Below are 144179 nucleotides of genomic sequence, written 5' to 3' on the forward strand. Positions count from 1 at the left end.
CATTAAAACTCTCACTTACCATGGTAGACTTATTTGTGAGCCTGAAAGATTATCTGATGAGTTGAGATACCCTGGCAGCACTTTACAGGCTAATGGTTCCTCTGTCGGTGAGATCAGACAAGTGATGCAATCCAGCGATAAAAATATCTATCTATCTATCTATCTATCTATCTGGACAAACCACCCACAGTAGGAAAGGTGTTTCTCCTTATTATTGAGAAAATTACAAACTGAACTGAAAATTACTGGAGAAATACAACTTAAAAACTATCTACAAACCAAAGAGAACAATCCAAGATATTATTCATTCACCTAAGGATGGCAGAAGTCCACTTTCATCATTGGGAGTTTATTGCATACCTCGCAGCTGTGGACAGGTATATACTGGAACTAAAAATACTCAACCAGAACATAAAAAATACTGCTGGCTAGAACAACTTGAATATCACTGGTAGCTGAACACACACTGCTACATAATGGGCATAGATTCAGTTTAAAGACACAAGTATTAGCAATCACATCAAATCATCATGCACAACTACACAGAGAAGTATTGAGATTTATAAACACTCCAACAACTTTAACAAGGAAGAGTCTGAAGGTTAACAAAGCCTGACTTCCAGCTTTATGTTTCACTAAAATAAGACAGCCTTTGATTAACCAACACCATATAGAATCTTCAGCTGTCTCACCTGAAATAATAGTAATAAGCAGTAGCATGTTTCAAAGACAGACCAATAAAAATTTAGCTCCTTTGGAACTTGTTCAAATCAGACCAATTACAAATTCACCTGGATAAAGAACCAATCAGAAACTGGCTTTCCAGTTACATGGTCCAATTACAGATTAATTCTGTTACAAATTCAAGAGCTTAATCAGTTTCTGCTCAGTTGCCTGTGAGCTGCTGAGAAGTATGCTGCAGAGCAGATCACTTAACCTCTGAAGATACCAGCCACAGTTGCTAGTGAAATGTCAGGATACCAGATAATTAGACCATGGCCTATTAGCCCAGAAGCCGGTACCATTGGATTGATGCTGGCCATGAAAGCCTGCACTGTTAATATTTGTGATTCAAACACTGGAATGGCACAGCTTAATTGATTTCTGCATTTGTGCATTTTTTTTCTTCTGGCTTTGCTTCATGGCAAAAGAATAAGGTCTAGGGCCAGACTTCCACCTTCCAGGTATAATTGATTAAGCTGGTTGCAGAACTGTGATTAAACACATCTGAATGGCCCCAAGTTAGAAAGTCTGATTAAGGTCCAAAGAATAGCACAGCTAGCACTAAACCTTCAAGGGAATTTTGGACTTCTTGTTTTCTAAGAACAGTTCCCCATTTCAAATTATTATGGCATATTGCAGGGAACAGAAGCAGTTCCTCATACATGGCCTGGGATCTAGTTTCTAACAGAAAAGGGAAAAAAAAGTCAAATACTCTTCTGGGTGCACACAAGCCCTTGGAATCATCTAAAGAATCTTGGTTCCTTGCTGGAGGTTTTGTGTTACACAATGAGAGTGGTTTTGCTTTGAGGTTTATAGATCGTCATTGCTTTGGATGCTTGGTTTTAGCGCATTTCCTTACTGAGAAGGAATCTTACCCATATTTATTCATACTTTCCTGTAGCATGTAACACAATTTTCATAATTAAGCAAACTGGATTGTGTATTAAACATTTCTCTTATCCTACAGGCACCTCTGGCAATGATACACCTTGATCCCTGATGTCTTGTGTGTGTGTAGCACACTGTAAACAGATTACTATAGGCTGTATTTCTATGGGTTACTCTGATTACTATAATCAGTAATCCTATTACTAGGACTGCGGCTCTTGTTTTGGTGCAGTGGGATTGTCCTTGGATTATATATTTCTAGAATTTTTGGTATACTTTTGGACTATAAGAATTTCACAAAAGAATCATACAGGATTCTAAATCTGCCTTGGCTAAGGTTGCAAAAAAAAATAAAAATACATTTTTACAGCTAAATTGTACCTGCAAGTCTTTTTTTCCATCTCCCACTGATCCTTTTAGTTGGATTCTCACAAAGATATGGCATCCCCTTCCCTCCATAATCCACTGTAGTGGCTTCTGAATGCCCTTGAGTATAAGTTACATCTGGGTGACTCTACATACATATTATAGAGGGAAATAACCATGGAAAACAAGGTACAGTATGTAGTTCTGCCTCTAGCCAAGAATTTCTAACTCACTTGGCTGTTTATAATGCAGAGTTATCGGTGGAGTCTTTGGTGCTCTCTGAGCTTGGTGGTTTGCTTGCAGACGTTTAGTCCAGTAACGAAACGTCTGCAAGCCAACCACCAAGCCCAGAGAGCACCAAGGACTCCACAGTTCAACCCTGAGCTACAAAGATTCTCTTCTATTAGAGTTGCTATCATTTTCACTTCCTGATTGTTTAATATAATTTTGCTTAATTCAGTGGCATGTAGAAGCAAGAACAAGTAGCATAATGCAGCAACAGCAGAGCTGACTGTTCAGTGTATAAGTATGGCCCTTTTAACTGATTTGTGTCTTTTACCCGTGATCTATTTTCCTATAATACAAGGTAAGTGCAACGTTGGGCTGCAAATGCACTTTTTAATTCTCTTTGTACATCAGTTGGAAGCAGTCCACAGACATTATTAAAGAGCACTAAAGCTGCTTGGTCTCTTTCTGGTGATGCATAGTAGATACAGTTATAATTTGTCTTTCTTTGCCTTTGTGTAGCGAAGGAGGACTTAGCCAAGGCAACATCAACGATTAGGCTGCTTGTACTGTGAAAAAAGAACCCTCTTCATTAATAAAGCTGCAGACCCTGACAAATGTTATTATCACAAAATAATCTGCAAGTTAGTTTCCAATAATCAGGAACTTCGTAATAGATATTAAAATGACTACCCCTGAGGTCCTTGATTTCCAAGAAGCTATGAACCTATCTGTATTCACAGATTTCCAAAAAGCATTTCATAAGGGATTATGCATCTTTAACAGTTAAGCTTGAGGCCCTCAGTTATCTGAATCTAACTTTACTTCAGGATGAATATGGATATAAAAAATTAAATATGAAAAATGAAAAATGAATCTACTTAGTATATGAAGTAAGTACCAGAGTAAGCAATCGGTATAATAAATCAAGAAAATAGTTCCATTTTGAACTTTATTTCATACTTATTTTAATGAAAATGAAACAAGCATGTATCACAATTATTTCTTGATTGTATGATCTTTGCCTAGAATAGAACTGTGCCTGCCATATATTTTGCGTGCTTCTAACCATGACTGTCTTTTATGTAAAGAAAAGATATAATGTCCATGTAACAAAATAAAGTGGGGGAAATGTTAAAGCAAGAAAAAAGGAGCTTAAGGCTTAAAGTTTTGGTGTTCAGAATTCTTAATAGCTATAGCCTTATTTGAACAAAGAAAACATGCACTATAACCGTCTGAAGAAAACATCACAATTTACATCAGGAAAAAAAAATGGGCATGATTCAGACAACATACACACTCAACTGTATTGATTGGAAAGTAATTAAGTACTTATTTAAATGTTAAAAAAAGGTCTGACTCAATTTCTTATTTATGTATAGCCTTCTCCTTCAGATTTCCTTACTCTTATGAGAGCTGCTACTGAGTGGGAGATGTATCAGCAGAACACTCCCCATCTTTTTGAATGTGAAATGGAGGATGCAATGGGCACATGGTCATGTCTGAAATGTTTACCTTTTGCTGGATTTTGTGCCCCTTACAAATTAATCTATAATCTGCCCTGTAGTAGCCCACTTTTGTTTTGCTTATTAATCAATGCTTAAGAAATATAGGAGAATAACACTCCATTTATATTTTTCCCAGAATATACAGTATAAATATAGTAAGAACCATGCCATAAAACTATATGCAAAATTTGCACACTATTATTGCATGCTTGTGATGATACTACATGCCAAATAGTATTAGCTTATTAGCTTTCAGATGACTCTAAGCTGAACTTCGGATCTTTTATTGTAGATTTCATCAGTCCTTAATGGGGGAGAGTATTATCCCAGAGTACATGAAGCTGTAAAGAAACCCAGTCACCAAATATTATTTAAATGTGTTTGCTTTTCTGCCCAAATTAGATATAATGGCAATTCAAGTAATGCCTAAATAGTTTGTTCCTGTTATGTAAATCGATCAGAATTCATTTTTCTCAGCTTTGGGGGAAGATTTCCCTCCATTCTGCCTCCTCCTCCTGATAGCTTTTGAAGTTTTGGTGGCAAGTCTGCCATAGACTGGCTCATAGGGTCTGATAACATTTTTGTGGTTTTAGATACCAGTTTCTCCTCTGAGTTTCCAGGGACAGAACTTATTCGCTGAAGTTTCATAGGAAGATCCCCCATGCTATATGCCTTTTCTGAAGTAGTAGAACTCATTCTCAACAGTTTTTTAGGAAAGTCTTCCCTTCCGGTCATTTTCTGTAGTTTGGAAGGTAGCTTTGTACCAATGTCATCTAGGCCATCTAGACATTCTATAGAATTATTCCTTTCTTTACTGTTACCTACAGCTGGTGCTATTAAAGGGGAGGACATAAGAAGCATTTCTTCCTGTTCTTTCACACTGTAAGGTGGAGTAGGAACTTCAAAGGTTGCATGGAATTGGGAGTAGTCTACTTTGAAGAATCCTTCTTCTAAGGAAATAACAGGGAAAAAACGATGACCCCAGAGAACTTCATCTTCTGTGTATGATGTTCGGGCTTGACAAGTCATTCCTATAAAAAACAAACAAAAACTCAGTAAATGACTTGGAAATAACATTATCTACACATAAAACACATTTGGTTTGTTTTCTAGCTATCTGGGCTTAATTTCCATTTATCTCAATGGAATTTGGTGAGGGTGCACATGTACATGTACATGTAGCATATAACAAGTTTCTTCAGAGCAATTTTGCCAAATTGCTCTGTAACAATTGTAGGCTAGGGACATTCAGTTCCATTCCTGGAGGACTGCCCTCTTGTTCTTCTGCATATCTACAATATTTGGAATCATTATAAAATTTACAATATTTTAATATTTGTCTAATACAATAGACAAAACAAAAACAATGCTGAAAACACATTAAAACAAATTCCATGAAATAATTAAAAATTATAAAGCAGGCAGAAGCAAAAGACAGCATCTTTTAAAGGAACTGGTTACTGTAACTGGAGTTCTTTGACTGGTCTTCTATGAATTCATAGATGGATTAGGCACCTGGTTATACTGATGATCCATCAAAAATATACTTTATTCATTCAATCTAAACATTAGATTGCTAGCTAGTCAATCTATAACTGTTACCACAACCAAGTCTATCCTCATCAGACCACATCATCTTAGGTGGACAAAGACTTCAGGAAGAATACTACCTCACCCCAAACATATTGATATTTTATTCTATGTCCACTTCCTGACTAGATAATCTCTATTTTGTCTTGGTTAAGCTTCAGTGTATTATCCCTCATCTGTACCATTACTATCATCAGATACAGGTAGTCCTCACTTAACAACCACAATAGGGACCAGAAAATTGGCTGTTAAGTGGTACAGTGGTTAAGTGAGTCATCACATAACTGAACTCAATTTTATGATCATTTTTATGATGGTTGTTAAGCAAATCACCACAGTCAAGGAAATATTGGGTCATTAAGTGGATCACCACAGTTGTTAAGCGAATCCAGCTTCCCCAATGGATGTTTTTTGCCGGAAACCAGCATGTGATTGCAGGACGCTGCAACTGGTAAATGTGAGCTGGCTGCCAAGTGCCTGAATTGTGATCACGTGATCGTGGGGGTGGTGCAATGGTTTGCAACCGTTCTAAGTGCAAGTACAGGCCATAAAGCACTTGTTCCAAGGCCATCGTAATGTCAGACCATCGTTAAACAAATGGTCGTTAAGCAAGGACTACCAGTACTCAGAAAATCTCAGATATTTTAGAAAGCCTCAACAAACACAACAGGCTTTGACACATTATAATTCTTAACTGATAAAGTATTTTAATCTGCCTCTCATGTAACCTGCATCTGTGTAGCCAACCTGCCTCCCACCACTCCCAATTTAGATCCTACATCAGTCTAGCCACTCTATGCACTTGATGAAATGAGCTGCAACTCACAAAAGTTTATGTCTTTTAATAAAATTTGTCAGCTGGAAAAAGTTTTGCCAGACTCCGTCTGATTTTTGCCTCCATAGATTAATTTGGCTCTGCTACTACAATATCAAATACGATCTAGAATATCAACAGCTTCCCTAACAGTAGATGAAAAAAAAAAGAGCTGCCTGTTATCTGCATATTGATGTCAAAGCATTCCAAATCTTTTGATGGTCTCATCAAATATGAATATTTATTTGAATATGATATGAAGATTGCACTGTTAATGCTAGAAGCATGTAATGGGCTGTAACAGCAACCTTGAGGGACAGGAGGAAGAGCTGCAACCAAGACAATGGTCAAACAAAAGAAACGTGAGACCCAGAAAGCGTCTCAGAAATGTGATTTGAGAAAGCGTCTCAGACTTGACCCTCCCTAGTTCACTTGAAGATAAAGGGAGGGAGGGGGATGTATATTCAGACTTGCAAGATCCTGTTACTGTAACCTTACACTAATAGGAATATTAGCATTCATAACTTTGGTTGCCTAGTCTGGTCTACCTCAAAGGGCTGATAGAACAAGAACCAAACCATAGGCTTCCTAGTGTCTTGATCAGTCAATAAGACATTTGACCCAGTAAATTCTGGGTTGTATCAGAACCAGAGTGTCTCTTGGGCTTGTCATGTCTTTCAATACAAGCCACCACAAAAATCACAAAATATATTAAAAAGGCTAAATTGCATGTTCGTCATCAGAAGCTTCTTGGAAGGCTGGGATATACAACTGGATATAAGCAAATTTTCACGATGCCTGTGTTTTAGGAATATAGTCAAAGTCATCTCTGAAATCACTATTCCCAAAACTGTGATACTTCACTGTAGCTGAGGACAAAATATTGCTCAGTGAGTCTGATAGTATAATTTGTGATAGTGGTGAAAAAGCTAGGCTTATCTTTTTTTTTGGCAGGCTGCAGCCATACCAATTACATTCGTTCTAGCAAAATATGCATTGCTTAAATATGTAATGTAGAAAAGAAGGGATTATGTATTACAAAAGACCAGTCTCCTTACATCTTTGTGCAAATTTAAAATGAGCATCCTGTTTCTTTCAGTTCTATTTATTAACTAACCCTGTCTCTCCTTTTTAACTAACTGTTGTGCTGCGACCTGGCATTCACAGCAATAACAACTGCTTCAGAGACAGGGAATACACATCCCTCTGCCTCAAGCAGGATCTTCTTAATGGAAGGAGAGATGCTTACTTAAGCATGTTGCAGAAGGAGAAATCTGCCACAATCCCTCCCTCTCCATGTGAAAGGGCTTTTGTTCATTTGAAAACTGTAAGCAGTTCTCTGGGAAAAGGTAAAGCACGAAGCTGAGAACTGGGTCTAAGAACAGCATTCCTGAACCTCTGAAAAATTTTTTTTCCTGTTTATTAGATGTTGGAAAAAGTCGCAGAGCCTTATATTTTTCTCCTGGAGGTTCTTTTAAGATGCGGTGTGTGATTTGATCAATTCTATATTTTTCTCTTGTCTACCACTGAATGATAAAAAGTTTTGTATGATAAAAAGTTTAAAGTTAAAGTGGAATTTTTAAGCTGATATTTTCCTTTTTTAAAATAAAGTTTCACTTTATTAATCTTCTGTAAAATTGGTCTAGCTTCCAAAAATGGGCAGAGAAAGAATGGACTGATTTCCCAAGCTATATGTCTCAATACGACATGGCCAGGAGATGGCCTTTTAATTTGCCAGTAAGTAACACAGGGTGTGGGAGCCTATTTCTGTCATGCACTAGTGGGGAGGATATAGGTGATGGTAGCAAGAACCAGCAATCCATGAGATTGAGACTAACCTCAACTCAGCTGTACTACTATGCTAGCCTACTGCTGCTATTTGGTATTTATCAGTGGAACAGGCTAAGCACTGCAATGTCACGGCACATATTTTCCTGCTGTAACTAAATAGTACTAGACGACCCATGACCCACCGGGTCATTGTTTCAGAGATATTTCCTTACCATATTCCTCAATGCCTTCAACAATGGCAGAGCTTCTAATGTACTGGAAAAGTTCTTTAAAATTCAGAGAGAGATGTATCTGCCTTGAAAGCAGCCAACGTTGAACTGTATAGCCCAGTCAAACATCAGGAGCTCACCACAGGAAACGTTTTATGACATTTTGTATTACGTCATAAAATGTTTTATGATAATTTTTATGTCATAAAATGTTTTATAAAATTTGCCAAATTTCTATTCCAGGAGAGTCATGTAGGGCAATGTAGGGCAAGCTGATGACAAATAAATAAATTTAACGTGAAAGCATTTCCCATTTTTTCTCTCTCTGCTTTATCTTTGAGTGAAGAGTCACACCAGAGTTAAGTACTTCACCACCAACATCCCTCACAATTGGGCAGAATTTCCTGACAGTATGACCAGTTGAACAGCCTTTCTTGGAAAGTACCAAACTGTAGACAAGGGCTATACAACCTTCTCTTTCTGAATGTATATGAATGTGGCATTATGTCCAGTATCTACTGTGAAATTGCATCCATCAGTGAAACAATTTTTTCCTTCTCCATCTCTTTCTATACCCACTCTAATTTGCTCTGGAAGATTAGGGGATCCTGAAGATCAGATCTAGGGTTGTATATATTTGGGAAGCAGGAGCAGGGGAGAGAAATACAAAGGGAAGTTGCAAGAATATTTCCTTGCACAGTGTCCTGATCAGACTAAGAGGTGGCCAGGCAGATTAAATACCAAAAATACTCTTTATTAAATAACTATTTACAATAAATAAGTCATTAGAATCAAGAAGGAACTGGGTTCAGTCAAGACCAACTGGGCAGCAACAAGGAAACCGGCAAGATTGCAGGAGGAGGCAGCAGCAACGCAGCGGAGCAGGATTCTCTGATGGAGGCTGGTAGGCTGAGAGAAGCTGGAGCACATGGCACTACCAGACCTGGAATTGAATGACCTCGAACTGGAACACCACTCGAACTAGGCTGGCACCGGAATGCTGGGTGAGGCTGGGCGGAGCCCTCTGGATATGTCTTGGTCCTATTGACCTGACTGGACTGGACTCGATGACTCGGACTGAACTGGAGACTCAGAACTGGAGACCTGGAACAAGGCTGAGAACTTGGAGCAAGACTGGACTCGACTAGAGGCACTGGGCTGGGCTGGATGCCCTGGACTACGGACTCAGAGCAAGGCTGGCCTTGTCTGAAGATTCCTGATGAGGCTGGGAATTAGGCATGAGAAACGACTGGGCTGGACATTCAGGCCTAGGCAAAGGACTCGAGACATGAAGGCACTGAACCACAGGTTCTAGACAAGGTTGCAAACCTGGTTCACAACAGGATAGGCATGAAACTCCAGAACAATGTTGTGCACCCAAGGCAGGGCTAAACTGGGCTGGGGATCTACTGCAAGACTGGCGATCAGGGGCACAACAAAGCTATACTGGAGACTTTGGACTAAGCTGAGAGCAAGAAATGTTGGAAGGCTGAACCAAAGACTCGGGGCAAGACTGCAGACTTGAAGCAGGATGAGACTGGACTGGAGACTCTGGACATGGCTGGAACCTTGAAGCGGGAATGGAAGCGTGCCTGTAACACACACAAGGTGATCGTGGAGGTCCAAGGCTGGACGTGAGACTGAGATTGCTGGGTCTGGCGAGGAGAAGATCCTCAGTGGCAGCAGAAGCAGGATTCAAGTCCTCTTCGGTGGAAAACGCTGGTGCTGATTCCTCTTTGGTAACAGGTGCTGTTTCTGACGTGGATAAGGACTCTTCTCAGAAGCTGCAGGCTTGAAGGATCGGTTTTCTCTGACAGCTTGCTCTTTGTATGTCTGCCTTTTATGCCGATCCTTTGCGTGCCTATTCCCTTCTGCAGCCAATCAGGCTGTCTTCTCCTTCACATGCTTTTTTGCCCATCGTTGGTGCACACTGATTGGAGGATTTAAATCCTCCTCCAAAGATTGTCCAATCAGAGTCTGTGACTCTTCCCGCACTGCTGACTCATCTCTGGGTTTCACTTTCCCAGTTTCAGCCCAGTAAGTTTCTATTTCCTCCTCTCAGAAAGAATTTTGTTTTCTGAGTCAGAGGCTGGCTGGAATCTCACACATAGTAATGAATATAATCTATAAGGAGAACCATTACTTATATGCTTCAAAATGTGTCATACCTCAGTGTGATATAATTATACTATGTCATGCAGATATCCCCATTGTTTCCATGTTTATACTTTTGCATTCACATTATGGATGATGTCAGTGAAAGGAAGTAATAGCAATCAACAAATGAAAGGAGATTTAAGACTAACTTTACTTAGAGCTGTTTATTCAGCCTAGAATTTTAATCACATGCCAAGATAAACTGTAATAATAAAGGGAAAAGTACATTCAAGTCTTTCTTAGTGCAGATTAAAGAATGAAAAGGATATCATGCTGGTAAAGATAACTAAACTTCCAAGTTTTCCTTGAAATAATAATTGTTTCTTAACAAACTTTGCTTAGGGGAGCAAAAATTTCCTTTTGACATTAATTTGTAAGAATATCAGTCACGATAAATGCAAGATACTTTTAAGGAGGTAGTTGATGAATATGCAAAAATTTGAATTTAACAATGTCACACAAAGAGGCCTATTCATTTTTTTTTTTCATCTCAAGAGATCTAGATTACTTACCTACATGGTAGCTCTTTGCCTTTTCTTAATCAAAAAACAAACTTTTGTTTTATATATATAAACATACGATTATAGTAGGAAGATGTTATTTACTTCAGACTATTACAAAGAAAAAGGCAATACTAATCTCAGTTTTGAGCAGGAAGACTGAGACACAGGAGGGAGCTGGAAGCGGTACAAAGTATTAAATGATCTGTTCACCAATTAAAAGGCTTGAGAGAAAAAATCTGTATGGCTAGAATTAGAGAGCTATTTAAACAACAATTCTAATAAACAAATCATTTAATATGTTCTACTTCGTTACATCTAATTAAAAAATGACATTTATTTCACAATGCTTTAGGCAACAATTAAATGCCATCTTCAGACCTGGAGCATATTCTCATGGCTAAAAAATCTACTGCTCTTTATGCTAATGTGTTTTCTCACTGTGTTTGGAACATCAGTTAACTCAGTGAGGTAATATGAAAGAAATACAGCATTGCAATCACAAGCAGACTGTTTTAAATTGCATTTCTTGGTATTTTTTCCTTGTAGAATTCTTGGAGCAGTATTTGCATTTTGTTGTTTTTCTTGCACTGACATATTATTACATACCATACATTTTCTTCCTAATCTACCCTTCAAGAATACAAGGTCCATCTAATATGATACTAATGTCTTCTTCTCTGAGTTGAAGCTCTGAATTAGAAAAGTCAGCTTTTCTAAACTTCTTTAACACAGTTGTCAATTCCTGTACTGAAATCATACAAATAGAAGGGATTCAGGGTTTAAAAAAAAAAAAAAAAATTCTAATCAGTTTTAAGCTACTGCAGTCATTCAATAAGAAGATTAGTGTTTCCTCCCACCTGTAAATTTGGGGAGAGGGGTTATGTTACACTTGCTGATAAAGTACAAATGGCTTTTAACCAAGTTGGTGCAAAGCCTGAATGTTTCCGAAGATTAGTCTGAAGATTAGCTGTTACCTGGCAGAGGGTGACAAGTTTAATCCTTTCTGATGCCTCAACAGGGCTTCTTTCTTTTTCTTCTTTGTCTAGTTGCCTTTTCCATTGCCTCTTCTCTTCCAGAAGGCCAAGAGTAATGTCATTGTAATGCTAATGACATTATCATTTGATTATCCTCAATTGTGTCATATAAAAAGAAGCACAAAACTAATGGCATATTTTTATTACTCATTTTTCCTTAAATCATAGGATATAGAAAGATAAATATAAGCATCAGTTATCTTGCCATCAAGCATACCCACTGAAGAATGTCAGCTTTTATTTGTGTGGCTGTGTTGAATGAACTTGGCAGTCTCTTAAAAATGTACCTTAATAAGAATTTGCTTTGGAGACATCTTTTTGTACATAACTGACATGTAGCCCTTGATTTGGGAGCCTGTATAAGGGCAGAAGGTTGTCTTATATTAAAGAACCCTTCTTATTAAAATCTACTCCTGGTCAATAGCCTGAACAGTGCAGCTGCCTCAGCTTATTCAGCTTATCTTCCTGAGATTTATCTTCTGAATTATTTACATCTTTATGAATATTAGCTAGTTATAATGATACCTGGGAAATAAAAAGTCATTTGGGAAACACCCTATGTATTGTGCTGATTTTTAGAAGTCACAACTGTCTGCCCAAGCCTTTTAAAGTTATTTGAACAATGCTGCTTTTAAAAATTCGGTACACATTTTAATGAAAATCTGATAATATTGGCTGTTATAATTTCTGTATATTTATATGTATGTATGTATACATACATAGAGCCAGTCCGGAGACTGAGAGTTCTAGTCCCGCCTGAGGCATGAAAGCCGGCTGAGTGACCTTGGGCCAGCGCCTCTCTCTCAACCCAACTCACCTCACAGGGTGGTTGTTGTGGGGAAAATAGGAGGGGAAAGGAGTATGAGGTATGTTTACTACCTTGAGTTATTTATAAAAATAATAAAGGCGGGATAGAAAATAAATAAATAAATAAATAAATAAAATAATAAATACATTTGCTTAAACTTACAGGAGCCAGTTTGGTGTACAGGTAGACCTCACTTAATGACTGCCTCATTCAGCGACCATTCGAAGTTATGACTGAAAAAATTATTTTATGATCAATGCCTGCATTTATGACCTTTGCAGTGTCCCTCAGTCACATGATCGCCATTACAGTCAGTATGCGTTATCCTGTGTCTGACCTGTTGTTTTTCTTTTTTCCCTCTCTTGCCGAGTGGAGAGATTGGAGAGGAAGGGATTACAAGAGAGTAAGCAGGCACCCGATGGGGAATATACATTGAAAGGAAAGCGGTGGCACTGGCAGCTCCAAGCTATGCAACAACTAAGCTACACAAACAGCCCCAAGCTATGCCAAGCTACGCAAACAACCTCAAGCTACACAAACAGCTGGTTTATTCCCCATTGTGTGTCTGCTTACTCTCTTGTAATCCCTTTTTCTCCAATCTCTCTGCTCTGCGATGACTGGGGGTGGGGGGTGGGAAATAAGTCAGGCACAGGAGAGATTGCTTGTTTTTTTTTTTTCTCCCTCCTTTGCTTGTTTAAGCAATCTCTCTACTCTGCGAAGGGGGAAAAAGAAAAAAAAAATCTCTAGGCAGGCACACAACAGGGAATATGCTGGTCTGTTTGCATAGCATGCTTGTGGTCCCCCGCCCTGAGCACACTAGGGGCTGCTGGCACCACTGCATTTCTTTTGATGTATATTCCCTATTGTATGCCTGCTTACTCTCTTGTAATCCCTTCTTCTCCAATGAATGTAAATACAAACATTAATTCCCTTCTTGCTAATTATCCCAATGCTGAGGTGAGCATTGCAAGGGGGCAAGTGGGGAAAACAAAAGCAGTCACAATCATGTGATTTCTCATTTAGCGACCACTTTGCTTAACAACAGAGCTGCCTGTCCCAAAATTGGTCACTAAACGAGGACTACTTGTAGTGGTTAAGGCTACAAACTAGGGAGACTACAAACTAGGAGAATGTGACTTCTAGTCTCACTAAGGCACCAAGCCAGCTGGGTGACCTTGGGCCAGTCCCTCTCTCTCAGCCCTAGGAACAAGGCAATGGCAAGCCACTTCTGAAATCTTGCCAAGAAAACTGCAGGGACTAGTCCAGGCAGTCACCAGGAGTCAAAAACTGACTTGAAGGCACGTATGCATACATGCATACACACACACACGTACACACAAATTTAGAAAGTAATGGAATTAAATTCATTGTATTACAATAAGTAAAATAAATGTATTACAGTAAATATATTTATTACAACAAATCTAAAAGCATAAAATATCTGCTGTCTGTCACCCCTTCCTTCTCTAAGCCAGGGAACAGCAGGTGTTTACAGGTACAGGATATAAGTTAATTGTCTTCAGCAGAAACCCTCTGTGCATAGCAAAGGCCCCCCGTTCTGGACAATCTAGTTGTACCTATGGAAATCAGCTTTCAGTCATATCACCTGAATGACTTAGAGGGGGAAGGGGCAGCTCATCACTTTGCACTTGCTGGGATACACACATGAAGATGTGAACCGAAGCTTCAGCTGAAGCTTCACTTCGCTTCACAAGCAGTTCAAGCTTCCCTTGAACAGAGCTTCAGTTACTCTACTTTTTGTTGGGCTGTTATTTTCTTTTACAAAAAGCCACAGTTGAAAAGCTAATAACACAGCAATTATGAAAGCAATATACTAAATTGCTCAACATTTGTAAGGGCTCTTGTACAGTATAATGAGACAGTTCCTCTAATCTACAATGTCATAGTCTTAAGTATTGGCTTTCTTTATCGAGGAACTAAACTGGATGATTAATGTTATTTTATCTTCTTCTCATATTTTTAAGAAAATATTTTTGGATTCTTTTTAACAGGGAGAAAGAATTGGGTCATTAAAAAGTTATGGGCCAGCCACTCTTTCCTTGCTGTCGTTAACTTAATGGTCCTATTAAGATTTAACAGAGTTTATATAATAATAACATCTCAGCTTACATTTTAATTGCATTCAGGAAGCCAACTTCTACTGAATGCCTCATGCGTAAACAAACAGCTATTTGTATCATTTTATAAAGGTTTAGGTTTAGCTTAATTTTCCCTGGTACTCTCCACAGCATTATCCAGCTTATAAATTAGCAATTCTTTGTGAGCATTATCAGCCTATGAAAAGCCAACACATATAGAAAACATGCTTTCTTCTAAAAGTACTCATATGCAGTAATAATAATAATAATAATAATAATAATAATAATAATTCCATACTCAAAAGTGCATAGAAAATGCTTGCAACTGTGTTACATTCAGATACATTTTTATTAGCATTATTCTAATTTGAACTACCTCGCTCCAAAGGCTCAGGTCCCAACAAAAGATAAGTTTTACTGTGATATCTAACAAGGGGACAAAAGAAAGAGGGCAGGCACTTTGGAAATAGAAGAAACCATGCAAGATTTCCTGAACTGTCTGGAACTTTAAGAAAATATTATAGCGCATAGGAAATTTATAGCACCCTTCAGTGGCCAGAGCACTGATAATCAGACTTAGGGGATAACTCATTCTTTTATTATATCACTACAAATGAGTGCCTAGCTTCTTTACCCTTTCATATAGTTGTACATGGATAGGAAGATGCACTTAACAGCTTTTGGGTTTCAAATGTTTTTTTCTGTTTTATTGTCTGTTTTTCTGTTTTATTGCTTATACAGTATTTGTTTTACTGTTTTTCATTTTAAATAACTGTATAATCTAAACATGAGACTTATGATTGCTGGATTAAAAGCAGAATAAATTCATGAAAGAATGAATGAATGACTATGCCAGCTTAAAAAAATGCAGTTAATTAACCAAGGTACTGTTTTTGGCTTCAGAACCGATCTATGACTATACTCAAAGCTGAAATGCAAAATGTTAATTGCTTCAGTTTCAGTTAAGTTAAAAGACCAACCAAGCATTCAGCTTAGATAATAAATAAATGCAGCATTTTTATAAGCTCCAGAAATCTTCAAGAAGACTGAGTTAAGCGACAATTTCAAGGCAGCTGTATCTACACTGCAGATTACCTTTGTTTTTTTCTTGATAACTGTTGTCTTGTTGGAATTAGAAGTAATCAGTTAGTATATAAGAATTTGGTGGGTCCATATCACCATATTAAAAATGTTTCCTCTTTCTGTACATGCTATATTTCTCTGAAGGTATATGATTTTAGTCTGGATTTTGTGATTGTTGTTTTGAGCCTTGTAGGACAAATTAGAATAGCTGTCATAATGTTTGATATTCAGAGGTCCACAGATTCCTTATGCATGAACATTGTCCCTTTTTAAATGTAAGCATATTTTTAATGAAAAACCTATATAGCATATTATATGAATAATTTATATTGTTAGGTATAATGAGATTAGTAATGCAAAGCACAAAGATATACAATGTGTAATATAAATATTTATTGCTGCGACTTATGCCCTTTAAATAGAATGTATACTTGATTTCTTTGTGGTTGAATTAAAAAAAAGTTTTGTACTACTGTATTCTCACATAGTATGCTGATATAGACCAGTACTTATCATTCTCAGTATTATCACAATGATGTATAATTTTACGACTTGAGTGGATATTAATATAACAGTGAACTCAATTTTCTAAAGACCAATCGTATACAGTCCAAATGGCGCCAACCACTGAAAGGAACCATGAACTGAGATAACATTTAATCAAGGATAAGATCTGTATAACTTCTGTACTTGCAGTTTGTACTTGCAATTTAGTAGCACTCGCCTTACAGGCTTCAAGAAAACGCTGGATTGCAAAACAGAAGAAAATATTTCTGTCTCTCAGACTATCATTTCTCGTATATTGTATCTTGACATATTTCACTCCGGTTTGCTCATTGGTTAAGAGCACAGGGTGAATATTCAGTTAATAGATTTGTTTTATTTATAGTGCTGCTAAATCTTTATTTCAATTAGATTTTGGGGAAAAAGGCATTTTGATAGTTTTTTTTTTCAGATTCACACATTAATAGGGTTGCAAATGCTGTGAAAATATAGATTACTACTTTAAATAGGTTGAAATTCACTTCTATTTAGTAGACAGCTATTTGGATTTATGAACTGTTGTACAAAACTGATTACTCGGGATACACAAAATTTTAAAGCTGAAAAATAAGAGTGCTCAATACAGAAAATTAGATTGCCTCAATTAAAAATCAGCTTATTGTCCATATGAATTTATTTCTCTCTCATCTATCCTCCCACATTTTATCTCATCTTAAAACCTAGAAAGTTTAATTTCCATTTTCTTCCAAAAATTAGCAGCAGCTGAGAAAGGAAGCTGTGGGCCACAGCAGAAGTCTGAGTGTGTTATCAGCCCCTAGGCTATAGGTTGTGCATTGGTCTAAAAACTCAAGGATCCTTTTCTTTCCTTTCAAACAAGCTTTCTTTGCTTTAAAAGGAAAATCCTTAAATTGCCACACATTCTTCATTCTTTCTACCTGCTTCTGTGTCACCTGCTTGCTGAAGAAATGGCAGCCAAATTTCCCTACACCCTTTGCTTGATGGGAATAACAATACAGGGAAACTTGCTCACTGGCAGATATGCCAGTTCCTGAGGGGCATGAAGTAACATAACTAATCATCACCAGTGGCAATCAAAGCCCAGGAGGGAGAAGCAATTCTACATTCCTTATGGATATGGTTGTTTTAACTGAATCTCCAAAAATAAATCAGCTGTGAAAGCTTTAAAAGCTGAAGCAAGATATCACAGGGTTATCCAATAAATAAGTTATCTTTAAGAGCTGAATCATTTAACATTTTTTTCCAACGTAAATAGGGCTTATGTTATTACAGTGATAATGTTATATGTTCATACACTATATATGAGTATTACTTACTTAGTAATGAAAGTTTCAAATATGATTCTGATACAATCAGTGTGAGAGGGCCACTGAGGTTATCAGGTCCAGCCTCTGTTCCATGCAGAAATCCAAATCAAAACAACCCAGCCAAGACAGCTGCCAAACTTCCACTTCAACACATCCAATCAAAGGAACCCATACCTCTGTAGCTAATTCACTGCATTCTTCCACTCCTTATACTATTAGGACATTTACCCTTCAACTGGACTTACCTTTATATAACTTAAGACCATTATTCCATGCCAGGGGACAATACAGAGGCAACACCAGGGTTGTGACCATTAACAACTGCTCTGCTGTCATCTCCTTGACTCAAATACACATTTTTTTCTGAGCCTGTGAGGCTACTACATGAGGTCAGGAAAAGATGTGGCTCCTTTAAAGAGCTACTGAGTGGATGCCCATCCTGGATCCAAAGCACTTTTGTCTGCTTCGGTTCCAAATACTGTATACTTCTATTCGTAAGACTTATTTTTCATTTCCCTGATCATCCTTGTTACTCTTCTCTCACCTGACCCAGTTGGTCTGAATCTTTCTTAAAATGTGTCACCCAGAACTAAATACAGTACTTGAGAAGGGGGTTGAACCAATATCAAATACAGTGGAACTATTATTTCCATTGATTTGGAAACTGTGTGTATACTGAAACCTAAACTGCACTAGTCTTTTTAGTATCCACACCACAATACTAATTCATATTCAACATGTAATTAATTACATTTCCAAGGACCTTTTCGTAACTACTATCGCTAAGCCAGGCATCTCCTACCTTGTACCTATATATTTTATTAGTTTTCTTAAATGAAGAACTTTCCATTTTTCTCTATTAAAATTATTTTTAATTTTGCTACTGTCTTCCAGAATATTAGTTATCCCATCCAGTTTTGTATTGTCTGTAAATAATATATACATTCCTTTTATCCAAGTCAATAATGAAAATGTTAAACTGAACCTTATGGCACACTATTTGATATTTAAATCCAGTTCAGTATAAAGAGCACAACAAAGTCTTTTTATGTTAATATGATGAATCATCAGTGCTGTTTTTTTAATATTGTATATGCTTGATTTCTTGTGTGTTTGCTGCCATATTTAGGAGAGTTTACCTATTCAAATTGTTAAATCTGCTTTCATTCATCACTGTTCATTGCCTTATCCCATAGGTGCCCATTCCTAACCACAATGACCCCCAAATTGTGAAAAGTGTGCTGTAATATCACCACCCAAGCTCTGCCTTTCACACTTATAGCACAATGTCACACACAAGTACTTAAGAGGAGGAGTTTGCATTGTGACATTTTGTCACTTCTTGCAGAACCCTACAGTATACCTTATCACCTCCTCTTTTGGCTTCAGTTCTGGTGCTCTTACTTGAAGCAACAAACCACAGCGAGTGGTCTTCTAATGATTGATGCTAGCAGTTCACACCCCCATGTTATGAAATGACAACTGCAATCACTCTTAAGTTATCTTCCCTTACTCGGCATTTCTGAAAGATATTAGGAGAAAGTATGCTGTGTTTTCATATTTTCAAAATACACTTACAGAAGCAGTAAGAACTCCTTTGTCTCTTGGCACATGAAATTCATATGAGATCCACAGGCCCATTTATCTACAGTTTATCTCATATCCACTGCAAACCCAGGAAAAGATATACACGGACAAATGATTTCCACTCAAGCTATGCTAAAATTGGCTTCCAGGGCAGGTATGGCAAACTGAAGACAGCTCCATGAAAGCGGAGCCAACAACTGTGTCAAAAAGGAGGGTCTGTGGGGGTGCACGAGTGGCTGGTGTGGCACGAGTGTAGAGGGGCTGGTGAGGGTGCGTGGGTTACGCTGACTTACCCCAGCGTCTTGCGACCTTCCCTGCTGGCTTCCCAACTGACTTTCTGGGGGAGCCGGCAGAGAAGGTTGCAAATGGCGATCACATGATCGTGGGGTGCTAGGCAAGTGCGAACAGGTTGCCAAACACCCAGATCATGATCATGTGACTGCAGGGGCTGCAATGGCTGTAACTTCGGGGACCGGTCGTAAGTCCCTTAGCTCAGCACTGTTCTAATTTTGATAATCAAACTACTGATGAGGCCCAGAAGTGATAGACAGTGCCTCACACTGATAAGTCACATCACTTCCATGCCTAAAAGCCACAAATCATACTGTTTCCATACACAAAGGCCCTTACTGAGGCAAAGCATGATCACCTTCCACAGGCCTTGTTAAGTTCCTTTAATTCATGAAGCGAGAGCCAGTTTGGTGTAGTAGTGAAGGCACCAGGCTAGAAACCAGGAGACTGTGAGTTCTAGTCCCACCTTAGGCACGAAGCCAGCTGGGTGTCCTTGGGCCAGTCCCTCTCTCTCAGTCCTAGGAAGGAGGCAAAGGCAAACCACTTCTGAAATCTTGCCAAGAAAACTGCAGGCAGTCGCCAGGAGTCAAAAACTGACTTAAAGGAATCCCTTCACCCCAAAAAATAATTTAAAATCTGTTAAATACAGTAATGTACAGATACCAGTGAAGATTCCATGCAGTCCTACTGAGAGACTATTTCTCTATTACTAGAAAGACTTTTTATCCATGGCATTGTGTCAGATCAGTGCTTTATATCAAATTATTCTATTTGATTGTGATTGATGGAAGAAGCAGAAATTTCAAAACTGAAGAACGTTCTAACAAGAACTGTACTGAATCTTCAACTGTGAAAATTTAAAAAAATGGGCCTTGACAAGGAACGTACAAAACAGTTCATGGTCAAATCATTCTGTGCATGGAACAGCTAGTTTCAGGAGGATCCTGTCCCAACCAAAACAAGTGGGGATATGGAATGAATCAGGGTGGCTTTGTTTCAGATATGAGCCAGAACCAGCAGATGTATGTCTGGGGTGGGGGAGATTAAGAAAAAAACAGAGACATTAGTAGTAGCTGGGGGAAGCTGTAGGGTAGTGGGACATACCTCACTGGCTGGGGTTGTAGTGGCTGAGGGGAAGAAGTAAAGGAGAGAAGCAGAGGCACTGGAAAGATTGTGGGTGGTAGACTGGTGGAAAATGCCCTGCTGAGATAGCAGCAACATTGGCTGAAAAGATGCAGGGGAAGTATGGAAGAAAGGGCAATGCAAAAATGAGGGGTGGGCACTGTATGCCATGGTGGGACAGCGATAGCAATGGTTGAGGAGAGGAAGGGAATGGAAGGCCTTGGAAGATTGGGGTGGGCAGGAAAGTTAGTATTAATATGCTATCCTGGAACACAGGCAACGGCTGTGATGAAGGGGAGAGGGAACAGAAGGTATTAGAGATTAGAGGGGTGAGCAGGCTGGTAGAGAGGCTAAGCAGAAGGAAGAGAGGGAAAAATGTGTACCAGCCTTACTCTACTTGTCCCATGAACAGGGATTCCTCTGGATTTTGCTTTGGCTTAAAACCGAACATTCTTATTGTTCCAGGTTTTATTTCTGCCAAACTTTGCAATGAGGGTACACTCCTCCCCCCCAATAATTTCTAAGCCTGGTCATCCAATTATTCTTTAAGAGAGCATTCTTAAGAAACATTCTTTAAGAGAATGAACATATGAAAATACACCCCTTATTTTCACTCATTTCTATTGCTAACTTCTTCAAAATATACAGGAGTCCATTTGTATCATCTGTAATCTATAGTTCTAGCAAGAAAAGAAGGCAGGTAGTTAAACAAATATATTTTAAATATATTACAAGTCATAACCATCATGAATCTTTTTTAAAGAAACATATATCCTACTTTCTAGAATATATAACACATGTGTACACAGTATGTAACAATATTTAAAATTAATTCTATGCTTGGAATTTTATTTTGCTTTTTAAACGCTTTAGAGAAAAGTGTTTTTATTTTGCTCTTCAGTCTGAATGCTTTGCTGTGTGCCAGTACTATAAAAACTGTTACTGCATGTCCTGATAGTGTTGTTCTCCCTCAAGAAATTTCAGTTTGTAAAAACGTAGAGGTGATAGGCAGGAACTTTTTAACAAAAAATAAATACTTGATCATCCTTTTTTTTTTTCCTGCTTTTGGAAAACGTCTTCAGTCATTATTTTTTGCTTATCATAATCTGGGATAATATAGTTTATAATTCTCAATAATCTTAAAACGTCAAAGTGGAGTAGGATCTTAAAAAAGACAGATTGATAGTGGTGAATCCTAGGGAAGATACTTCAGAAATAGTTCATCTTTATCTCAGTACACTTCTTCTGGGCCAATCCATATCTAGTCCTACAATCTCTTAAACTAAAAGAAACAAAGAAAATGTAATCTAAAAATCAAAATGTTTCTGTCCATCATATTTTATAATGAGAGGCAACACACATCGGATTATTCTATCAGTTACTGGCAGATCATTTTAACTTAATTATACCTGTGAGAATTTGTAGCTCAGGCCATCAGAGAGTTTAGAGGTAGAGGACCACTGATGACCCTTAATCTGAACACTCCTTAATAACTGGAGAGAATAGGTCTCTTTACCAGAGTTTTCTTTTAGTCATCTTAGGAATCAGATATATCTGCAGCCCAGAAGACTGACCTCTGAATGAGCTAAGCAAAAAACTAAACTAATTCCAATTTTCCAACTGAATATATTTCTTAAAGAAATAAAGAATTTCAGATTTATGGATTTGAATATAGATAAGGGTGGGTTATGGGAAGAAGAGGTATTTATCTGTAACCTTATAGGGGGTGAAGAGTTATTAAGTTTTATATCTGTTGTGACGATGATCGGAAGTCACTTTTTCATACATTTTTTTCTTTCTTTGCACTGTTTATTCTTTCTTTCTATTTCTCCTTCTCTTTCTGAGTTTAGTTTGTATTTACTCTTACTCTTGTAATAAAAATATTCAATGGAAATATAAAAAAAGAAATAAAGAATTTCAGAAATGCTTATTTAAAATTTGCTTTTCAAATACAAACAAAACATAGGACTAGCTGCAACTTAACAGAACCTGCTAAATCTTTAGGACTATAGTCACAGGCAATTGGGGACTGGTTCCTACAATACAATCCAGCTATTACTTTTCAAGAGTGCCAGGTCGCTGCAGTAGTTAGGACACCAGGCTAGAAAGCGGGAGACTGTGAGTTCTAATCCTGCCTGGGGCACGAAGCCAGCTAAGCGGCTTTGAACCAGTCACTTCTCTCAGCCCTAGGAAGAAGGTGATGGCAAACCACTTCTGAAAATCTTCCCAGGGACTAATTCAGGATATCGCCAGGAGTTATCCCTGACTCAAAAACACGAACAAACAAACCGCGTTTTCAACATCCAGTTGAAGACAAAAGCAAGTTTCACCAGTCAGAGACAGTTTTAGAAAGAAGAGGTAACTTCCAAGAATGAAAGTTCGGACTGACCAATCCATATTTGTAACAGTTTGCCTACGTGATACTTCCTGAATCTGTTTAGCAAATAGAGTGGATCAGCCTGGAATACGTAGCCATGCAGATTTTACTCTTGATGCATTTGGGCACCTTCTTTGTTTAGAGATACGGTCCTGCAAATAAGATGTGTGTTAATCACCACACCCCAACAATGGTTTTCACTAGAATAACAATCAAATGCAGCAAGTTAATTGAAACAATATTGTAACGGATACTTAAATAAATTGAGTCAAGCTTGATTCTTTGTGACTGCAGGGACATATCCATGTTGTTTTCTTTGCAGCAATGCATAGCTGGTCTCCACTGTCTTATTCTAAGTCTTTTTCCCCTTCCCAGTCTAGTCTATAACCCAGGGATTTCTTGGTGATCTCCCGCCCAAGTACTAACCAGGTCTGGCTAAACTTCTTTGAGATCCACTCTTCTGAGATCAACCAAGATCTGCTAAGTGCTACCTCTGATATGTATATACAGCTGAACAGCCATGATATAATAGAATAAATTGATATATTTGATATACCGGTTAGGGTTGTTGGGTATTATATAATTATTCCAATTCAAGCTGCACTTCAACTGGAATAATTATATAATTATACATTGTGAGTTCTAGCTCTCCCTTAGGCATGAAAGCTGGCTGGGTGACATTGAGCCAGTTCTTCTCTCTCAGCCCAACCCACCTCACAGGGTTGTTGTTGTTGTGGGAAAAATTGGAGGCAGGAGTATGAAGTAAGTTTGCCATCTTGAGTTGACCATATACATATACATATATATATATATATAAATAAATAGAGGGAGGGATAAAAATATAATAATCCAGTTTAATCTAAAAAAAAACTGGAATGGAGGAATAGTATTTCAAGAAGACCTCTATATAAGCTTTCTTGCTCTCTCTTTTTAAGTTGCCATTTCTGTCACCTACATGCAGTCAGCTTTGATAAGAAAGTTATTTGGAATTAATACTAAGTGTGCCAATTCCAGTGAACAGCAATTTGAAAAATACCTCTCATTATGACAGGAAGGCAAAAAAACCCTTCATGCTCTACCAAGTCCAGATATAAACTGTTATTACAGTTAGAGACTTGTATCTGAAGTTGATTTGTGTAACTGTTGATTTTATACTGTCATTTATTTATTATTTATTCAATTTATAGGGTTATCCAACTGATAGTGACTCAAGGTAGATTATGAGAGCATTAAAACTGAATCGACAAAGCAATAACTACCACACAAGCAGAGATAAAAAATTAAACATAAACATTCCAGCAGTTTTACAATTCACCTTGGCCCAGTGCCTGCCAGAACAGTCTAGTTCTAAGGCCTTCCTAAAAGATGGCAGGTTCAAAGACGTAAGGATCTTGGAGTGAATACTGTTCCAAACAGCAGGCGCAGTGACAGATGATGCAACGGGCAGTGTGCATAACACACAATGTGGATAGTCCCATGAATAGCATAAAATAAACCCTGACCCTAATGTATGTATAGCTAGATGACTTTGGGTTTTTTCATCAAATACATGCAAAAATTTTGAATCTTTCAAAATAAGAAAATCCTTGACTACTTGCATTAATTTTCAGTTCTACATCTCATTAAATAACAGTCCAAACAAAACAAAATCACACTCTTAAAATATCCAACATTCCATTTTGTGAAGCTTTGAATAGAACGGAACAAAACATTCTACTGAGCAGCTCTGTTACCTAGTAACAGACCTTGTAAAAGACCATCTACTACATCCAGGGGATAAAGGATTTTAAGGTATACAATTATCAAAAGAACTGTGTGTTTATTATCTATTCAACTGATTTACATGTAAGTTTCAAGGAAAACAGTTCAGACACCAGCCATCAAAAATATTAGTCCCTTGCCCTTTCAAGAACAGATAACTGAATAACTGATGGGAATAGAGGAATATGGACTTAGAACAAGGGCCGATATTAACATTCAGGAGAAGAAAGCCGACAATCTGCCTCATCGACTCAAAGGCACAGATGCTTATCTTTAGAAATATTTGGAGAAATTGTAGCAGACATATAGCTGTTTAAGTAGGTAAGATAGGAGAGGGCATCTCTCAATAGGTCCATACTTCTGCTCTTGCATTAAAGACAGGAGGGGGAGGAGAACTACTCTTCCTCTGACTAAACTGCCCAAGCTTATCTCAAGTGAAAATTATTCATGCGCACTTGTCACTTAAGGAAATATTTCCAGGGCAGAAACACATACATAGGCATCATCTCTCTATCCATGTAGGCAAAGGAACTGGGTTGGTGTGCACTTACTTTCTAAATGGAACACAAAATCCATCACCCTCTCTTTAGAGACTAAGGGACGCCAAGTCACTGTCAGGCAAATGAGTTCAGATACAGATGGCAAAAGAGCCACAGTTTCTGAATTCTGTTTTCCCCTTCCATGAGCTATCACCTTTGAAAGTATGGAAGACTTCAGTCTTCCCCAGTATGGATACCTACAGTTGTGATGGGCCAGTTTTGTGGTTATAATCCAATAAATCTTGAGGACATGAAATGGAAAAGGTTATTTAGAGTGCCAAAAAAGACTGGGCAAATTGGCATCCAAAACCTGATGCATGAGGATAAAGGGGAAGAGGAATGACAGATGAGAGAACCATGGGTCCTATCATGAACTTTTTGGAAAAAAAGAGCAGATGTAAATATAATTAAATAAATCATTGATTTAGTGCTGAAGGAGTTTAAGCCTACAGAGAGGAATTAAGGAATGTCTATTTGCCACTCTATTCCTAAGTAGGCCATTTCACTTCATACAAGTTGATTTTAAATGATCATAGGATAGAAATTGGACTCAGAAAAACCTTACTCCAAGCCAAATCCTCCTAACTTTGAATTCATCAGAACAGACATAACATTTAAATGGATTATAACAGGATTACCAATGGAAGGAAGTAAAGAATTTTGCTTACATATTTGAGACTGAAAACTGTTGGATGTCTAGAACAAGATTAACAGGCAACAGATTCTATCTGCTCTGCCTGCTTGCACTATGAGGCTAGTTTGCAGACCAAGTATGATGATAGATAGACAGACAGACAGACAGACAGACAGGTAGATGATAGACAGATGATAGATTTAGACCATATATATGTGCCCAAAATGTCTGCTTTTTAATAGTTAAAAATGAATCTAAAATGAAATGAGCAATATCAGAATACAATCTGAAGTGCCTAAGAATAGCGTAATACCTTTGCCTCTGTCTTTCAAAGCATTTGTGACTAAATTCTTTGCCTTGTGTTGTACAAATACTTGTTGCTATTTTTTTTTTTTGGCTGTTAGAAATCTGCCCTGTATTTTTTTCTAAACTAAAACTTTTGTAACTTGAGGGTTGTTCCCTTTTTTTTTTAAAGAAAGAGGGAAAATTATTCTATTTCCAATCTTACATCTTTGTCAGATTCTAAAAGCTTTAGGCATTAGACCGATGTTAAAAAAAAAATTCTTTTCCTGAGATTGTACTGACACACTAATTTAGCAGAATCTTTAAAAACCATACTCAGGACACCATTTTTGAAAATGAATACACACCTTCAAAATAATGTTTGAGAAAAGGAAGAATATTATTTGGCAATGCTCCTAAGTTACTTTCTTTTAAGGTACTTGTCTGAAATGAGAAATAATGTAATACTTCCTATATTTTGGACTACTGAATTACACAGATTACTTTAACCTAAATTCTTTGACATAAGACTCAAAGTTAACTCATTAAGACTTCAACATCAACTCACAACAGAATTCAGTTGACCTGACATCTTCTACTCAAAGATGATTTTCTCCTGAAGGCAAATCTGGCCTAATAGGGATGTAAAAAGCCTGTTGTGGGAGGGGAGATATTTAGAATTCAGAAGCTAAATGAGGGCATGGTACTCTTGCTTCAGGCACTACTGAGTCCCTATTAGGGACAGACAAAAAAAAAGGCACTCCTTATCCTAAAATGCTGCATGGTCCTTCCCATTCCACACCAATTACCTTAATGCTAATATATGAAGGACAGTACTGAGAAAGGGTTTTGCCCTTTTACTGTCTCAAATTTGGGTTTCAGCCATTTCAGCAGGGTTGCATGCATTGTTGAACACCCCTATTTTGAACTGTTGCCCAATTCCTAGTTAAAATAGATCTCTCAAGAATGATATGGGAGAATTCAGACTTACCCAGTTGATTACAAAATCAAAATTTCTTTGTGGCTTTTTTTTTGGTTAGGCATGGTCTATACTGGCCAACCCTGTATGAATAACACTTTTTGACTAACCTAATATATTCTGAATTACCTAACGAGTTCTGAATTATCTTAGATCAGTATCATACGCTCTGCAAAGGAGTTGCTTCAATCATTCCTTTACTTCAATATGCAGAATGAATATGTTTAAAATCTTGAAGATCTCTATAGTACTTGATATTTATTATCTGAAGTTCTACTAAGGATAGGACATATTCACTTTATGTCTGTGATACTCTGAAAACTCTGCTACTTACGTAGGTTGAAATATAATGAAAAATCTGACAATCTTATTTTCAGTTCCCCATTCATCTCAGCATGTTCTGCTGTATTGAATCCAAATATGCATTACTTTTCTGTGCAAAACAATTAAATTTTTCAACTAGAAGAGTTTTTGATTGCAAAATACTCTTTCAGATCCCACAATACTTCAAACAGAACATTACGTCCAGATAAAGACATAGTTGAAACCAGCAATCAGACTGTCAAAAGGGAGAAATTAGAAGTTAAAAATAAAATGTATTGAAAAACAACATTTTAATTCTAACGGAAAAGAACCCATCAAAACCAAAAGGTTTTTTTTTCCTTTTAGAAGAAATAAAGCCTCAGTATTCCTACTCCCTCTACTATCCATTCTTCAAGTTGAAGAACACAGCTTTGATTATATTCAGCTTAACAGATGCACCAATACTTTTTAAAGGGTCATGCTGGATACAGCCGAGAATTTTGTAACAAAGGACAATCTTTTTTTCCTTTTAGGGCTTTATATTTAAACTATGGAAGGAATATCTTACTCATTGCCTGGTTTTTATTCCCACTCATTCTTAGCATATCTTCACACCCCCATAGAGTGTGCATATAGATTTGCTTTCTTTACTACTGTACATTTTATGGGGAAGCCAAAGTGGGACAGAGATTCCTATCTGGAAGGCATCAGACTTTTCTCATTAATGGCTCCTCATGCTTTTTCCATAATTGAAAAGGACAGACCTAGCCCCAACAAGAATATATTAGAACAGAACAGAACAGAAATGTTCATATCTGAAAACTCACTTTTCCCTTTTACTATCTTTCATGTAGCTTCAATTCAACTATGTCTATTGCTGTTGGAAGCTGATTAAGGGATCAACGTTCCCCAACTTTCCAGGTACTGTATGTGGGCTTGAACTCCCAGATTTCTCTGCAATGGCCAGGCTTACTGGAGAATTCTATGTGTTCAAGCCCTTCCAATTGCCAAGACTGGAAAACACTAGATTATACTGTGAAACAGAAAGATCCATATCATACAAAATACAGGGTCCAGTACAAAAGTAACACATTTGAAAACAATGGAGGGAAGAAGGAAGGAATCCAATAGCCATGAATTTTTTAAAAAAGGGTGGTGGTGGTGGTGGTGGTGGTGGTATTCTACCAGCACATTTTTTCCAGTAATTCTTAGCATTACCATCTCATATAATACTTCCAGAGTAGTCTTCTCCAACCTTGGTACCCTCCAGATGTGTGGATCAACCTTTTCAGAAATGTTCCAGAATCTGCAGAATCTTCCAGAACAGGAACCTCATATGCAAAGTGTCACAGCCAGCTCTGACTCAGAGGAGTCTGAGACAGAGGAGCCTGCTCTGGCAGTGCCAGTTGGATCTCAGCCTGAGGGAACTCCATGCACTCAATCACCTGAAGTTGATCCACCCAGCAATCAGCAGCTGCCTCCACTCTCAGAGGATGAGGAATTGGAGCTGGAAAGACCACCCAGCCCCAGAGTGTGCCGTGTGCAATGGAGAGCAGAGCAATGGCACTCAGCACATCTCCCTGCATGTCACCGGCATTCCCAGCCTTGATTGGCTTCACTGGCATGAGCTCTATTTATGTTGGCCCTTCAAGGTAGTCCAGGCATGCAGCACAAACCATGAGTACTAATACTACCTTTACTGTAAGGTTACAGTATCAGAATCTTGCCAAGTGTGAAAGCAATTCTCCCCTTCTTTACTTTTACTTCCCAGAACTCTAAGGAGGATTCCTTCTGAGATGCTTCCCACACCCCTTTTCCTTCTGTGGGCTGAGATACCTTTTGCATGACAGCAGTCTGGGTTCTGACTCTTCTTCCTGTCTCCCAAGGTCTTCCCCACATACCATTACAATTTAGGAGCAACTGCTAACCTGGCTCCCTTCATTGGGAACAACCGCTTTGCTTAATGGAACTGCTGTCTGTTGTGTCCTAAACTCTAGCCTGTGGAAACTCTGTGTTTTTGGATCCAGACAAGCTGATGACTTACTGACGATGCTATGACCCATGGACTGTGCCCTGACAATGCCTCTGCCTGTGCTTGGACTTTGCTTATTAAGAATTTGCCTTTAAGTTTCTAATGGATTCAGTACTGCTTAAGTCTGTGCATGCATCTGAATTTGTGCCCTGCTTGCCGCTACTGTAAGCACTCAACCAGAGTAAAGCCTTTGAACTGTTTTCGTGTGTGTGTGAGAGAGAGGGAGGGAGGCCTGGGACAGGGCACAAAGGACTGATTGATGGATGAGTGAAAATCAGCAAGCTCTCCCTCTTTGAATGCCAATCATTTATGTAAAGTTCCATTTTGACCACAATATGAAAACCTCAATGTTTTGAGTTTCCATACAAAACACAGAATTTTTTTACCGAAGATGAAAACTACAATATTGTTATTTGTAAATTAAATTCAGCTGGTCCTGGAACAGTGTTTCTGAACTTGTAATCTCATCTTTGTATAAGAGAAAAATTGAGAGCACTGCTGAAGCTAAACATACAGACTGTAAACTAATCTTTCTTAATATAATGCTAATTTATAGTCTTCATCAATTTAACATTATATTCTTTTCTTTATTAATATTTCAATATTTATTTACTGTGAAAATGAGGCAAATTATAAAATAATGCAGTGTTTGAAATGTGATACATTTGATATATTTCCAATTCAATCTGCAAGCCTGTCAGGCTGCCATATTTGTATTTAATTTATTTTAGTTGTATGGCATTTAAGGAACCTAAAGTGGTGTTATAAGAGTAGTGATACTTGGGTAGGCACTGTCCTGTACTACAATTTGCAGCCAAAATTACTTGCCAAGTGCTTTTTTTTTTTTTTGGTTACTGCTTGCTTTATTCAAACTGTGGTGGTCTTATTGCCAAGGCTTCCAGCATAGTCTGCCAATCACTTTGTGCTGGGTATAATTCTGTTCTGCAGGGAAACAGAGAATGAAGATTCTATTTTTAAATGGTTCATTTGTCTCTCTTCATTCTCTTACACAGGAACTGGCCTGTATGATGATGGACAGAGTTATAACAATTCCATGTCCCTTCATTTCTGAAAATGTCTCTTTCTATATTTTGCAGAGAGAAGCTTCATGTGACAGATACTAACATGAGTAGAACCTCCGCTTGTGCAAACAAGTGCATGGTTATTCTCAGCTGAAGCCTTTCATACTATACTCAGAATATACTGCAGCATCCCTCCAACTCTTTTAAGTAGCTTGGGGAAGAGTTTTAAGAGCTTTCAGCTAATGGGGCAGAAATTCTACTTGGATGAGTGACAGTGCTTCAAATGAGATTTGAAACCAAACCTTATACACTCTATTAGTTAATATAGTTAATAAATAATGAATTGATATTAGTTAATTATACAAGCTGGACTCTAAAACAAGGTGCTGTTTAGATGTCTGGAGCTCCTGTAGTTTTGCATGCTGTAGTAATTCAGAAAGGAATAGATTCCTAAACTTGTTATGTAGGAATAAAGGTGAGATGCATTCTAAAGGCAGGTTTGATGCTTCCAGTATTGCACTGCTTAGTTGCTCTGTAATTCTGTCCTTTGGGTTTGTTTTTATTGTGAAATGTTATTATGTTGGATCACTTATGCCTTTTGCATACTGCCTAGATATCCTCCCCCCCAAGTCCTGCTTGTGATGTCTCATCGTGACGGGATGGGGGATGTTCCTGGAGGGATGAGTGAAGACTGTCAGGAGTGTATGCCAAGAGTATATATTCCCAGCAGGGTCACCCAAGGCATGAAGGTCATCCCAACTTCCCAGCTAAAGCAAACAGGCACCTATATTGGGTAGCAGCTGAAGGCAGGTGATCACTTTAGAGAGAATGGCAAAGCCACCAATTCATATTGCACAGGAGAAGGCAATGGTAAACCAGACCTTTTCTTTACCAAGAAAACCACATGGGTAGAAAATATGAAATGACTGATGATACTGTTCTGGACAAGATGGCACTCAACATACCACTCAGGAGAAGCTGAGGATCTTTCAAAGTACGAATGATGTTTATGATATGGCTAGATTAAAGCCTCCAGGAATCTAGCTGCTGATGTTGCCAAAAATCTGAACTGTGAAGACAGGATTACAGTAGGAATATGGAACGTGAGAAGCATGAACATGGGGAAGCTCAACACAGTGAAAGATGAAATATAACTACTATAAATTGACATCTTAGGCATCAGTGAATTGAGATGGACTGGGATTGGACAATTTCAGTCAGAAGATCACACTGTTAATTACTCAGGACTTGAAAAACAAAGAAAGACTGGCATCGCTTTTATAGTTAAGAAGGGTATAGCAAGAACAGCATGCGGCTACAATGCAATCAATGACCAAATAATATTGATTAGACTTCACAGACAACCCTTCCATACGGTGATCATTCAAGTTTATGCTGCAACCATTGATGCAGAAGAAGAGGAGGTTGATGGGTTTTATTATCAAGTTCAATTAGATTGACAGAACATGCAAGCAAAATGTGCTGCTTATGATTGGGGAATGGAATGCCAAAGTTGGAAACAGGAAAGAGGAAAATGTAGTTGGATTAGGAAACCAAAATGAAGCTGGAGACTAACTTATCAATTTCTGCCATTCTAATGACTTCTTTATGGGTAACACTGTCTTCAAACAACCAAAATGACACCTCTATACAGTATGTGGACATCACCAGATGGAGTATCTAGAAATCATATTAACTATTATTGCTAAAAGGAGGTGGAAGAGCTGAATTATAGCATCAAAGACAGGGCCAGGTGCTGATTGCAGAACAGAATACAAATCGCTCATAAAAGATTTGTTTGTTTGTTTGTTTGTTTGTTTATTTATTTATTTATTTTCTATCCTGCCTTTATTATTTTTACAAATAACTCAAGGCAGCGAACATACAAAATACTCCCTCTTCCTCCTATTTTCCCCACAACACCAACCCTGTGAGGTGAGTTGGGCTGAGGGAGAGTGACTGGCCCAAGTCACCCAGCTGGCTTTCATGCCTAAGGCAGGATTAGAACTCTCTTTAGCTTAACTAGTTCCAAGTTAAGCTAAAGAAGAAGAAAGCCAGTCAGTTTCCATTATATGATCTTGAACACATACCCACCATTTTCAAGGACATCAGGAATCACTTTGAAGTCCTGAACTTCATTGATAGAGAACCAGAGGAATTATGGAATGAACGTAAAGATGTCATTAAGGATGAATGTGAAAAGAGACCATCAAAAATGAAGAAAGAAGAAAGCAAACTGGATGTCAGAACAAGCTGTGGATATTGCTAAGAGAAGAGAAGCCAAAACCAATAAAGACAAAAATCTCAGAAAGGAACTTAACAAAGAGTTTCAGAGAGCTTTTAGAAGAGACCAGAAGCAATATTACAACAGCATCTATAAAGACAGTGAAGATGGAAACAGACATGGAAAAACAAGGGAAGTATTTCAAATGATCTCTTAACTCAGAAGGAGGTTCCGACCTCAAATTGGTATGCTAAAGGACACCAATGGGCAGATAGTAATCAATTCAAAGGAAATCAAAGAAAGATGGAAGGAATATATTGAAATACTGTACAGTAGAGATGTCAACATCCAAGATACCTTAGAAGATATTCCTAACTTACAAGAACCTCTAGTACTAAAAAACAAAGTTAAATCAGCACTCCAGTCATTACCAAGTTGGAAGGCTACAGGAACTTATGGAATACCCACTGAAATATGGCAAGCAACAGAAGAAGTCTCAGTAAAGGTTCTAATCAAGCTTTTCCAGGAAATCTGGAGAATGACACAATGGCCAACAGATTGGAAGAGGTCAATTTATATTCCAATACCAAAAAAATGAGACTTAACAGAGTGTGCAAACTATCGTACAATATCCTTAATTTCACATGCTAGCAAAATAATGCTTAGGATCATCTAATGCAGATTAGAGCCCTACATGGAAAAAGAGATGCCAGATGTTCAAGCTGGCTTTATAAAAACCAGAGGAACTCCTGATGCATGCTAGATAACTGAGAAAGCCAAAGAATGCCAAAAAGAGGTCAGTATGTGTTTCATTGATTAGAGAAAGGCCTCTGATTATGTTGATCATATCAAGCTGTGGAAGGTGCTCAGAAAAATGGGAATCCCAGAACATCTCATTGTCCTTAAGACAGCCAAGAAAACAAACCAATGGATCATCGAAAAAAATCATCCCAGGGTTCTCACTCAAGGCACAAATGACCAGGCTCAAATTGTCCTACTTCGGACACACTATGCAAAGACCCAGCTCCCTGGAAAGTCTCTAATGCTGGGGAAGCTGAAAGAAAAGAGAAGAGGATGACCAGAACCAAGGGATATGGACTCAGCTACAGTGGCGATGAGTGCACCATTGGAAGATCTAAAAGACCAGATTAGGGATAGATCATCAGGGAGAAAATCTATCTATGTGGTTGCTAGGAGTCGACAACAACTTGATGGCACATAATTTATTTTTTTTAAAATAATTACAGAAATTTTTCAACATGTACCATATTCATCAGAAGACAAAGTCCCATTAGCTTCTATTATATTCCTAGTAAAATATATTCTTATCTTACCTTATTTTTTTCATAAATTTCCATACCTCCCCATCCATTAGATTCTGGGTAGTTAACAAAAATGGCCAACAATACAATTAAAAACAACAAATAAAAAACAGGCCAAATCCCAGAATCCTAACATCTCTAATCCCTAATTTTAAATTATTCTGGGAGGAAAAAACACTTCCTTTCTAGTAAGTATAGCACAAAATCTGCAAAATTTCACATTCCTTTGTCAATTTGGCAGACAATGCACTTCGTTTAGAAACGCATTATAATAACTGCTAATGTCAAAACTCACATTCCAATCTTGGGGATTAAGAATTACCTGGCCTGTAAAACTACTACTGTAGGTGAGATTATCTATTGAGATACTTCATTCCCAAACCTTTCTATTGCTCTGTGATTCAATCACCAGTATGTTGTGGAGATTTTGTTCTCATACTGTACCAGCTCCTGCACGACAGCCTGTCTGCTTGACCTGGGAGAGATTGACTCATAAATAGTGCTGGATTTTCCAACGATGTGGCTCAATGCTTCAACAGTGATGCAGAGGTCCTTCATGCAGGGCAGTGCCTAATTTCACCATCTCCTTGATAGACATGGATCTACAGTATATCATCAGTACTTGATCTGTTACTTCTGTATTTATATCATCATTTCTATTTCACCCTTCTAATGCATTACTTAAAGCAGTTTTAAAAACACATTACAGAAAATTAATAGAAATTGTCAAACAACCTTCTTCTAAAATTTATACTGCCCGTGGGATGATTAAAAAAAAAAAAAGATATTGTCCTTTTGATAGAACAGAGGCAGAAAAAGTGCCAGTCCAGCCTTCTGGGACAGGGAGCTCTAGCATTTAGGTGCAGCCACTAAGAAATCCTTTCTCTTCTCACAAACAAATGTGCTGCTGCCGTACGTTCTTTTTGATTCTCCAGGTACAAAACTGAATCCAGAAAGACTCCCATTCTACACAGCTAATCTTCAGGGGATAGGTACAAATCCATCCAGGACAGATTTTAGACTGGGATTTGTATTAGTTAGAAGGAAATCTAATATGGGAAGGGGAGGGGAGGGAGAGATAGTTTAACTCCTGTATCATAAACAGATTTTTTAACTAGTGATGTTTAGTTTTGCATGAGCTTTAAATCTCTACTGAGTTAAACACTCATTAAAGTAATCTATCTGGTTTTCTGATTGCTCTTGGGGAGTTCCCATGGCTTGACCAGTAGTCCTTTGGAGTCTGGAACAGAAAGATGATTCAGATGATTATTCCTGAGCGTTGACTGTTAGATATGCCAGGCAGGATTTTTTTCCAGTGTTAATAGAATTCACTCCATGACATTTTATTTCTTGCAATACTATTAGATATGCTTTGCTAGAAATAGCTACTTTGGATATATTTATTTATGCTATTATTTTGATTGTGGTTTTTGGTACCTTGAAGCCCTATTAAAATAGAGCAGAAAGGTGGAATATTAATATTTAATGAACAGTGAATCTAAAAGCTTTTTCTTGGCAGCAATTCTTAAGAACTATCGAATCTGATAAAGAATGTTCCCGAAATTGCTTCAAGAATAAATATCTAAAAGAAAGACATATTTTACCAATATTATTAATCTTATTTTTAAAAAAATCAAACTGAAATGCTTTCAAGCACATTAAGCAGATGTCAATAACTTTCATATTTGAAGAATGGTAAGAGTTAGTCCTGCTATCTGTATTGATCTATATCTAATAAAAACAGAACAATGATATTAGCATCACTTTTTGTGGTTAATTTGGACTAAAAAGAAACTGAATCAGAATTAAATATCTGATTAAAACAAATAACAAACCCTCTAGTTAAGCTTTAATCCTGGTGTTTATATGGACTCAGTAATGTATTCTTCAAAATTGATGATGATGATGATGTTTTTATTCATCAAGGAATAACGTAATTCAAACAACAAAGAAAAGAAAAGAAATGCAAATATGATTTTTTTTAAAAAAATAATAAATTTAACTCCAAAGATGTCAGAGAGGGGTAAGGTCAACAAAGGCAGCTGGTGGCAGCAGGTAGGTGGGCGGCCAGACAGGCAGAGATCAGCAGGGGATAGGCAAGGAGAGTTCAAGAGGAGGCAATCCCTTAACTTACTGAGGCTCAGGGCTGGGAGGAATCAAGCTGGGAATGGCTTGGATTGAGGAGGGTCCTCACCTAGCAACCCATGGGATTCAGTTAGTGACAGCTATGGGGGCTGCTGGGATTGCCATCGCTAAGCAATGTGGTCATGTGACGTTGCGCTTTATGACCACATCGCTTAGTGATGTAAATTCTGGTTCCAATTACCATCGTTAACCAAGGACTACCTGTATAAAGATTTAAAAAGAATTAAATGCAAAAAGCTGACCAGAACTTCAGAATAAAAAAGTTAAAAAACAGATGAAAGGGACAGTTAAATTTGGAATATTGCCTCATTTAAAGTATTTTTTGAATTAAATAAGCAGATAATATATATCTCCATGAGAAAGAACGTTTAAATTTGTTAAGGAAGCTGATTGGCTGATTGGGTTAAAAAAAGAGAAAAGTAGAAAAAAGAATGGAAACATGAAGTCTCAGGAGGACCATGTAATTACAGAAGTATGGAGTGCTGAAAGGGACTAAAGTGTTATGGACATGGGGAAAAAGCCTTTTTTATTTTTTACTTGCCTTTTATGGATTACAAATTTGAAATAAAGAAAAATTGTTATTATTAAAGTGAGTGAAAGGTATAGAAGGAAGAGAGGATTGTTGGACCACTCCAGAAGATTATTTTTATGTCAGATAAATTCATAGAAGAGGACGCTATTTTGTCGGCCAGCAAGATAATTATATGTGTCTAAAATGGAGATATACTGAAGTACCCAGAGTGGAAGATAAAATAACAAGTACTTTTGCAAAATGCTGAACCTTTTTGGGACTTTTTGCTGAAAATGGAAAGAGCTAAAATGATGGTTTTGTCATCTATTCTTCAACTTTTCAACTTTGTAATATTTCATTAAACTGAGTAGCCAGTCTTTCATAGAGTCATCAGGAGTTTAAGCCAAAATCCATCTACTTCATCTTTTCCTGCTGCACTCCAGGTCATAACTTTCTTTGCTTTTTAATCATTTCTGATGTTAGACAGTATCATCCAATGCTACTTCTTACTTGAGCCAATGTTCTTCTCAGTCTCTTTATACATTTTGCATGTTTATTATGTTATTTTTGGATCATCTCAGATGTCACTCTAAAATTTTAATGTTTCATCTTTGTCAGGGGAAGCATCTACGTTTGTTATAACGTATTTCTCAGCAATGCTTTACAAAACCAATACTGGTTTGCTCAAAATAGGCAATTTTTATCAAAGTAGTTTTATTCTACCTTCATATTGTTCAATTTTCTTCGAAATACCTGTGATTCGTTTTAATACTTCTGAGACTTTATGTTACTTATTATTTTTCCATTTTCTATCCTCCAAATTCTTCAGACTGTTGGTATCGGCTCATAATTTATTGATCTTTCCAATCAGATTTTCCATTCTGGTCATTGATTTTGTTGTATTATTATTATTACTCCCAGGTTAGTCTAGTCCTGGGATCCCTGGAGGTCTCCAAACCAAGTACTAACCACTCCCAGCAGTACTTACTGTAGATCAGCATATTTTAAATTCTTCCCACTGTTGGTCATTTTTCCTTTTCTTAGTAACAAATTGGTTTCATGATTGATATGTGAAAATGAAGCCTAGGATTTAGTGGGCAGATTAGAACAGTTTGTTTTCAGCAGGCAAAAATGATGTGCCTGTACTGGTTTTTTTATTTATATAGAGACGCCTCTGCTTAATGACTGTATCTAGCAGAACATGAGGAAACGGTGGTCCTTCTAGTGCTACTGAACTGCAACTCACATCTGTAGCCAGCGGTGTAAGAATAACCCTTGCCAGGCTTGAAACATTTGATGGAGGAAGTAAATCATGTATAGCAGAGAGAGAAAGAAAGAGAGAGAAGGAATACAAAATATTATTTGAGTCCACAACATTCCTCTGAACAGCCATCAGAGACCAGCAATATCATGTCTACACTGGGATAAGCTAGATACTCTATGAAGCTTACTGCTCGGAGGATACTGTTTCTTTCGTTTGGTTATTTGTATCAAAAATCTATGTAATATTAAACAATACACTGTATTATCACATACACCCAAGCATACAGCAACAAAGGTATTCTTGTGTTTAAGGATATAATGCATAACCGCCCAGAGTCCCTCTTCTGGGGGAGATGGGTGGTGGCTAAATTTGAATAATAAAATAAATATAATGGATTACAATGCCGTTGACCTGATTATAGGTAGTCCTTGCTTAGCGACCAAAATTTGGACCGGCTACTTTGTCACCAAGGTAATATACTTACCTCAAAAAGGACCCATTCTGAAATATAATTGCCCCAAGAACTGCATGCACATCAGTGACCAGTTTATTCCATTATTCAAATGCTATTTATTACTCTGCTTGACTGTTCTGATGTTCTCAAGTTCACCACAAATGAAATATTTTGTCTCAATTAGAAAGCATTCTTTTTTTAGAATGTAGCCCTAATTGTCAAATGAATTATTTGATGTTGCATTCAGCCATTTTTCTTGGAATGTGATAACATTGTTTCTGAGCACAGGGCTCATATCAACAACCATGATCTTATTGAGCTCCATTATCAGTGCTTTTGTTTTATGTGGACAGAGAACAAATGTAATACTTAAAGCAATAAATCACATCTCTTAGACCATACTTTTCATAATTGCAGTGGAAAGCTATTTTTTTAAGCAATTCACAAGGTGAGGAAAGGTTATGGAATGATTCAATAGATTTATGAAGCATTCAGTTACTGTATATAAAGATAAATGAATTTTAACTTGAAGCTACTGTAAAGAATTCTAGAAGAACCTAATAAATTAGTAGCAAGCTGTGTAACTGTGCATGAAATAAACCAATTGTTCAGTACCCATTTCATTTGGGCAAAGAAGTAAATTATTTCCTGAAATAGGGAAGTATTTATGATATGATTTAGATATCCTTTAGTAAAGCCACTTACAGTCTAAGAGTCTATATATCTGGAAAATCTATTCCATTACTTCTGATATGCATCATTCCTTTGCCTCTCACCTCAAATTCCTGAATCTGATATCTGTCAGGTTAGAAGTTCCTTGGAGATTCACTTCTTCAATCCATAGGTTAGATTACTGATGATCCATGGAACATTTTTCTTTCAGGTTTTTTCTTTATGACTCTAGAACTTTATCCATAAAAAAGCTTCCTTAGTACTGATTCTGATAACCTACTGACAGCAGTCAATTCCTTTTTTATTTCATCCAGCAATTTCAGTTGCTCTATTTTTAAAATATTGAACTAATGACATTTTACTCCAAAATTTTGCTTTATTTTAATAGTATTTGTATGTATTGTGTATGATGAGAAACTTAGACATTCCAAGAGATTCTCATGTGAGTGTTATTAGGCAATGAAAAATACTTTTCCTACTAACGTACTTTCACTGAGAGTACTATCAAGTGTTATAAAAATTGCCCCCCATATGAAAATGTGAATGAAACACATTTCTGTTAGAGCTGTACAGTGCTTCAGAAATAATTTTTGAAAAAGGTATTTCAGTGCATGCAGGAATATAACTATAGCACCCAGCTGCAACTCTTTTAAAGCAGTTGCATTTTTATCCAGGATTAAACAACTGCCCCCAGCAGCTGTCACATGACCCTGGAAAAAGACAGGGCTGCTTTAAAGAGCTACAAATGGCTGCTGCATTCATGACATCTGCACACAGGGAGCCAACACTGTGGATGAGATCACACAATTGAAGCCCCTTCATACATTAATCAACCGTACATGCATGTACAAAAAGGTAGGGCTTCAATTGTGTGGGTCATCCCCACTAGCTCGGCATTTTGCCCCACCTCACAGATGCCACAACTTGATGCTCTATAGATCCTTCTGAAATTGAATCCAAATGATTGCACAAGCATTATGTCTGCTCCGTCCTTAACATTTTTCCTTTATGTGAATGCTACATCAGCGACATATGCTGTAATCAAAATCTTTATTTGTGATCCACTGGTCACATTTCGTATTTTGATAGCACATTATGGGCATTTCAACAAAACAGCTGCCATGGTGGTCTTGGAAGGTAAACTGGTAAGATGGCTTCTAGCCCTCATAATGCTGCTTACAATTGCAGTCTAATTTTAGCTTTTTTTTTTCCTGGAAAGGTGAATCTATTTCCTAACAAGCACTGGAACAGATCTATCCATCCATCCATCCATCTGCAGGGCCCACAGGCATTAATGGAAGCAAAGCTGATGCTGAAGACGAGCATTAAAAAAAAATCCCTTCCAAAAGGGTTTTCTTGGCCACAAACCCAAACCAACTAATGTTTAAAGATGCAATTGAATTCAATTTCCTTGGAGATTTAGATTCTTAGATTTTGAACCACTGTAGTATACTCATGGAGAGGCTGGATTAAGACTAGATAGACACCCAATCAACCATGAAACCTACTTGGTTACTTTGGACCAATCATGCTGTCTTACCCAAAACAACTTCCCAGAATTATTGTTCTAAGGATAAAATTAACATTTTTATGCAAGCTATCTTACAGAAGAGGCAGGAGGATGAGGAGGATTTGGTGTATGTGGGTTCAGTGCTCACTTAGCCAGGACAAAATCTTACAGTTTTGGAAAAATGGCTAATTCCTTTAATCGCATTTTGACTACAGGTTGCTTTGGATCTGTTATCTTATAGAAGAGATTTTATGCAACTCCTTTATAAATTAATTTATATTCTAGCCTCAAATCTGAAAAATAAAGACTATATTCACAAGTTAATTATGTTAACTAATTACGTTAACTAATAGGACTCTTTATAAACTGATCCTAAACAGACTTGTTTTATCTGAAAGTCAAATGTTGAGGAGAGAGACAAGTTTCATACTATCAGTAAGAGGAATATTTCATCCAGCTATGAAACTGTTACATAAACCTTAAAGAATCACAAAATGAAACAAGCAGGAGATTGTTCATTGCTGTGATGTTCAACTGGCCTTAGATTGTAACAGATGGGGAATTGTTATGTTCATTTTAAAATAGTCCTGAGTTAGAAATTGCTCCTTCATACCACACTGCTGTCTCTATAAAGAAAAAGACAACATATCTGGTTAAGAAAATTGGAAATTGGTGTTTAGGGTTGGGAAGAAAGTAAACGGGATCAAATCTCCATTACTTCCCAAATGGATCTTCTTCTTCCTAGCGTTTTTCCCGCGCTATGGCAGGGTCCGCTTGTTGGCATATCCGTCTCCATTTGGCTCGATCCAAGGCATCTTCAGGGGTGAAAAACAAAAAGGAGTTTTGGCAGCTTCCCTAAAGAATTACTAAACTCCTGAAAACTAAGAACTATAGATTGGGGAAGAACATAACCATTATCTCCACCACAGACCCTCTTGTTTCTCTCTGTTGCACGTCCTTAGATGTTAAGTGTTAAGAGCACTTAAAGGCTTTAATGGAGCATTAGAGAAACACAAATGCAAAGATGTATCTAAGAATACCTAGAATTTGCATGAAATATGTGTTTTATTTGGATCTTAAATAAATACTTTGTGACCTGGAAGCTAAGCCTAACTATTCCAGATGGGAATAACTTGGCAATAACAAAACCAGGAAAATTTTAGCTGGATCAAAACCCAGAGGGACCCAGAGTGACTGAGTAGAACAAGGCTGGTGCATGGCATCCACTCACTCCCTTTGTCTGCACGGACTGTGCACCAAAATCGCCATCTTCCAAGGGCTTGCTGTGCCCGCTCTGCTACTGCTTATGTACTGGCCTGTCTGCCTATTTCTTTACTGAATTGGCCTCAGCAAGCTCCCAGTGTGCCATATTTCCCTGGCCTTCTCACCTTCCCTTCCCTTCGTCACTACCTCCAATGTCCCAGTGTGGTATATCCCACCGGCCGCTCCACCGCCAATCTTCCTAGTGCCGTCCCTTCCCTCTCTCACCTGTTTCCCTTCCATTGCTGCTGATGTTCTTGAACGTTTCTCATTCTTACTTCCCCCAGCACTACCCTAGAACAAGTGTTTTGTTCCATTTCCAGACCTCAAACATGCATATTTTGATTCTCACTATTTTTTAAAAATACATAATTGTGGACCGTGTTGACTGAGGCTTTTAGAAAGCATAGATTACTAAACAAGGCAACTGGGAACTGATGAATAATAATTATTGATAAAAAATTGAAATTACAGACCTGCAAATAAATGCAAAAATGGATTGGAAGGAACAGTTCAAAAACACAATGGGAAAAAAATATGTTCTTACATTCTCTTGGAGATGACGACGATGTTGATGGAGGATGTGGTGATGATGGCCAACACTGCTATCTCCTCACCTATACTCTGATAGACAAAATACCTAATCCATATACTACTAAAACTCTCATGTCTGTTTGTAACATTCAATTGGGCAAAATGGTGCATCATAGAGCCACAATGCTGAAGCGGCCACAACTTTACCAAATTTCAATCCCATGGGAGTAATGGGTTCCGGATTTTGGATGCATTCTTTAAGTTAGCCCCTTTGAGGTACCTTGGTTCAAAAACCTTATAGTACATTAAATACTATACAGATAGTCCTCACTTAACAACCACAATTGGGACCGAAATTTCGGTTGCTAAGCCAAACGGTCATTAAGCAAACCTGACCCGATTTTACGACCTTTTTGTGGCAGTCGTTAAGTGAATCACCATGGGTGTTAAGCAAATCATGTAGTTCCCCATTACTTTGCTTGCCGGAAGCCAACCGGGAAGGTTGAAAATGGCAATCACATGACCACGGGACACTGTGACAGTCATAAATGCAAACCGGTTGCCAAGTGCCCAAATTACGATCACGTGACCATGGGGACGCTGCAACATTTGTAAGTGTTAGGACCGGTCATAAGTTGGTTTTTTCAGCACCATCTGTCCTAACAGCCAGGAACCACGCTGAGACAAGGAATAGGTCTCTAGTGTTTTATTACTGCTACATAACAGAGAATCCTAACAAACTGAAGAAGCGTGGGAAAACCCAGACATATAAACCCCAAAGACTAAGGCGGGCCCGATCTGTGTCTCTTTGAATGGCCACCTAATTCCTCAGTACTACGCATGCGCTTTACAGCCTGGATGGGAGCCCCCTGCTCGCCATCCTCACTCATGACACCATCGTTAAGTCCAAACCATCACTAAACAAATGGTTGTTAATCAAGGACTCCCTGTACTAAGCAAATCAATGAAGTTAACACATTTTTGTGGCAGTTGTTGTTTGTATAATAATAATGATAATACTTTATTGCAACTTTATGGTTTTACTAATTCCTTGACTATCTTAGCTATCATTAAAATAAGCATATACAAGGGCTGAGCCCAGCTATCATCATCCTGGATCTAGTTGCATCTGTCCTATGGAAGAACATCACTCCTGAGATCCATATGGCCTTGACCCTGTTGGACTTTCATACAGCCATAAAAATGTGGCTCTTTTGACAGTTCCTAGGGTGAGGAATAGTGATCTCCTCCCTGGTGGTATTTGTTTGTTTTTAAAATTGGGAATATTTCTGTCCTAGTTATCTTTCACTTACGTGAACCATGTATTCTGTTGTTGATATTATTTATTCATTCATTCAATTTATACAGCTGCCCATCTCATGCAAGTGACAGAGATAAAATCCTCACTATAATGATAAAAGACAATACAGGCAGTCCTCATTTAATAGCTGCAACTGGGACCATCGACTCCATCACTAAGCGACATGGTTGTTCAGTGAAACATCACGTGACCGCACCCAACTTATGATGTCAGTTCCACAGCAGTTGTTACGCAAATCACCCATGGTCGCAAAGCACATCACGTGACCAGTACTTGCAACTTACTGCCAGCTTCTCCATTGACTTTGCTTGTTGGAAGCCAGCTGTGAAGCTTGTAAATAGTGCAGCCATTGTAAATAGCACATGCTGCGACCATCGTAAATGCACACTGGTTACAAAATGCCTGAATGGTGATCACATGACTGCAGGGACACTGCAACAGTTGTAAGTTTGAGGATTGGTCATAGAGGTACTTTTCCAGCACCATCATAAGTTTGAATGGTCGCTAAAGAGGAGAGTCGTTAACTGAGGACTACCTGTACACAGCAAAAATAAAAATAAATAAAACATGGTGGCCAAGATCATCAATACTAATAACAATAATTCATAGGCTTACCTAATCTCCCAACTCAGTTGATCTGAATTCTGGATCAACCACAGCTTCTGGATCTTCTTCAAGGATAGCCCCATGTAGAATCTGTAGAATCTACTGCAGTAATCCAGACTGGAAGTGACTAAAGCATGAGTGACTGTGTGTAGTGCTCCCTGATTCAGGAAAGGCCACAACTGGTGTACAATCCAAACTTGTGCAAAAGCCCTCCTAGTGATGGCTGTTACCTGCTCATCAAACAGGAGCTGTGAGTCCAGGAGGACCACCAAATTGTGCATCAGTTTTGTCTTTGTAGTACAATCCCATCCAGACATAAAGATGGAAAGTCACTGCATCTAGAGGCCCTCAAAGCCACTCTATCTTGCTAGGGTTGAACTGAAGCCTGTTCTTCCACATCCAAATTCCCACAGCCTCCAGACACAGGGACAAGCATCCCACAGCATTGCTTAGACAGCCTGGGATGGAGATATACAGTTGAGTATCATTAGCATATTGCAATGAATTAGACTGTTGCAATGAGCTCTACATGGGGCTACCCTTGAAAAGTATCTGGAAGCTTCAGCTGGTTCAGAATGCGGCTGCGCAGGCAGTTATTGGTGCCCCAAGATCGGCACATGTGACACCACTGCTGCGCGAGCTGCACTGGGTGCTGGTTTGCTTCCAGGTCCAATTCAATGGGAAGAGATCCAGATAAACCATTTCCTCCAGAGCCTTCTGAACCTGGATGCAATCACCTTCTCAATCACCTTCCCTAAAAAGGAAAGCCTGGAGACAGGGCAAAAGTTGTCAAAAAACAGTGGGGCCTAGTGATTGTTTCTTGAGAAGGGGACAGATCACCACCTCCTTAAGTGTTGATGGATCATACCCTCTCTCAAGGATCTTGTCTTTTTCTTTTACTTGTTTTTGCTTTTTTTAAAAAACAAACTTACATTCTGTGAGTCGCCTAAAGTTACTCTAGTGGCACACCAATTGATAAATAATAATCAGTATCTCCTCATTATGTCATCATTTTAACACAGATTTTGCACAAAATTAATACATCTTATTGCTGGAGCTGCCTGTTCTTCAGTTCTCTGCTCATTTACTCATTCTCTGTAAACAACCAACTCTTTTTGTCTTTGACTTCCTGTTCATTGCAATGTGTACCTCAACATTTCAAGCAAATGAGTAACTGGTTAGTTTACTGCAACAATATTTTAGTGGCTAATTACAGAAATACAGCTAAGAGGACCAATCATGATCATCCTGTTAAAAATTCAATTAAAATTTGCGGAAACGGTGCCATGCTGAGAGCAGAGTTAATCTTATATTAAAATAATGCATACATATCTATGGTGTTGCTAGGTTACAAACTGTTGCTGAATCACACATCATTTGTTTTATTATTTTTTTAAAATCAAATGCAGATAGACATAAAACAAACATGACACACAACCATGCAGAAGAGTGAGTGAAGGAACAAGAGAGAGACCTGAGATAAGCAAAAAATAATAAGGCTTACTGAGTCTCCAGCTGGTATCTAATGATACCAATAAAAGAAAAAGAGCTTCTCTCATTGCCAAAGCTGATCTCATTTAGAAAAAATATAAGATCCATTAGAATTATGAGCTGAGATGGGACAGGCAAGGGATAGCATATAAATTTGGCAATGCTGGTAAACAGTTCAAGAAAGAAGAGAAAGCTGGATTCCACTGCAGCTCTACTTTCAGAGAGTGCCGACAATTTATTTGACCCACCCACCCCTAACAAGCAAAGTAAACAAATAACTAATAACCGTGGGGGGAAAGATTAAAATCTAAGGGGTCCAGTTTCATTCTGAAGGTGATTTGGAGCATTCAGAAGCACAAACATAGCAGCTGTCTGCAACACATTAGATCAGCCATGCCCTATCTCAGCATAGTACAGTGGCTGTGGAGAACAAGGACAAGGTGATGATATGTTTCCATTCCCACTCACGCTGAACCACTTTTTGGTGATGTGCACAGGGCTATTAAAAACCATTCTTGTAGATGAAAACTTTAATTAAAAACTGATATGCTCCTGTGCGATACTGACACACATGCAGAGTATCGGAAAGCGTTTAAGCAGTTGAGACCATTAACGACTCCAGGCGTATCAGCAATTCAGTTGTAGGTATTTATACAAGTATTTACACAATATATACAGTTCCCAATTGAAAGCAAATAGTTTCAAATGTTCTCAGACTCTTTATCCTATGTCTTGAAGAACCTCCCACAGACTCCCTGTTCCACAGTCAACATACACAGGAACAGCTGCAAAAATGCCTTTACACAAGTAACACCCCTACACACCCAAACCACAACATACCGACAGATAACTGCTTTTATACTTGTGACCTGACTCACTGTGGCTCAGCAGTTGCCTTTCTTTTTAATCGAGAACACCTGCTTCCTGGCCTTGGAGAGTGCAGGTGTTTGATTGGTTTTTGACTTCCACTGGCAGGAACAATGCACCAACATGATATTCAATTAAAATCCAAGATTTGGTTTCACTTCTAGTACAAAGATGCTTTTAACATTTGAAAATTTAACAAGATTTATCTTCTAAAAAAATGACTTAAATAGAAATAAGGCATTTATCTCCTTATGAGATATGGAAAGTATTGGATGAGGTGGATGGATGACATGAGGTGAATAAATGGTGAATTAAAAAAAATGACCATACAAGAAAGAAGGTTGATAAAGATAGATAGATAGATAGATAGATAGATAGATAGATAGATAGATAGATAGATAGATAGATAGATAGATATCCAGAAGGAGAAGAAACTACAAAGACACAAGAAATAACAGCCAGATTTTGCCAGCCAAGAGAAGTAGCCAGCTAAGTTTAACTGGTGCCCTTGATTAATTCTTTACAGAATATATAGGCAACTACACTTTAGAATAGGCACACTATCATTTTAACATAAGCAGTGTTATTGTAAAGCAGTTAGGTCATAAATGATTTTTTTTTACATTCCAGCCTCCTTTAAAGACAGATACTGGTGGGAGGGAAGAACAACTGAACAACTCTTGCTTATTTAATCTGACTGGGAAAATCAATCAATCAATCAGTCAGAGAAACTGATGTCTCTTTATCCTTCTTATGTTATGAATAAAGAAAAAAAAATAGTTCACCAAAAATACCTTGCATGCTGTATTTGTCCGATTAATCCTGAAAACTCACAAATTCAAAATGGTTAATATTCTTAACTATGAGGATTACATATTACATGAGGCAGAATAGAACAGTGCCCTCAACCTCAAAAATCTCTGGAAGAAAAGGTTCTAATACACTAGACAGAAAATCCCTCTAGCGTGTTTTATCATGGATGTGATAAAACATGCTAGATGGATTTTTTTTAAAAAAAACTTGCAGTATGCTCAGACTTGGAAGAATAACGGTGAAATGTGATATTCTCATTTTCAAAAAATCCTACAAATTCTAGATTTAATTACAAATGAAATCATTTCAATTGTTGCAGAAAGATCATCAATGCTTTTCTCCAATTAGAAATTTATTTTCCTCTTTTATTTTTTGTTGAATAGTGATTAACAAATATTATCAAATAACCATTCATAAAATTTAAAAATTCTCCCATTAGAATTTTATAAATAGTCTAGCAGACTATCTCATAGTAATGCAAGAAGACTTTTGTGCAACCACTTTTTTTAAAGCAACTGCAATAAACAACTGCAAATACAAAAAGTGAATATATAGGATCTGATACTTTGCTTCCCAAGATTTATATAATGTTTGTTTCATTTAATCCTGACATATGAAAATGATACATGACACCAGTCCAACAAGTCTATGCAAATCAGACAATTGTTTTGTGGCTTTATTTCAACACGAATGAAGTGGCTTAGCAAGAAGCCCCATGACACAATGAACCATTCTGATGATTCATAATGACTCCTGGCCCTCTTTCTGAACAGGTCCTGAACTGAGAGGCAAAGAGGCTGCTCTAAAAAATGTTAGCTGTACTTCAGCTACATATTTGAGTATAGTACAGACACCATTATTTGTGGAGTTACTCGGTGTGCAACCTTGTAATGTTTTTTATATTTTTTTATTTAAGATGTATTCTGTGATTAATCTGTTCATAAAAAAATGTTTGTTTAAATAACTCCTACTTTCCAGAACTGAATTATGTTACTGTAGTTTTCCTCCTTTCGTTATTTTTTTTTCTCTCCCAGTTCTTCCCAACTTTGTTATCTCTATTCAGTAGTTATTGTTTTTACTTGAAATTTACAATTTTATTCCATTTCATTTTCATGCAATTGCTTCATGTATCTTTAAACTGTTATTGTAACTGATATTATATTAAATTATATTGCATTATTAGTAATACTAACATTAAAGTGAACTGCTTTAAGCACTAATATTCTAAGTAATTAAAGGAGGCTTCAGAACCCTTTCTTCACAGGACTTCCAGGGAAGAAATGGCAAACTGCAGACAGCTCTGCTAAAAGCAGAGCCTACAACTGCAGTGGAATGAACAGCTGATGAGTAGACCGGCTCTTCATAATTCCTTTCCGGAGAAAGAGAGGGCTTGTGATTGCCCACAAGTGCTCCAGACAGTTGGTCCTTGTGAGGAGACTGCAAGGCAGTCTCCGGCAGGTCTAGAGCTCTGGGAGATGATGGAATGCCACCTTTGCCCAAACCGCGGTTGAAGCCTTTATGGACATAGGGATTGCATACTTTCTTTCCTAATTCATTTTCAAAAATTGCTTACTAATTACTTTTCAGATATTAGGAACCTTTGGACTGACAGTTTGTTTGTTTTTAATAGCACCAGGTGAGTCTCCTTCAATCCTTAGAGAAAGAAGTTTCAAATACAAAGTTAAGGACTTAAAAAATATTTTTGGGAATAAACAGCAAAAGGATGATTAGAACTTTGATTCTGGAAAGTTAAAAATTGAATAAGGCTCCAGATGGATTTGAAATAAGATTTTGAAATTAATCATAGGAATCCTTCCCATGGGAAAATGCTATTGTTTTGAATTCTTAAAAAAAAAAAAACATGATAGGATGGGACTTTGAAGGTTGAACACTGGAGGGAACCAGAAAGAACTAAAGATTACAATTAAAGGAGAAGAACATTCAAATTTGTCTTACTAATACAGAATGGAGAAAAATACTTTAAAATTGGAGGACATTTGTGAACAATGGACTCAGAAGTTAATTTTAAAAGCGTCTGCCATTATAGATAGACTATGATTAAAAGATGATACGGAAGAGGAACAAGTTTTACTGGAGAAGACTGAGACTGATCTCAAAGTGGATTTAAAAATGACAGGCTACAAGAATGATACAGAAAAAGAAGCTACACAGGATATACAAATGAAACCAGCTGATGTCTTAATAATTAAAAAGGATATACAAATAACAAACCAAAAGAGTGACCTGGAGACTTGTTAAAAGTCTTGAAGAATTTTGTGAGAAGAGACAAAGAAAAAATGAAAAGAAATCAAGTTCTAGGACATGATTTGAAGGGATTAAAGTTTAAGATTGTTAAAAGTAAAAGGAAGGAAAATAAAGTTGGTTTATTTGATCAAGGATAAAATAGATATATTGTTATCTCTGGTAACCCTTAATGCTGACTTTTGCTGAACAGGACTGAATGATGAGGATTTAAAAATCTGTTGATAAGAGATGAGATATGGAAAGAAGAGTTCATTTGTTGTACTTTAAGAGAAGATGATAAGTTACTAAAATTGTTCATCCTTGTGATGAAGGGGGAAGTCATTTCATTATATATTTATTTTCTTTTTCTTCACTATATTCTTATTTTTTCTGTTCTCTTAATTTCTATTTTTTTCTTTTTATTTTTTTTAGTTTGTATTAGTTTTTATATTTTTAATTGTAATACTTAATAAAACTATTATTAAAAATATGTAGTAGAGCTCTTTCTACATTGGACATATCAGCCATTCTGCATTTTATTTTGTGAGACAGAGTGCAAATGCATAGATAAATCCTCTCTCCAACAGCTAAAAATAAAATGGCTGCCTCTCCATTATCAATCCTTAATTATTAATTTTCACATAAGACAGATACATATCAAAGACATAATTTCCAAGCTGTCACTTATAGGGTGTAAGTATGAATTAGGGCTGAGATTAAAATCATGAGCATTTAAATGTTAGTGCTTTTAACACAGAAGCAGTGAATTTGAACTTTTAAATACAGGAAACATTTTTCTTTTTTTTCCACATCAGATTTGGCATGTGTTACAATTAGCAGAGGCAGCAGTTTCTTGTCATCCTCTAGTTTTTGGATGGTAATACCTACAAAGAAGAAAAATGCATCAAGATATTCTAGTAAGGTTTTCATGTAAAAGAACATGAGATGTTCTTAAAGCAATAGAGACACCCATGGTTATAGGAGGGAAGCAAATTCAAATATTCCAAGATGTGCCTCCAAGAATTTTCTTTTTTTAAAGGAAAGAATTTGCTTCTCTGACAGCCATATTAAGAACCAAACAACTAAGATAGACATGGAAAATCCCATTCATGATGGAGGATACTTCTGGATACAAAAAGGCTAACCATAAAGACAGTTTCAGAAGCCTCTTCCTTGTTTAAAGGATTAACTCCTCAGGACCCCTTGGGTAAGGAATGTTCCACCAACAAAGAGGACATGATAGATAAAGAAGAGAATTAGATATAGCAGCAGCATTACATTAAAATGAAAATGGAGAGAATATTGATTCTGATTAATGTAAATGTCAGCACCTGATCATTCGAGCATTCACACAATCACAGGCAGGAGGCTGGGATTCCTTTAACTGTTTTCATGAAGCATAATGAACGGTACAGAAGGCAAGCTGTGAATAAAGAGTTCCCGCTCAAACCTAACTTTAAAACTACATTCCCTTAGTTAGTCCCCTTTCCCATGAAACCATGCCACCCCCCCTCCCCTCCAGATGGTATTCCTGGCATATCTCAACCCCGTGTCCTTGATGTCCGCCATAGCCATAACAAACCACTTCACACTCCAACTTCACAACCCCTCCCATCTGGTGACACGGAGTCCATTCCTTGGAGAAGGAAATGATGGTAGATGCTCTGATAAGGGGTTTTGTAAAACCTTTGATCAGGGTGATCTGACATACCACCACCACCCCGAAAGACTAGGAAAAAAAAACAATTAGATATCACATGAAATTAAACAATGAGGTTAGTAAGGAGAGGGCTTAGAAGGATACTTTGCATGAAACTTTCTGGTTAAAATAGGAGCATTAACATGACATGCATTAACCCACTCAGGATCTGGAAAATGCTTCCATTGAATCAAGTACTGTAAAGATTTGCGAAAAAAACGAGAGTCCAGAATGTCTTTAACTTCAAAATGCTGATGGCCATTGATCATGATGGGTGGAGGGGTTGCTGCAGGCTGGTGCCACTTAAAACATTCCGGTGCAGGTTTAAGCAAGCTGCAATGAAAAACAGGGTGAAGCCATTTGAAGGTGGGGGGTAATTGTAATTGAACAGTTACAGGATTAATAATTTTTGTGATGGGGAAAGGGCCAACAAACTTAGGGGCAAGCTTCTTTGAGGGTTGTTGTGAGCATAAAAACTTGGTGAAGAGAGAAACAAGATTGCCCACTTTCAATTTCCATTCTGGGCGTCTGTGCCGGTCAGCAAATTTTTTCCGAGTTTCATGGGTGTGATCTAATGCCTGGCGGATGACCAGCCAATTAGTGGTGATCTGAGCAGCCCAGTCAGCTACTGAGGAGTCAGGCAAGGATTGCAATTGAAGTTCAGGTATTGGAACGAAGTCCTGGCCATAAACAATATGAAAAGGGAAAAATCCAGTGCTTTGGTGACCTGCACTATAAGCAACCTCAGCGAAAGGGAGGAGGTCCACTCAATCGTCCTGTTGAAAACTAATGTAGCAGTGTAAGAATTGCTCTAGAGTAGACTGAGCCCGTTCAGTCGCTCCGTCTGTCTGCGGATGGCTCAACGAGCTGAGGGATTGCTGGATGCCAATTAATTTCAAAAATGCCCACCAAAATTTGGAAGTAAATTGGACACTTCTGTCTGAAATTACATGCGTGGGACACCCATGGATTTTATGGATAAGAGTGAGAAATAGCTTGGCTAATTGTTGAGCAGTTAGGATTTTAGCGCAAGGTATAAAATGAGCTTGCTTGGAAAACAAATCAATTATAGTCCAAATAACAGTCTTGTTTTTACTCTCAGGTAAATCTACAATAAAATCCATGGAGATTTCTTTCCATGGAGCCTTGGGGGAGGCTTTTTGTTGTTTATTCGTTCAGTCGCTTCCGACTCTTCGTGACTTCATGGACCAGCCCACACCAGAGCTTCCTGTCAGTCAACACCCCCAGCTCCCCAGGGACGAGTCCGTCACCTCTAGAATATCATCCATCCATCTTGCCCTTGGTCAGCCCCTCTTCCTTTTGCCCTCCAATTTCCCCAGCATCAGCATCTTCTCCAGGGTGTCCTGTCTTCTCATTATGTGGCCAAAGTATTTCAGTTTTGCCTTTAATATCATTCCCTCAAGTGAGCAGTCTGGCTTTATTTCCTGGAGGATGGACTGGTTGGATCTTCTTGCAGTCCAAGGCACTCTCAGAATTTTCCTCCAAAACCACAGTTCCAAAACATCTATCTTCCTTCTCTCAGCCTTCCTTATGGTCCAGCTCTCGCAGCCATATGCTACTATGGGGAACACCATTGCTTTAACTATTCAGACCTTTGTTGTCAGTGTTTTGTAAAACCTTTGATCGGGGGGATCTGACTGCAAATGTATTAAACTCAAAAAATAAATTGAAAACGATTTTCAATAAATAAAACAAGTTATCATTTGTTTACAAGAAATACATAAAAATAGGTCATAACTATTTGTTAAAACAGAAAAAATTAGGACAAGAATATTTAGCTGCAGGAAAAACTAAGAAAAATGGAACTGTAATTTTCTTAAATGACTAGCTTGGGAAGTAATGGACCAGTTTAAAGACAAAGCAGAAAGAATTTTAATTGTAAAATTTAGGAGAGAGGGCAAAATTATAACAAAATAGCCTCTATTTATGTTCCAAACAAAAGGAAAGAACAATTTTACAAAATATTTTTCCAAATGATTATAGAAATGGAGGAGGGAGAAATGTTTGTAATGGGAACCTGAATGGATTATTAGATTTGAATTTAGATACATCATCCTAAGGGAAGAAAGGAAACTTCCAAAATTTCTTTCAATATATGGATGAATTGGCATTGACAGATGTACGGAGGTTAGGAAAATCTAAGAGAGAGAATATACTTTTTTTTTGTGGCAAGGCATACATCATACTCCAGAATTAATATGTATTGTTTTTGTAAAACCCTAATATCTTCTGTCAAAGAAGTATAGATTTTTCCTATGACATATGCTGATCATAATCCAATTTAATAACATGGTATTTTGGAAAAAAAGTTACCTTTTAAATGGAAGATGAATGACAGGTTCTTACATCAGGAATCTAGGGTTATCAAATATCTGAACAGGCAAAGGAGATCACAGAAAACTGGAAAGGAGGACAAATGGTGGGAAAAGAAGAACATACTTTTTAATTTTCTTGGCATCCACGACAAATGGGGGGAAAGGAGATCCCACTGTTTAATTTTCTTGGCGTCTGTGACAAAAAGTGCAGCGAAAAACTGCAAAAAAATGTACTTAGGCCTACATGTATATGAAATACTTTTTCCAGTATCAAAAAGGTTGGATTTTCAATTGCAATATTTTTCCAACAGATAATTTCTCAAAAACATATGTGAGGAAGTTAATATTTTTTTCAGAAGATCCAACCTTGTCCAAGAAATTTGCAAGAACAAAGGCATAGAACTTCTCACAGGTAACATTCTTCATGCTGTATTTGTAAGAATGGTTCCTTTGAAGATTCAGCAGACAGCTGGTTTCTTTCCTTTGTCCACTCAGCATTTATCAGAGAGCATACCCTTTTGATATTAGCCTTGCATCCAGGAATGCAGAAGAAAAATTCACAATTTTTTAACAACTCTGAGAAACAACGCATTTTTGTAGCTTTTGAAATAAGAACATCACTGAACATGCAGGAGATCTTCAAAAACTGGTCATTTTGCTCTTTTACGAATATTTTAAGATTGCATGATGGCATGATAGTCAAATAACTGTATATCATCCACAGTAATACCCTTTTCCTTCAGGTATAGTATTCATGGTAACAGCTCATCAAATGAAGTGTCCTTCCTTGAGTCCAAACACATCCAGCAAAAAAAAAGTGAAATTCATCAAAAGGTTTTTACCAGTCTTCCAAATACTTAATGCATTCTTCATACACCAACTTAATCTCATCTGCAAAATAGTGGCACTCTTTCTCTAGACCTCTTTCATGTAGTTTCTTCACAAGCTGTCTAACTTTCAGTGACATAAATGTCTCACTCAGTCTGTCTTTCAGAACTTCAATTGTTGGCTGGAGGAGGTTCACCACCTCTATTACTGCTGATTTTTCACTTTCAACTACCTCAATTTTACCCTGGAAGACAGACAACAATGAGTGCAAAAACCAAATGTAAACTTTTGCAAAAAATCATTCTCAAAAAATTCTTCATCATAACTGGTGGCTGACTTACAGAAATAAAACATTCCTTCAATGCTAGAAAAAATCTCAGTAGTCTCAATAGCTGGAAATACACTAAGCCATCTAGTTTATTGTGATACAACAATTGCTAATAGTTAATATCTATATATTTGCAGAACTCTTTCAACATCTTGGTCTGAACTGTATATACAGAAAAGTAATTGAGCATCTTCAATGCAATTGCCTCAATATCAACTTTCAATAAATCAGCACCATGTTGAATGCAGCTGTGGAGGACATGAGAAATGCATCCAGACCAACCAAACCCCTGTTAAGATTTTCCTTTAGGCACGAAAACATATTTTTATCATCTTCCCTATTGACACCAACAAAGCATCACATTAGCATTATCCTCTGCGAATGCAACACATTTTGAGGATAGATCATATCTTGCCAAAGTTTTCCATATATACTGTGATATAGTAGCAGGCATTTCATTTGGAATATTGTGTAGCTCGAGAGTCTTTGTTTGGATTCCATCAACTTCAAAGTACTGAACAACAAGTGGAAAAATCTTCTGTGCTCTATGGTTGCTGGCATCAGTTGCAATTCCAAAACATGTAATGTCACTTAGTGACTTTACAAATTTGGAAATAGTATGGGGTGCAATAACATTGTTTATAATTGCCTTAGTTTTGGTTCTAGCACATGTGATATTTTTTGCAGTTTCTGAGTCACCAAACAATGGAAGCATCAAGTCTTGTGTGGCTGATGATGAGAAACGGTGTGAAAAGCTAAAGTTGCTTCAGCGGCATATGCTTTTGAAAATACTGTTGAGTGTTTAGGCTGAAAATATGATGTTACTTTGTTTGATCAAGCTGAATTACTTACCATATTTTTGTGCTTCTCACTGTCAACATGATGCCTCAAATTGGTAGACCCCTTATTAGCAATGGACAGATAACTTTTGCAAACCAAATACTTTGCTTCATTTTCATTGCATCCCTGAACAAAGCAGGGATACTTACTCTTCATACTGACTGAAAATTTACATTTTCTCTTAACTGAAGTCATTTTACTCAATTGGCAGTACAAAAATACTAATTATTATTAACAGAAGGAAAACCGCTAGCAATAATATAGAACTGAGGACAACACACTTTTCCAATTTCACCACAGAAACTATGACGAGTCATATGACAGTGATTTGAAGGGGCTGGATTGAAGCTAACTGCTGGAATCAAGAAATACATGAAATTATGTAAATCCAGGCTGTTGAGCCTATTGATGGATGGGGGAAAGAAAGAAGCAGACAATTTACAACATCACAATACATGAAAGTTTAAATGACTACTGTTGTGAAAACAGATACTCAAAAAGCCAGATAATATTTGAATTTAAGGCTATACCTGCTGGACAGAAGACCAGAGGAGGACTTGTCTTCCTTTTGCAGGAAGCTTGGTAACCCTAATCAGGAAAGCATGCTACAGAAATGTAAAGAGGATTTTTTTCCCCAAACCAAATAGAACACCAGGAATTTTGGAGTCAACCATTTGGGAGACAAGCAAAGCCTATGTGACAGGACTTTTTATTAAATGTGCACAAAACAGAAAAAGAAATACAACAGAGAGAAATCACAAGTGGAAGGAAAAATAAGACAATTAGAACAGATTCACAACACTAACCCCAAAAGGCAAGTGATGGAACAATTGCAAAAAATCAGACAACAACTAGATTTACTCCAAGCGGAAGCATTACAAAGGGAGATAAAAGTAGTCAAATGAAATCATTTTGAGAACACTAATAAACCAGGAAAATTTTTGGCATACCAGAAAAAAAAAGGAAAGGAAAGGAAAGGAAAATACTGACATTAAAAAAAGGAAATAAATTTCTATACACAAGACTGGAAATTGCAGAAGAACTTGCAGAATTTTTCAGGATTATATGCCGAGGCTCATATTGATGAAGCAGGTTTGAATAAATATATCAAGGACTGTGCACTGAAAGAATGTAATGAACAGCATAGACAAGTATTAAGTAAACCTATAACTATTCAAGAAACTAGAGAAACAACAAAACAAATTAAGCTTGGGGAGGTGCCAGGCCCAGATGGGCTTATACCTCAATATTTATAAAGAACTGGAGGATGAGCAACAAGAAACACTGACTTAAACAAAGAATAAATTCACAGAAACAAAGGAAATACTGCAAACTTGGGAAGCAGCAGATATAACTGACTCATAAAGAAGGGAATGATCTAGAGACACCAAAGTCACATAGACCAATCTCCCTACTGAACATTGATTACAGAACTTTTACTACAATACTAGATGAACACATAAGGAAGTGTGTTCTGGATATAATACACATGGATCAAACAGTTTATATTCCCAAGAGGAACATCAAGGGTAACAGTAGATTTATAATCAACATAAAAGAATTTATCAATAAGAGGGAGAAAAAGCAATAATTTGGGGGCGATGCAGAAAAAGTCTTTGATAATTTGGAATTGCCATTTCTACTTGCAGTATTAAATAAAATAAATCCTGGAGAAGAATCTAAAGCTTGGATTAAAAGCATATATCAATGGCAAACAGCAAAGATCATAGCTAATGAAATACTTTCTATAATTTTTTCAACCAGTAAAAGGTAAAAGGCAAGGATGTCCACTTTCTTATTATTTGCTTTAGAAGTATTAGCAAATAAAGTTCGAAAAGATAAACAACTATCAAGCATTAAGATTCAGGGAGGGGAATACAAATTAAAATGCCATGCAGATAATGTAGTAGTAACTATTTTGTAACCTCAACGTGCAATAAAACAGCTGATAAAAATAAATAAAGATTTTGGTGAATTATCGGGATATAAAATTAGTATACAAAAAGAAAGATAATATTGAGACATTTATCCTATGAAGAAGAAGGTTTTGTGCAGAGAGAGCTGGGTTGTGAGTTAACAGAAGGAACATTTTATCATATGTAGTGGTCATGTAAAAAAATTCCGAAGTACTGGAAAGAAATACACAGCATTATTCAAAAAATCTAAATCTATTAAGATATATGTTCTTATCAGTGAGGACAGATTTGGTCCAATACTGGAAAAGAGATACTTTGTTGACAATATCAGATTGAGAAACCAAACTTGGGGAATAAGCCACAATGGCAAAATTAATAGTATAGATCCAGAGTAGATGTTTGACTAAATTTAAGCAAAAATGGCTTTCCTATATATTACATGTCACACAACAAGGCAAACTCAGATACTTAAAGAGTGTGGTTTTTATGGGGGAAATATTTGTTTATAAATAATTTGATTTAATCACCAGTTAGGTACAATAGGAGGGAATCTAAAACTTAATATTCTACTGATTGTTTTTAATTTTTAAAATAATTATCCTTCCTTCCTTCCTTCCTTCCTTTTTTTTAAATAAGATCATGCGCATTTATTTTATATAATGACAAAGAAGTGGTGATATCAATATTAATGGTTAGTTGTATATATTCAATTAATTATTTAATCAATGAAATAATGAATTCTAAATTTTATGATTGTAAATTCTTTTTATTTACTGATATTTCATTTCCCATCCACTATGTCTTTTCTCATTTTCTTCTTTTCCCTTTTGGGTAGTCATTTATTTTATTCTTTAAATGTTTTGAAATAAATATATAAACCAAAAAAAAAAGATTTTGCATGGTGATGAAATTCTGTGATACAGGTTCTCAACTTTTATGCAGATTGATATGGGAGAAGGTAAAATCTTGTTGTATTTATGAATCAAATGTAGCTTCACAGGCTGTCGCAAATACAGCCTCTTAACATTGGTCTAAACTGGTATATTAACAGAGAAGTCTATAAACAACAGAACTCAGGAGAGGCTGTAACAGAATACTAGCCTATATTGTAAAAAAAGCACAAAGTTTAGTTCAAGTGACAATGCTGGATCAAAAAATATTCCCAAGTTGTGAACCTGATGTTTTAGATGCAGTGTAACTCAGTATTAAGTAGATTTTTAGTCCAAGGAATTAAAACTTGAAAAAAGTAGTTACAGATGGACATCACCTCAAGTCATTTCTGCAGTTCACAAAAATACTGACAATATGCCATACTAAGTAGAAATCATCTGAATGCTTCAGTGAATCCCTCAGATTCTGTTTGACCTCCATCTCAAAGAAAAGAATGCACATCAAAACTAATTTGCATTTGTGAATACACTCTCAATTCAGAGGGCAAATCCAAGAAAACAAGCAGGAGTCCTGACAGCCCTTGCAGCCCTTTAGATAATCAGTTACAAAAATGGTTTTTATATTATGCCTTGGTAGGTTCAATTAAATTAGTTGCAACCATATTTAGGTAAATGTACTCAGTGTATAGTGAATATACTTTACAGGACATACTGTTGAGAAGGAAATTGTCACACTAGGCTCACCAATAAATCCCAACTCTCCAGGTACTTAACCCTGTACTCAAGAATTTACTTACAGCAGAAGCAAGAGACAACATTGCCAGATAAGTTGCTTTATTGCAGACAAGCAGAATTTAAACAGAATGTTTACCAACAGCAGAACATTTATGTCATGGTCACCCTGGCATTTCTCTGGTGATTCTAATTATGGGTTCCATGGTCGTGGTAAGAGTACATACCGTTTTTCACACGTTTTTATCAGCACTTCCTATCAGTGATGTCATTTCCCACTTCCTGTTACGTCACAAATGTAAACAAACAAAGCCATGTGTTGCTGACATCACCAGGAAGTGTGGCGCAGGGATATGACGTGGCCACCCCCCCTGAGGACGCCCCCCACGGACTTCCCCCCTGCGACCCCACCCCACCCCCACCCCCACATGCTAGCCAGGCCGCATGGCCGGAAGTACAGGCTTGTAGGAAGAGGCTTTTTAAACTGCAATCAGAAAAATGGTGTTTTAACCTAAAAACATTTCTTTCCCTATCACCGAGGAAAATAAGTAAGTACCAGAGCCTTTTTACTCACACTATGCAGAACACCCAGGCAAGAAAGGGACCTCATGGCCGGCAGGAAGTGACTCTCCCTCCAGCTAGCTACCAGGTGTCTGGTTTTTAGCTTTATGGACAGAGCTCTGGGTTTTAAGTCTATGTTTTAACCCAGCGAGGGCCAACTCAGAAAGGGAAATAAATAAAAGGGCATTTAAATCTCAAAACGGGGTTGCATATGGGAAAAGCCTTTTTAAAGTACAAGATGTTTTCCTTTAGCAGAAACAGGGATCTGGCAGAGGGGGAAAAGAAAGACTTTAAGTGCACAGCCAGGAGGGCTATGATGCAACCCAAGGTAATGGTGCCCACTTACTCAGGCTGGGGGGAAAGCTGTTTTTAAAATCACAAAGGATTTCTAAACAGGAAAAATGTTCAGGCATGTTCAGGCATGTCCCAGGCGGGAGAGGATGAGGGGGTGTGTGTGTCACACAGCAGACCTACTGCCCAGAATAGGTCTATGTCAGACAATTCCCTACAGCTGACAGAATAAGTACCTGAGCGCTTTTGAGAAATAAAACCCTACAGTTTGAAGATGGCAAGTGCTGATGGAGATTTGTTTGAAGGAGATCTAACTCCAAAGCCACCGAAATGAAAATATAGAGCACGGAAAAGACACAGAGCTCCGGAGAAGTGCACCATATTTGATGAGAATGCTCAACATGGCTTTCCACCACTTTGTCACTGCAGATTTTGTAAAGCAGCAGATGGTGAGTGCTATGGAAATATTAAGAAAAGAATATTTTGATTAGTTGAAACATCCAGTCTAGTTCTATTTTTTTTTTTTTAAGAAAAGCCCTGGTCTCAAGACACCACCATGCCTCAGATTCTGAAAGCGTGTATAATTAAAATATTACATCATTGTGTCATGGGCTGCCTTCAAGAAAATGACCAGGTGGATGCTTCCTGTGAGGCAGACATTGTTGAATACATATGCTCTAGAATATCCCTGCCTGAGACTCTATGGGTCATTATCAACATCTCAAGCAAGCTAGATAAATTATATTTCACACGTGATACCTTTGGCAAACTCAAGATCATCATGCAATGTATTGAGAAGAGTCCTAACCCACTGGATGTAATGGTGAAAATTGGGGCAGAATTACCAGTGTCTCTGAAGAGACTTGTATGTGAGAATGTAACAGAAATTAATTACAAGAAACTGTTAACAACCACCCAACAAATGTTATAATAAAATGTTTTTTTACAAATAATGTGAAGGCTGTTTTTCTTTGCTAACACTGTTAACCAAGAAACGGAATGTGATTCAAAGGGTGACGTAAACAGGGTGGGCTAGGCAGATTTTGGTATCCGGTCAGTGGCCGGATGATTTCTTATCTAGCCCCACAGACAGAGCAGATAGTTGGCAAGGAATGTCCTGTTCAGAATAGATGCAAGCAATGTAAGTGTTGTTTATGGCCTGATTTGGGAGGCGGATGGGTTGGGTTGCTAGATACAGCATGGTGTGTTTAAATTTTGCTGTTGTTTTCTTCATCAGGATGATATAACAGATTCCCAATGCCTGAAGGTGCTTTTAGGTACATTTTTAGTTCACACAAATTAAATACCTGCATGATTTAGAGGCCTTTAAAGATTTCCGCAGCAGCTGTAATTTTTGCCATGTCTTTTACATGTAAGAATGGGAAGACGATGAAGCCTTTGCCAGCTTTGTAACCCCCCCAGAGTCCCAGGTGAGCCAGCGCGGTATGGGGCCACAGCCACGGACACAGGCAAGCTTGGAAGATAATAAGGGGTGGCCTGATTCTCTCTAGCCCTCAGAAACAAAACCTCTAGTTCTTAGATACTTATAAATGTTTCTGCAGCAGCTGTACTTTTTGCCATGCCTCTTTAATCTTAGAAATGGGGAGTGACAAAGCCTTGGCGAACTTTACAATGACCACAGAGTCCTGGGGCATGACAGCATGAATTCGACACCACAGCTTTCTACAAGCAATGCCGCATGGAGACAGTTAGAAGGCATATGAATGATTTAAATGCTGATGATCTTCTGTCCCATGTTGAAAATTTGCTTCAAAGTAAGGCAGAGATATTGGGGGGGGGGGGTAATTTACAATCAGTGATCACCATAGTGAAGAACAAGGAGCGGGGAGGGCTTAGGAAGATAAGCACTGTGCTGTTCACCAAAGTCCTGGAGAAAAAAAAGACAGCATCTAGTTGACTTCAATGTGGAAGGTGAATTTCTGTGTTTTGCTAGCTGTTTGCTCTATCTGATTGATGGAGAAGATAGAAATCAAGGAATTATTGCCAGGGCCAGGGAACTTCACAACAGGCTGGGCATTTCCACAGAAAACAGGGTTGATTTTTCACAGATAGACCTCTTTGAAGAGTATTTAGTGGTGATCATAAAAATACTGTTTTACAACAAAGGAGGGTGGAGGTTTTTTGTCACTGGCAGAACGCCGCAAGAAAAACTGGTGTTTATATTGTTACACGACAAGCATTACTACGGAATCAAAAACATCAAGGGCTTCCTGGGGGAGCGCTATTTTTGTGAATTCTGCCACATGGCCTACCACCACAAATTTAATCACGTTTGCCAATACCTCTGCTGAGCATGCCTGAAGCAAGAGTGTCAGGAGGTGTTGACAGAGAATGTAAGGTGTGGCAACTGCAAATTGTTTTGCCACTGTAAGGCCTGTATTGAAAGGCACATACAACTGGCTATGGACGGGAAAGTAGACTGTAAGAATAAAGTATATTGTGAAACGTGCAGGGTTTACACTTCCTGGTGACGTCAGCAACACATGGTTTGTTTACATTGTGATGTAACAGGAAACAGGAAATGACATCACTGATCGGAAGTGCTGATAAAAACGTGTGAAAAACGGTATGTACTCTTATTACTCATGGTATTGCAAAATGTGTGCAAACTCCACTATGGCTAACAGTGCTGTGGAAACCGTTCAGAGAAACATTTCACAAAACACCTCTCCAGATCTTCTACTTGGAACACTGTCAGGTGCCTCTCTTGACAAATCAGCACAACCACTTTACTCTGCCATCAGACCCAGACTGTCTTCGTGCACATGCAAATACTCAGATCAGGAAAAGATCTTAATGCAGACACACCAAGCCTTTGAAAGACATGCCTACTTTGATGCTCCAAAAGGCTTGTAACAAGGAGAGTTTTACAAAATGTCCCTCCAAATGATGCACATCAAGATATCCTGATATATATCCTGACTGTCTGTCTGTCATATTTATATAATTGCCACAATTGTGGTTGGGAAGAAAATACATATTTGAAAGAATGAGTTGCTTATTTCGATTATCATTCCAAAAGATCTTTGAAAAAAGAAGTCTTATTTAGAATGATCAGCACTTAAAATACAAATCTAGATTTTAGCACAGATCTTTGTGTTAGCTAAAATAAGCTGCTTTTAACAGTGCTGCTTCCCGTTTTTTCTATAATTGAGGTTATATTTTCAAAGCATTTATATGAATACAAGTTGAGGGAAAAATACTCTCATAATATTCCCCTCTTCAGATCATTCCCTGCTATGATATTGCCATATATACTAAGCAGCTGTACATTTTACCACATAATAATGTGGTAAAATAGAGGCAAAAGGGAGATTTAAACTATGATGCAAGCTGCCCCTTGAACTATTTGAAGGTAATTCAGAAGACTTTAATAGTTGCCAGTGATCAGTCCATGTTTCCAATTGAATGCTTGTTCTCTCAACTGGAGCCAAGGACTAGTTCATGTTACTTTTTTATGTGGTAAACATCACTGTACCTTGTCAGTTTTACTTGGTGAATAATGCTTGTGCACATGTCCACACATTATGACAGCTGGTATTTACTGTGGTATGTGGAACTCAATTAATAACAACTTGCAAAATTCATACTTGATGTGATATGCCTCAGTTCCATGCTGAGATGAATAACATGTGTCTGATCAAAATGCTAGAAATATGATGTAAAAAAGTCTGCTTGGCCAGAAATGAGTAAATGTGAAATGTCGTCCAAATAAATAAAAATATTCCTTGCTAAGTGGAAATAATTTTGGCTCTTTGTGTAAAATATATTATTAACAATTATTAAAGGCTACCTTTAGATTCTGTACTATCCAACATTTACTGAAAAAGTAAAAAAAAAAAAATTAGTTACTAAAAAAAAGCATTTTTAGTGAGATGGGTGGTGAATAAATTTGATATATAAATAAATAAAATAAATTTGAACTGTACCTTTTATTTGAATATTAATTTGAATATAAAGTTTTCTTATAGTTGTTCAATAAATATTATTTGAAATGGCTGTTGCAGATTTTTCTATGCCAACAGAGATACATATTTTAATAATAATAATAATGATAAATTAAACTTGTATGCTACCCAACTCTCAATCTTTGCAGTTTTAACAATAAAAGTAGAAATATCTGACAAAGGACAAGAGATATTCAAGGTACAACAAAGGAGAAATTCAACAGAAAAAAAAAGATTGGCTTCACACATCTCTAATTAAAAAGAACATATAGAAAAGTCTATCTTCAAATACTCTGCCTTCCTTTCAGGCAAAGTTTTTCTTTGAATAAAACTCCTTCCCCCAGTTCCATATTTTTCATATCAGTCTTTTTTTGTAATCACTGAGGCCAAAGGTAGCAAGGAAGAGTTCTAGAAAAGAGGTGCCAATTTGATATTTTTTATATACAGTAAAATAAAATTCCATGAGTATCTCTTTGGTCCTACCTGGTAGTGAGTTAACAAAAAATGTATCTTGTAAAACAAGCCAAAAGTATATGTGACTGGAATTTCATTGACTTGTCAGTACAGACAACTGAATTCAGAGTGACTTTCTTCGAAGTAGAGATATACTGGATTGTGCTGTCTGTAAGTGTCCTACCAAAAACTAAATTCATAAAAACTTTAAATGACATAATTATCCTAAAAACCTATTAATGCAATCATAAAAGGTAAATAAAACCAGCACACAAATAAAACAGTGAAGCAAATAAACTCATACAAACCAATACATTTTATGACCAAAACTAATAAAACAGATGAGATTAAAAATGAAAATTTTGGGTTCACTTAAATATATCCAGATATAAACTGAACCAAGGCAAGGGATCATCAGTGCATCTACTGAACTTGAAAGGATCTTAATGTAGTTTCTTAGGTAAGCAATGTTGAACCTTTTGTATCTTAAGTCCCACCAATCATCCTATCAAAGAACCTCAGACCCACCATGATTGATAGACACTTTTCAAAAGAAAAATATTTGTATTTTTATAGGCACTTTCTTATGATATTTATAACTTACTGTAAATTTTAAAGACTTTGTTCAGTAGCTTATGCTGTGTCTCACATAGGTTACTTATATGTCCTCCTGTGGTAAGCATACCACTAGTTGTGAATCACTGCCTTAGATAATCTTGGACATGGCTGCACATTTAAAGTTTACATTGGCTGAATTATGGGCCAATTATTGGAGGCAAAACATATATTTATAGTGCTAGGGTCAAAATTATTCATTTATTTATTAAACAAATTTATATAGCTGCCCATCTACTCAGGGAACTCTGTATAGTGAAGAGAAATAAAAAACATCAGCCAAAATTCAGAAATCCATTAAAAAGAAAATGGGTTGAAGCCCTGAAAATCTCACTATTAACACATCAAACACAGCCACACCCATCCCTGAGCTATATTAACATCACGGCCCCAGCACCTGGGAGAAGAGCCAGGTCTTCATGACCTTCGGGAAGGCTAATGGGCTCAGGGTTCCTAAACACCTGAGCTGGTCCACAAGGACATTATGATCAATGGACCTGAAGGCAGCTGAGAAGTCGAGAATAGCCAGAACGTACTCAACATCCTGTTCCCACCATAGATCATCAACAACTGCAATTAATGCTGTCCCAGTACTATATCCAGGCCTGAAATTTGATTGGAAAGCCCTCTGAAGCTGCAGCTTGATCACCATCTCCACAGTCTTCCCCAGAAAGGCAAGGTTGGAGACCAGACAAACATTGTCCAAAACTGTGATGTACAGAGATGGTTTCTTGAGGAGAGGGTGAATAATGGTTTTGTAGGAAAAGGAAAAGTCCAGATGGACAGGCTTCAGAGATTACCTTTCCAGCCTTCCTCCCTTATCCTATCATTCTGATAAGGGGTGTGTGTGTGTGTGTGTGTGTGTGTACATAAGACTCCTCCCCACATGAACACAAACAAGTTTTCCAATGATCAGTTATTTACATCATTTTATTGATATTTGTATCACATCAAATACTTTAAAGAGTTTTCTAACATATTTACAGAAGTTTTGGTTGGGGCACATGGATTATAATTTTAACCTTCATATCCCAATCTCATAGAAGAGCAATAGCTATCTCAACACAAGCAGGGTTATCCTGTAGCTATTTCAAAATCACAAATTTGAGAATGGAACAATTTAGGAATTTAGTCCAATGCTGTTGTTGTCCTACATGGTTGTAGGGTCTGCTTGTTTTGCAGCGCACCTGCTGTGGTTCACATACCAAAACTAGCAATGCATGACGCAACAAGGGGTTTTGTTGCTCAGCTGGCTTGTCACAGAGTCTGATGCTGACTAGGACTGAGAAGCAGTGACGGGGCTTGGGTCACCAACTAGCTTCCATGCCTAAGGAAGACTAGACCTTGGGTCTTTCCATCCAAATCATGCAACTTCACCATATATTATACTGGCTCTATGTACTGGGAATACAGACCAATACAAACCTAAATAAACTAAAATCCAAATGTGACACTGTTGAATGTTCCAGGCCATAGCCAGAAATCTTGGCAATCAAAGCCAAGCCTAGTAAAAAGGAAAGTGAGAAGTAAAACATCTACTGGACACAGATTCCAAAAGTCCAGATGCAGCAAACACGTAGAGAAATCCGAGAAGTTGTTTTTAAGTTAAGGGCATTTGCTGATGATCTAGGCTTGATATTACTGGATCCTTTGGATTCAGCTGGATATTTGATGAAAAAATTGAAAGAATTTGGGTCATTAGCAGGCTTCAAAATAAATAAACAAAAAACGAAAATGTTAATTAAAAATATGACACTGAACAATCAAGAATTGTTGATGAGAAAGACTGGTTTTAAGATTGAAAAAAAGATTAGATATCTGGGAGTGATTTTGTCAACTAAAAATAGTGTGTTGTTTCAAAATAACTATAGTAAAATTTGGAACGAGGTTAAAAAAAGACTTGATAAGATGGGAAAAATTACACTTGTCTCTTATGGGAAGGATTTCTGTAATCAAGATTAATGTATTGCCTAGGATGTTGTTCCTTTTTCAGACGATACTGATTTTGTTGACAGATATAATATTTAAACAATGGCAAAAAGATATTTCAAGGTTTATTTGGCAAGATAAAAAACCAAGAATTAAGTATAAACTGTTACAGGATGCTAAGGAACGAGGAGGTCTGGGGTTGCCGGATTTAAAATTGTACTTTGAGGCATGTTGTTTCCTGTAGATGAAGGATTGGATAACTTCAGAGAATAAAAATTGTTACAACCTGAAGGTCATGAGTTAAGATTTGGATGACATGCTTACCTGTGGTATGACAAAGTTAAGGTAAAAAAGGAGTTGAACAATCATTACATTAGGAAGGCTATATTATAGATTTGGGATTTGGTTATCACCCCAGGAAGCATTTGCTAGAAGAGAAAATGTGGGAGAAACAAAGTGGTGAAAATATAAAGATTTATTAAATTTTGAAGAAGGCAAACCTATGTTTAAGACAAGAGAAAAATTACAGATAGGTATTTCACGCCACTGGTTCATTTATATGCAATTATTTGAACGTTTTAAGTTGGATAAAAAGAATTATAGATTTGTAAATGAAATAACTTACCTTGAGACTCAACTTTGTATGAATGATGAACATATTACCAAATTGTACAAGATGTTATTACAAATTAATTTGGAGGATGAACAAGTCAAGAAGTATATGGTTAAATGGGCTAGAAACTTTGGGTATAATATTATGATGGAACAATGGGAAACAATGTGGACAAAAGGTTTAAAATTTACGTTGAATTATAATTTAAAGGAAAACTTTATAAAATGATGTACCACTGGTACCTAACACCTGACAAGTTATCGAAAATGTTTAAGAATGTAACAAATGTTTGTTGGAAATGCTCACAGGGAGAAGGAACCTTCTACCACCTCTGGTGGACAAGTGAAAAAGCAAAGAAATTTTGGGACCAGATATGTATTGTTATTCAAAAAATTCTTAAAGTAAATATATATATATATATATATATATATATATATATATATAAACAAACAAACAGAATTGGAAATTTGATTCTGCATATGATTACTGCTGCAGGAATACTCTATGCTCAATAATGGAGGGAACCACAAATACCAACAATGGAAGAATGGACAATTAAATTAATGGACTTGGCACAAATGGTGACCCTAACTGCTCTAATAAGAGATAATACTGTTTCCAGATTTATAGATTCATGGCAACCATTTCTAGACTACCTGTTCACAACAGAAAAAAATGAAGTTATGATTATGGGTTTTACCGAATAGTGAGTTTGTCTGGATAGAAATAATGTTAAGATGGATAAACTAGTGGTAAGAGATTATTTTCTTTCAATTATACATACATCTGTAATTGGGATAGCCGGAAGTCATTTCTTTGTTCTTATTTTCTATTTTCACATTTATAGTTTGTGTCTTTTTATTTTTAATGCTATCTTCTATCTTTACTGTATGTACTGTTTTGTATTTTAACTATATTTTGATGAAAATAAATAAAGTTTAAAAAAAAAGAGAAATCCAAGAAGCCAACCATACTATTGCCGGGATCAGGTAGCAAGTGGGACAGAGGTACACAATATCAATAGCTTCTGTTCTAGGAGAACCAAGCCCAATAAAATATCTGGTGGTTACCACAATATAATCACTGTGGAAATCCTTCAAAAGATGTACTTCAGTGGTTAAGCAATACATGGACACATCTGGAGACATTTTGGAGCAGTTTCCAAAGCAGCCAGATAAACCTGGAGAAAAGTTCAGCTGCTTTAAAAATTCAGAGAGAGATTCTCCATATACACTTTAACTTATTCCAAACACTTCTTTCAAAGGATTTCCACTGCCTTAATAATCAGTTATAGTATTAGAAGCTTCCAAATGGAGTGCTCATAGCACTATCAAAAGTAATTGTGCAGATATTCCATTGCTACCTCTTCAAAGGAAGAAAAATGTGGAAGATACAGATGCATTCATAGTATCTGGACTACCAGGGCAGAAGGGAGCTTCATCTATAAGTATCTTTGGACTGGGCAAAGAGACAAAGGGCCTAATTCAGTATTAAAAAAACACTGAATTCTAAATTCTATGCTCATTTTGCCTCAATTGCCCTAATACATACTTTGGCACAGCATGCCACATCCCATCACTGCACTGGGTACTTACCTGCCCTCCTTCAAACTACTGGCTGTTAATGAAAATGTAAGGAAATCTATAGCGCAACAATTTCACATCATATAACACTATGCAAATCAAGACCTTACCAAAAGGAAACAGAGAAAACAGATAGAAGTACTATTAGGTAATTTTAGACATTAAATGCTTTAATTCTTTCCCCATTTTCTTTATGCATATTACTTTGCTTGCTTACTATTTTTTTATTATTTCAACTTATACTCCACCTTTCTATACACAGGGTACTCAGGACAGTTAACTCTCTTAAACATTAGTGAAAGCATCTAAAATTACTACTAGTAGAAGGCAACATTTGACTAAAAGGTAGGGTCCTGACTCTTTTCATGAAGCAGAAAGAGGAGTTAAATTCAATCTCCAGGAAGTTCATTTCACAGGAAATGCCACGCAAAACAATTCTATTACATCTAATTGAGGCTAGAGCTCATGTACAGTACATTTATGAGACTTATAGTACCTCTTGCAGAATTAGGATATCAGCTATTAGTACTTTTCAGAAAAAGCAAATCAACAAAGGGCAAATGTAATAAAAAAAACACCCCAATAAACTATCACTATGAGCTCAGCAATACCACTGGGCAAAGGAAAAAGACAAGTGTGCTAATGTACTTTTTTTACTTCACAAGAATTTAACTACCTGCTGGTTTGCAAAGGCTTTACTGTACTTTCAGAAAAATACAGTAATGGACCACATTATTGACTTCAGTGCTTCTAACTTTCTCCCCACCTTGAATACCAACAATTCTTTTTTAATTCTTTAAATTTTTGTTAATTAAGAAGTGCTAACTTGAATGATAAGCCACAAAAAGTGCTAATGTCCAGAAAGATTTTTCCAGCGGTACACATTTTCAATCTTGTCTACATTACAAACAATACCATGTAACTTCTTTACCTATTTTATCATCATATTATTATTTGCAGTAGCAATATTATATTTGGTTTCCAAACGTATACTATAATTTGCCCAAAATTATAAATATAAAGAGACCCAGTTTGGTGTGGTGATGAAGGCATCAGGCTAGAAACCAGGAGACTGTGAGTTCTAGTCCTGCCTTAGGCACAAAGCCAGCTGGGTGACCTTGGTCAATCACTCACTCTCAGCCTTGGGAAGGAGGCAAGGGCAAACCACTTCTGAAAAACCTTGCCAAGAAAACTGCAGGGATTTGTCCAGGTAGTCTCCGAGAATTGGACACAACAGAACAGATAATTAATTAATTAATACAAAAAGTAATACTATCATTAAAGTATTTAGAATATTAATATCACTATGTTAAAACACTGTCAAATTCCTCTATTTAAATAAGGAAGAAAGAAAAATAGAAAATAAAGAAGACTGTCTTTGTTTCAGTTAAGATGTCTACAGAAAAATACTTTAAATTCCAAAACTTTGTCAGAGGTTGAATAACCTTCCAGAGTAGTTTTGGAGGAATGCTAAGAATAGGAAAGGAGGAAATAAGGAGAAATTTCCTGATCTTGAGAGCTACTAAGCAGTGGAATAGACTGCCTGACAAGTGATGGATGAGCCATCATTGGGGGGTTTCAAGAAAAGTTTGGACAGCCATTTGTCTGGGATGGTAGGAGGATTCCTGCACTGAGCAAGGGGTTGGACTAGATGACCTCTAAGGAACCTTCCGACTCAATGATTCTATGAAAGAAAGAAGTTCTATTGCACTAGCAGAAATCTACTTACACAACACTGGATATTGCCCAATGGGGCTCTAGGACAAGCTCGTTTTACACTTTCACAAATACTGTATATCTGAATCACAGTCACATGTCTTAATGATTTGATTCTGCTCCCTGGCCAAGAAATCAAGTTCTAATATATTCTGAATTTGAATCATTCATAACAACCTCAAGCAAGATCAAGTAAGCAATGAAATTAGAAGTTACTTAATAAGTATAATTCTGCAACTGAAGAGGCCAAACAACTCACAAATAAAATAGATCTTTAAAACAAATCACATAATCGGGGAATAATACAGGGAGAAAGGTCCTAGCTGGATGTTTCACAGTTAAATGAGAAAAAGCGAATCAAATAAAAACATAAATTGAATAATCATCAGAGGAAAAACTAAGTAGTAGCTGTGGGTGTATCAACACCTACTAATGAAACATGTTCTCATTCCCTTCTTGCTTTCTTCTTCCTGCAAACTACTAAATCAATACATACACTTTTATGCATCATCTCATTTATGAGAGCTAGTGTTTTAAAAATAAAATATAATTAAAGTCATGTGTTGTTTCAGTCAGATAACATCATCTATCAAAAAGAAACTGGAAAACAGTATTTATATTAAAAGCAAGAGATGTGGAGCACACAGAACGTGTGACATAAACAACATTAAACATATAATCTGTCAGCCCTTTGAGGTAGGACAGGTCAGGAAATAGGCTCTACAAAGACTACCAGAATGTAGGGATAATAACAGAATCTTGAATAACAGGACCTTATCCCCCCTCTCATACCAAAGAGAATCAAGGTAGGACAATCTTGAGTTTCTTTCTTACCCCCTCCTCTCTTTCAGGGCTAAGCTAATGTTTACATATAACCACATTTGCATTCCTTCAAGATTATCTCCATACTCAGCTTACAATTCTTCTGTAAGGCTGACTAGCATTATTCTTCCAAAATTACAAAATGTGAAATAAAAATAATGATCGTGTGGGTTATACGGCAAATAGGTTTGTTGTAAGACAGATAGTCCTTGGGTTACAACCCTAATTGGGACCAGAATTTCCATTACAAAGCAAAACATCATGTGACTACACCACTTAGCGACGGCAGTCCCAGCGGTGGTCATTAGGCAAGGATCTCATACTACTCCTGTCCTGTGCAAACGGCCTCCACTACAACTCCCCCCACCCACCAATCTCCCTCCATCTCTGCCCTTTTGTTAGGGTTGAGTCTGACTGTGAGGCTGAGGAAGGGGAAATTGAAACCTATGTTAGGCAAAACGGGGAAATCGAAACTTTGAATGACTCAGCAGAGCGGGAAAGCCTTGAGCAGCTGATTGGGTGGAATCAGGAGCCAAATTCAAAGCTGCTAATCAGCGTAGGGGAAAGGCAAGCCAAAAAGTGCGCCAAGCAAAAGGAAGCCTGATTGGCTTCAGAGGAGAAACAGCGCAAAGGGAAGAGCTTAAAATGGAGCCAGCGCAAGGACCAGGCTGCCAGAGACAAATGTTCCACAGAGCCAACAGCTTCCTCAGAAGAAAAGCTGGAACCGTTCTTGGAGCCTTGTCCTGTAGCCGTTATGGAACCAGAGCCTTCCCAGGCTTCTGAACCTTGCCTTGTTACCTTGCCATGAGTCCCAGCTGAGCTCTGCCTTGTTGCCTCACCAGAAAATCCAGTCAAGTCTTGCCTTGCTGTCCTGCCATGAAGCCCAGCCAAATCGAGTCCTGCCGCCATGCCCCAAAGCTCAGTCGAGTCTTGCCTTGCCACCCTGCCACAAGGTCTAGCCGAGCCCAGTCTTGGGACCTCGCCACAGAGCCCAGTCGAGCCTAGCCTTGTTGCCTCGTTGCGATCCATAGCCGGGTTTTGCCTTGCAGCCTTGCTGTGTTCTGCAGCCGAGGTTGGTTCAGTCGCCTTGCCGCCAGGTCCTGCCAAGACATGCCCTGCCTCCTTGCCACAGTCTCCAGTCGAGTCCTGCCTAGCCACCTTGCCGTGATTTCCAGTTGAGTCCAGTCCAGTCGCATCGCCGTGTTCTCTAGCTGAACCTGGCTTCACTGTCTTGCCAAGTACTCTGCCATTGCCTGGTTGGGCTTGAATTAAACTGAACTATTCTTGAAGAGAAAATTGCTAACTGTACATAGTTATATTGTAAATAAAGAATTCCATTTTACTTTCCTGGTTGCCTCATAGTCTAAACGGAACACCTTTGGCCGCCCTGCACAGCATGGCCAAGATGAAGAGGCCGTTGGACTCTACCACCACTACCCCTGCTGCTGCCATTGCCCTTAGCTGACCTTCATTGTCGTCTTTGCCTTCCTCACCTTCCTTTCCTGCTCAGCCCAACCCCAGCCTGGACTGGGAGACACAGCCACTCCTATGGTACAGGCCCTGCAAATTCCTTCCCACCTAAGTCCCGGCCAGCTTGGCTGAACTTCACCACAGGGACTGCAAGCAGAGCCAGACCACATGGCATCTCTGCAGGCAGGAACTCCCCAAACAGTGTGGGGCACACCCCAGAACCAGAATAGAGAATGGTGGATTGCAGAGGCAGAGATGCAGCTGCAGCCAACCCAAAAGTCTCTGCACATGCCCCGGAGCTGCCCAGTTACCACTCACTTCTGCCTCACCTCTGCGGCACAAAGGCCAGAGAGCCACCCCAAAAGCAGTGGCAAGCCCCAGTGGAGGGACTGTTAGCCTTGCCAGGTAGACCAGACAGGAAACATGACCAGATGGGCTAATTCTACTTTATTGTAAGGCTGCATTAACAGAATCTTGCAAGTCTGAAGGTATAATTCTCCTTTACCCCTGAGAAATTAGAGATGGTCTCTTTTGAGCCTCTTGCCCCACCCACTATCCAGCTGCATGCTATGCTGTCTCTTAAGTGACCATTCCCTAGCCCAGTTTCGCATGGTCATTCCACTTACCATTACAGGGACTCACATGTTTTTGTGAGGGACTCGCAGGTCTTTGTGGAAAGAAGCAGAACCAGAAGGAGAAGTAGAACCTGCTGTAGGCAGTGGTTCGTGCCAGGACTTTTGCACCTAGGTGCCAGGTGGGTATGGTGCAGGCCGGTGCAAACCACTCCCCGCGGGGCAAGCACATCAGCATGACTTCCGGCCAGTGGCACGCTGAGACTGCTGAAGCAGGGCAGACCCACCAGGAGCCTGGTGGCTGGGGAGGCACTGGCGGAGGCAAGCCCAGTGCCAACAGAGCCCCTGTGCCATGGGGCTTGAGGCCAGTCAGAGGGGAGCTCAGCAAAGGCAAGGCAAGGCAAAAAAGATGAAGGTCAGCTGGGGTGGTGGCAGGGGGTGGCAGTAACAGTGGAATACAGTGGCCTCTTCAACTCGGCCAAGTTGTGCAGGGCAGCCAAAAGGGCAGAGATGGGGAGATAATCTTACACTTATATACTTACATAATTTATAACTTACGTTGTAAACTTATATCTGGATTGAGATGCAATTGGGCCCATATCTATTGATATAACTTTTGCTAACTTGAATATTTTGATTTTAATTTGCTCAGAAAATCTGTTAAGTTAACCAAAATATAGTTATTTTTAATTTTTGTATTTGTATGATTTTTTCTTTATTTGCACTGATTTGTTTTACTGACACCCTAAACCTAACTTCATTTATTCAAATATTATAGTAACTTTAGAGTGACCAAGTAAGAATGTGTAATACTGCACCTAAATATTTTTGTCTGCTTTTTTTATGTCTTTTGTTTCACTTTCAGCAATACTGAAAATCTCCAGTTGCTTCATTTTAAATCAAAAGTTATGGCTAGCTATAATAAACATTTAACTCATAGACACGTGATTTCTAATGTAATTCCTACCTCTTCTTTTCCTTGGTACCTCAAACATGTACCAAAAATATGCTTCTGAGGATTGGGGGATCATTTGGAACAGATGAATTTAGTGACACAAGTATCTTTAACAGGAAATATCAATTTAAGCCACAGCCCCTGCTTAACAAGTACCCATTCTAAAGTACAAGTAGATACCAAGCCCCTATAACACAACTGAATACACACAATGTCTCATCCTAAAAGATTCTTGTGTTTCTAGTATTGGTGCAAAAGATCAACTGTAAGATTATATTACAAAATAGATCTTTTGCTGATACGCAAACAGAGTGGGAAGACTTAATGAAGTAGTACTCACATACTTTGCCCATTAATAAATATAATAACTCTTCTTTCCATATATTAATTACCATGACTCAAGGTAAAAACAGAAAAGAATTATCTCCAAAATAACCTAAAAGAAAAAGGCACCTATTTATCTTTCACAATAGCACATTTTAGCATAGCTAAGTCCATAGGGCCAAAATTGTATAAGCTACAGAGGGTTGGGCCTGGTTAGTACATGGATGGGAGGCTAACAGAATCTGAGGCTTGCAAACTAGACTGGGAAATCAAGAATATCTCAGTAGAAGGCAATGGCAAACCATATTTTAGTTTTTAAAAGAAATAAGCCTATAATTTTATCAGCGTAATCAAAAACAGGGGCATGCATGTCAATTAATACTATTTACAAATCTCAGGTCATCTTCATCACATGATGAAGGTGTGCAATCCTGCTAGAAGATAAATATTTCTGTCAAATTTCTCAGGATAAGCAATCTTTATTGACATTTGTAGTAAAAACATGAAGGCAGACAACCAAAATTTCAGTTTATGGTCCACTGCAGTCAAAGGTACATTCAGAACTAAGAATAAATCATGAATATTTGAATGAGCTTAGCCTTTTCCTCCTGCAGTTATGAGGTAATCATTAATGATCTCCTCTGTTTTTAAATCATCAAAGTTCTGTCTAAACCAGTCAATTTAAAACAACAGAAACTTACTCGTTTCAATAAACAGGGAAGAATAAACAAAATTCCGGATTTGGATTTCAATTTCCATTATTTGAAAAACAAAAATTTCTACTGTCTTCATGGTTTCAATGGAGAAGAAAAAAGCTGATGGCTAAAGCTTTTAGTCTAATTCAGAATTAATCATTACATTCAATGAAGCTTCAATGTTGCAAAGCTTCATATAAAACATCCTGATATAAATACAAGACCAATAAAGAGGTAGTTAAACTTGGCCATTAACTACACAACTTTGGTGCAAGTTGACTTTACAACCTGTTTTTAATAAGAAAAGGATAGTTAGTTAAAACTGGTCTGTGAATATGTTAAACACTTAATGTGATTTAATAAAGAGAGATTACAATAATTAATAGGTAACCGACTACATCAAGAGAACTACAATATGAGAAGTAGTTCTGAGCTTAAATTAGGGTCATACCAGATGTTTTCCACCAGCCAATGCAAACTCTACCAGCCATATATGAAGGCACCCAAGAGGGATTCTTTTGTTTTTGTTGCCTCCTGGGACTAAATGATGGAAGGATGGAAGGATGTTAAAAAGCTAGTCAGCCAGCCACAGTAATGGGCTGTAGACATCTTGTGGATGTTCAGGGTTTTCTCCACCAGGGCTTGGGCAGTTTACTTGACAGTTGACTAACACACTTTACATTGAGCCAATTTTTCTATTAAAACTTTGCAAAATTAAGAAGGAAAAAATAATACCAAGTCAGTTACAATATATTCCAAAAAATGTATTTGCGAGACTTGACATGGGCTTTGTACAATTGCAGAAGTCCTCCATTTGATAAAAGAAATTGGATCTGGAAGTTGTAATTATAAAAATCTTAACTGCAGAATATTATTGCCATTCCCTCTGAACACAACAGCAATGTTTTCTGGGTCAGGTGAGGAAACAAGCATTTATGGTTTAGTAATATTTGCCTCTTTCATCAAAGGATCATTACCTTGTTGTGGTGCTCAAGCTTGAGCACCTCAATGATGCCGTGAGCTAAACCGTGAAGGGCCACCCAAGATGGGAAGGTCATGACAGAGAGGTCAGACTAAATGCGATCCCTGGGGAAGGTAATGGCAACCCACCCCAATATTCTTGCCATGAAAACTAAATGGATCAGTACAACCAGAGCTATGTCGGTATACCATCAGAAGATGAGACCCCCAGGTCGGAAGATGGCAAAATGCTACTGGGGAGGAACAGAGGATGAGTTCAACTAGCCCCAGACGTGATGACGCAGCTAGATCAAAGCCGAAAGGATGGCTAGCAGCCGACGGTGCTGGTGGTGAACGGCGAATCCGATGTTCTAAGGATCGACACACCATTGGAACCTGGAATGTAAGATCTATGAGCCAGGGCAAATTGGATGTGGTTATTGGTAAGATGTCAAGATTAAAGATAGACATTCTGGGCGTCAGTGAACTGAAATGGACTGGAATGGGCCACTTCACATCAAATGACCACCAGATCTACTACTGTGGACAAGAGGACCACAGAAGAAATGGAGTAGCCTTCATAATTAATAGTAAAGGGGCTAAAGCAGTGCTTGGATACAATCCAAAAAATGATAGAATGATCTCAATTCGAATTATTTTTAAACAAGCAATGCGTGGAAGTGGAAGAAGAAAATAGAATAGGAAGGACAAGAGACCTCTTCCAGAAAATTAGAAACATCAGAGGTAAATTCCAGGCCAAAATGGGCATGATCAAAAACAAAGACAGCAAGGACCTAACAGAAGAAGAAGAGATCAAGAAAAGGTGGCAAGAATATACAGAAGACCTGTATAGAAAGGACAACAATATTGGGGATAGCTTTGATGGTGTGGTCAGTGAGCTAGAGCCAGACATCCTGAAGTGTGAGGTTGAATGGGCCTTAAGAAGCATGGCTAATAACAAGGCAGCAGGAGATGACGGCATCCCAGCTGAACTGTTCAAAATCTTGCGAGATGATGCTGTCAAGGCAATGCATGTTATATGCCAGCAAATTTGGAAAACACAAGAATGGCCATCAGACTGGAAAAATTCCACTTATATCCCCATACCAAAAAAGGGAAACACTAAAGCATGTTCAAACTATTGAACAGTGGCACTCATTTCACATGCCAGTAAGGTAATGCTCAAGATCCTGCAAGGTAGACTTCAGCAGTTCATGGAGCGAGAATTGCCAGATGCACAAGCTGGGTTTAGAAAAGGCAGAGGAACTAGGGACCAAATTGCCAATATCTGCTGGATAATGGAAAAAGCCAGGGAGTTTCAGAAAAACATCTATTTTTGTTTTATTGACTATTCTAAAGCCTTTGACTGTGTGGACCATAAAAAATTGTGGCAAGTTCCTAGTGGTATGGGGATACCAAGTCATCTTGTATGCCTCCTGAAGAATCTGTGTAACGACCAAGTAGCAACAGTAAGAACAGACCACGGAACAACGGACTGGTTTAAGATTGGGAAAGGAGTACGGCAGGGCAGTATCCTCTCACCCTACCTATTCAACTTGTACGCCGAACACACCATGCGACAAGCTGGGCTTGAGGAATCCAAGGCTGGAGTTAAAATCACTGGAAGAAACATTAACAATCTCAGATATGCAGATGATACCACTTTGATGGCTGAAAGCGAAGAGGAACTGAGGAGCCTTATGATGAAGGTGAAAGAAGAAAGTGCAAAAGCTGGCTTGCAGCTAAACCTCAAAAAAACCAAGATTATGGCAACCAGCTTGATTGATAACTGGCAAATAGAGGGAGAAAATGTAGAAGCAGTGAAAGACTTTGTATTTCTAGGTGCGAAGATTACTGCCGATGCTGAGTGCAGTCAGGAAATCAGAAGACGTTTAATCCTTGGGAGAAGAGCAATGACAAATCTCGATAAAATAGTTAAGAGCAGAGACATCACACTGACAACAAAGGCCCGCATAGTTAAAGCAATGGTGTTCCTGGTAGTAACATATGGCTGCGAGAGGTTGGACCATAAGGAAGGCTGAGAGAAGGAAGATAGATGCTTTGGAACTGTGGTGTTGGAGGAAAATTCTGAGAGTACCTTGGACTGCAAGAAGATCAAACCAGTCCATCATCCAGGAAATAAAGCCAGACTGCTCACTTGAGGGAATGATATTAAAGGCAAAACTGAAATACTTTGGCCACATAATGAGAAGACAGGACACCCCAGAGAAGATGCTGATGCTAGGGAGAGTGGAGGGCAAAAGGAAGAGGGGCCAACCAAGGGCAAGGTGGATGGATGATATTCTAGAGGTGACGGACTCGTCCCTGGGGGAGCTGGGGGTGTTGACGACCGACAGGAAGCTCTGGCGTGGGCTGGTCCATGAAGTCACGAAGAGTCGGAAGCGACTAAACGAATAAACAACAACAAATATTTGCCTCAGAAGAGAGGAGGTTATCAAAGATCCTGAATTTTCTTCTGCCTCCAATTAAAAGCTGAGTTGGAAAAGACTCCCACTTTACCTCTTCTTTGTAGAGCAGGGCAAGAAAAATGGAATCACAGAGAAAAGTCAGTTTCCAGGGGTATCTTATACTACAGTATGTCTGTAGATTTGCATAGAGGTCTTTTGATAGCCATTCCACACACCATGGAAAAGTTGCTAAATTTGGTTTAGTTGGGAATTAGAAATTAATTAATTAAATTAATTTATTAGAAATTAGAAATCATGCACCCAACAATGTCCACAGTAGAAGCCAAAGCCCTCCACTTCACTTGTTGCCATGTCTCCCACCCCATGCTTTCTTCTAGTACGGTTTTCTCCAATCTAGCCAGATACGTTGGATCTCAAACCCTAGAATTCCCAATCTGAGAATCTAGAAGTTCAAGTACAGCATATCTGGAGGGCATGGAAGGATAAAGGTGTACATTTTGGGAGCTGGAGCAGAGTGAAGAATGGAGAGAAACTTCAGAAAGCATGGCAGCAACCCTGAAACTATTTTGTGTCTTTTGGCACTTATGAAAAATGAATCCTTGTGAGCCTCTGATGTCAAGCCCCGTGTAGCTGGCAAGACAAAGGAAGCAAGAATTATACAGATGTCAGTAAGATATCTCTAATGGTAGTCTAGGGTAAATACAGAAACTGCAGTAGGAATTTCCCAGCCTCATTTTTACTGAGTCAATTAAGGTGAGTCTCTTTGAATACTTGAAATACTTTTCCCCCTGATCTCTCCCCCTACCCATGGTGAATTCTGGTTTTAGAGATAATAATGTCAATTCACTCACCCACTATTATCTCCTCCTTTCCTTTCCCAGCCACCCCATTATCTCTCATAGTCTGGGGTAAAGAAATATATCATTTGTGCATGTTCAATCATAGTTAGTTGTCTATAAAATATGGTAAGACTGGTTGTTTGTGGGTGGGATCATGAATTATTATAGGTATCTGCATATGATGGAACAAGGCAAAAAAAAATAAGGCTTCTTTGCATTTGTGCAAAAAGGTTATTTAGGGGAAGATGGAACTTAGTAAACTAAGGAAATCGTACATTCCTCTGCAATAATAGGCATAACATAGATATCTCAATTTGTTCAAAATATATTGCATTCTAACCACAATAGAAAAGAAATTCTACTATCTCTGAACAAAACTGACTAGGATTCAAAAAGCTAATTGTTTAGTACCTCAAACTCTTGTTTTAGCACTGGAAAACAGTTTCTTCAATGATGTCAGTGAGAAAAAATACCATTTTCAGCAACAAATACAAACTGAATACAGCATAGATCTGAGAAACTACAAGTCAGCCACATACTGTACATACTGTATCTCCAAATCATAATGGAGAAAAAGCATTTCAGCTTACAGTCCATAATACTGACATTACATGATTAAACATATAAAGAAATGGAAACTTCATGTTTGCTAACATATAGAATTTTTGTATCTTTAAGATGAAGTAGAGTGGTAGCAACAGTTCAAAATTTGGAAGATATCAAGTTAATAGGCAGAAAATAAGGAGGAAGAGTTACATATTCATTAGTATTTTTTTAAAAAAATAGCCACTAATAAATCCAGTTTTAATACTTACGCTACCCTTTTTATAAAATGATAAGACATAGAAATTTAAATGCTGAAATACGGACATGGCCTTCCACTTCCATTTTGAGATAAAATAACTCCTCAAAACTAGAAAATTTTTGACAAAAGGAGCCCATATCTTATTTCCATATTGAACTGCACTAATGGCTCCATAAAGTAAAACATTTCTGCAGCATTGTACATGTTATACTGATCTAATCAAAATTTCAGTGGTTGAAATTCAACTCTAAAAATGCAGTTAAATGTGGATTTAACTTATTATTGCTAATAATTTATCAGCAACGGAGACTTAACAAAAATGCTAAGTAACTCCTCTCCCCTTGTATTAGAGGCTTATGGGCATATTTCTGATGAAAGAACAATTTGAATTAGCTGTATTAATGTGTGTCTATAAAGATTTAAATAACTTAATGAACTTTTCCCCTAAAGCCCCCCCAAGCATTCTATTTATCTATCAAAGGGCCCATAGATATAGATAAAACTATTATTTCCCATTTGTATCTATCTGCTGGTTATTAATAGATCCATTTTTAATGCATTTGGAACAGTTTACAGTTCTTTGGGATGGTGTGTCTTTTATCATTTCAGGATATACAGTATGTAACAGGCAGAGTACACTGGCCTATGTGCCTTTCCTACCCATTGCCTTCCAGATACATGGCAGTTTTATGAGTGATAAATTCCCAGGCAGCATGGCCAATTATTGCCATTCAACATAGCTGAAGGGTACCAGGCTGGGGAAAGTTGCTATGGAAGTCTATCCTTCTTTCCAGCTTGGAAAGTTTTCAAACACTTGCCCATATTCAGATAGGTTTTTGTTGTTGTTGTTGTTGTTATCCACAAAGATCTGCCAGAAGCCAAAGAGCAGATGGGAGGAGCAGATGGAGAAGGTGGTGGGTGAAAGAGTAATAATCCATGAATGAGAACAACACAATACTATACACTTTTGAAAAGTTATATTCTTATCTAACCACAACATACTTTGCTTTACAAGGAAGCTATTTTTAACTAGTCAAATACTCAAACATGCTTGTTTAGTATTTGACTAATACCAAACAAACCAACAAAGAAACTCAAAGCTATATAACCTTTGCTTCCCTTTGTCCATATATTTTAGATTTATTAACTGCCTCACTCCAAAGTCTCAAGTTAATGTATAAATTTTACAATAATGCCTAGTTCACTTCACACTTATTTGGGACTGGGCTTCACTGAACTCAAACAAGCATGTATATGACTGCATTATTAATTTTCTAAACGTTATTTGTTTGTTGGTTGGTTCAATTTATATAGCCACCCATCTCACATATGTGACTCTGGGTGGTTTACAAAGTTAAAACACAAACAAAATAAAACAAAAACAAAAAAAATCATACAAACATTAAAGCATTAAACAATTAAAAACAATTATAAACACGTATTGTTTAAAACACATAAGTTTTAAACATGTAGCACATACATACAGAGTATTCACATGAACATGTTTAGTTTTGTTAACTTTATACTAGTAAACAAAATTTATACTGTCTGTGGATTTAAAACCAAATACTGTATGAATTATATATATTCCAGTTAGAATTACCATAGTACACTATCACTATCTGTTTTACTATCTGTTTTACAATAATTTTTCTTGTACATGTCATTCCTTCATGTCTTCCTAAACAACTGGCTTGCATTAATATTTTGTAAGAATCATACTAGATTATCATTCTTTCACTGATAGCCCATAAAAGTAAGATTCATTAAATGCTGGAAAAATACCTTTACATAAACATTTCCCAGGTCAAGTGAATAAAATATAAGAAAATACTACGATTGTCCAGAACACTGGAACAAACAGAGATTGCTTTGGGAAAAGCTCTGACTAGCTTACAGACATTTTCCACTCTTCCTGGTAAAGCAAAAAGAACTCACTAACACACAGACTATCAACATAAAATGCAATAGGCTGGCATGGCTAAGTGCTGATAAACAGCTTCAGTTCAACAACTTAAATAAATATAGTATTTAAATGCTATATGTTTTTATTAAAGTATCTTTCAATAGTAATAGTACACTTTTCAACAACAAGCATGAAGTGGTTTGGCAGAAAACTCTGCGCAATCTTAGAAATATTGAAATATTCTTAAGACCTACTATAATTATAACCAGCAGAAGTCACAGAGTCCCATCTCCAGTTCTGACTGAATAAGAAATCTCTTTCTTATTTAAAATACCTGGAGGAACAGATATAAGCTGACTTATAAGTATAAATCACAGAAACCAAATATATTTATTCTGCGTCATTTAGTCCTCCTGATTTAGTCCTCTATCAGTGACTATCATCATTATGATTGGACAATGCTGCCCATAGTATTTAGGCTGTAGATGTCCACCAGGAGTATAAGCAGAGTTTTCTGGGGCCCAAAGCACACCTCAGATGGACCCAATGATGAGAGAGCTCAGGTACTGAGTCCTTCCCCCAGGATGTAGCAACTGATAGTGGCAGAGGAAGAGGTGGTAGTAGCAGTGGTGGTTCTTCCTTCACTTGCTCCTCCTTCCTTCTGGGCCACTCAGCAATACAGCTGTGATCAGGTCCTATAATTGTGCTAACGTGTCTGAACTGAAAAATCCATACAACCACTAGAAATGGCAGCAAAGAATTTTTTTTTTTTTAAAATCCAATTCTTTACTGTCATCTAGTGGTTGCTTGGATTTTTAGCCCAGGTATGGTAGTACAACCCCATATGATCAGGTTTGGGAAAGACCTTGATCGAGCAGTGGGCAACAAATAGAAGCCCAGTGGGGCCCCTGTGCTTGCGGGCCCCAACACAGCTATATCCTCTGCCTTCGCTATATTTAGGCCACTGGTCCATATCACCTAAATGTTGTTATCTGGAGAAAAACAATGTTCTGTAAGAATTTCTTTGCCAGCCACTAAGACATTTTTAATGCAGCACAATTTGGTCAAAAAGGTATGATCACAGAAGAATTTATATACTCTAAAGCCAATAAGCTAAAAAGATGCCAAAGTGACTTTTCAAAGCCGGTATGAGTTTTATTTCTGACTTCCTTCCAGTAACAAATCAGAAGGAACCCCTTTCAGATTTGAGAACTGTACTGCTAATTGTCTTTATCTTCCTTTTCATTCTCTCTCTCATACACACAGACACAAATTCTCTTTCATTTTTCTTTCCCCTCATTCCCTTTATATGTCTAAATAAATATCCCTAAGGCAGCTTTAAATTATCAGGCTTAGCTCAGCAGGCAACACTGAAATCTATGAGGCAAGCTCGCAAGTCCAAGGACTTCTGATAAGTAATCTTTATTAATAAGTTAGAAAGCCATAATATAATAAAAGAATTCCACTGATTATTTCAACACTTTTGCTCTTCTTTCTCTTGCCAGCCCCTTTGTCTTTTGGGTGAGGGCCAGTTTCCATCTGTCCTTAGTTTGGGCAATGGTCCAATCTGCAATTATCTTCTGTTTCCTCAGCTGCACAAGAACAAACCCTCACGTCATTTTGGGACAGGGTAGATTACTGACCCTTAAAGCTCTTCAAGGCCAAACAAGTGGATGGGGCAAGTGTATAAGGGCAACCAACATTTCCTCAGATATGATCTACTACTACTACTAAGGCATTTCCACTTCCTCTATGGACATGCTCTAACATTTATTTATAACAGTAACAGCTTACTTCTTCCCCAGAGAGAACCAGCCAAAGAGATCAATACAAGACAGTTCATTTCTCATGTTAAATAAGTTAGGCTGAGAGGATGTTGACTGGTCCAAGGCCATCTAGCAAGCTTTATGGAGAAATATTTGAACCCATACCTTTCCAATCTTAGCATATCTGAGCTATAGGTGGGAAATCACAGTCCATGTGCAGCATATGATCCCCAGAGTATCACCAGATCATACTACTGAAAAGCAACTAACATCTGTGTCATGCATTTTCATTTGTGTTTGTGTATACAAAATGAGAGTACATTCAATCACCTCATGGCTTAATTTTGCCCTTTAAGCCGCCATACCCCAAACACTTCAAAAATCCGAACATTTCAGCCTTGTATCCCCACATGCAATAGTCAAGAAGAATTAAAATAAAAGTGTACCCCCCCATCAAAATAAGATGGCCTTCTCTTGCTCTGAACACTCCATCACATTATTACTATTTGTCTGAATGTTATACCACTTCCATTCAGTCTTCTGGATTGAAAGGTGACTGAAGCTAGGGTCAAGATTCAAACATTGCATTTTGTGAATACCACCTGATTATCTCAAAATTAGAGGATCCAGTCTAAATTATAAACTATTTGTTAGGCTTCACATATTACTGACAACCAATTAATTCCACCCAAGGTGAGATTAGCCAGGTCTCTATTGGCCTTCCAGAAATCTCTCAAAAAGCTTTTTTTTTCCCAATAGGCTTGGGAATCCCATGAAATAGGGAGCCTGAGAGATGACTGTATTATGTGTAGGATGTTCGTTTATTCTCCTGCAGTCTTATTTATATTAATGTTGAATTGTTTTTAATGGTTATTTTAGACTTCTTTGTTTTAATTGTTTGTTTTATTGTATGTCGCCCAGAGTCGCATTTGTGAGATGGGTGGCTATATAAATTTGATTGATAAATAAATAAATAAAATTCTTACAGTTTACAGTATTTAATCAGTCCAGGTATCAATGGATATTAATGGGGACAAAGAGTCATTAATGTTCTCAAGCTGATATTTTTTCTCATCCAGTCATTTTTCCCTCTATTTCTAATTTTTTTCTATGAATATTGTGTTTTTGTCTTATGCAAGGATGCTTTTACAGCAAGCATTCATAAAAGCAGCAGCTGCTTTTCTGTTACTGCTAAAGGCTAAAACCAGTGTAGAATAAAAAGAAATCTTTTCATTTAAAGCTATGGGAAGCTGCTACTTACACACCAAGCACTGTTTCATCACTTAGCATCTCTACAGAGATAGCCAGACTGAGTTTAAATTAATGCTTATTGTTGACTCCAGATTCTTTTGCAGATAGATAGCTTGCTCTAATGAAAGGGTGCCAAAGCAGGGAAGAATTCATTTTTATATTGCCATTTGTCCCTATGACCATGAACTCTTGTCACTTGCAAACCAACATAGATCTTGCTTTTATTTTGTGAAAATAAAAATTAACACATTTTTTAAAATGACAATGAATATGAAAATAAAATGACACACATGAATAATCCAATCTCAAACCGTTAGTTCTAAGGCAGCCAAATTGATTTCAGTGCTTCTGTTCTATTTTAGCCTGTTTTAATTCCTATCATTGTTTTATCTTCCTCAAGTCTCTCTTCAACTCCACCTCCATCTCTTATGCTCACCAACTAACTTTTTGTTCTCTTGCCTTCATTTTACTTCCAACTTTGCTCTACAACCTGCAAAGCATTTTGCCCAATCTAGACATTCTCCAGCTATGTGGACCACAACCCCCAGGATTCTCCAATCAGCATGACCACTAGATAGAATGATGGGAGTTGAAGTCCAATTCATCTGGAAGATGTCCAGGTTGGGAAAGACTGCTGCAAAGTCACAAGAACAGGTTATTACATTCTTGGAGTATCTGTCTGATTACCCTATTTTGCCCTGCTGCCTAAGCCAGGATGATGGTTTGGCAGTGACTGGGATATTAGACCTCTGTTACAATTTTTGATAATAGCTGATCACAGTTTCTCTAGAACTCACAATTAATCTAATTCTACCAGATCTTTCCACGACTCAGTAGCTGACAACACAGATACAGTAATATAAATTTAAAAATTCAGATAACTGGCATGTGTGCCCTGAATCCAACTAAAAAAAAAAAAAAACTGCTGTAAAATCCATACCTAACTAGATCGCAACAAAGCAAGCCCTCTGTAACAGTATTTATTTTTAAACTTCTGAAGAATAAAGTGTGGGGTGCTACAGAGGCGTTGCATCTCAACTAAATAATGCATTAGGGAACAAATTAGTTTTAAATGGGAAATAGTTCTGTTGTTGAAATTCTTGTAACTCCATCCTTTCATCTCATTAAACCTTGCTGAAGACTCAGTGAAATTGGACAGAATTACCTTTGGTTTGAGGCAACTGCCCAAAAGGCTGATATAGCTTCTTGCATTTTATGCAATTTTATGACAGTGCAGTGCCTTTTAAATGCTTTATGTCAGCTTCCCCTATTGCCTCCTTAGCTTTGGAAACTAGGATAAAGGGGTCATTAGAAGGGCATGTATCAAAAAATTCCATTCCAGTATTGATTCAAGTCAAAAACCAAAGTGAGTCAATACAGTTTTGAAGGGCATTAAACAAAAAACATTCTAGAACCGTCAAATTAATCAGGGATGGTGGTCCTGGACAGTATCAGAATACAATATATTGTATCATTAGCCAATATCAGAAACTGCCCTATACAGATTTTAAATAAAAAATAAAAACCCTTATTTTATCCCAAAAACATGAAATTGTCTGGCAGCAGCCAGCCATCTTTATGTCAAATAGAGATTAATTATTTGCTTCAGGTTGGAAAAAAGGGTTCCATCTTAGACAAGGACAAAAGCTAGGTAGGAAACCCATATCTTATACTGACTGAACAGCACAAGAGCTAGAGAAATTGTGAAAGGAAGGTAACAAAAACAACATCTTTACATTTGTTATACTTCACATCACCACTAAATTTAACAGATAAGGTTTTCATCCATGTTATCTAGGAAGAGTTGTAGTCCCAGTATACTTGAAGGGCAATAGACTGGGAATGTTGGTTTAGACATCTGCACGTACACAGGATTTTTATGTGAAAGACAATGGGATATAGGTTCTACCAGTTTTCTCCCTAATTGCACTGCTCCATGGCACATCCCATACTGCTCATAGACTCTTTTTCAAATTTCAGGAGTGTTTTCTCAAAGGATACAAATTACTGCAGTAAAAAAAGGGGCTGTTGAAAATTCAGATCATTTTTATAGAATTGCCTTCTATTCATACTTACCTTGGAATTCATGCCTTCATCTATTAAATGGAACAACTCTAGGGCATCCCGAAGTATGTGTAATATGTTCAGGTTATGCTCTCCTGTTAAATTTTGATATTTGGCTCTGTGTCCATGATTTCTCAATGTAGTCTCCTTCAAATGAATTAAGTTACTACCCAAACATCCCCAGCAAGCACAAGAATGACTGTAGTTCTAATCCAATATATATGGAGGCTATAATGAATGTCCATGTATGGATTGTAAAAATAAAAATAAAATAAAAATAAACTGCTTCCAACTACAAAATGTTGAACATCAGTTCCTTTACAATATAGTCCCTGAAGTTCTTAGAAGTTTATTTGTTAATTTGTTAATTTAGCCATATGTATTCTACCATATGTATCCATATGTTAATTTAGCCAAATGTATCCTATCATTCCTTCTTTAGAAGAAATAAAATAAATAAAGTAACAATAGCATTTAAATTAAAAACATCAACAGAACATAATAAGAAACATAAACATAACAATTAGAGGATTCACTACCCTAATGACTAGAATGACAAAAATTTTGAAGGAAATGCAAGAAAAGAAGAAAAAAATATTAGTATTTAATTCCACAACCAGGGTGTTTTCCCCCCTCTTCAAAAAATTTTAAAATCATACAATTAATAGTACCATTAGAATTCTTTTGAGTTCCACATATTTTCCCCTTTTAACATTCAAATAAAATTGCCGTTATTGTATCTGTCAAAAACAGTTGAGCAAATGTCCCAAGGAAGTGCCAAAACTCAGGTAAAAGACTGAAGTTTGACTCTCATGGACTATTTTGCAATCTTGAATACTTCCACAGTAGTCAGTAATCTAATAACAGATTCTTATCTATGTATATTTAGAAGCGTCCATCAAATTCAGTGAGGTTAGTTCCAGAAAAGAGATATTTGACTGCAGCTTATGCAAACAAAAAGTAAAATTGCATAAATAATTATTCAGATGATTAATCTTATACATAGTTCACCTTGGGCTTTGGGAACACTGCAAAAAAACTTAAAGGTCATGATTTGTTAGAGAGCCTTGAGATAGAACAAATAGGTCAGGCTTTCATTAGAAGCTGCACACAATTCTTTCTTCAACTGCTCATAAATTAGGCTTCTACCACAGGGGGTCATTTTGATCTGCTGTCAATTTCTTTGGTATTCTTTGAGCTTAATCACTCTAACCATGCTATCAAAATTTTCTATTGCAAGGGCATACAACCAGGGCTGCCTCAGACTTATATTCAATTTAACGACACCAAATTGTAATTTTAATATAGTAAAAGATGCAAACAATTAAATCCAGGTATAGTAACTGAACTATGTATTTTCTTTTCTTCCTAGTGTACTGGGCCCCAGAGTACTGGACAATTTTCGCCCAGTCTCCCACCTCCCCTTTTTGGGGAAAGTGGTTGAGAAAGTGGTGGTGTTGCAGCTCCAGAGGATCCTGGATGAAACGGATTATCTAGACCCTTTCAGTCAGGCTTTAGACCCGGTTATGGGACAGAAACGGCATTGGTCGCACTTATGGATGATCTCTGGCAGGAGCGGGATGGAGGGAGTGCATCCATCCTGGCTCTTCTTGACCTCTCAGCAGCTTTCGATACCATCGACCATGGTATCCTTTTGGGTTGGCTCAGGGAGTTGGGGGTGGGCGGCATAGTTCTGTGCTGGTTCACCTCCTTCCTCCAGGGCTGGTCCCAGTCGGTGTTGATAGGGGAGGACGGATCGGCCCCACGGCCCCTTCTTTGTAGGGTGCTGCAGGGATCAGTACTCTCCCCTCTCCTTTTTAACATCTACATGAAACCACTGGGCAAGATCATTTGTCACCATGGGATGAGGTATCATCAGTATGCTGATGATACTCAATTGTACATCTCCATCCCAGGTGAAGTAAGTGACGCCGTGACCACCCTTTCCAAGTGTCTGGGGGCTGTGGGGGCCTAGATGGGGAACAACAGGCTTTGACTGAACCCTAGTAAGACAGAGTGGCTGTGGATTAATGGCACCTCGTGTGCCAGGAACTTGTCATCTTTAGTGCTGGATGGGGTTGCACTGCCCCAGACAGATCCAGTGCATAACTTGGGGGTCCTCTTGGACTCAAGACTCCTGCTCAAAGAGCAGGTGGCAGTCGTGGCCAGGAGGGCCTTTGTGCCACTTCAGGTTGTGTGCCAGTTACACCCTTTCCTGGACCGAGAGGCCCTCCGAACAGTCACTCGTGCCCTGGTCATCTCCCATATAGATTACTGTAATGCGCTCTACATGGGGCTACCCTTGAAGAATATCCGGAAGCTACAGCTGGTCCAGAATGCAGCCACGTGGACAATCTTGGGTGCTCCCAGATTTGCACACATAACACCTTTGTTGCATGAGCTCCACTGGGTCCTAGTTTGCTTCCCGGTCCAATTCAAGGTGTTGGTTATCACCTTTAAAGCCCTACATGGCATGGGACCAGGATATCTGAGGGAGTGTCTCATCCCTATTACATCGACCCGCCCCATCTGGTCATGCAGGGAGGGCATGTTACGGGCCCCATCTATAAAAGAATTCCATCTAGCGGGGTCTTGGAAGCCTGCCTTCTGTGCTATAGCTCCCGCCCTTTGGAACATCCTTCCCCCAGAGGTGAGACAAGCCCCCTCGCTCCTGGACTTCCGCAAAAGATTAAAGACCTGGTTTTGTAGGCAGGCTTGGAATGGGAAGGCGAATAATTACACCTGGAGATGGCTAGCGCCATGAAGTGATTTGGAGGGACCTACCACACTGAAGAACTGATTAAGATCTCTTCGCCATATAGATTTTATTATATTTATATTTTTATTGTATTTTGTAATCGTAATGGTTTTATATTTTAATCTTGTTTTACTGTAAGCAGCCCAGAGTCCCCTCTAGGGGAGATATGGGCTGTGAATAAATTTATAAAATAAATAAATTAAATTAAATAAATTTCTTCCGCTCAAAACTGGGCATTCCAAATGTGAAGCTTTTCAAATTGAAACATCTGGACACCCTGACCTTTGGTTTTACTAAACATTCAGAAATACGTTTTAGTATCCCTAAGTGAGGAAGGTCAATAAAATATCTAGTAATTGATATCCTATGTGCTAGTAAGAATTACAGTGTTACTTATTGGCTAAAACAGGGCTTCACATCTTATGACTCTGGCTTCCAACAGACATCCAGTGACGTTCCTGAAGTCAGCATGAAAATTTGGGATATCTTTTGGGTTTTTTGTTTGCATGCTTTTCTCAGGTTTTGAAAAGTTAAAGGTTCAGAATAAATGTTAAGCTTTATAGGAGTTTACCATTCCTACTTCGAACTTTTAAATGTCCAAAAATAGCAACAAAAAAATCCGATACAGCCGAAAATCAATACCAAATTCCAGCAGAGTAATCTGAGATGCTCCAGGATTTCAAATAAGGGTTGGAGACCTGTCTATAAAAACAGCCCCCTTCCATTCAAAATCGCACTCTAGTTCATCTGCACTATGTGGAATTTAAAAGACAGAATTCTTTAAAAGTAGGTTTCCTTAGTCAAGACTTTGATTTTTATGTTTAAGTTATGTTTCTTGTGTCTGTAGAGAATTGCATAGAATTAACGCAGTTGTTAGGATTCAGGGTGCCCTTTAATACTGTGAATTAGTCTAAAGAGACCCTGAGGAAGGGAGCAGAAATCAGATTACAAGGTGTAAAAACGTCAGGCAAGGAGTAATATAAAAGGGATGATAGCAAGACTATGGTGCCAGCCTCAAGGCCTGGGTGATTACTTCGTTGCCAATGTGCAATTGGGGGGGTTCCTGCCATGCAAATGTAATTAATTATTTACAACTGTTGATGAACCTTTTCTATCTCCTATATACAGGTACAGGTTGTCCTCACTTAACGACCATTCATTTAATGACAGTCCGACGTTACAACAATCCTGGGAAAAGTGCTTTTCCTACCTATGCTCTCTTATGACCATCACAAACCATTGCACCATCCCCGCGGTCACGTGATCGCAATTTGGGCATTTGGCAGCCAGCTTGCATTTACAACCAGTTGCAGCGTCCCACAGTCACGTGATAGCGATTTGCGACTTTTGCCAGTTTCCGGCAAAAAACGTCCGTTGGGGAAGCTGGATTCACTTAACAGCCATTGTAAAAATGGTGACTCACTAAACAACCGCACCACTGAGCAACCAATTTGCCAGTCCCTATTGTGGTTGTTAAGTGAAGATTACAACTATCCTGTTTAACAACAGTTTGAAGTTACAACGGTGCTAAAAAAGTAACTTTACAACCAATCCTTGCATTTACAAGCATCCCTCTAGTCATGTGATCAACATTTCCCAACCAGCTTCCGACAAGCAGAGTCAATGGAGAAGCCAGCAGTAAAATCACACGTCGTGGTTACTTCATGTCTCACTTAATGACCCACAATAACTTGCTTAACACCAAATGGGAAGTGACATCATAAGTCTGTCATGGTCACATGATGTTTTGCTTAGTGACCACACTGCTTAGCAATGGAGTTACTGGTCCCAATTGTGGTCACTAAGCAAGGACTGCCTGTAACCTTTGTTAATCTATTGTTAGAGCTGTTGGTCAGTTTGGCTGGGGCCCAGTGGTGACTATTTTAGGATATTTTAATAAATAAGCTTTATTTTGAATCTCCACTGCTTTGGTTCATATTATAGTGGATCACTTTTTTCTATAACAATTGCAACTTGAATCTTAAAGAAAGATTCAGGACTACCCATTCTTCTATATATAACTGTCAACTTTGTTTATTCATTTAAATGCTCCCTGTACTGCTTCCATTAACCTTTCCTAATCACAGGATGGCAAGGTATGTCAAGCCCTTTGTAGTTCTTCTTAAGCAACTTACAAGCATTATCATCTTTTACAGATCAGGTATTAAATTAAAACACTTAAAGCAACTCTAATACCCACTTTGGATATTTGGGAAATGACTGTTTAGGCTGCACATTTCTTGCTACATTGAGTAGAATGATGTTACCACACACCCTGTAGCACACCCTATTAAGCTAATGCTTTTGTGGTACAAACTGCAACGTCGTTAAATTTCTTCTTTACTTTGGCAGGTCTAAATAGCACACTATATTTCTTGTCCTCTTAGTTTTATTGTACAGGGTGAAAGTAAGGGGCATGGAGTAACTGTGAGTTGCTCTCCCCAGAGATTATGTATTGCATATCACCATACTGTTAATTAAGGACAGAAATTTAAACCATCATTAAATCTAGTTTAGCCTGTAAAAATATCATAATCATTTGTTTGTTTTTATGATCAGTTTACAATTTCGGCCCAGTTTTATTCAATGACAAATCTGATCCTGAATATTGTTTCTTAACACAAATATAGTATTCCTTTCTTATTTTGAAACATGTGTGTCAACCTCCCTACAAAAATAAATGCATTTTTATTCTTTGGGCATCTTGTTTATTGAAGCATGATTAACCATCATACAAATGAATCAGGAAACAAATCCTGAACTTGCTGTTAGAATAACCAGGTGAAATCACACTATTATTATAAGCCTTTATTTTAATTCTTTTCCTCTATATGTAATAAATTAGTTCCATGCCTTAGAGTATATAGGCTTATATGTTCTTATATATAAACCAATCAGTCCAAAACAAGAAGGTATGCACAAACAACTTAGGCAGATACCTCCCTAATTTGCATGAGTATAAGGAGGCAGGAGGAAGTAAAGCACAATCAGTCTTGCAAGATTCTGTTACTATAGCCAATATTAATAAAAGCAGTTTTAGTCTTCTTGTGTAGCTGATTTCTTGGTTTGGTCTACATAGTGGGGCTGACATCAATCTTACAAGTCTGCTTGTGCTTTACATCCCCTCCTTCCCCTTCCCCTTACACTTATGTAAATTAGGGAAGTGTCTTCCTGAGTCACTTGCACATACCTCCTTCTTGCTTGGGATTTAAGCCATGTTTTTCCCCTTAACATTTTTTTAACAGATCTGGCCTATCACTGTCTCACTCTTCTTCCTTGCTCTCTACATGGAGGTTCGCTCAGAGGTATACAAAGTGCTGCATACAGTTCTTCTTTGGAAAGGTAATACGGGTGATTAAAAATGGAGAGCCTTCAGATGCTGTGTATGCAGAATTATAGATTACTACATTTCACCTCAAGTCTTACTATGCTACCACATCATGGACGTTGGGGGATGAATGAAGAAGGCTGGAAGTGTACACCAAAGACTATATACTTCCAGCAGGGCCATCCAAGGCATGAAGGTCATGCCAGCTACTCAGCTAAAACAACCGGGATCTTTATTGGGAAGCAGCAGTATAGGAAGATGTCGGAAGTGGATGATCACTATAGTGACAATGGCAAAGATGTCATTTCATACTACCCAGGAGAAGACAGTGGTAAACCACCCCTGCATCTTACCAAGAAAACCACATGGATAGATAATATAAAGTGAAGATAGTCGATGATGGAATCCTCAGGTTGGAGAGCACTCAACATACTATTGATAAAGAATTTAGGATCTTTCAGAATATTGATGGTATTTATAACATCTCTAGATTAAAGATGTCAGGACAAATAGGTGCTGATGTTGATATTCAGGAAAAGAAAATCCAAAGCTCCAAAGACAGAATTCAAGTAGGAGCATAGAACATAAGGAGCACAAGCCTGGGAAAGTTCAACAAAGGAAAGGATGAAATCAATCAACTACACATTGACATCTTAGGCATTGGTGATTTGAAATGAACTGGAATTGGACACTTTCAGTTAGAAGATCATACTATTTATTAGTCAGGATATGAAAAACAAAGATTGGCATTGCTTTCATTTTCAGGAAGGATAAAACAAAGACAGTACTTAGGTATAATGTGGTCAATGATCAAATTATATAAAGCAGACTTTTTGGATGACCCTTTAATATGATAATTATCCAGGTTTATGCTCCAACCCCTGATGAGAAGAGGAGACTGACACTTTTTATTGTTAAGTTCAATCTGAAATCAACCGAACATACAAATAAGATGTGAAATGCCAAACCTGGAAATAGTAAGGAGGAAAATGTAGTTGGATTGAATGGCCTAGGAAACTGAAATGAAGCAGAAGAATGACTTATTGGATTCTGCCAATCCAATGATTTCTTCATTGTTAGCAGTCTTCATTGCTAACAACCAAAACAATGTCTATGTACTGTACAGTATATGGACATCACCAGATGCAGTATACAGAAATATAATTGGTACAAGGAAGTGGAAGAGCTCAGTTATAACATCAAAGGCATGGCCAGGGCAGACTGTAGAATGAATTGTTCATATATAAGTTCCAACTTAAGCTGAAGTAGAAAAAAAAAACCAACCAGCTTCTCTGATATGATCTTCAGCATATACCCACCATTTTCAAGAACATCAGGAATCACTTTGGGCTTTCAGTGGGGAATGGCGGACTGAGCGGCTGTGCCCGCGGGCTTAGTGGGCAGAGCTGACATCGTGGCAATTTTTTTCAGGTTCAGGCATGTTCTCCTGAAGCCCAGAAATGTTTTCCAGATAAAGGAAAACACCAGGAATTACCCCATTTGTCCTTTGGAAGGCAGCTTGCAGCCAGAAGATCGCAAACAGCGTTTCACATTCAACTGGTAAGAGCTAGCTGGGAGGTGGGGACATCATCACTTTCCAAGTCACTCTGTAGCCTTAAAGGGACACTAAGACTGGCCACCCGATTTCTAAATCACCAACTTATATATATATATATATTTAAGTATGTGTACCCTAAGAGAGGCTTTCTACAGCAAGGAAAAGCTAGCTCTCTTGGTGCTTATTGTTATTTTTGGGATTACTTTTTTTAAAAAAATCTTTTTTAAGTTTTGGATTTCATTCTCCTTCCAAATATAAAGGAAGATTGAGAGTAAACAATTGTCTTCCTGTTATTTTTGTATTAAATTTGAAGATACAGTATTAGCATTTTCCTACACGTTGAATCGGCTGATTTGAACCTTCAGCTTTCTGTTTTCACTTTCCCCTGGGAACTGTTTATCTCACTTTTGCTTGCGTAAATACATTTCAGAACTTTGTCATATCCTCAACTTTCGCTGGTTAAGGTCCTAGGGGGCGCCATAATCTACTGCGTGAGACATGGAGGATTATAAACAGATTTTTTTCTGACTTCCATCAAGATTTTAAACAGATTTCTTCTTACTTCTACTAAGCTTTTATGCAAGATATTCAGGATGTTGTGGAAAATATGAGATTTAAAATGTGCCATCAGGTTGAGGATGTGGTGAATGAAACTGAGGAATTCAACAGCGATAGAAACATTTCTTTTAAGAGTAAGATTGGGACTTTTATTGAGATGCTGGGTAAAGATCGGATAGTGGACTTGGAGAAATTTAAGGAAGAGAGAGACTGCAAGCCACAAGTGAAATTGACTTTCTGGTGGAATGCCATGAAAAGAAGCTGGAATTTTTGAGGGGGGCAGTCAGGCTGTTTGATTCTTTTAAAAGAAAAGCTCTGTGCACATTGTGGGGATATGTAAATGCTCTGGTTTATTTTGAAGTGGGATAAGGGTTAAAGAATGTTTATTTGGTATGCTTTAAGGGTCTGATTGATGTCATTTGCTTTTAAAGATTTGGATTAAGATTATTAGGGTAAAAAATGTGTTCATTTAGATGATTTTAAGGATTTGATTTAAGGTTACTGTTTTGAATTGTCTTTGTTTTTTGGGTTTATTAAGATTATGATTACTAAAACTGTTGTATTATGAAGTATAATAACAGACAAACCATGTGCTTTTTAATTTGATTCTTAGTAGACAGAAATGTACAGAATAGTGGTAGGAAGGGAATAATTAAATATGTGTTATCTTTTGGAGGGGAGAAAGATATTTAGGAGGTTTATATGAATTTCTTTTTTTGTTTGTTTGTTTTAATATAAGGGGGAGGAGTAACTGTACTTAGTGATTTTTATTATGTGCCAAAGTAGAATGATTTATAGAAATAATGTGGCTTTGGTTTAATACAGAGTAAGAGATAGATTATGGAAATTTTTCTATATCCTTGCTGTTAAAAGTCGAAAACCACATCTTTTTGTAAATTTGAAAAAAAATTCTCTCGTGTTTTTGCACCCTTTTAGTTCTTTTTTCCTTCTTTGTAGTTTTTGTTTTTGTTTTTTGTAGTTTTTATTCTTCTCTTGAAACTAATAAAAATTATTTTTAAAAAAGAACAACAGGAATCCCTTTGAAGTCTATTCCATGTTCACTGACAGGAAACCAGGGAATTGTAAAATGAAATCAGAAATAGTTAAGGATGAATGTGAAAGGAGACTGTCAAAGGCCAAGAAACAGAAGATGAAAATTGGATGTCAGAACGAACTGTGGAAAATGCCAAGAAGAAAACAGGAACCAACGCCAAGAAAGACAGAGAACTCAGGAAGGAACTTAACAAAGTATTTCAGAGAGCTATTAGAAGAGACAAAAAAACAGTATTACAACACCTGTATAAAGACATCGAAGGTGGAAACAGACAGAGAAAAACAAGGAAAATCTTCCAAAACATCTTTGAACTCAGAAGAAGGTTCCAGTCTTGCATATGAGATAGGCAGCCTATAAATTTATTAAATAAATAAATAAATAAAGCTCGAATTGGTTATTAAAGGATGCCAATGGACAGATAGTAACTGATTCAAAGGAGATCAAACAAAGATAGGAGTACACTGAAATACTGTACAGTAGAGATGTCAACATCCAAGAAACCTTGTAAGATATTCCCTACTTACAACTTCTAGTACTAGAAGATGAAGTTAGATCAGCACTCCAGCCATTACCAAGTTGGAAGGCTACAGGAATCAAAAGAATATCTACAGAAATATGGCAGGCAAGAGAAGAAGAGACAGTAAAGGTTATAACCAAACTATTCTAAAACATCTGGAGAATGAGACAGTGGCCAAGATACTGGGAGAGGTCAGTTTACATATCAATATCAAAGGAGTGTGCAAACTATCATATAATATTCTTAATATCTTACATTAACAAAATAACGGTTAGGATCATCCAATGCAAAGTAGACCTCTGCACGGAAAGGGAGATGCCAGATATTCACACTGGCTTTAGACAAGCCTGAGGAACAAGAGATATTCTTGCTGATGCATAGTGGATTATTGAGAAAGCCAAAGAATAGCCCAAAGAAGTCAATACATGTTCCATTGACTATAAAAAGGCCTTTGATTGTGTCAACCACGTCAAACTATGGAATGTCCTTAGGAAAATGGGAATTCCAGAAGATCTCATTGGCCTTGTGAGAAACCTATTTTCACATCCTGGCTTTCTTAGCACCCCTTCAGGAGCCAAATACAGTTCACAGGCACACACAGGGTTAAGAGGGAGACTTGTTTATGCAGTACCAGCGGTAAGGCAGCAGAAAGTGGCAGAGCAAAAGGCAAAAGCAGGAAAGGAGCAACTAACCACAGATAAGAATTTAGCTGGGTAAAGACGAAATTCCAGGTCAAGCAGTCCAAAGTCAAGTCAAAGATTTTGAAGCCACACCGAGGGTGAGACAAGGTGTTAATCAATTAACAAGCTGAGGTCATAAATAACTGGATTCCAAACAAGAGGCAAGGTACACGAAGCCAGATGCCTAAGTTGCTTCTAGCAACTGAAGGCTGTTTCTGAGAGACTTAAATCCCCCCTGAAGTGTGCACAACTGTTGCCAATCTTTCTTTAAGTGTTGCTGGTTAGTTCAGCGCCTTGCTGCTTGCTCGCAAGTCACACACTTTGACATCGTGCAGAGATTCCTGGAGGAATTGCCACAGGGTCCAAGTGAGTGCCTGATGCAGCCTGCATTGCAGCTGAATCTGACCCTGAGGGCACGACACCTATACACAAGTCAGGAAGCCACAATCCAGATAGACCATGGTGAAACAGACTAGTTCCGGGTTGGCAAAGGCATGGTACAACTTCCTTCTTATTTATTCAACCTATACGCTGAATATATATTGAGGGAGGCTAGATTGAAAGATGAGCATGGCTTTAAAACTAGAGGAAGAAATGTAATAACCTGAATTATGCTGATAGCTGAAAATGCAAATGATCTGCAAACTCTAGTAATGAAAGCCAAGGAACACAGTGAAAAAGTGAGACTCAGATTAAATATAAAGAAGACCAAATTAATAATACCAGCTACAGAAGCCAACCTTAGAATTGACAATGAAGATACTGAAGTGATGGATCTGCCTTTCAGGATTGACCATCAACAGTAAAGGAACAAGCAGTCAAGAAATTAGCCATAGACTACCACTTGGCAAGGTATTAAAAAAGGCCTTAAAAATATATTCTAGTAATGCGATATACCTACATCTGTAAAGATCAAAATCATGCAGGCAATGATTCTTCCTGTGATACTCTATGGAAGCAAAAGTTGGACTTTGAAGAAACAGGATAGAAAGAGTATTGATGCTTCTCCAACTTCACTGTTGGAGAAGACTCCTGAGAATACCATGGATAGCAAAGAAAACAAACAAATCGATCACAGAACAAATCATCCAGAGTTCTCATTCAGAGCAAAAATTAGCAGACTGAATTTATCATATTTTGAACATATTATGCAAATCATCATATTTTGGACACATCATGAGAAGTCCATAATCCTGTGAAAGGTGGAAGGAAAGAAAAGAAGAGGATGACCAGCAACAAGGAAGATGGACTTCGTTACAATGGTGATGGGTGCACTATTAGAAGGGCCATGTTGGGGACAGATTATCCTGGAAAAGGTCTATCTGTGCTGTTGCTTAGAACTGAAACTGACTTGATGGCACATCATCAATTAATCAATCATCAATCAATCAATCAATCACATACCCAGTTTTTTGTTTAAAAAGGGAATAAAGACAGAAAATGGCTACTATGCTTGAAAACAGTATGTATGTATGTATGTATGTATGTATGTATGTATGTATGTATGTATGTAGTATTTTAGTGTATGTGATATCTGTCCATCCATCTCCTGCCTGAATAAGCATTCTGGTTACAAAGATAACTTGTATTTAATCAAAATGATTACAGTATGCATGTTATCTCTAAAAGAGCATATGCCAAATAAATTGTGGCAGCAGAGAGCAGTGTGGCATTCCCTATAAGGATAGTGTGTATATTTTCAGCACTTCCAGATGGCCTCTGTTCTGCGGTTGCCCATGAGTAGGCAGAGTAGGCACACTGAACAGAACTGAACACATTTCAAGGCAAGGAATCTAACATATCTACCAAATACACACCATGTCAGCTTTTGCTTAGTACAGCCAATATCAGCATTTCAACAATCTGGAAAGCAAGGGAAATATTAAAAACTGCCATTTTATGAGATAAGGGAGTGTCAAGATATTTTTCTTAAGGTTTTCCTATTTAGTATGGTATATAGAAAAAATGCCAATTCTGTTTTGCTCCTTGACCTTTCCATAACTGGATACAGACCTTTTCCAACCAAACATGAACCTTGTGATGCACATGCAGTAAGGATGATCCAAGAGAAAACTGTCTACAATGAACCTATTGTTTTCTTTTTTTCATTCAGATGAGCTCATTAAAACTATTCTTGATGCCATATTCTTTGGCATGAGGAATAATTGAGCTTATTCTGAAAAAGACAAAGAAATGTCATTACTTAACAATAATAATGCTTTAAGAAACATTACTCCTTGAAACTGTTTCTTGGAGGTTCCTTTTTGAGGCACTTTAAATTCTCGTTAGAAGTGCTGATCAGTGTTTTGCACAATAATGCTGCAATTTTAAATTGACACTAATTTCATAAATAAAGAGATGACCTCCTGTCATGAGTAAGGATGGCGAGCAGGGGGCTCTCACCCAGACTGTCAAGCGCATGCGTAGCACTGAGGAACTGTTCAGCCATTCAAAGAGACACAGATCGGGACCGCCTTAACCTTTGGGGTTTATATGGCTGGGTTTTCCCACGCTTTCTCAGTTTGTTAGGATTCTTGTTAAGTACTACTAATAAATATTAGAGACCAAGTCCTCGCCTCAGTGTGTTTCCTGGTAATCAGGACACCTCCTATAACAATGTCACATGAAAGCCACAGATCATTTCAGGCTATAACTATATTTAGGCATTCTGCTAGTCCTAGATTAAGGCTTTATATCTTAATTTTCATTTATCATTATTTCAAAACTAAGATAGTAACTTTCTGGAAAAAAACATTTAGGAAAGCTCATCACCATGCTTCAGAATAATATTGAAATTTTATGAAAACAGCAACAGTGAATGGATAATCTATGTACTTCAATCTATGTAGTGAAAAGCTCCAAGATGAAATAAAATAAACCTGAATGCTCTACATGAAGCCATTGTGAGACAATCAAGATATTTACAGCATAATATGAAATCTATTAACAGCTTTCCTTAAATAAACTCAGAATGCTAGTGTCCTGTTTTTATGGTTTTCAGTACTTTCTGTGGATAAAAATCATATCCATTGGTGGTACATCAATCCTATAAAAGTGCTCAAAAGTTAAGCAAAATATTTTAAAAGAGGGCATACTACTTATTCATTTGTTTGCTGGGTACAATATTACACTTTCTGTTTTTTATTTTTTATTATTAGATGTATAGCCTTTACTTACATAAACTCTCGAAGTGGCTTACAACATTTAAACAAAAATACAGGTATAAAACATGCAATTAAAATAAGTAAAATTGAAACTCAACCAATGATTGAAAGCATGGTGAAAGAGATACGCCTTTACCATTTTCAAAATAGTAGAAAAGAAAGGGACAAGCATACCTATTTGGGGAAGCATTCCATAGTCTGGAGGCCACACAGAAGGCCCTTTTCTATGTATGAAATAAACAAGCTTCTGCAGGGGAGCGGAGGGTTGTGAATTTAAAAAGAAAAGGCTTGATTGCTGATCTCAACATAAATACAATTTAGTGCATCAGTCTCTAGGAGGAGGAAAATGAAAATGTGAGGGTCATGCTCATTATACATTTTAGTGAGAAGCCTACTGTGCAAAATTTGCTCTAAAGGCTCTGTCTCAGGACATGTAGACAGGTATTGGATAACCATTTAATTTTGATAGGCTTTTTAAATGCTAAACACTAAGATCTGTTCTGTTTATTTTGACATATTAGCTATAGGAAATGCTCAGGATAAAAACTATAATGAGAACCAGCCTCATTACAGGAACAGTCAATATGAATGAAGAAGTACTTTGGGGAGTTCTTCACAAATGAAAATGATATAGCATTTTTATTAATTCTATACTGATCCATTGTTTACAAAGCTGACTCACTGCAAATATATTTTATAAACAGAATTCTACTCAAAGTGACTCTACCTTATGAAGCCACTTAAACAGCTTTTTATTTTACCAGAATATTAGTTAATCACAACTGGTATATTGAATTCCATATTGGAATACTGGGGGAAAAAAGTAATTGAGAATGAAACAGAGGCATTGCTTTATATGAATTTAGAATTGGGTTAAAATTTGTCAAAAAGCTGTTTTATTATTTTTTTCCAAGCTATATAAATAACAATTTACTTACTTAATCTTTAGAAGTATGCATAAAATGGAAAACTTGTTTTGTTTTGCTTGGAATAAAGCAGCTCCACTCAAAATATTCTGTTGGAACAAAATTGAAAATATTTTGAGTATTCAGTTGGAGCAAAACTTAAAATGACTTAAGTATTCCCACAACAAGAGGCAATGGGATCAGCTATTGCACCTTTATTTGTCACCACAAAATCACAAGAATATATGAGATTATACAAGGGTGCTAACTCGCATCCATTTTTTAAAAAAAAATGGCTAAAGAGATTATTTTTAAAACATTTCTGAAAAGATTTTTTAAAATCCTCACAGGAAACAGTAGGAATACAATCCTGCTCTTACCTATTGAAAAAAATTATTTAGATTAGAATTTGTTATCTAAATCTCCTCCCCTCCTTAATAAAGAGGACAAAGAGACATCTTTTCAGTTTAGACAAGAAGAGCAGCTACTATCTTTAATACATGTTTCAATTAGCATATCTCCTGTATGAGGTATAGTGGCACTATGCAAAAAGGTGAGGTTTAGTGATGTATGCTACTTTTCTCCTTAATGTGCATGGATTTTGATTCTATTTTAAATTTTAGTACTATATTTCCATTTCTTATATTTTGGGAGAATGCTGTTACTGTCTAAAATCATTTTAACTAATTTTGTGTTAAGTTTAAAATGTCCTTGTCTAAAACTCAATACATCTTTTTAGCCCTTGTCCTAGTTATAGGTTCACTGACTCTGAATTTTAAACAAAGATTTATACAAGAGGTTTTCTTAGTTTTGAATTTTTAATAAAATAATCCTTGGATAATTTTTCTGAAGGCACTGACCTGCTGCTTACTTAGCAAGATTAAGCAACAGATCTGGCATACTTCTTTTTCACCCTAGCTATGATGTACAAGTCCAGCAAAAGATATTGTGGTGTTCTTTGCTGAATGGCTGCAAAAAATGGGGGGAGGGGTATGGGTGATTCTTAATTGCAGATAACATTAAAACAAGAGCCAGGACTTGCACAGACTGTATACATCAGTGCTTCCCAAACCTGGGTAAATTTCCCAAAATTGGGTAAAACACTTTGGGTAACGACACACAAACCCACTAAATTGGCTTCAAGTCTTTTACCTATATTAGGTAAAAAAGACTTTCTAATAAGTAGTTTGGGGTAATGAAGGAAAAGGTTTGGAAAGCACTGGTATGTACTGTACGTCTCAAACATCAACAAAGCAGCCCAAACCAACACATCATCATCTTTACATTCTGAAGTGCACCCTGAAACACCACTCAGAAGGCCAGAAAAACATGCCTAAAGTACACTTGCTCAGCAAACTCTGAGCTAAGATTTTCACAACTTCAGCAGCATCAGCATTAGTTATCTATGAAGCACAGTAGAGCATATACACGTTTGCATATCTGTCTGCAAAATAAAACAAAACACAACCCACATGCCATGCACTCATCAGCCTACATAAACTTTTAACTATCCTGTAATAATTAAAACACACACACACACCAGCAGTAGCATACTAGGCAAGCTGGTAGGCATGCAGCAGCAAGTAGTCTTCTTTTGTGTTTAACTGCTTCTTTCTTCTCCACCCTCCACACTCCACAGCACACCATCCAAATTAAACTAATAACAGCAGAATCATAATCAGTCTCTGCTGCTGTGCTGGCTGTGTTGGAAACAGTTTGAAGGAAAAAAAGCCATCTAAGCACAAGCTACAAAACCAAAATCCAATCACAATGCACAGAATAGTTGGAACCCTCAAAATGACACTGCTTGAAACAGCCAAGTTGTCTTTCATGCTCAGAATAAGACAGTGTCTTGCTTCAAAATATACATTTTGTTTCACTCAGAAACATCTTGCACATGTCTATTTCATGATAAAAATTGCCTGCAGTTGATTAAGAAGGTAAAAATGTTGCAAATTATCTTCCTATCCCATTTCATATTCTTCAGAAATGGTGCTTATTTATATGGCCGCCCATCTTGAACCAAACTCTGGGCGGTTCACAACCCAAGAATAAAAATAATACATACAAACAAAGATATAAAAGCAGCAAAACAATAATTTCTGAGTTAGAAGCCTGCAATATTTTAAGTGTGAATTATAATTTTACCTCACTTCCATATTTACCTTAGGAAAAACTACTTTAGGAAAAGCTTCTTTGTACATACATAGGGCAATGTACTATTGCATAGGTCTCACATTTGGCTTTCATATGCCATGCGTCACGGTCAGCTAACCACTTGCCTATTTAACCAATGGAACTGAAACAACTTCAATATATATTGTAATTTAGAGTAGATTTCTGAGCTCTGCAATGTAAACAGAATACTTCTGGAACTCATACACAATATTCCCAGGCCAAATCCTGAAGCATTTTCAAACAAGCCCCATAGATCTTGCTGGAACCAGATTTAGGCTCTTGTTCCCAGCAGATCATTTAGGGTTTTTGTCTGAAAATGTATTAGACAGATGTGATTCCTGGCTTTCACTTTTTTCTTTCACACCAAATATTTGCTCCCATCACAGCCAATTCTCCTTGCAGCACTTACCTGTTATCAGGTAATATCAGAGAGGCATTTATGCCAGCATTAAGGGCACAACCGATAATCTCCTGGCTTGATACTAAGAACCATGCGGGGCAGAAATCAAGAGGATAGTATAGAGAATAAGATGAACTTCACAAAGATAGGCCAGATCCATCACAAAAGCAATGAGTATAAAAACACAGCTTAAGGCCAAAATAAGCAGCAAGTATGCTTGAGGTGCTCAGAGAGATAGCTCCCTCATTCACAGTGCAAAAGGGGAGAAGGCATAGACAGTCAGACTTGCAAGATTCTGTTATTATAGCCACTCTCAGTAAAAGTCATCTTGCCCTTCCTGTGGTGTTGATTCTTGATCTGATCTACCTGGTGGAGTTGACAGGTGGTAAATAGCACTATTCTAAGCAGACTTTCCATTTCCTTGAGAATCACATACTGATCCTGACTTCCGGTGGGGAACAAATGATGGATTGATTGAATCTCTCGTGAGCTCTGCAAGCTGATTCAGCAGTGCAGCGCTTCTTGAGGCTCAGACAGGATCCCAAGAGCCCAGAAGTACTCTCTGGATTAAGGAGAATCCAAGGAATCATCCCATCTGACCTCCAGACAGCTGTTCCTCACAAGTGGATTGCGAAACAGAGTCCAGCGATCGACGGGTGAGTGGAGCAGCTTGGAGGCAGGACTGTCATCTTTTCCCAATCATGCTGAAGCCAAAACAAAGGCACTGGAACTGACCACCCCATTTCTTAGTCACTTTATTGGTTCCCTATTTTCTGCTTAAGCGAGGCTTTCTTCAACAGAGAGAGAGAAATTCTCTTGGTACTTTTCATTATTTGGGGGAATTATTTGTTATTGGAATAACTCTGGATTTTAAGATCAGCTTATTAGGCAAAAAAACTGAAGCTGGGATTTTATATATGTTTTTCAAGAAACAAAAAATTTTGAGGGACTGGATTTGTTTCTATGTGGAAACTGCTTTTGGACTATTTGCTTGTATCTGAAAAAAATGAAGTTTTGATTTTGGGCTTTGATAATTAAATGGTTATTGTCTATAGAAATAATGTTCATTAAGGTTTAGATTATAGTAAGAGATTAACATATTACATCTGTGCTTATATCTATGTTGGAGAAGGTGAGAAGTCACTTTCTTTGTATTTCTTTCTAACTATTTCTGCACCTTTTAAGTTCATCTTTTTTCTTTTAGTTCCTTCTTCAATCTTTCCTATACTTTGTATTTTATCTGTATTTTGAAACTTAATAAAGTTATTTTTTTAAAAAAAAGAGAATCACATACTGATCCTAAAAGAAGAATTACTGAACATCTCTGCAGTCGACTTTGTAGCAGTCATGGCATCCAAGTCAGCTTGAATGCAAGATATTTTATTCACAAATTATTCATTACAAGTCTCACAGCTGGCTAAGTTTTCAATTTGGATTCAGGAGAAGAGAGATCTGAATTGGTTCCCTCTTTACTCTCAACAGCTCCGCTGGGGACAATATGTGAATGCAATACATGTAGAAAGAAAAGCTTCTTTTGTGTATGACTCACCAAAGCTTTCAAATGAGGTCTGTGTAATGTCTCACAGAATTAAAGTCCAGTTTTTCTCTATTTGTGCTCTAGCTGTTTACCTTCTTACTTCAATTCCCATAATTATTTCATGAAGCCAATTTGAAGCAGATGAGCCAATTTGAAGCAGTATCATGTAATACTTCATTAATCAATTGCATGAAGACTCCGGGAGCCCCTGCCAACCCTGCCCCCAGCCCAGTCTGGGAAGCGGAAAGTGCAAGTTCCTTGTCAGTTACAGAAGGACTTTCTCCAGGCACTGAAATCTGACACTTGACTGCTACCTAATAGAGACAATGTTTCTTTTGAAAACGGTCTGGCGTGGGTGGAACCACCTTTATGCGCCTGAAACTTTAAGAGCTGATGTTTTGCGCGTTCCCATTATGATAAACTTGCTGGACACTTTGGTTTTGTCAAAACCTTGCATTTGCTTCGCCGTCAATTTTGGTGGCCAACCTTAAGACGTGATGTAAAAGACTATGTTGCTTCCTGTCCTGTTTGTGCCATGTCAAAACGAAAAGGGGGGAAACCACAGGGGCTTCTACAGCCAGTGGCCAGCCCATCCCACCCCTGGGACAAGATTTCTATGGATTTCATTGTGGACCTACCTCCCAGTCAGAAGAAAACTGTCATTTGGGTTGTAAAGGATTTTTTCTCTAAACAAGCTCATTTCATTCCATGTGCATCCATCCCGTCAGCCCCACAATTAGCGCGCCTATTTCTCCACCACATCTACTGCCTCCACGGTAGCCCCTCCCGTTTAATTTCTGACCGCAGCACACAGTTTACTTCCCAATTTTGGAAATCATTTTTAAAATTGATTGGCGCTAAACAAGCACTGTCCACATCGTCCCATCCACAGACTGATGGTTCTACTGAGATTTTAAATGCCACTCTTGAACAGTTTCTTAGAGCATACATTAACTACCATCAGGACGATTGGGTGGAGTTGTTACCCTTTGCTGAAGTTGCTTACAACAATGCTAAGCATCAAAGTACCGGACAAACCCCTTTTCGTGTGGTTTCTGGTCACGACTTTGTTCCCATCCCTGAACTGCCACAGCCCCCTTTCCAAGCATGTTCTGTGTCTGACTGGGCTGTTAAACTGTCTGATTCCTGGCCAGTAATTCAACAAGCTTTGGCTGATGCCCAGGCTGCTTACAAGTCTCAAGCTGATAAGCATCGTTCTTTACAACATGACTTCAAAGTTGGGGATCAGGTGTATCTATTTACTAAATTTATCAAATCACCTCAACCCTCTAAAAAACTTGCTCCCAAATTCATTGGTCCTTTCCCTGTTGTTCATCTTGTCAATCCAGTTACTGTTAAATTGGAACTGCCTCACAATTTTAAACGCTTGCACCCTGTTTTCCATTGCAGCTTGCTTAAGCCTGTGCACCACTCACCGCGTTGGCCCCCTCAACCTCCTCCTCCTGCTCCAATTATGATTGATGGCCAACAACACTTTGAAGTCAAGGACATCGTTGATTCTCACAAGCTTCAAGGCACCCTGCAGTATCTGGTCCGATGGAAACACTTTCCACATCCTGAATGGGTGTCTGCCCACCATGTTAACGCTCCTGATTTAGTTAACCGTTTCCACTTGCTTATCCTTTGAAGCCTGCTGCTTAATGTATTCTTCATTTTGGGGGGGCAGTATGTCATGTTCACTGATTCAATGTAGTTTATACATCGTAACGTTTCACATGCCATGGCGCTGATGCGCGTTTCTGTTTGGGAGGGAGCTGCTGTGAGACCTTGTACCAAGCTCTGTATGTGAAATCAGTACAATGGAATGTGTTTGGGTTATTATCTCTGTTCAAGGACTTTTCCCGCAGACCATCAGAAACCATTAGGAGCACCTGGGATTGTGAACTTGAGAAGTTTCTACAGGGGGAGGGATTTCATTTGCACCGAGGGTTTTTAGTTTGAATTTGGCGCGCTTTCATCATTCTCAGCTTTCTCTGTGATCCTGCATACTATTCTTTAATAAATCAGATATCTTTGAATTCCTACTCATGAGTCTGATGGTGTTTTAGAATAGGCAACCATTACACACAGCTGGGGCCATCCACTAGATCTGTTTTGTTTTTTGTCTTTTTGCCCCAGGCAGTAGTGATATGATTTAGCTTTGGGGATATTGACATCAATCCCTTGTCATGGACAGATGACTTCCTCCTAGCCTTGAAATTCACTAAAGCTACTCCTCTCTAGGAAGGAAGTGTCTATGTGACTGGTCTGCTCCCCAGGGTTCCAGAGGCAATTTGAGGTTGTTCCCTACACTCTACTGCATGCCCCAACTGAGGCCTTAGTTGCAGCATGGAATGAGTGGGCAACAATGACCTTGGGTTGGATTGTGACTGTGCGGACTGTTGGTGTTTCCCAGAGCTCCCCCCCATCCTGGTTTTTAGAGGAACTCTGAGAGATGAAATGACATAAGAGATACCTACAATGCCACTGGAGGGAGATGAAGGGAAAATCCAACCAAGCACATGTAAGAACCTTTATTAAGGCTTACTTAATAAAGCCAGCCAGCGGCCGTTTCAGATGACTAGATCCCTCCTTGGTAAGGAAGTCCAGAGGAATCCTTGCACATTTGACAGGGAGGGCATGCTCTGGGTCCCTTCTGTGAAACAGTGTATTTTATAGGATCCATTGTGGACAGCCTCCACCTGAGATCCAGATATGTATGACCCTGCTGGCCTTCCAGAAGGCCATGAAAATCTGGCTTTTTCTTCAGGTGTTAGGGCCAGGCTGCTAGTAGAGCCTGATATGCATGTTTCTGGGGCTGTGAATTGCTTGTGAGATGCCTTGGCTCTTGCACTTTATTATGATTGCTTTTCATTATATTTTCTGTTCTGTTTTTATGCTGTTTTTTGTACTGTTGTCAGCCACCTCAAGATACTCACTTAAGATGGGCTGCCATATAAATTTTCTAAATGAGTAAGTAAACAAATCAACAACCTAAACAATTCTAATGTTTTCACAGTGCTGAGATTCTCACACATGGGGGAGGGGAATAGGGAGACAGTCAAAATAGGGATATTCCATCTACTCTGCCAGCATAAGCATGACATTCTAAGAAAAAACAGGTTGAGTGTATGGTAGAACTAAGGAGTGGTGAGAGGGATTAAACAGGAATTAAGAGATAAACAGGCACTTTTAAGACAGAGCAAAATATGTATCAACTTGTAGAAGTCCTCATGTATGGTCATTTTCATAAATATTGAGCAGAATATCCGGAACATTGGAACACACACTTTTGCTCTACCCATCATCGAAACAGGGAGGATACTAGTTAACTGCTTCAGAGAATTCAGAGGTTTTGCACCTTGGTCTAGTGGTTAAGGTGCTGGGCTAGAAACCAGGAGTCTGTGTGTTCTAGTCCCACCTTAGGCATGAAAGCTGGCTGGGTGACCTTGGGCCAGTACTCTCTCTCAGCCCAGCCCACCTCACAGGGTTGTTGTTGTGAGGAAAATAGGAGGAGGAAGGAGTATTTGGTATGTTCGCCACCTTGAGTTATTTATATATAAAAAAATAAAGGTGGGATAAAAATTAAAATAAATAAATTTTAAAAACTTACGTATTCACTGTTTACTACAGAGAAAATACACACTGATCCTGTTTGTGTGTCTTTTTCAGGGCTGGACGAGACAAGTCAAAGGCAAACATTTCAGTGGAATGAACATTACAAATATCAGTTGAATCCATTTCCAATCAGTGTTTTTAATGAAATGGTTTTCTCTTCAGTTTTGTGATATATATCATAGCACTGCATGCTTTCCTCCTCAGCTCTATTGGTAAATTATTATTTTGTTCAAGAAAGAACTCTCAGCCACAAAATAACACGCACCTAGTTTCATAATCTCTGTAGGATTATGGCAGACAGGCAAATCTCACCTGCATATATTCTGAGTCAACTTAAATGTCCCTGTCATTTCTTAATGTATGTTAACATCAGAAAGATTATAGGGTGCAATAGCAATGCAAGATGTTAGGGAGAAATACAACCCATAACCCATTCAAATAAAGAATGGTTCAACAGCAGCACTCATTATTTCTTAAATATTCAGATGCAAATTCTCTTAAATATATCCTTAATTTTCAGAATTACTACTGACTGTATTCACTTTATCGTAACAGTGACTTTCACAGAATTTCTTTTAACATTACTTTTTTGTGTGTGGCAGAAACAAAATACAAACACATGATTTCATTATCTCTGAAATCACTGTACTCACCAGTTGTTTCCACAATGCCCTCTAGGATGACAACAATCTCAAACTGTTCAGTTTGCATGCTTCGCTGAGAAAGGTCATAGAAGGGGCTTTTGGAATCGATCACATGGCAGATTGTAAGTGGTGACACAAGAAAAAGTTGATCCGCCCCTGTGCTAAAACCTACATCCAGTTCAAGTTGATCGAGGGGCAGAAATTCACCTTCAGGAGTTTGCCGAGACTATAGCAAACACGAAGAAAGGAAAAAAGAAAAAGAAATAATAAACTAGTACAGTTATTTTCAAGACAATATGACAATCAGCCATAGCCATACCAGTACTTTTCACCATCAATCATCCAGGTCAAATTCCAAGCAAACTGATTAGGCACAAAGTTATTTTACAAAAAGGAGGGGGAAGGCAGAAGCCAAAGATTACAAAATATGCTTGCATTATTCATATACAGATCTTACTATAATTAAAACCTCACTAACACATGAGATCTGGAGAATTGCTGGGTACAAGAACAAGGTTGCCAAAACAAATAAGTCATTATTATTGCAATTTTGCCACAAGGAAACCCAGATTCCCTATTAAGAAAAGCAGACATGCACACGCACACACACACACACTACAAGCCCTTCATAATTATTTTTGAGCTCTCCCAGTATCTTCCTATTACCAGAAGGTTTCTCTTACATTATTTCATTTAGAGAGCATTTTGTGCAAATGGTCTTCCATTCTGGAGGCCTCAATAACATTTATGGAAGTTCAACTGTCTTCCAAAAGGAAACTCAGGAAAAAATCAATTATTCCGTTCTTAACTTGATTAAACTCCCATTTGGGCCAAGTTAGGTTCAGATCCTGAACATCTGTGTAAATGAACTATCTAATCCTAATCCAATCCAATCCAATCCAATCCAATCTAACCAAGTGTAACTACATGTATTATTGTTACCTCATATAAATTTATTGTGCAGCACTGACCAGGATTTTGATCCTATACATTAATTTCCTAGATAACTTAAACTGAAGCAGCTACATACAAATAGCCCATAAGGAGTATTTTGTCTTAATCCTGTGGCTTGCTTTCTAGAGCAAGGATCTTCAGGCTTGAACTATCATTAACATGTTTGTTTCCCATTAAAATTAGCTTAAATACAAAAATGATGCCCGATTTTAACGTGGAGACTCACTCTTCATATATTTCCAACAGGAAAGGTTCTTGTAACAATAATGTTTCTCATAATCCATAAGAAACATATTTTAAAAATGCTTTTCATTAAGGTATACTGTTCTCATAATGACTGTGAGTTTTCCTCTTAAACTTTACAGTGGTTTAAACACATGTTAAATTTATATAACCTATTTCAGGCTTTCTTCACTGAAGCTGAGTGTTTGGTTCCTTTCCAATCTGGTCTTGTTTGGAGTTTAAGTCTGGGTTTGGGACAGAAAGAGTCTTAATCACCTTGTGGAACATGTATGCCAGAGATAAAGTACATTTATCTCTGGTTCTGCCTGAATTTTCTGCAGCTTTTAATACCATCCATCATGGTATTCTTCTTAAGTAACTAGCTTATGAGAGACTTGGGAATACCGTTTTATAAAGTTTCCAGTCCTGACTGAATGATCTCAGACCTGCTTGAGGTTGGTACATTTTAACTCCCAGCAGCCCAGATGGCATGGCCACTGGTGGGAAATACTGGGGGTTGCAGTTCATCAGCTGGAGTCACAGTTTCTTGACCCTGCTTTGTAGGGCATCTCAGGCCCCTATGCGCTTTAGCATCTACATGAAGTCACTGAGAAGGGTCATGCAAAGTGTGAGCATTAAGCCAAATAGCCAGCAATTCTCAGAGTGGAGATGTCACTTATATCAACAGCCAAAACCTCCCAGCTTGAAGACCACGAAGCACCAGGCAAAGATTCCCTGCTATAGCAGGGAAAAGCAATGGGTTTAGACTGTCATGGGCAGAAAGAATTGCATGCTCACACTTGCAGAAGACAATCTAGTGGTTTGCCCAGCTTCATCCTCGTTTGCAATAATGATGTCAAGTGTTTCAGAGATTTCTGCCTAGGTCAAGCCTAGCAACCTAGTTAAGCCATGTAAAGTCAAGTTTATATGACTTACAGCTAGGTCCTGGTCTGAGAAGCTTGACAGCTAGAACTTATCAATAGGTAATAATACCAAGTTCTGCCTCTCAACTTATGTAAAGCAAGCTGTGAAAATGTACAAGCCTACCTTGATACAATGATTGCATGTGGCCTAACCAGCTGAAGCTCAATCCAAAACAGACAGAAGTATTATTTGATAAGTAAACAACTTAATATTATTGGAAGTACAGCCTACAAGACTACAGACTGTTCCTTCCCATCTAAGCCAGCCTATGGGATGAGATCATCTTAGGAGTACAGGTTAAAAGTTTCACCACCTACGGAAGCTAACTTAGTAGAGATATGAGACTTTTCTGTACAGTACAATGATTATTCATTAGCATTCCAAGGAAGGACATGTGCCATAAATACATCAATAGAAGAACTTTATTCTGCTTGGCTAACTGTATCCCCTTTGATTCCAGACTGATTCACATGCTTTTTTTTTCCTGATTTAGTGGCTGATGTTAGGAACAAAAAAACAGTATTATGTGCTTTTATAAATAGATAGATAGACTGACTGACTGACTGAATAGATATGCATGCAAGATTGGATCCAGATACTGGGCTATTCTCAATATTATGCAAGTAGACTTCCATTCAAGCAATACTATTTTCGTTTATATTCTTCCCCACTACATGAAATGCCTCCACTCAAAACCATCTGGAAGTTCTTCTGAGAAAAAGAGAGAGGGGCATCTATTGCACTGACAGATGCTGTCATTTTACTAAACTTAATTAGATTTGCAGTGGATGGATGGTACTTATGTATCTATTCAAAAAGTTAATGGAATTAACCCCAGGTATATATGTACAGGATTGCAGCTTTAGTCATACCTACAGTACAGAACACTCTGAAATTAATGGGACAAGTTATTAAATTAATGTACTACTAATTTCTAAGAATAATGAAGTCTGATCAATTAAAATAATTGCCCAAATTGACAGTTGTGTATGAATGTGTGTTAAAATATAGCTATTTTGTAACTGGAATATCTTAAAGTAACTCAAAAATATGATAATACACAGAGGTACAAATTTGCATTATTTATTGTGGGATAAACTTTTAAAATACCCAGACATAGATGTATAGATCAGTGTTACTGACAAGATTAAATATAATTATTTTGATACTCATTATACCAGTAAAACTCCTGGAAAGCATGCTTAGGACAGGAATCAACTATAATCCAAATGTTATTCTATGCCATTTTGCAGATGAAAAATTCTGCTGTAATAAATTTTATTACATGAAATTTGGCATTATATAAATCTCCAAATATTATTAGATCTTATCATATATGCTGAGGCCTATATTTAAAATATCGAAATTTTTAATTTTGACACCATATGCTGTTGTTAGGAAAGAAAGCCACAAATGTCATTTAACAGCTTTTATTAAACAGCATAATAGCAAATAAAGCCAGTTTAGTGTAGTAGTTAAGGCATCATGCTAAAAACTGGGAGACTTGGAGTTCTAGTCCCATATTAGGCATGAAGCCAGCTGGATGACCTTGAGCCAGTTACTTTCTCTCAGCCCTGGGAAGTAGGCAATGGCAAACCACTTCTGAAAAACCTTGCCAAGAAAACTGTAGGGACTAGGCCAGGGAGTCACCAGGAGACAACACTGATTTGAAGGCACCAGGGAAAAAAAATTAAACAGCATTCCAGTGTAAAGAATACTCACTACAGGTACATACATGTTTTTTTCTAGATATGTCTTTTTATTACATAAGTTTTACATACACATTTTAAGCATGAAATGCTTACATGCTTTAAATGCTTAAAGCATGGATTTCAGAATCATCTATGGAATTTTGCTTTTCATTCATTCATTCATTCATTTTGTTTTGAATTTGCATTTAATAGGAAATGAGTATCACAGAATGGCCTACATACTGAATGATATGTGCCCTGAAGATAGAGCAAAAATGTACCATTCTCGTTAAGACGAACAGGATGTGAGGCTGTTCCAAAATATATAGAATTATTACATTTTTTTATCCTATTTTCTAAACAAAATGTTCTCTGACTTATCATTATAAAAACAGTAATTTTAATATTTAAAAATATAGGTTATGTGAAAAATAATTTATTGTGACCAATGAGTTATCTCTGAAGCTTTTCAGGCTGAAAAATTGTTTCTTGATTTATTCATACACTACATATTACATTAACTTATCTTACTCAGAAAAACCAGATCAGTACCACAACAATTATCTGAGGCATGCCATGTCCTGAGGCATGGATAGCCTGTCAAAGGACTGGTGAGTCAATTTATCTGCAACACAACACTTGTTACCACACTGCATTTTGCTATTCTTTCTGATACTTAGTGCCTCTATTCATTCTTACTTAACTAGTTTTATTGTTTCTGATATCGCTGTCTAGTAATAGCCTGGAAATTCTCTTCCATACGATGAAGTTGGACACAACCACTCTGTTACTAACATGTAAAGTCATATTGTTAACTAAAAGACTTAACTTGAAAAAACATGTAATAGGGAAGACATTATGTTAAAACTAGTTCAAAATTCTTAATTTTATGTTAGCTTTTATAAAAGAATTTTATAAAATTCTTAATTTTATAATGTTAGCTTTTTCTCCTTTTTGTTAATTCAGTCTTTTCCATACTGTCCTCGAAGCCACAGGACATTATGTTGTTTTCCCTTAAAAAATAAACACAAAAGCTCCAAAGAAATTAATTGAAGCTGCCTTACCATAATACATATCTAACTGAATAACACAAGATGTTTGCATAGGAGGATTCTCCATAAGGCAAAAGTTCTAGAGTAGAATTCTTCAACTTGGGCACCTTCCAAGTGTAGACTCCAATTTACAGAATTCCTTACGCAGCATGACCACAGCTCATAATCCCGAGAACTGAAACCTACACATCTGGAGGGTACCACAACCATGGAAGGATAATTTAAACTATATCTCATCAGCCCAGGCTGTAAAGGATTGTGAGATTTGCATTCCGACATCCAGGAGGCCCAAGATTATCTACTCCTAGAATAAGGATTACCCAGTGCTTTTCATAGACAAGAAGTTGCTGACACTGTTGCCAGTTAGACATAGCCATGAATGATTGGCTGGGGTTAAACTTTAGAATACATAAATGTGTTCTAATACAAGGAAAAACTATTCTCATTGTCCTCTCTCCATATAAATAATTTATTTCTCCTCCACCACCCATTTTTTTGAATGAACTATCTGTTCATATGTGTAGCCATGAGATAACTGAGGAGATACATTTAGAGTACTGAAATAGCACAATGGACACTCTCCTAAAATGTACTATTGGTGGGTACTATTGGTGGGCCTGCCTGTCATGACAGGTGTGGTCAGTAAAAAAAGCACCCATTCTCCAGAAAAGAAACTGATAAGTTTGCTCCATTATCTAGCCCTACGCTTCCCCCTCCTCCTTTCTTTGTCTTTTTAGGGATAGGAAGGAACATTTCAAACAAAGCACCAGTCTTTATCTCCTCACATTAAAAAAATCTAAGATTATTTATGAATCCTATATGGAATCCAGTGGCAAAGCTGACTTCCCATTTATTTAAACTAATCTAAAGAAATCCTGCTGTTCCTCTACTGTGGCATCTAACTTCACAAACTATGCCACCCATGTCCAAATTTCATTTGCTGCTTTTAACATTTTGTTAACATTTAACATTTTTGACTCTTTCTTAACTACACTTTAACCAATATAGTATTTTGTGAAAATCACTCTGAGACTTTGAAAATACATCTAATTCCATTTTATTTGGGTGTTGTGTGTAAAAGGAATTGTTTTCCACATGTTACACACTTCGAATACAATTTGTTCATCAGAAAATTGTGCATGTACAAACACAATTTGCTCAAGCCCCTCCCCCAATAAATTTCCCAATTTTTTTATCACTTCTAGATTTTACTCTACCTCTTGCCAAAGGTCAGCCACATTTTATGGAATTTGTTTTGATACCCTAATTGTCATCCCTAATTATATTTCTGAATTGGTGTGCTGCACTGTAAGAGAAGTTCAGCTTTCACACATAGCAAGCAAGATATTTTATGCATGTGCTACTTTGTATGAAGGAATATACTTTATATTATTCCAACTGCATTATATAAAATAAAGGTAGCATTTTAAATGTGCAGCATGTCATTACTCATTCATAATGCTTTAGGACAAAATTCTTTTCTTTTCTTGATTACATAAAAGCATAAGAGAATACATAGAGACTGTTAAAAAGATAAATTTAAATAAGATACTACTTAAACTATACAGTTCTGTGGCTATAGAGCTCCCCTATAAAACTGATCAACATTTCCCAACTAATTTGTACTACCAAATAAATCATATGTAAAGACATCTCAAAGTTACAGAAAAGAGCAACTTTGTAATGTATGAACCAGTATGGTAATTAACATACAATACAGATCTGAACTGGGGAAAGTAATTAATTTAAATCAAGGTTGTGATAAATACTGCAATCTGTTTTTATAATTGGTTGTTACATCCTAATAAAGAAAGTCCATTCCACGGTGCACATATTGGTTCCTTGCAAAGATTAGAATCTAATCACTAGATGAATACTAACAAGAGTATTTCATGTAATTTATGTTACCATTTTAAATTAAAAGTAGTGATAAAACTGGTGGTGGCGGCTACGGTGCATATTAGTGGGATTTCCCTACCTAGAAATTCTGTAAGCATATATTGTGAGATAAAGCACAACAGGGTATCTTAATTTATGAACCTCATCCTATTGTAAGTGAGAAGAAGCGATTCACACTATTATTTATCAAATATTGGAGTACAAGTGGTACAAATATCCTTCCTTAATTTCTCAGAATAATCATTTATCCTTTACTCAAGAAAAATATAAAGTAAGTTTTACTAAATGTGTGAGCCCTTGAGCAAACGAATGATTTCTACCTCAGTTTTGTATCATTATTCACCATAAGATGCTACAGTACGTTTAGAAGTCAGAGTTAATTATCAGAAAGTGAAACTCTGGAATATCCCACCCAGGAAAGAAGGACCAGACAGCCTACCTGGACATATAATAGAATCTTAATGAAGTTAAAGAAGTCAAAGAATTTCCCCTAATTTAAAATACTAACTATGTAGTAAGTTTCAACCAGTATTCTTATCACTTGCAAGGGAATGTTCACTGCCTAAATAAGGCAGTATTTTAGCTTCTGGTACAATAGTCTTCAAAAATCACAAAAACTACAATAATAACAAGAAAGGAGAAGCACCAGGCTCCCCTCAATGTATTTTTTATACTGCAACATGAAAATATAATCTATATAACAAAACTGCAGTGTACACTCATGTTTTTGATTACTTTAAGCTCTTTTCCACAGTACCATAGCCACCAGTGTTAGCATTAACCCTATTTAGTCTAAATCAGTTTGAAGCTGGCTTATCATCATAATTGCAAAACACAGTCTGGTGTTTCAGAATAGGAGAAGAATTTATCTCCTATGCATCAGCAGGAAGGAGGAGCGTGTGAGCCCACAGTGTGAGCCCACAGAGTTCTCCTCGCAGCCAGGAGATAAGGCAGCATTGTGTTTCAGCAAAACTAAAACATGAACTGGCCTTCCAGAAGCATTTTAGTTTTAAAAGGTTATACCTATGATCTGTAGCACAAGTTTCAACAGGTGATAGCAAAGATCTGTACAGCACTTTACACAACCTGTACATAATTGCCACTCATGGGAGTATACAATTTGATCATACTTAGACTGATAATCAAGTTTATCTCAGCAGTCAAAATAATGTTTAAACTTAAAACATTATTTGTCTTTGAAAGGTATATAAAGTAATGACATCATCATACTGAACCTTAAGAAATATATGTACTCCACAGAACTTAAAAGAATTAACTACTTCAGTCATACAACTTACATACTTCATGATCAGTATTTCCAACACAATGACTGAATCGAAAAAAGTCATGTTCATTCAAACAGCACCAATCTGTACAAGCCAGAAGGCAATGACTTTTCCCTTTTATTTACAAAAATAGGTGAATACTACTGTTAAACAGAATTTCACAAAAAGAAATAAGAACAAGAGGTTTAATCAATAATTTAAAAAGACAACATGTACTGGTAAAATGATTATAGTCCAGACTGTAATCCAGAAACAAGAAAGATGGAGAAAGCCTTAATTTAAAGGCTGGGGACTACATTAAAAAATTAACTTCAATTCATTAGCAGTCTGAGAAGCTGCCATTGTAATGAAAAAGGAGAAGGGAACTGAGCCATAGATGCAGGAAACCATAATTTTAATAAGGAAAATAGAGGGGAGACAATGCAACAGATTACAGAAAAAGGGTTCATAAAGAGATGTACAGCAGGAGACATTCACTGAAGAGCACTTACAGGAAACAGCAATGCAAACAGCAATGCAAATAGAAAACTCAAGCACAAGAAATATGCCAAGGGTTCTCTCGAAGAATGTAGGGAGGAAAATGAAACTTGTCCTTATACAAGTGTCCTGCCTCATTCATGGAATTTTGTAGTATTCCTTACATTACATTAAGGTGAGAAATTAGGAGCTAGAAAAACAGGAACTGTATGTAGTTTTTAAGTGAAATCTTGTTAAGAAAGGTATGGAAGGATACAAGTGTAAACTGGAAAACCAAAGTGAAGCAAAGATGAATAGTCAAGTATGATTAGAACTGAAGGCAGGAAAGCTTGAACTTACTTTGAGAAGTTTGCAGCGGATTTGTGCGGAGACCATGTGGCTGTTGCGAAGGTTGCCCACCCTGAACATGAGGGTGAGTTTGCCATCCCTCATGGATATGGCAGCATGTTCGCTGAACATCAGTGTCTCCGCCCGTTTTTTAGGTTGAGACATCTTGATAAACATACAGCCTATAAGAAAAGCATCCACAATGGAGCCCAAAATGGACTGGAAAAGGAAGAGGATGATGCCCTCTGGGCATTTGTCTGTAATGTATCTGTAGCCATAGCCAATTGTAGCCTCTGTCTCTATAAAGAAGAGGAAGGCAGAGGGGAAGTTGTAGACATTGGCAACGCAAGGTGTGTATTTCTCATCATGGGCTTTGTTCAAGTCACCCCGCATGTAGGCAATGACCCACCACATGGAGGCCATGAAAAGCCAGGCCACAGTGTAGGTGAGGATGAAGATGAAAAGGTTCCAGCGCCACTTGAGGTCCACCAAGGTGGTGAACAAGTCAGACAGATAGCGGCTTGTCTCACTGCCCAGGTTGCCATGCTGCACGTTACACCTGCCATTCTTGTCCACAAACCTCTGGCGCTTTTTCTTGTGGGCCGATGCTTGCTGTTGGTGGAAGCCTGACCCACTGGACGAGGTGGTCACTACTTGATAATCGTCCCCAAATTTCCTTCGAAGTGCAGACATAATACCAAGAGGGCAGCCAGAGTCTCCAATCCGCAGTTTGCCAGGTGTGAGAAAAAGGATGCTCTGCTAGACTCTTCCCCTTCCTTTCTAACCCTTCCCCTCCCTACTTTCTTTTCCCTCTTTCCACCCCACTTCTCCCCTTCCCTCTTACTTCGGGGGTCCCTCCCCTTGCTTCCAAAATTCGCCTGGTTCTTCGGGGCCACCAGCCTGCCTGCCTTTGCTCCAGAGGGTAGCGCTCCTTGATGCTCCTTCCCACTCACAGCCAGGACGAGCTCGCGTAGAGAAGCACCATTCAACGTTACCTTCCCCGCACGTCAATCGGCCATCCCTGGAAGTTCAGAAAGGCGGCCAGGAGGAGAGGAGAAAGGCTTTTTTTCCGCGCAAAGTAGCCACAATCAGTCAGACGGGCAGCCGCGTTTGGGCGCCGTTTCCTCTCCTCTGTGAGGAGTGGGCATCGCACAAAGGCATCTTTGGGCAGAGCCTTTCGGCGCTCCCTCTCCTGCCAAAAAGCAAAAGAACAGCCAGCCCAGCGGGCAACTACAGCCCCGGCTCCATCGTAGTGCCCTTCATGCCTCCTGCCGGCTTCGCGCCTAATCCAGAGAGCCGCCGGCGCTCTCCTTTGACAACAGCAGCAGGATGCGAAGCAGCCCCCGAATAGAGGGGAGCGAGCGAAGCCGCCACCGCGTCAACCTTGGGTGGCAAGCGGCTGCCTCATTGCACCCGAGGACTTGCTCCGTGGGTGCAGGTCAGCATGGCGTGGCTAGCCCCTGGCGGGGTCCAGGAGAGAGGGTGCATGTGAGTCTCCTTAGCATGCCTTTCAACCAATGCGGGGGACAGCCATAGCTCTTCCACGGATTTCCATATCTCTGGCTTCTTTGCTGCTATAAATCTCCAAAGGCAGCTCGATCGCTGGGCGACAAGCCAGAAACTGAGGGGAAATATCCTTCTTTATCAGGCTGGCGATTCTTTCTCTTTACCCCCCTCCCCGTTTTTTGTTTTCGCTGTTTTCCTCAGCGATTGAGAACTAGAGAAATGCATGCATTAAATCCACCTTGCTCCTGCTCTGCTCTTCAGCCTGAGGGGGATGGCGCTCGCGGGGTAATTTTTCTCCTCCTCAAGCTAGTGGGAGGCGAGAGTTGACGAAGCTGGTTGGGCGCTGTAGCGAGGCGGGAATAGCGGCAGCTGAAGGCGGCTCAGGCGCTGTGAGTGAGTTAATGCATGCGGCGATCTGCAGACCTTATGCTTCAGCCCCTCCTGTCCCTCGCTTTCCTTTCCCACACCCCGCCTGATTTTGCACCTCCATTTCGGTCTCCAACGCCAAAGGCGACGGCGGCGACAAAGGGTACCGCTACCACATAGCGAACGACCCATGCAGCCCTCAGTTGTACACACTTTTTTTCTTCAGACGTCGCCACCCCCCAAATAATAGCGACAGCTGCTGTCACTAAGGAGGCGAATGTGCCAGCTCTAGTATTATAGCAACTAAGCTTTAAAAAAAAAGACGACTAATGGTTGTCCTCCGGGGCTTAATCATAAAAGAATTAGGCTTAGATCAGGCCCAATTTGAGTGAAATAATTTGAGTGGGTGTGGGTAAAAGTCAAATATTGCCTTAAAAACAGATTCTGCCAGTTGGGTTTTTTTTAATGTATTAGAAAATACTCTTTAATTCCATTAAGGAAGGGGGGAAATGCTGCAACTTCTGATAGTGCTGCAGCATTGCCAAATCATAAAAGAATCATGCTCACCTGTTCCTCTGAAATTGCATTGTAATACCTCAATCTATCACACTAAATGCAGTTAATTTAATTTTACTACTCCCAAATCCCTGCACTATCTGCTCAGCAGAGATGGTTGAATGAGATACGGTCTGTGAGATACAGCATCTAGAACAACACAGAAAGGGAACAAAGTTGGCAATTAGATCCTAACTCCACCACAGGTAACAGTAAAAGATGAGCGCAAAGGGAAGAATTAGAGGTGGTGCCAGCATTGGCAAAAACTCTTTTGCATTAAACTGAAAATATTTGGCACAACAATAAGTGGTTTCTGGGTTTCTTTCAAATTTTTCAACATCTGCCAAATATGAATCTTTTTCAGTATAATTCTATCTGTGCCTATGCGGGACATGGTCCCAAGTAAATACACTGTCATCTTCTAAAAAAAATTTCTACATAACATTGAAAATTGCTGCATACTCTATACCCAATTCTTAAACTAGGTAAGAAATAGACATCATTAATGGAAGGTTTGTTGAATAATTTTCAGAGCTATGCTAGAGGAAACATAGAAATAATGCTTATGTGTAAACCACAACCCAATAAAATGTCATCACTCCTCTACAAGAATAATTTTTAAAAATCCAATATATTGTTCTGCATTTCTTGGAGATTTAATGGGAAGCCTTGATCAATACCTGTGTAGTATTGACATCACTGATTTAAACTCAGTTCTAACATCTTGTACAGAACAGGAACTAAATGTTCACTTAGCACATAAAATGGAACAAGCAGATGTTTCATTGATAAAATGAAATGTTAAATTAAATGCAGGGTTTAAAGACACAAAAAGTCCAGATGTTTGAGTATGCTGGTTCAGAACACCTATTGAGTTCAATAGGATTTACTTCTAAAAAGTGTATAGGAACCTGAGGGTATAGTTGCTGTAGTGAAAACCATGGTGTTTTTTTCTTATAAGGTAGCAACCCATTTCTGACAAAAATAGGATTTATGGAAATATGGATCCTGTTGTCAAAAAAGTTCAGAATTGCAATAGATTTAACATAAATTCACAATTTTTCATATCATTATCCCTGCCAATGTGTAAATGAGTGTTTACACAGTTGCTTGAAGTCAAAGCAACTATAGGATTTGTGGCAGCTGCTGAAGTCATTGATAATGGCTTGCTTGTTGCATACTGAATAATTTATAAAATAAATGTAGGTATAGGTAGTCCTCGTTTAGTGACCACAATTGGAACCGACAGCTCTGTCATTAAGCAAAGTGGTTGCTAAGTGGTAAATCATGTGACTGCAACTGTGCTTTCCTTTTCCCCACTCCCCTGCCCTTTGGAATGTTCACCCTGGCACTGAGGTAATTAGCAAGAAGGGAATTAATGTTTGTATTTACATTCATTGGAGAAGAAGGGATTACAAGAGAGTAAGCAGGCACACAATGGGGAATACACATTGAAAGGAATGCAGTGGTGCTGGAGTCGCAAGCATGCTATGCAAACAGCCTGGTGTATTCCCCATTGTGTGCCTGCTTACTCTCTTGTAATCCCTTCCTCTCCAATCTCTCTGCTCTACTAGAAGGGGGAGAAAAAAACAGGTCAGACACAGGAGAGATTGCCTACAGAAACTGCTTGCCCCCCCCCCATCCCTGCCACTTGTTTATGCAATCTCTCTGTTTAAGCAATCTCTCTCTTTTTCTCCCCTGCTGTGCAAGGGGAGAAAAAAGGAAAAAAGCAAGCAATTTCTGTAGGCAATTTTTCCTGTGTCTGACCTGTTTTCTCAAGTTCTCCAATCTCTCTGCTGTGCAAGGGGGAAAAAAAGAAAAACAACTGGTCACACACAGGACAACACATAATGACTGTAATGGCGATCATGTGACTGAGGGACACTCTGAAGGCTGTAAATATGGGCATTGTGCATAAATTTATTTCTTCAGCACATCACAACTTTGAACGATTGCTGAACGAGGTAGTCAGTAAGCAAGTTCTACCTGTATTTTCACTTGGGAAGTACTACTAAATTCAACCTAAATATAATTCCTTTTTAAATCTTTGTTGTTTATTCGTTTAGTCACTTCCGACTCTTCGTGACTTCATGGACCAGTCCACGCCAGAGCTTCCTGTCGGTCGTCAACACCCCCAGCTCCCCCAGGGATGAGTCCGTCACCTCTAGAATATCATCCATCCACCTTGCCCTTGGTCAGCCCCTGTTCCTTTTGCCTTCCACTCTCCCCAGCATCAGCACCTTCTCCAGGGTGTCCTGTCTTCTCATTATGTGGCCAAAGTATTTCAGTTTTGCCTTTAATATCATTCCCTCAAGTGAGCAGTCTGGCTTTATTTCCTGGAGGATGGACTGCTTTCATCTTCTTGCAGTCCAAGGTACTCTCAGAATTTTCCTCCAACACCACAGTTCAAAAGCATCTACCTTCTCTCAGCCTTCCTTATAGTCCAGCTCTCGCAGCCATATGTTACTACGGGGAACACCATTGCTTTAACTATGCGGACCTTTGTTGTCAGTGTGATGTCTCTGCTCTTAACTATTTTATCGAGATTTGTCATTGCTCTTCTCCCAAGGATTAAGCGTCTTCTGATTTCCTGACTGCAGTCAGCATCTGCAGTAATCTTCGCACCTAGAAATACAAAGTTTTTCACTGCTTCTACATTTTCTCCCTCTATTTGCCAGTTATCAATTAAGCTGGTTGCCATAATCTTGGTTTTTTTGAGGTTTAGCTGCAAGCCAGCTTTTGCACTTTCCTCTTTCACCTTCATCATAAGGCTCCTCAGTTCCTCTTCGCTTTCAGCCATCAAAGTGGTATCATCTGCATATCTGAGATTGTTAATGTTTCTTCCAGCGATTTTAACTCCAGCCTTGGATTCCTCAAGCCCAGCATGTCACATGATGTGCTCTGCATACAAGTTGAATAGGTAGGGTGAGAGTATACAGCCCTGCTGTACTCCTTTCCCAATCTTAAACCAGTCGGTTGTTGCGTGGTCTGTTCTTACTGTTGCTACTTGGTCGTTATACAGATTCTTCAGGAGGCATACAAGATGACTTGGTATCCCCATACCGCTAAGAACTTGCCACAATTTGTTATGGTCCACACAGTCAAAGGCTTTAGAATAGTCAATAAAACAGAAATAGATGTTTTCTGAAACTCCCTGGCTTTTTCCATTATCCAGCGGATATTGGCAATTTGGTCCCTAGTTCCTCTGCCTTTTCTAAACCCAGCTTGTACATCTGGCAATTCTCGCTCCATGAATTGCTGAAGTCTACCTTGCAGGATCTTGAGCATTACCTTACTGGCATGTGAAATGAGTGCCACTGTTCGATAGTTTGAACATTCTTAAGTGTTTCTCTTTTGTGGTATGGGATATAAGTTGATTTTTTCCAATCTGATGGCCATTCTTGTGTTTTCCAAATTTGCTGGCATATAGCATGCATTACCTTGAAAGCATCATCTCGCAAGATTTTGAACAGTTCAGCTGGGATGCCGTCATCTCCTGCCGCCTTGTTATTAGCAATGCTTCTTAAGGCCCATTCAACCTCACTCTTCAGGATGTCTGGCTCTAGCTCACTGACCACACTGTCAAAGCTATCCCTGATATTGTTATCCTTCCTATACAGGTCTTCTGTATATTCTTGCCACCTTTTCTTGATTTCTTCTTCTTCTGTTAGGTCCTTGCCATCTTTGTTTTTGATCATAGCCATTTTTGCCTGGAATTTACCTCCAATGTTTCTAATTTTCTGGAAGAGGTCTCTTGTCCTTCCTATTCTATTGTCTTCTTCCACTTCCGTGCATTGCTTGTTTAAAAATAATTCCTTGTCTCTTCTGGCTAACCTCTGGAATTTTGCATTTAATTGGGCATATCTCCCCCTATCGCTGTTGCCTTTTGCTTTCCTTCTTTCTTGGGCTACTTCTAGTGTCTCAGCAGACAGCCACTTTGCCTTCTTGGTTTTCTCTTTCTTTGGGATGTATTTTGTTGCCACCTCCTGAACAATGTTGCGAACTTCTGTCCATAGTTCTTCTGGGACCCTATCTACTAAGTGCAGTCCCTTAAATCTATTCTTCACCTCCACTGCATATTCCTTAGGGATATTAGTGAGCTCATATCTAGCTGATGTGTGGGTCTTCCCTAATCTCTTGAGTCTGATCCTAAATTGTGCAAGAAGAAGTTCGTGATCTGAACTACAGTCAGCTCCAGGTCTTGTTTTTACCGACTGTATAGATGTCCGCCACCTTTGGCTGCAAAGGATGTAGTCAATCTGATTTCGGTGTTGTCCATCTGGTGAAGTCCATGTATAAAGCCATCTCTTAGGTTGTTGGAAGAGAGTGTTTGTTATGCAGAGTAAGTTGTCTTGGCAAAATTCTATCAGCCTATGTCCTGCTTCGTTTTGTTCTCCCAGGCCATGCTTACCTGTAATTCCAGGTGTCATTTCACTGCCCACCTTAGCATTCCAGTCTCCGTGATGAAAATAACATCTCTTTTAGGCGTGTTGTCCAGTAGGTGCTGCAGATCCTCATAGAACTGCTCTACTTCAGCTTCTTCAGCATCTGTGGTTGGGGCGTATATTTGGATCACTGTGATGTTAGATGGCTTGCCCTGAATTTGAATTGAGATCATTCTATCGTTTTTTGGATTGTATCCAAGCACTGCTTTAGCCACTTGACTATTAATTATGAAGGCTACTCCATTTCTTCTGTGGTCCTCTTGTCCACAGTAGTAGATCTGGTGGTCATTTGATGTGAAGTGGCCCATTCCAGTCCATTTCAGTTCACTGATGCCCAAAATGTCTATCTTTAATCTTGACATCTCACCAATAACCACATCCAATTTGCCCTGGCTCATAGATCTTACATTCCAGGTTCCAATGGTGTGTTGATCCTTAGAACATCGGATTCGCCGTTCACCACCAGCACCGTCGGCCGCTAGCCGTCCTTTTGGCTTTGAGCTAGCTGCGTCATCACGTCTGGGGCTAGTTGAACCCATCCTCTGTTTCTCCCCAGTAGCATTTTGACCATCTTCCGACCTGGGGGTCTCATCTTCCGATGGTATACCGACATATCTCTGGTTGTCCTGATGCATTTAGTTTTCACGGCAAGAATACTGGGGTGGGTTGCCATTACCTTCCCCAGGGATCGCATTTAGTCTGACCTCTCTGACATGACCTTCCCATCTTGGGTGGCCCTTCACGGTTTAGCTCATGGCATCATTGAGGTGCTCAAGCTCCAGCACCATGACAAGGTAACGATCCTTCGCTGAAGAGTGTCCAATTACACATACTTATATCTTGATTTTTTTTTTCTAATCTCTTCCTGAGCAAAGAAATAGATTTGAAAATAGAACCGCTTTTGAGAAATCTCATTGGTCAATGGATTATGGATTCTCACATTTCTAATTTGCACAGTCATGCTTCTTCAATTTCTTTGTATTTAGGAATGTCTAGGCCTGCGAAGTAAGTGATACGTACTATCAGAGAGAGAAAAATATTTATTTCTATTTTAAAAAGTCCAATAAAACAGATTTCCATTTAAGATTCTTTTATTCATGAGTCGGGATTGTATTTTGGTTTCTATATGTAGGATCTTAGAAATGCACCACTTACTCTGAATTGCGATTGTAATGACTGTCGCAGAGCGATTTCAGAAATAAGATCATACTAAGGAAGTGCCTTGCTCCAATTTTCTGTTCTGTTTTCTGGGTTCTTTTGCTGGTATGTTTTATGCTGAATAACAGATTCATAATCACCAATAACAACTAAATTTTTGAAATGAAATTACACTTAGAGAATTTTATAATGAGAGTTAATTATCTCATTGTCTTCAGATATCCGGACAAGTATTTCCAATTCTATCTAACAGTAACTCCTAAGAGAATTCAGTGTAATATGAAGTAATAAGCTATACTATTACAATTTAGCACTGGATAAACCAAAGCACTGGCTATTTGTTGTATATTAGCAGTGGCTTGACTCCTGGTCACTTTATAGATGCATCCATGGAGCTTTCTTGGCAACGGCATGGAAGCAGATTGCTTTCTTCTGGGATGTGTTTTTACTTCCCTGTTTAGCCTACAACCTTATTGTAGTACTAACTAAGTCAGACCCTAGTTAGCTTCCAAGCCCAGACATGGTCAGCCAGATTGCGCTGCCTGCAGAGACTCTCAAAATACTGTGTGTGTGTGTGTGTGTGTGTATGTATGTATGTATGTGTGTGTATATGTATGTATGTATGTATGTATATATATATATATATATATATATATAAATCAAATAGATGCCATTATCTAAAGAAAGACCATTATTTTACCTATTCTTCATATTGGCTCAGAAATTAGCAGGACTAAGGGGAAAAAAAACCCTCTTAAGAAACACCAATAATTGGATGTGCTCATGAGAAAAGCCAATCTCCCAATAACCTGGTTCCATACCATTTAGGGCTTTATAGGTATTGTCCCAAAAACTCTGAGTTTGTAGCCTGGCATGCAGTTTTGCCCAATAAAACACACCAAGGGTGGAGATAATGAAATATTTATTCTGCGAAGAAGGTGCAAGGGGAATAATTTTCCACAGCCAAGCACAAAGACAACTTTTTATACATTTCTGCAGTGAGATACAAAGTAAAATTCTTGGAACAAAATAGGAAGTGAAAAGCAGCTTTTCAGCCTTGAAGTGATAAACTATGCAAACTGTGGAATTCTCAGTCTAGGATCTGCCCGCGTTGCTTTACTATCTTAGCATGTTTACGTGTTTTGCGAATACCTGTGCATACCATCCTTATCAGTTACCTAGCTACTAATTTGCGTCATCTAACTCCTGATTCTTACTCATGCATATTGTTAGCGTTTTGTACATGTCCCTACTCTTGCTCATGTGTGTTACCTTTTTGCACACATCCCTACTATGCACTCATTACTAAAGCTAATTAGAATGTTGAGTCTCCACCTAGGGGTGTTGCAAACTCTTGAAGTTTAGTGAACTCTTGCAAAGGTATCTCTACTCTCCTGCACAGCTGCCAGGAGCTCTTTTTTCTTCTTCTTCTGCTTACTGCCTCATCATAGGTCATAGCAAGCACTCTCAGTTGTGCCTAAAAATACACCAGTAGCCTGTTGGCTTGCTATAACACCAGGATAGCATTTTCTTAATTCTAAAAGAGCCACCAGATTCTTGATCGTGCTGATCCTTAGACAGTGTATGATAAAAGTCTTCCCTTTTGCCCTTGTGAGTGCAGGTGAAACGGTTGGGATTTTATATTTTAATTATAGTTGTTTATTATTTAATTATCCATTACATAGAATTCAATTATGTGCCTGCATAATTAGTGGCATTGAGATACTATTTCTAAAAATGTGTGCAGGCAGAGCTAGTGCTGCATTTACTTTGGCCCACACAGAGGCTTTAATCATGGCAGGCGGCAGGATCTGTATGTGGTAAATTTGTATGCAGTTTTAATTTTATAGACACTCTCATATAGGAAATTATATCCAAAGTATGAGTTTTGGGCAGTGAGTTAGTACACAATAAGCTGTGTATGTGTGTTACAAAAAAAAAAAAAGCAAGTATATTTGCAGTAAAACAATAGGAAAAAATACTGTACATTTGCTCTATATTTGTTCAGATATTCACTTGTTTTGGTTGTTTTTTAAAGCAAAACATTTGGTTATGTTGATGTTAGTTGGGATCTGTACCTATTCTGTGGCATGCTAGCAATCAGGAAAAGCCAATGGTGGGAAATTATTGTAACAGATTGTTAGTTATATTAGAAATACCAGTGTAATAGAAGAATGTAAAATACCAGTGTAATAGAAGAATGGGTACAAATCAAACGCACATACATGCAGATACTGGGAGCATTTAAATAAGTACAGTATATTGTCAAAAATATCTCTTGCTGCTGCTGCTGCTGCTGCTGCAGTTTTTCCACTCAGTTTATCATTGACAATGCAAAGTTATGCGTATCTGCTTAGAAGTAAGTTCCTTGGAGTTCATGAAGCTTTCTCCTGGGAAAGTGTGCATAAAATTATAACTTATTTAACCATCTTGAACAGCCTGAAATTACTAAATTACTGAGGCAGAAGTGGCCTGCTTGGTATTAAAATAACTGATTTTGTTTCAGTGGCTATATTAAATTTGTGTTGTGAGAACTACAGCTTTAATAATCAATACCTACTCTATTCTGACTTCTTTCCATGATGTCATCTAAATCAAATTCAGTTATATGGAGAAGGAATGAAATATAATATAATACTCAGAATATCTGCCAGCCAAAGTGAACAGTGATCCAGACTACGATATTTAAAGTCAGGAATACAAAATACAATTAGAATTGCTTCTTGCGGAATAAAATTTATGCATAGATTTAGCATTCGTGAGGATTTATTGCATATGTATCATTTGTTGGTTAAGCAAAGCAAGGTTAAGCCTTCGTTAATCTGTTTATGCTGTAAACTAGTTTGCAGCACAATTTCTACCTTCCAATTACATGTATACCAATACACATGTTTCCAAAGGGCAAATGTTTCCAAGTGGAAAAGAGGTGGGGCAAGCAACACATTTGGGACTACAGTAGTGTGATTTTTTAAAAAGTTCAGGCTAAGAAAAACACTAGAAAATTCATCTTGGCTTGTCATTACTTCAGTCTTAACAACAAGCATCACCAGTCTTTCTCGAAACAAGGTTCCTTCCTTTCCCAATTGTAAATTTAATAGGAGAAAGAAGAATGCAAAGGAAAACTAAAAGGCAGCAGCAGGATTATCTTTTCAATTTGGAGGCTTTTGAGCATACTCAACAGCCTCTACTGGTCGAGAAAAGGGGAAATGGTAATTTGGTCCAAACAATTCGGCCAAGTTTGCTCTGAACATTCTAGAATTTAAATACGGAACTTCTATGTTCCTTAATCTTCCATGTTTCTAATTCTGTTTCTCCTAAGGTTACCTTTTAATTCTGGTCACTAGGAAGACTAACGAATAACTTCTGCAAACTTATCTTTCTGAGTGTCAGAAAACTTTGGGGAAAAATCCAAACTGTTACTAAGAATTCTCTGGTGACCAATCTTCAAAGAAATTTCAGGCTACCACTCCAGATTTCTAGTTCAAACACAAAACTGAGATATCACAGATAAAATGTTTTCATGGAGTTTTGTACTCTAATTCAAATGCCAGCTCAAATTCCAAGCCTGCTTTAAGATGAGAATCCAAGAGATGAAATAGACTGTAAAGCAATATCTCATGCAAGGCCTCTTTAATATCGAGCTGCAAAATTAGTAGTATCTCTCAAAAGAGTGATTTAAAAGACTTAATTTTCTTTAAGAAGTTTTGGAACTTTCCTGCAGAGCTGTAACTAGTGAAATTTTCTACAGAATGCTAACTTTTTTTTTTAGTTACCTCCTTCCAGTGCATTCACAGCAAATGGCAGTGATGCCAAAATAACAACACGTGTGCAGTGAAATCATCATGCAAATACCATCATTATGTACTTGTGTCCTGTCAAAGTACAGAAGTTGCAGCATCTGTGTGATGAGATGGTTGGCATACTCATGCTTCCATCCTATTGCACTAATATTATCCTATTTATTTCTTTATTTTAAAACATTCTTCCTTCCTAACTTTCATCCATAGTTAGCATATTGCCTTGACTGTTGGAAATGATCTCTAAATAATGCATAGGATCGCACTGTATAGAAATATTCTTGCTGAGTTAATAATGGTCAGGCATGAGAAAACTGGATTTTTAGTACATGTTCATATCAATATGAATACTGTTTGACTTTATTACTGGTATGATGTCTATAACTCAATCATTGATATTTATGTCTGGTGTGACTCAAGTTTAGTCTTTCAGTTCAAAGTACAAGGAGCTGAACCTGTGAAAGCAATGCACCGTAATGTGTATGTTGTGAACTCTGATCTGAAATGGATTATATAAAAAATCTGTACTTGGACTCTTTAATTGAATGTGGCACTATTTCCAATGCCTTTTTGCAGTATTCCCTCATATATTCCCTGTCATATTCCCAAAATTTATTCCTTTGCTTCTGCTGCTGAGTCAGCCACTGTCTTAGCAGCAACGTAGACCAGAAGCAGAGCCCACAGAGGCTCTACGCCTTACCCACTGATTGCAGCTGGCCCTTTCTTTCTCTGTTGTCCCTCCTACTTGTGAAGGAACAGACATACTATCAGCTGCAAAACCTGGATGAACGCTAGTTACAAAAGATTACATATTTAATGTCCTCTAGTTACTGTCTGCATTTTTGCAGCCTGTATATGGTATACCCAACAGGGAAAAAATTTCAAATAGCCAAGTTGGGGATGTATGTGTTGTGCACATTACAGCTGTATTCTAAATAGGAGGAGGAGAAGAGTTCCCCCTGAATGGAAAAGTCAGACTTTAGGTGACATATATTGCATTTGCCCCCTTCCCCACCCCCCACAAACACCCATGATTAATTACAAATGTCAGTGATACATATAGGAGTGAGATTTGTTAAAGGAACATTTACAGAAGTGTAAGATTCATTCTGTTTCAATATTTGGCCTTGGTGCTGAATATGCACATTCACAAATATACAGTATGTTGAAGGAATTGTGAGCTGTCATTCAAAAGTCTTCTAGAGATGACACCAATGATCAGATTGGATCACTTTCCTTTTTCAGTGGTTTAGTTAAATTTAAATAAGGTTCCTGTGTCCCTTTCTCCTTGCCTCCAGTGTAAACATTTTGTCATATTTCAACTGCTGTATATAGATGTAACAAAGGGGAGCAAAAAGCCCTCTAGAGAGCAGTGCTAGCTCAAGAATTTTCCAGAATTGAAAAAGTATACTTGTGACATTAAAATTTGAGGAGGAGGAGAATAGTGTGTACTCCCCTGTATCTGGCATGCTCTCTGAAGAACGACCAGTTTCTAAGTTCTTTGTGCATAAGAAAAGAGAGAGAGAGAGCTGGTGAGAGAGACAAAGCCAAAGAATGGGGGGATTTGCAGGCTCAGAAAAGACCCTGCTGGCCTTTCATGAGGCATTGAAAACCTGGTTTTGCCATCTAGCCCAGGAGTCCGGCCATGTGGGTGAGCCCGTTTAAAAGTATTGGAATTCAAGAAGTCTTGTGCAAAGCTGAGATAAATAAAATATAAAAAATGTATTGAACAGAGAGGATGCACTGAAACAGTAAAACAAACTTCTGTTGTTCTAATATAGGGTTCTGTTTCTCACTGGTATTTCATAAACTATCTCAAATCAAAGTGTTGTTTGTCCTGGAAAGGGACCATACACACTGGATTCATGAGTGGAATATTTTAATGAAATGCATTTGCAACACAGCACGATCACCTGCACCTTTGTTTCTGCTGCAATCTTGGATTCTTCAGAATATGTGCATATGCACAGAAAAGGAAAGTATATCAGTTTTGAAATCTACAAATGAAATACAGGTTTATCTACAATATAAGCACTGAAATTCTGGACGAACTTTGCATTTTATAAATCAAGAAAGGAGTGTTCATGGGTATACTGGGAACAAAATGATATATTACTATCATTTGGATGCTTCTGAATATATATATATATAGAGAGAGAGAGAGAAATACTGATAGTCCTCGTTTAGCAACCATAATTGGGAACGGCAACTTGGTCATTAAGCAAAACACGATTTTACAATTTTACTTCAGCTTTTCTTTGCTTTACAGACTTGTGAAGGTCGTAAATGCAAGGATTGGTCACAAAGTTACTTTTTCATCACTCATAACTGTGAACAGTTGCTAAACAAGGCAGTCGCTAAATGAGGACTACCTGTGTGTGTTTGTGTGTGTTTACACAAAACACTTCAATATGCTGGAGATACCCATGTTTCAGCTGAAAACCCATTTAGACCATTTAAAATAGCAAAATAAGAATGAAATTGCAAAAATATAAGTAATTTACAATTACAAGTTAATGAACACAAACTAGAGGTTTTACTGGTCATTAGCTTCATAATAAGAATCCTGTGAAAAATTGTTGATTTGATAGTTTGAACAACAATATTACTCTGAATGGTGAAGCAGGAATATAAAGGAACTCATCACTGCTAAATGTTTGAAATGGAAATGAAAAAGGTATCAAACTTTTAAAAAACAAGAGAATTAGGATCCTAATTTCAACAGGCTCATTCAATGAGGAGCATCTTCCAAATTACTTTTCTGCCTTTGTAGATAGCCACAGACATGACCTTGGAACAACTAGGCAGGAACAATTACAAAAACATGTTTTAAGCTGGGAAATGAAAAAAGTATTTTAAAAAACACGAACTGGCTCTGCCCTATCTCCCTAGTGTGTAAGAGGGAGGGAAGGGAAAGCACAGTCAGGCTTTCAAGATTCTGTTACTGCAGCCTACAGTTTATCAATAAATTATAGTTCCAGTTAAACTTGCGGAGTCTGTTTCTTCACCTGGACTACCCCAAGGGCTTACGGCCTTTTCTTCATAGCATCATCATTTTAAAGATGGAAATGTAAAGTATTTTCTGTTGATAGGTTTCAGCTTTACTGTTTACAAGGCTGATCTGTAAAGGGACTTACATAAAAAGTGAGTGCTAAAAAATCACTGAGTATTGTTGAAGGATGTTCTCACACTGTAGTAGCAATATCTTAGAATTTTTTCAAACTGATAAAACTGATTTAGCAGCCATCCTTTGTATCTTCAAAATAAACTTTGAAGACCAGGGGAACGGATTTTGAAACAGTGGAAGCTAGAGAGGGGAGGAGAATGTTGTTTTTTAACCTTTGACCAGAAGATAAATATGGGAACAGACCACAAAGACAACATTCTAGTACTTTCAACAAATTTAGAAGCCTATCTTCATGTTTATCTTTTTTCAGCTAATAAAATCATCTTTTGTCGGATGTTACAAGTCTGTTTGAGAAATGTTGCTGTAACATTCACATCTGATGAAATATAGTTTATACAACATTTATCTGACCTTCTGGTTCCATTTAGGAATGGTAACTAATAGTGAGTGTGATTGATTTTATAGAAATTGCAATACAACATACATGGTCATTGCTTCTAGTCAATTCTGATTGGAGTTGCCTGTAGCAGAGTAAGTAAATAAATAAATAAATCTATTAAACAATGGCATTTTATGGGTCTCAAGAAGCATCCTTTCTCTCTCTCTGCACTTGCCCTGGGGAACAGCATCTTTCCTGAAATTTGGATGATCCCAAACCTGGTTCTTTCCCCCAGCACTGGGACACTGGGAGCTGCTTTAATGTGTGGTATGTAAGTTATTGTTCCCAGTGCCATGTATGTTGGTTGTTGATTCCTCTATGTATTTTTAATCTTTTAAAACCTCTGTTGTGTAGCCAGGATTGCTTGGCAAGTGGATAGCCATATAAAAAGAATGAATGAATGAATGAAAAATATTTTTTTAAAAAAAATGTTGTATTGCATGGACAATCATGTGATAGTGGCACCTTTTTCAAGCTTCTTTCAAATGTTGCTATATGCAAATGCCCAAAGTGGAAAAAATGGTTTGCGTAATTCATATTTCTCAGTCCATACTCTGAACACTCTGTTTAATCCTAGGCTTGGCTTTTGCATGTCCCATTAAAATGATGATGCTATGAAGAAAAGGCTGTAAGCCCTTGGAGGTAGTCCAGGTCAAGAAACAGACTTTTTATATAAAAGCATAGAAATCCAAGGAGAGGCAATAATTCAGAGCTGCTGCTTCAGTGAACATTTCCAGTTAGATGGAAGCCTATCTAATAGTACCAGGAGAGTTAAATCAGTACAAAGAAAATGTGACTTCAGCCATAGATTGAAAATATCCAGCCCCTTTATTTATTATGCCTGTTTCCAACGGATATGCTGCATTTGTAACATAATGTGAGACTTGGATTAAATTTCTTAGGAATTTTAATGCTGGAATTTTGCTGGGTTAGTATAAGGCCAAATTATTTATTTATTTTATTTATTTATTATTCAAATTTAATTACCACCAATCTCTCCCAAAAGAGGGACTCTGGGCGGTTTACAATAAAATCAAACTCCAATCAGAAATGTTAAAATCTCATAAAACCGGACCTATTACAATTATTATAGAATGCAATAAATAAATGTAAAATCCAAGAGGGTGTAAAATTCCAGGCTGGTGGGAGGGCCTCTAGGGTGCGAGCCACCCTCAAGAATGGTTACCCACTTTCCCGCCCCAGGTGAGATGGCAGAACCAAGTCTTCAGGGCCTTCCGGAAGGTCAGGAGTGAAGGGGCCTGCCTCACCTCTGGGGGCAAGATGTTCCAAAGGGCGGGGGCCACTACAGAGGAGGCCCGTTTCCTGGACCCCACCAGATGAAATTCTCTTACGGACAGGGTCTATAACATGCCCTCTCTGGATGATCGGGTGGGGTGGGCCAATGTAATGGGGATGAGACAGTCCCTCAGGTAACCTGGCCCCATGGCATGTAGGGATTTAAAGGTGATAACCAACACCTTGAATTGGATCCGGAAGCAAACTGGCACCCAGTGCAGCTCGCGCAGCAAAGGTGTTATATGTGCCGACCTAGGGGCACCAAAAATGACCCACGCGGCTGCATTCTGGACCAGCTGAAGCTTCCAGATACTCTTCAAGGGTAGCCCCATGTAGAGCACATTACAGTAGTCTATATGGGAGATGACCAGGGTATGAGTGACTGTTCGGAGGGCTTCCCGTTCCAGGAACAGGCATAACTGGCACACAACCCTCCTGGCCACGACTACCACCTGCTCTTCGAGCTGGAGTCATGAGTCCAGGAGAACCCCCTGATTAGGCACTGAATCTGGGGCAGTGTGACCCCATCCAGAAGTAAAGATGACAATTTCCCGGAAGGCGGGGCACCATCAATCCATAGCCACTCCATCTTACCAGGGTTCAGCTGAAGCCTGTTGTTCCCCATCCAGGCCCCCACAGCCCCTAGGCACTGAGAAAGGGCAGTCACTGCATCACTTACCTCACCTGGGATGGAGATGTATAATTGGGTATCATCGGCATACTGATGATACCTCATCCCGTGGTGATGGATGATCTCGCCCAGTGGTTTCATGTACATGTTAAATAAGAGAGAGAGAACCGAACCCTGCGGCACCCCACAGTAGAGGGGTCGAGGGTCGGATCTCTCCTATCACCACTGATTGGGATCGGCCCTGGAGGAAGGAGGTGAACCAGCACAAAACTACACCGCACATCCCCAACTCCCTGAGCCATCCCAAAAGGATACCATGGTCGATGGTATTGAAAGCCGCTGGGAGGTCAAGGAGAGCAAGGATGGATTCACTGCCTCCATCCCGCTCCCACCAGAGATCATCCATAAGTGTGACCAATGCAGTTTCTGTCCCATATCCTGGCCTGAAACCTGACTGAAAGGGGTCAGGATAATCTGTTTCATCCAGAATCCTCTGGAGTTGCAATGCCACCACCTTCTCAACCACCTTCCCCAAAAAGGGGAGGTGGGAGACTGGACGAAAATTGTCCAGCACAGTTGGGTCCAGCGATGGCTTCTTGAGGAGGGGGTGCACCAGTGCCTCCTTAAAGGCCACCAGGAACACTCCCTCACTCAAGGTTGTATTTACCATTGCTTGGATCCAACCACACGTCACCTCCAGAGCTGCCTTCACCAGCCAGGAGGGGCATGGATCTAACTGACAGGTGGTGGCATTCACAATCTGGAGGATCCTGTCCACTTCCTCAGGTCCAACAGGATCAAACTGCTCCCAGATAACAAGGCTAAAACGTTTCCTCGGCATCTCCTCAGACTCTGCTTCACGCATGGACTCCAACTTGGAATGGATCTGAGTGATTTTATCCTGCAGATGCTCAGAAAACTCTTCCACACAGCCCTGTAGGTGGGTCACTGGGCCCACCTTCCCCAAAAGGGTACGTGTGATCTTAAACAGGGCCATTGGACAGCAATCTGTGGATGCAATAAGAATGGAGAAATACTGCCGTTTTTCTGCTCTTACCACCACAAAGTAGGCCTTAATAGTGGCTCTAGCTTGTGTTCAGTCAGATTCGGTCTTTGTCTTCCTCCAGCAGCACTCTAGGCATCTCTTACGCCTCTTCAAAACCCTCAGCTCCTCCATGAACCACGGGGAGTGTCGGGTTGCATGAAGCAAGAGAGGCCGCACAGGCATGATCCTGTCCAAGGCCCCGGCCACCTCTCTATTCCAGGCAGCAGCCAGGTTCTCCGCTGGACTGTGCAGCAGATCCTCAGGTATAACCCCCAGCTCCCTCTGAAACCTCACTGGGTCCATCAGTCACCAGGGGCAGACCGATTGAATGGGTCCTGCCGCCCTGTGGAGGGGGGCGGCATAAGAGAATCTCAGGGCCACCAGGGCGTGATCTGACCATGACAATGGGGATAGATGCGGCTCTTCCCTCAGATTACGTTGCCACTGCTCCAACAAGAAAACCAAGTCCGGAGTGAGACCACTGTCTCGAGTCGGGTCCCGGATAATCTGAGACAGGCCCATGGCTGCCATGGTAGCCATGAGCTCCCAAGCTGCCTCTGAGGCCCGCCCCAGGGAAGGCAGATTGAAGTCCCGCAGAACCATAAGTCGGGGGAACTCCACCGCCAACCCTGAGACGACCTCCAGCAGCTCAGGCAGGGAGGTTGCTACGCAGCAAGGAGGCTGGTACAGTAGCAGTACTCCCAATTATTCTCGGGAACCCAACTTGAAAAACAGGGTCTCACACCCAGGCACCTGTGGAGTAGGGCCCCTGAAGGCCACCAAAGACTCTCGGATGACAACAGCCACCCCTCCTCCCCTACCCTGGTATTATTATGCTCCTGACAGCAATTGTGTTCAGGACTTAGGTACATTTTTGTTGCTGCAGGTATAAATTGAGCACCATTAAAATGATGGCATGCTAAATATAGCCCTCATAGATCACTGTGCATTTTTCAGGACATAATATAATCTGCCATCTGCACCCAGACACATGATCTAACCTGTAATTATTTAACATCCACTTCCTTATTTTAGGTCCCTTTAAAAAAAACAATTACTTCAGTCTTTTCTAGACTGAAGTAATTTATTTATTTCTAATGTTCTTTACAGTAAGGTAAAAGAGCCTGGAAATCATGTCGTAATCCAATTGAAGTCTGAGACAGGAAAACAGCACCATTTGCGTAAAGTAAAATTGATAAATGCCTGTCTACCAACTTTAGGGGATAGTGGTAGTAACTCAGTTAATTCAAGAGGGAAAATTTATATTATTTATATAGAGACTGAAAAATAATGATGCCAAAAAGCACCCTTGTCTAACCCCTCTATTAATTGGAATGTCTTTTGCCAGATGACCTCATATAGAACATCTCACATTTATGCTAGAATCCTAATGTATTTTGTATATTAAGGAACAGCATTCAGTTGATCAGTCTAGTACCTTATGCCCTAATTTGCCCTTAGAAATTGGGTCAGTTTTTAAAACCAACAAATGCAGTATAGAGCTTTCTAGTTTTTGTGAAATATTTTTCAATCAAGTGTTGCAGATTATTACTCAGTCTATGATGGTGTCGCTGGCTCTAAATCCAGCCTCTGAACTGCCAGGACTTGTATCCAGTCCTTCCACTTCTCACATAAGTGTTTAGCACTAACTTTACTCACAACACAGAGACTTATAGTGTTACCTTACTTGCCTTTCTTGTATAAGGAAAACATCATAGCAGTGCCCCACTCATTTGGCACATGCGTGGTGGCATTAACTACAGTGAATCAAGGGGCCTGCACAGATGCTCATTATTCTTTCTTATCAGTTCAGCTATGATATAATCATTTCCTATCACTTTACATTGGTAAATTAGGCCTTCCAGATCTGGGCTGCAAAAATCTGGGTGACTACTAGATGTCAGCAGAAAAATACAGACAGCTCCAACCAGACTGCTGTCTAGTAGTGTTTTCAATGCAGATCTAGCAGCCCTACTTTAAGTTGAGTCAAAGAGACTGCCTCTGATGTTACACGTGGCCCATCCCTCTATTTTCTTGGGAAATACATACTGGAATTCCAAAACTGAGCAACAGAACTTGAACTGGAATTCGTAATATCTCCTTTACAGTAGTAGATCTTCTATTTTGTTTGGCCTAATTCTTAAGCATTTTTTCTTCACTGAGCTGTGTATATTGTTGCATCTTATACAACTTTTCATTTTTAACTTCATCTGAATGTAACCAGTAGATTTGGAAGATTTAACTTGCAAGCATTTTTACCCACAGTCAAGAGGTAATTCTAGCCTGGTATATTAAATGAGAAAAATAATTTATTGCACAGCCACTCCTCATTTAGTGACTACCTCAGTTAGCAACCATTCGCAAATATGATGGTAATAAACAGTAATAAATTTATTTTCCAACCACTGTGCACAATTACAACCAAATTTTGTGCGCTTGACAACACACACCGGAGTGAGTAGTGCTGGCATTGCTGCACAATAGAACTTTATCTAAATGAGGCAGCAGCAACCAGCAATCTTTGCAGCATCTCTGTCTCAGTCACATGTTCACTTAGTGACCATTTCACTTAACAACCTGGTCATTGGAACAGAACCCGGTCACTAAACTAGGAGTGAGTGTATAACTAACATATCAAATTTCATGATTTGTCACTGAATGCTAAAACAAAGGCTGTCTGGAATGAACAGTATAGCTATACAGTAATATGGTCTGTATTCACACTGAATTATTCCTAAGAATAGATCAGAATAGTAAATATTAAACTTACATTCTTGGCATCATCAGTGCTTATCTGAAAAGTAATATTTTAGCAGAAAATACTTTCAAAATAAAATTACAGTAATGATTTTCCAATAGTCAACTTTGTAGATACTATTTAATGAGCTGGTGCTTAAACTTTATAATCTGAAACCCTGCAAATATGCTTCTATTAAGAGAAAAAAAATGTGTACCAGTATCAGTAAATCCAGTCTGTATAAAAATGGAAATCAATGATTGTATTAGATGGCTATTATAGTGTGCAAATACATTTCATCTTCAAACAATCCTCAAAGCAGCCGATACAGAACTCACAGGTAAACAGATACTGTTATCCTAAACTGTTGTGGAAAGTCAAAGTATTAGTGAATTGCTTAGGGAATCTAAATACAAGTTAGCCAAAAATGTTTAGCAGGAATATGTTCCCTTGTGTGTTCCCATCTTTGCATAAATATGAAATATTATTAGGAAAACTGTCATTGTGTAGTACATTTTCTAGGTGAAAGAAAGTCATATTGCTTTCCTTTAAAAAAAAAAAAAAATGGCTTTCTCTAACACATAGTCCATTCTGCACATTGTACATTGTTTTTATCTATTCTGAGCCACCCAGAGTCGCTTAGATAAGATGGGCGGCCATACAAATCAAATAAATAAATAAATATGCTTCACACACCATTCTGGGACATCCCCAAGATGGATCCACAAAGAAAATGATTTGCACATGTCAGAATTCAGGTCAGTGTTTCAAGGCTATCTAAATTTTAAAACAGCACATTAATTAAAATTAATATTTTTATACTTCTAAACAATACCTCAAATCTTATGAGATTGCCATTTTTCTTTTATAGTGCCCATTGCCTGAAAGTATTACTAACTCCTCATTTAGTCCATCATGCCCACAAATACATGTTTGGACATGTTTTCACATGCAGATCCAGCAGCAGACAAGAATGGAACAATACTGGTTTTCAAACAGCTACACATCTAAATGCAACAGTGTTTGGGCTTTATTACACACTATGTAAAGATACTGGTATGTGGGGTAATCAGAATAGGTATTTATCTAATCCTAATTCCTATTTCTCTGAAAGCTTTTTTCTCTATCATAGAACTAACAGTGAGGACAAGCCTATTTATTTAAGATCCAATAATACGAGGTAGCTGGCATTTCAGCAGCTGTGGGGCTTAGGTAGAGGGTAAATTAACTGAGTACTTGTGCCCCTCCACGTATAGGGCAGTGCACTGTCCCATGTGCCAACCTAATGACATCTGTGTAGGTGCCCTGGATAAGAGTAATTCACACCAAAGAACCATTTTAATTTTTTCTAGAGAGTTTCAGATGTGTTCATAGTGTTATATTAAAGGCAATGTCACTTCGGAGTTTCTTTTTCCCTTTCCAGGAATGCACTGCTTCGTGGCTGTCCAAGTAGGCCCACGCTCTGGGACAGGAGAACACCTGACTTGCTTGCACACCTGCTAGCTAACACCCGCTGACAGATGTGTGAGCATCCATCCTCCCACCCTCCGTTCTCAGCAAGAGCAAGACGTTTGAGCCAGGAAAAGGAGGAAGTGTCACCATGGTGTTCATTATGTAGAAAAGGATGAGAATTGCCAAGAGAAGACCTCAACTGTTGGCACCTTTATCCAGAGCTGATTCTGGAGCCATAGAGGGTTTATTAATTGTCAGGTGAGAAAATTCTGGTCTGAAAATTCCACACTGGAACTAAGAAAAGTATTTTTTTAATACCTACAGTAATATAGGAGGTTGATTGTATACATCAAATTATTTCTGTCTATTCCAGCAGTCTCTTCTAAAATAGCACTGGCTTTCAAAAGTCTAGGGTTTTCCATACCAGCTACTGTTTGGCCCTTTTAATTGGAGATACTGGGATTTGTACTTAAAAATTCTGTGTACAAAACATCTGTTTTACCACTATCCTATGGCCCCTCTCAATAGATTTACTTACCAGAAGTGGGATTTATATCAGCCATTTGGGTTACAAGATTGCAGATCAGGTATTAGTTACAAGAATTTTATCTCACAGTATGTCTGAAGTTATTTCTGGGAATGTAAACACAGATTTTCTCAAGCACTCAATAGATAGATTAAAATATGAAACTACTTGTCCAGGATCTAAAATTTTTACCATAGGAGAAAGGATGCACCCTGGCCCCCTCCAATTCCTAGGCTTAGAATTGTATTGTTATATATTTTGTTATATCTTTGCTCTTGGGTCATACATAAATTTTGATTGATGTTTATATTTGTATACCACCAAATCTGCCAAGGACGCATAGATAAACTATTAGCTCTGATATATAGATGGTTGCTAACAAACATTTCTTTGATTTCAGTAGGTGGTTGATAAATTGGAGATAGGTTGTCAAAGTCTTTCTCACTCACTCACTCACTCACTCATACACAAACATATATAATTGCACAATGTGTAATGCTTTGATTCCAAATGTATGTTTTGAGAGCACATGGGGATGAGAACACATCTGCTTACAACTCTTTAAAGCAGCTGTGTTTCTTCCTAGGATCTCATGGCAGCTGCAGATCTTGGGAAAAGACACGGCTGCTTTAGAGAGCTTCAGACACGTGCTATATTCATGTTCTGTGTATTCTGCAGCATCTTCTCCAAATTATTTCTAAACTGCTGCACAGCCACTCTTTTATAATTCATTTTATTTTTATTACAAGAACTCTATCAGAGTATTGGCATTTTTTAAAATGCTGACATTTTCAAATAATAAAATATGAAATTTGCTTAATCTCTGGACATAAAATAACTGAGCAATTAATTCCCAATGGAGTCATACTTATATACAGGAACTACACTGTGCAAATATTGAAAAATTAAGATTTGTGTGCAAGGCAAAGCTTCTTTAATGATAAAAATGTTTAAATCTTTTAGTGGCTAGGGTCTGCCCTTTTAAAAAAGGGAGAGCTACAGTGATAAGAATCTAATAATATGAAAATGGATAAAACCAGGATCTTCAGAAGTTTGTGTGTGTGTTTCTGTGTGTACTATTAAACCTTCCCAATGGTTTCTTCATCATTTATTTTTATTTATTAAACAAATTTATAAGGCTGCCCAACTTACACACGGTGACTCCGGGCAGCTTACAGAATTAAAAACCCTAAAAACACAATACACACCCCACAGGAGCAGCAAGCACGTTCATATCAGCTACTTGATTGGCTCCAAAGCAACCTGGGGTCATCCTTCGAAGCAACCTGGCATCGTCGTCATCTTCATCATCAATTTCCCACCAAAACGTGGAAGGAAAATGGTCTTGCGATTTGGCAGTTTAAGTCAGGGATGGGAAACAGTGAACAGATATGGAAGTAGCAAAGTTCACTGTGGTA

General features: G+C 38.2%; 1 protein-coding gene across 1 annotated transcript; it reads right to left on the reverse strand.

Moving 5' to 3' along the window:
• Positions 1 to 3198: 3198 nt before the first annotated feature.
• Positions 3199 to 120951, reverse strand: KCNJ3 (potassium inwardly rectifying channel subfamily J member 3). The gene is made up of 3 exons (XM_063318352.1): positions 119694 to 120951; positions 110859 to 111075; positions 3199 to 4741 (listed from the first exon to the last, which is right to left on the reverse strand). The coding sequence occupies exons 1-3, from the start codon at positions 120372 to 120374 to the stop codon at positions 4155 to 4157; spliced, it is 1485 nt and encodes a 494-aa protein (XP_063174422.1). The 5' UTR covers positions 120375 to 120951; the 3' UTR covers positions 3199 to 4154.
• Between the last annotated feature and the right edge of the window lie 23228 nt (positions 120952 to 144179).

This window comes from Candoia aspera, chromosome 1 (assembly GCF_035149785.1).
Source record: "Candoia aspera isolate rCanAsp1 chromosome 1, rCanAsp1.hap2, whole genome shotgun sequence".
NCBI lineage: Eukaryota > Metazoa > Chordata > Lepidosauria > Squamata > Boidae > Candoia > Candoia aspera.

Bases quoted from the DNA above. Each gene is read 5' to 3' on its own strand.
- KCNJ3 (XM_063318352.1), bottom strand. From the start codon at position 120,374: ATGTCTGCACTTCGAAGGAAATTTGGGGACGATTATCAAGTAGTGACC. The intron at 111,076-119,693 runs GTAAGTTCAAGC...TGTTTGCTATAG, and splicing joins TCCGCTGCAAACTTCTCAAA to TCTCGGCAAACTCCTGAAGG. The intron at 4,742-110,858 runs GTGAGTACAGTG...TGTTTTTTATAG, and splicing joins GGGCATTGTGGAAACAACTG to GAATGACTTGTCAAGCCCGA.